Genomic DNA, 144,179 nt, shown 5'->3' on the forward strand with positions numbered 1-144,179 from the left:
GGGTTCAGGCTTTGATCCAGGGTGTTCATTAAGAGGGAGGGAGGGAGAGAATCGAAGTAGGCTATCCAGACGGATGGCCATCGTAATGAGTGCGTCCAAGGAGAGGTTGTCGTCTCGACAGGCCAGTTCCATCTGGACCTCCTCGCGCAGACCTCTTCTGAATAGAGTACGAAGAACCGTCTCATTCCATCCGCTGTATGCTGCACTGTCTGGAAGGTGAGAGTGTACTCAGAGGCCGTCTGGTCCCCCTGCTGTAATTGGAGTAGCAGCTCACTCCCCTCTCTGCCCTGCGGTGGATGATCGAAGATACATTTGAACAGAGCCATGAACCCCTCATATGAATCTAGCTACTCCTCTTCTCTCTCCCAGACGACCGTGGCCCATTTTCAATGCACACCCAGTCAGCAGAGAAATAACCGTGGTAACCTAGTACCTCTCGGTGGTGGGAGTTCCCATCTGGTGCGCAAAGTAGAGGGAGGACTGAAGTAGGAAGCCACGGCATTTAGATGGGGTGCCATCATATTTATCCGGAAGGGGATCGCTGACCTGAGTGCATTGCTGAACGGGCTGTTAAGCTGGCTCGCTGGATCGACTGGTTGTAGACTATCCTCCGCTAGTTGACGGCAACGCCTCCCATCTATGTTTGAGATGTTGCACACTGCGAAGAACCTCTCCCATAGCCATCCCCAGTTGTGGCAGTTGGCCAGGGTGTTGGCAAAGAAGGTATCCCTGCTCGTCGATCGTCTGGCAGATACTCCTGCTGCTTCCATTGTTTTAGTCAGTATTCTGTAAAGACATTGAGAGTCAAGAAGCAGGTGGTACATTTAATAAATCAACAAACATGGAACAAGACAACATAGTAGTGGCATCTTAACATAGACACAAAACAGTACTGACTGGGGAAAGAACATAAGGGTGTGCCAGATATAGGGGAGGTGATAAGTGAGGTAACGGAGTCCAGATGTGCATCATGATGAAGTGCAGATGCACGTAATGATTGGTGCCAGGTGTGCGTAATGATGGATGCCAGGACCGGTGGTTAGTAAACGTACACCGGAGGGGAGGAGAGGGAGTAGACGTGACACATAGAGTGGCAAGACAAGTATGTGAACCCTTTGGAAATACCTGGATTTCTATTGGTCATAAAATTTGATCTGATCTTCACAACAATAGGCAAACACAGTCTGCTTAAACTAATGACACACAAACAATTATAAGTTTTCATGTCTTTATTGAACACACCTTGTAAACATTAACAGTGCAGTGTGGAAGATGGTCTTGTTATGCTGCTGGAAATGTGATTGTTTAAAAATGTGAGAATTAAATATCTAAGCCAGCATATTATGGTCTTGGTAGTCACAATGGTGTAAAAAGGTTATTAGTGTGAATTAATGTGAGTAGGAAAATTGAAGGATTCTTACATATTCCTTCTCTGTCTGGTCTCTCAACGAGGGGTATTTTTGAATGAGCGCTGTGCACACATTAATGTATTGCCGGGTAGTGGGGTACCTAAGCAAATGAGAAACATGCAACATTACATTTAGACTAACAATTCTGTTTTTAATACAAATTACATTGATTGATGGTGTTGATTATCATCATGTAAAAGTTGAGTATGTGCTATGCTATCTATCAGCTGCAGTGATTATGACAACAGTATGAAGGAGACTATGGAGGACAGAGACAAGTAAAGGTGTGACACACACACACACAAGCATTATGATTCATAATTGAGGAACTTATATCATGAACATTAAGCTAAGATTAGTATACTACATAACTATACTCACCAAGTGTAGGTACACATGAAGTAGAACAACACCTGCACAATCTGAGACCTCCACTTCGAGCGCACAGTAGGGCGATGGAGATCAATAAGTGCATCGACGACGTCGTCCCCACAGCGACCATATGGACATATCCCAACCAGAAGCCATGGATTACAGGCACCATCTGCACCGAGCTAAAGGCTAGAGCTGCCGCTTTTAAGGAGTGGGACACTAATCCGGACTCTTATAAGGAATCCTGCTATGCCCTCAGATGAACCATCAAACAGGCAAAGCGTCAATACAGGACTAAGATTGAATCCTACTACACCGGCTCTGACGCTCGTCGGATGTGGCAGGGCTTACAAACTATTACGGACTACAAAGGGAAACCCAGTCATGAGCTACCCAGTGACTCGAGCCTAACAGATGAGCTACATGCCTTTTATGCTTGCTTCGAGGCAAGCAACACTGAAGCATGCATGAGAGCACCAGCTGTTCCAGACGACTGTGTGATCCCGCTCTCCGAATCCTTTAAACAGGTCAACATTCATAAGGCTGGAGGGCCCAACGGATTATAAGGACGTGTACTCAGAGCATGCGCGGACCAACAGGCAAGTGTCTTCACTGACATTTTAAACCTCTCCCTGATCGAGTCTGTAATACCTACATGTTTCAAGCAGACCACCATAGTCCCTGTGTCCAAGAAAGTGAAGGTAACCTGCCTAAATTACTACCTCCCTGTATCAATCACGTCGATAGCGATGAAGTGCTTTGAAAGTCTGGTCATGTCTCACATCAACACCATCATCCCCTAAACCCTAGACCAACTAAAATTCGCATACAGCCCCAACAGATCCTCAGATGACGCAATCTCAATCGCACTCCACACTGCCCTTTCCCACCTGAACAAAAGGAACACCTACCGCATGTGAGTGTTGTGGACAAATTCCTACACAGGGACACTCAAATTCAATCTTAAATGAATCATTGTTTATTGTCAATGTGCTGGAGAAGTTCCAACCACCATAGTACACATGTCAATTAGGAGCTCTCCCCGGGCAGACCCAGCAGTTGTCTTACATACAGCTATACACAGAAAAGTTACATTCACATGATTTAGCCTAATTAATTAATCATTACCGTTTTGTTTCATTTATGTGACCGAACAATACTGTTTCATAACATGTGACAGACATCACGAGGCTTCTCCTCTCTAAACTGAGACCTTAACTGAGATATCTTTAGTTTGTTCTCAAAACAAGGTCTGGGGATATTTCCAAATTGCAGCTACTGATAAGAGAAGGATTTGTTCAGTTAGCCACTTGCCTGAACACATAAATTGATTTATAGAACAGTACATGAATAGAACACAGCAATTAGTTATAAGAAAAGCACAAACATTAAAATTCCCACTACATGAGAATGCTGTTCATTGACAACAGCTCAATGTTCAACACCATAGTGCCCACAAAGCTCATCACTAAGCTAAGGACTCTGGGACTAAACACATCCCTCTGCAACAAACTGCTCGGCCTCCCACCATAAGGCACTACAGAGGGTAGTGCGTACGGCCCAGTACATCAAGCTTCCTGCCATCTAGGACCTATAGTACCAGCTTCATGAGGAATTATTTTCCAAAAGTCTTGAAAGATTTCCCACATATGCTAAGCACTTGTTGGCAGCTTTTCCTTCACTCTGTGGTCCAACTCATCCCAAACCATCTCAATTGGGTTGAAGTCGGGTGATTGTGTAGGCCAAGTCATCTGATGCAGCACTCAATCCCTCTCCTTCTTCGTCAAATAGCCCTTACACATCCTAGACGTGTGTTTTGGGTCATTGTCCTGTTGAAAAACAAATAATAGTCCCAGTAAGTGGCAACCAGATAGGATTGCGTATCACTGCAGAATGCTGTGGTATCCATGCTGGTTAAGTGTGCCTTCAATTCTAAATAAATCACAGACAGTGTCACCAGCAAAGCACCCCCCCACCTCCTCCTTCATGGTGGGAACCACACATGTGGAGATCATCTGTTCGCCTACTCTGTGTCTCACAAAGACATGGCTGTTGGAACCAAATATCTCAAATTTTGACTCATCAGACCAAAGAACATATTTACACCGGTCTAATGTCCATTGCTCGTGTTTCTTGGCCCAAGCAAGTCCCTTCTTCTTATTGGTGTCCTTTGGTAGTTTCAATGACAAACTCATTTGAATTAGATCAGATAGGTGTGTTGTAACTGTTGCCACATAATGACATTAGGATACTGTATGTTAAAAGCACTGTGTGAGTATCCCTTGCCAACAGACAAAGAGCTATCATTGGTTCACCAATCATGGCGTTGATTGGCTTAGCTTCAGTAACAAGGCATGATGTATAACGAAACAATTTCTTGTAGGGGAGAATGTTTCTTTGGTTCCTTTAGGCGACGTCCTGACAACTGATACACAGGGGATGTTCTTGCAGCTTTCCCATGAAACTTGTCTGGAACATAAATATCATGTGTTCTGAGGACATGGCAACCATGTTCTGTGTATGTTTGGTGGGACGTTGATGGAATATTCTCCTAACCCACAGAAAACTGGACACATGAATGTTCTTGCAACGTTCCCATAAAACGTGTCTAAAACGTGTCTTCATATTGTATATTCTGAGAACATGGTAACCACATTCTGGGTACGTTCTGTTTTACATCAAGGGGAATGTTCCAACTCTAACGTCAAAATATCCTAAAAGGTTCTCAGAAGGTTTTTTCTAACATAGATAGAACGTTCCCCTAACTAACAGAAAGCTGCACACTCAAACATTAGGGGAACATTACGGGTAACATCACAAAAAATATCTTTCTCCCCTTGAGTTGTTAGCTGGGCAGTCATTAAAGCTGCAGGGAAGATTACCCCATTAAAGGGAGGGCAGTAACAGTGTGACTGGCTTGAGAAGGTGAGTAGATGAAACACACAATCTGGCCGCTTTTATTACCGGGAGGAGAAGATATCTATCATGCAGTTTATGGTCCTATAAACCTTTGGTCTGTTCATGGGTCTTGTTCCTCCTCTTCTCTCTCTCTTCTCTCTCTCTCTCTCTCTCTCTCTCTCTCTCTCTCTCTCTCTCTCTCTCTCTTTATATATATATATTTAAATCGCTCTCCTCTCTCTCTATACAGTGGGGCAAACAAATATGTAGTTAGCCACCAATTGTGCAAGTTCTCCCACTAAAAAAGATGAGAGGCCTGTAATTTTCATCATAGGTACACTTCAACTATGACAGACAAAGTGAGAAAAATAAATCCAGAAAATCACATAGTAGGATTTTTAATGATTTTATTTGCAAATTATGGTGGAAAACCTGACGTGTAACTTCTTCTTTAAGAGGCTCCTCTGTCCTCCACTCGTTACCTGTATTAATGGCACCTGTTTGAACTTGTTATCTGTATAAAAGACACCTGTCCACAACCTCAAACAGTCACACTCCAAACTCCACTATGGCCAAGACCAAAGAGCTGTCAAAGGACACCAGAAACAAAAGTGTAGACCTGCACCAGGCTGGGACGACTGAATCTGCAATAGGTAAGCAGCTTGGTTTGAAGAAATCAACTATGGGAGCAATTATTAGGAAATGGAAGACATACAAGACCACTGATAATCTCCCTCGATCTGGGGCTCCATGCAAGATCTCACCCCGGGGGGACCTAGTGAATGACCTGCAGAGAGCTGGGACCAAAGTAACAAAGCCTACCATCAGTAACACACTACGCCGCCAGGGACTCAAATCCTGCAGTGCCAGACGTGTCCCCCTGCTTAAGCCAGTACATATCCAGGCCCGTCTGAAGTTGGCTAGAGAGCATTTGGATGATCCAGAAGAAGATTGGGAGAATGTCATATGGTCAGATGAAACCAAAATATAACTTTTTGGTAAAAACTCAACTCGTTGTGTTTGGAGGACAAAGAATGCTGAGTTGCATCCAAAGAACACCATACCTACTGTGAAGCATGGGGGTGGAAACATCATGCTTTGCGGCTGCTTTTCTGCAAAGGAACCAGGACGACTGATCCGTGTAAAGGAAAGAATGAATGGAGCCATGTATCATGAGATTTTGAGTGAAAACCTCCTTCCATCAGCAAGGGCATTGAAGATTAAATGTGGCTGGGTCATTCAGCATGACGATCCCAAACACACCGCCCGGGCAACGGAGAAGTGGCTTCGTGAGAAGCATTTCAAGGTCCTGGAGTGGCCTAGCCAGTCTCCAGATCTCAACCCCATAAGAAATCTTTGGAGGGAGTTGAAAGTCTGTGTTGCCCAGCAACAGCCCCAAAACAACACTGCTCTAGAGGAGATCTGTATGGAGGAATGGGCCAAAATACCAGCAACAGTGTGTGAAAACCTTGTGAAGACGTTTGACCTCTGTCCTTGCCAACAAAGGGTATATAACACAGTATTGAGATAAACTTTTATTATTGACCAAATACTTATTTTCCACCATAATTTGCAAATAAATTCATTAAAAATCCTACAATGTGATTTTCTGGATTTTTCTTCTCATCAGGTCCTTTGAGATTTTATCTCGGCTGCCATTTGAAACAGATTTGATCATTTCCAGACTTTCCAATTAGAAACCACCATTTCCCCTTTCCTGTCTTACCATTTGATTAGGATATATTAGGATCTCCATTAGCTGATGCCAATGGCAACAGCTAGTCTTACTGGGGCCCGACACATAACAAAAAAATACATTACAGGCAAAACAATTTACATACATTTAAAAACATTAACATGTAGTGTGTATGTGTGCATCTATCCGTTACACATACACTGACTTTATTTAAATAAAGGTTCAAATAAATAATATATAAAAAGTACAGTACATGTCAGTGCATACACACAACAAGTAGGTCACATGGGGGAGAGGCGTTGTGCCATGAGGTGTTGTTTTATTTGTTTATGAAACCAGGTTTGCTGTTCACTTGCACTATATAAGATGGAAGGGAGGTCCATACATTATTCGTAGTGAAATCAGGTGGATGCCTCATTACCCATTTGATGCTGTTGACTCCAGTCATTTTACCCTATAGGCCTACAGGCCAATGGATGTGTACTAGCCTGTGTGTATTGTCCACATGGTGGTTGTGTGATGTGAAGTGTGCAGTATGTCTGAGTATTGGTTCATACGGACCTTGAACAATGAATGGTGAGGAAGTTATTGGCAGACCAACCCATCCCTCAGACTATGTGTCGATTCCAGTTGTTCATTAACAGGTGAGTTAAGAAAGCAGGTGAGTTGTCGAATCTGAGCGGAACAAAGCAGGTGTGTAAATCCATACATCCTTGTTTTGAAACAAAGCAGTCGATCAATGAAAGATTTCACAGTAAGTAGTTAAATGAATGAAAAACGTTTGAGACATTCAGAGTTGTAAGTACATTTTTATAGGCTGTTTTTCACACACCAATTTTGTTTTCCAACTGGAAAAAGTAAATGTGCTGAATGGAATATATATTCCGTGAGAATATTGCGATATTTGGAATACAGAATAAAAGGGATGACAAGTAACTTTTTACTTTTTGGAATTATTAGAACATTTCTGGCAAATGGATTTTACCCACAGCTCAATGTCTTGTCATTGAACATCTTCTCAACACCATTGGTACCAGAACAGGTCATCTAGACTGGGAAATCCAAAGACTCTCCTTATGAAAAATAGGAACATTCATTAGCTTATACATTAAGTCCTCAGAATGGCTCATAGAGGTTGGTGGGTGTGTGTCTGCTGGATGGTGTTGATCGCAGGCCGATGCGAGGCGATATACCCTCACTGTCTGGATGGGATCATGATGAACGTAGTTCTGCTGGATGACGACATCTCTCCCTGGAGTATGACATTTGTCCGTAGCGCTGTGGAGAGTGCGATACAGCTCGACGCTGAACTCCCCTGTAAAAGCTGTCCAAACGGTAAATGTAATTATAATTTTAAAACTGTAAATTAATAGAGCATTTGCACAGGGCTGCTGGTTCAAGTCCCACCGTGGCTGAGCCCCCTTAATTGGTAGTGTACAATTATCACATATAGCAGACTATGAAAAACAAAATTGGTTTATAAGGATATCCTAGGCCTACATTGTGTTATAGATGTAAGGACCTTAGCCTAACCTAAATATTTTTAGCTTAATTTTTTGTGATTTAACTTATCTTATCAGCTCAGATTTGATGTTCTGCTGACTATCTGTGGGTCCGTAATCTTTGTGCCACCATTATGGTGTATTGATGTTTTCTTTTCCAAGGAGTGAAGCGAAACCTGACTGCAAACTTCCTTGGGCTCGAGACTAGTTTGTACAGCAAGAAAGGCTGCAAAAGCAGCACTTGTGAAGTGGTGGAGACCTTGAAGAACCTAACTGTGAGTGTTAACCAACTCTCTCTCACACACACACACACACACACACACACACACACACACACACACACACACACACACACACACACACACACACACACACACACACACACACACACACACACACACACACACACACACACACACACACACACACACACACACACACACACACACACACACACACACACACACATATCTAAGCTGCTTCTCCTTTGTTTCAGAAAACAGGCCAGGAGGGCTGGGTTTTGCTGGGGCCCACCTGTACCCATGCAACCTTTCAGATGGTTGAGTAAGTGTTGTGTTGCTGTGACACCCTTTCTCTTTTACTTCCTCTATATATATTGCCCACACCTTTATTCAACTTGTTTACTCTTGTAGTTACATTTTAATAACACAGTAATTTATTACATACTGTTGTGTCATTCTCCCACTCTCCCCTCAAATCAAATCAATTTTTTTTGTCACAAATACATGGTTAGCAGATGTTAATGCGAGTGTAGCGAAATGCTTGTGCTTCTAGTTCCGACAATGCACTGATAACCAACAAGTAATCTAACTAACAATTCCAAAACTACTGTCTTATACACAGTGTAAGGGGATAAAGAATATGTACATAAGGATATATGAATGAGTGATGGTACAGAGCAGCATACAGTAGATGGTATCGAGTACAGTATATACATATGAGATGAGTATGTAGACAAAGTAAACAAAGTGGCATAGTTAAAGTGGCTAGTGATACATGTATTACATAAGGATGCAGTCGATGATGTAGAGTACAGTATATACGTATGCATATGAGATGAATAATGTAGGGTAAGTAACATTATATAAGGTAGCATTGTTTAAAGTGGCTAGTGATATATTTACATAATTTCCCATCAATTCCCATTATTAAAGTGGCTGGAGTTGGGTCAGTGTCAATGACAGTGTGTTGGCAGCAGCCACTCAATGTTAGTGGTGGCTGTTTAACAGTCTGATGGCCTTGAGATAGAAGCTGTTTTTCAGTCTCTCGGTCCCAGCTTTGATGCACCTGTACTGACCTCGCCTTCTGGATGATAGCGGGGTGAACAGGCAGTGGTTCGGGTGGTTGATGTCCTTGATGATCTTTATGGCCTTCCTGTAACATCGGGTGGTGTAGGTGTCCTGGAGGGCAGGTAGTTTGCCCCCGGTGATGCATTGTGCAGACCTCACTACCCTCTGGAGAGCCTTACGGTTGAGGGCGGAGCAGTTGCCGTACCAGGCGGTGATACAGCCCGCCAGGATGCTCTCGATTGTGCATCTGTAGAAGTTTGTGAGTGCTTATGGTGACAAGCCGAATTTCTTCAGCCTCCTGAGGTTGAAGAGGCGCTGCTGCGCCTTCTTCACGATGCTGTCAGTGTGAGTGGACCAATTCAGTTTGTCTGTGATATGTATGCCGAGGAACTTAAAACTTGCTACCCTCTCCACTACTGTTCCATCGATGTGGATAGGGGGGTGTTCCCTCTGCTGTTTCCTGAAGTCCACAATCATCTCCTTAGTTTTGTTGACGTTGAGTGTGAGGTTATTTTCCTGACACCACACTCCGAGGGTCCTCACCTCCACCCTGTAGGCCGTCTCGTCGTTGTTGGTAATCAAGCCTACCACTGTTGTGTCGTCCGCAAACTTGATGATTGAGTTGGAGGCGTGCGTGGCCACGCAGTCGTGGGTGAACAGGGAGTACAGGAGAGGGCTCAGAACGCACCCTTGTGTGGCCCCCGTGTTGAGGATCAGCGGGGAGGAGATGTTGTTGCCTACCCTCACCACCTGGGGTCGGCCCGTCAGGAAGTCCTGTACCCAGTTGCACAGGGCGGGGTCGAGACCCAGGGTCTCGAGCTTGATGACGAGCTTGGAGGGTACTATGGTGTTGAATGTTGAGCTGTAGTCGATGAACAGCATTCCCACATAGGTATTCCTCTTGCCCAGGTGGGTTAGGGCAGTGTGCAGTGTGGTTGAGATTGCATCGTCTGTGGACCTATTTGGGCGGTAAGCAAATTGGAGTGGGTCTAGGGTGTCAGGTAGGGTGGAGGTGATATGGTCCTTGACTAGTCTCTCAAAGCACTTCATGATGACGGAAGTGAGTGCTACGGGGCGGTAGTCGTTTAGCTCAGTTACCTTAGCTTTCTTGGGAACAGGAACAATGGTGGCCCTCTTGAAGCATGTGGGAACAGCAGACTGGTATAGGGATTGATTGAATATGTCCGTAAACACACAGGCCAGCTGGTCTGCGCATGCTCTGAGGGCGCGGCTGGGGATGCCGTCTGGGCCTGCAGCCTTGCGAGGGTTAACACGTTTAAATGTCTTACTCACCTCGGCTGCAGTGAAGGAGAGACCGCATGTTTTCTTTGCAGGCCGTGTCAGTGGCACTGTATTGTCCTCAAAGCGGGCAAAAAAGTTATTTAGTCTGCCTGGGAGCAAGACATCCTGGTCCGTGACTGGGCTGGGTTTCTTCTTGTAGTCCGTGATTGACTGTAGACCCTGCCACATGCCTCTTGAGACTGAGCCGTTGAATTGAGATTCCACTTTGTCTCTGTACTGACGCTTAGCTTGTTTAATAGCCTTGCGGAGGGAATAGCTGCACTGTTTGTATTCAGTCATGTTGCCAGACACCTTGCCCTGATTAAAAGCAGTGGTTCGCGCTTTCAGTTTCACGCGAATGCTGCCATCAATCCACGGTTTCTGGTTAGGGAATGTTTTTATCGTTGCTATGGGAACGACATCTTCGACGCACGTTCTAATGAACTCGCACACCGAATCAGCGTATTCGTCAATATTTTTATCTGACGCAATACGAAACATGTCCCAGTCCACGTGATGGAAGCAGTCTTGGAGTGTGGAGTCAGCTTGGTCTGACCAGCGTTGGACAGACCTCAGCGTGGGAGCCTCTTGTTTGAGTTTCTGCCTGTAGGCAGGGATCAACAAAATGGAGTCGTGGTCAGCTTTTCCGAAAGGGGGGCGGGGCAGGGCCTTATATGCGTCGCGGAAGTTAGAGTAACAATGATCCAGGGTTTTACCAACCCTGGTTGCGCAATCGATATGCTGATAAAATTTAGGGAGTCTTGTTTTCAGATTAGCTTTGTTAAAAACCCCAGCTACAATGAATGCAGCCTCCGGATAAATGGTTTCCAGTTTGCAAAGAGTTAAATAAAGTTCGTTCAGAGCCATCGATGTGTCTGCTTGGGGGGGGATATATACGGCTGTGATTATAATCGAAGAGAATTCTCTTGGAAGATAATGCGGTCTACATTTGATTGTGAGGAATTCTAAATCAGGTGAACAGAAGGATTTGAGTTCCTGTATGTTTCCTTCATCACACTATGTCTCGTTAGTCATGAGGCATATGCCCCCGCCACTCTTCTTACCAGAAAGATGTTTGTTTCTGTCGGCGCGATGCGTGGAGAAACCCGTTGGCTGCACCACATCGGATAGCGTCTTCCCAGTAAGCCATGTTTCCGTGAAGCAGAGAACGTTGCAGTCTCTGATGTCCCTCTGGAATGCTACCCTTGCTCGGATTTTGTCAACCTTGTTGTCAAGAGACTGGACATTGGCAAGAAGAATGCTGGGGAGTGGTGCGCGATGTGCCCTTGTTCGGAGTCTGACCAGAAGACCGCTACGTTTCCCTCTTTTTCGGAGTCGTTTTCTTGGGTCGCTGCATGCGATCCATTCCGTTGTCCTGTTTATGTCGCGGAAAACATATTCTTGGTCGTACTGATGGTGAGTTGACGCTGATCTTATATTCAGTAGTTCTTCTCGACTGTATGTAATGAAACCTAAGATGACCTGGGGTACTAATGTAAGAAATAACACGTAAAAAAAAAAAAAAAAAACTGCATAGTTTCCTAGGAACGCGAAGCGAGGCTGCCATCTCTGTCGGCGCCGACGCCCCTGTGTGTGTCTGTCTGTCTTTCTGTCTCACATACCCTCCATCCCTCTGCCCATATCCCTCTCTCTCTCTCTCTCTCTCGCTGTCTCTCTCTCTCTCTCTCTCTCTCTCTCTCTCTCTCTCTCTCTCTCTCTCTCTCTCTCTCTCTCTCTCTCTCTCTCTCTCTGTCTCTCTCTCTCTCTCTCGCCGTCTCTCTCTCACTGTCTCTCTCTCTCTCTCTCCTCTCTCTCTCTCTCTCTCTCTCTCTCTCTCTCTCTCTCTCTCTCTCTCTCTCTCTCTCTCTCTCTCTCTCTCTCTCTCTCTCTCGCTGTCTCTCTCTCTGTCTCCATCCCTCTTTCTTTCTCTTTCTCTCCCTCTCCCTCCCTCAATCCCTCTCTCCCTCCCCTCTCAATGTTCCAGTCAAGAGGTTGGTCTGAAGCTCCTCATGCCCATCATCTCAGCAGGCAGCTTTGCTCTGTCATGTGACTACCAAGACAACCTGACCCGCATATTGCCCCCTGCACGCAAGATCTCCACATTCTTCACAAAATTCTGGGACTTCAAAAACAATATCAAACCCAAGTGGTCCACAGCCTTCCTCTATAAGAAGCAGGAGAACACTGAGGACTGCTTCTGGTGAGTGATTTCCTTGTGGGTCGCTTGTGAGACATTTGTGAGCTGTTTGTGAGTTTCCTTTGAGTTGCTTTTGAGTCACTTGTGTCCTGACTTGTCAGTTCTGTAGGTGTAATATGCTGGAAAAGGGTGAAGGTGGATATTACCTGACAAGTGATTCCGTAGGCTCATGGACGATTTGATGACTGAGAATATTTATTTGTGTATATTATATTTGCTTAGATGTGATGTTGATACTGATGCCATTGTATTTCCCCATCCCTCCTCAGGTACATCAATGCACTTGGTACAGGCTCAGCCCACTTTTCCTTACATGTCAAAAATACCCAAGTTATAACCAAAGCGGAAGACCTTAGAATGGAATTAAACTCCAAAAAGAGGACAAGCAATTGTAAGTAAACCCACATCATCTCACTCCTTTCACAAATCTGGAGGATTGGCAGATAGATAGCCCACCAGGGGGAAGGCCAGCAATGGAGTGTCCAGAACATTTTGAATGGGGTGGACAAGGTGGGGCACAGACCCAGTTTAGGGTGGCCATAACATTTGCAAGGTGGATTTTTTGTATGTAATTATGATGGTTCAACGCATTACATGCTTCAGCTTAGCGTTGGTACATTTTACAGGTAAAATAAATCATGAGTCAATTCCAAAAGTCTTGTTACAGTGTTTGCATTCAAGGTCAGGGTTTTATAAAAGGGTATTAGCATTCAGCAGTAAATTCACTTGAAAGTGCCATCACAAGTGCAAGTGACACTGTGACATTCGGGGGCTGTCTATTTTTCTAACTGGACCTTCTACATTACATTACATTACATTTAAGTCATTTAGCAGACGCTCTTATCCAGAGCGACTTACAAATTGGTGCATTCACCTTATGACATCCAGTGGAACAGCCACTTTACAATAGTGCATCTAAATCTTTTAAGGGGGGTGAGAAGGATTACTTTATCCTATCCTAGGTATTCCTTAAAGAGGTGGGGTTTCAGGTGTCTCCGGAAGGTGGTGATTGACTCCGCTGTCCTGGCGTCGTGAGGGAGTTTGTTCCACCATTGGGGGGCCAGAGCAGCGAACAGTTTTGACTGGGCTGAATGGGAACTGTACTTCCTCAGTGGTAGGGAGGCGAGCAGGCCAGAGGTGGATGAACGCAGTGCCCTTGTTTGGGTGTAGGGCCTGATCAGAGCCTGGATGTACTGAGGTGCCTTCTATGTGTGCATAGGAGCGATATCATTTTTTATGGGCTTTATAGTAAAGATGGAATTTAACTGTAAATATGTATTTCATTTTAATATGTCATGAACACAACCAGTCATTATGTTTTCATCTGATTGTCAAATAAATCACTTCAAAAAGTCGGTTAAATACAGTAGGTTACCTGCGTACGTTCGTCCACTTCAAAATAAATCCAAAGTCTGCACAATTTTTTTATTTAAAAAAAATTAACCTACGCCAGCGACGCTGGGCTGATTGTGCGCCGCCCTATGGGACTCCCAATCACGTCCAAATGTGATACAGCCTGGAATCGAACCAGGGACTGTAGTGACACCTCTTGCACTGAGATGCAGTGCCTTAGACCGTCGGGAGCGAAATGCACTGTGCACCCGCCATTTGAATGGAAAGAGATCTCTATTACAAACACCATAAGTCTATTGACATTCAGCCTACAAAGTGTATTGACATTCAGCCTACAAAGTGTATTGACATTCAGCCTACAAAGTGTATTGACATTCAGCCTACAAAGTGTATTGACATTCAGCCTACAAAGTGTATTGACATTCAGCCTACAAAGTGTATTGACATTCAGCCTACAAAGTGTATTGACATTCAGCCTACAAAGTGTATTGACATTCAGCCTACAAAGTGTATTGACATTCAGCCTACAAAGTGTATTGACATTCAGCCTACAAAGTGTATTGACATTCAGCCTACAAAGTGTATTGACATTCAGCCTACAAAGTGTATTGACATTCAGCCTACAAAGTGTATTGACATTCAGCCTACAAAGTGTATTGACATTCAGCCTACAAAGTGTATTGACATTCAGCCTACAAAGTGTATTGACATTCAGCCTACAAAGTGTATTGACATTCAGCCTACAAAGTGTATTGACATTCAGCCTACAAAGTGTATTGACATTCAGCCTACAAAGTGTATTGACATTCAGCCTACAAAGTGTATTGACATTCAGCCTACAAAGTGTATTGACATTCAGCCTACAAAGTGTATTGACATTCAGCCTACAAAGTGTATTGACATTCATGGATATTTTTTTTTGCTTATAAGAAAAAACAACAAAGTAGAAAATAATTTATAATCCGTGTTTCATAATATTCCTTCAATTCGCACAAGGCTGAATCCATTTCACCAGAGAAAGCATCTGAGCGAGGCAAACAGTCTCCCTCTGTCTTATTATATGAAGCGCATGTACTTTTGAAGTCAGAAGTTTACATAAACTTAGGTTGGAGTCATTAAAACTCGTTTTTCAACCACTCCACAAATTTCTTGTTAACAAACTTTAGTTTTGGCAAGTCAAATAGGATATCTACTTTGTGCATGACACAAGTAATTCTTCCAACAATTGTTTACAGACAGATTATTTCACTTACATTTCACTGTATCACAATTCCAGTGGGTCAGAAGTTTACACACACCAAGTTGACTGTGCCTTTAAACAGCTTGGAAAATTCCAGAAAATGATGTCATTGTTTAGAAGCTTCTGATAGGGTAATTGACATCATTTGAGTCAATTGGAGGTGTACCTGTGGATATATTTCAAGACCTACCTTCAAACTCAGTGCATCTTTGCTTGACATCATGGGAAAATCAAAAGATATCCACCAAGACCCCAGATAAAGAATTGTAGACCTCCACATGTCTGGTTCCTCTTTGGGAGCAATTTCCAAATGCCTGAAGGTACCACGTTCATCTGTACAAACAACAGTATGCAATTATAAACACCATGGGGTCACGCAGCTGTCATACCGCTCAGGAAGGAGACGCGTTCTGTCTCCTAGAGATGAACGTACCTTTGTGCGAAAAGTGCAAATTAATCCCAGAACAACAGCAAAGGACCTTGTGAAGATGCTGGAGGAGACAGGTACAAAAGTATCTATATCCACAGTAAAACGAGTCCTATATCGACATAACCTGAAAGGCCGCTCAGCAAGGAAGAAGCCTCTGCTCCAAAACTGTTGTAAAAAAAGCTAGACTACGGTTTGCAACTGCACATGGGGACAAAGATTGTACTTTTTGGAGAAATGTCCTCTGGTCTGATGAACCAAAATAGAACTGTTTGGCCATAATGACCATCATTATGTTTGGAGGAAAAAGGGGGAGGCTTGCAAGCCGACGAACACCATCCCAACCGTGAAGTACAGGGGTGGCAACATCATGTTGTGGGGGTGTTTTGCTGCAGGAGGGACTGGTGCACTTCACAAAATAGATGTCATAACGAGGGAGGAAAATTAAGTGGATATATTGAAGAAACATCTCAAAACATCAGTCAGGAAATTAAAGCTTGGTCCGAAATGGGTCTTCCAAATGGACAATGACCCCAAGCATACTTCCAAAGTTGTGGCCAAATGGCTGAAGGACAACAAAGTCAAGGTATTGGAGTGGCCATCACAAAGCCCTGAAATTTGTGGGCAGAACTGAAAAAGAATGTGCGAGCAAGGAGGCCCACAAACCTGACTCAGTTACACCAACTCTGTCAGGAGAAATGGGCCAAAATTCACCCAACTTATTGTGGGAAGCTTGTGGAAGGCTCCCCAAAACGTTTGACCCAAGTTAAACAATGTAAAGGCAATGCTACCAAATACTAATTGAGTGTACGGAAACTTCTGACCCACTGGGAATGTGATGAAAGAAATAAAAGCTGAAATAAATCATTCACTCTACTATTATTCTGACATTTCACAGTCTTAAAATGAAGTGGTGATCCTAACTGACCTAAAATGGAATCTTTATTAGTATTAAATGTCAGGAATTGTGAAACTGAGCTTAAATGTATTTGGCTAAGGTGTATGTAAACTTCCGACTACAACTGTATGTGGACACCTGCTCGTCAAACATCTCATTCCAAAATCATAGTCATTAATACGGAGTTGGTCCCCCTTTGCTGCTATAACAGCCTCCACTCTTATGGGAAGGCTTTCCACTAGATGTTGGAACATTACTGTGGGCACTTGCTTCCATTCAGCCACAAGAGCATTAGTGAGGTCGGGCACTGATGTTGGGCGATTAGGCTTGGCTCGCAGTCATTCCAATTCATTCCTAAGGGGTCGATGGGGTTGAGGTCAGGGCTCTGTGCAAGTCAGTCAAGTTCATCCACACAGTTCTCAACAAACCATTTCTGTATGGACCTCACTTTGTGCATGGGGGCATTGTCATGCTAAAACTGCCAAGGGCCTTCCCCAAACTGTTACCACAAATTTGGAAGCACAGAATTGTATGGAATGTCATTATATGCTGTAATGTTAAGATTTCCCTTCACTGGAACCAAGGCACGAACCATGAAAAACAGCCCCAGACCAATATTCCTCCTCCACCAAACATTACAGTTGGCACTATGGATTCTTGCATGTAACGTTCTCCTGGCATCCGCCAATCCCAGATTCATTCATCGGAGTGCCAGATGGTGAAGTGTGATTCATCACTCCAGAGAACGGTTGGCATTGCGCATGTGATCTTAGGCTTGCGTGTGGCTGCACGGCCACGGTTGCAACACTCACTCAGTAGTGAGTGTTTCCACCAGAGGACAAACAATTTTTGTGTGCAATGCTCTTCAGCACTCGCCGGTCCCATTCTGTGAGCTTGTGTGGCCTACCACTTCGCGGCTGAGGTGTTGTTGCTCCTAGATGTTTCCACTTCACAATAACAGCAGTTACAGATGACCGGGGAAGTTCTAGCAAGGCAGAAATGTGACAAACTGACTTGTTGGAAAGGTGGCATCTTATGACGGTGCCACGTTGAAAGTCACTGATCTCTTCAGTAAGACCGTTCTACTGCCAATGTATGTCTATGGAGTTTACATGGCTGTGTGCTAGATTTTATATACCTGTCAGCAACGAGTGTGGCTGAAATGGGTGTCCAAATCATTTTGGCCATGTAGTTTATCTGATGCTGTCTGGCCAAAAAGAATATGACTATTTTCTATACTATTTTTGTCAAGACAGCATGTCATACTATTTTTGACCAGATAACATGAGATACATGGGTTTTGTATCGCTTGCTCAGATGCTTTCTCAGGTGAGATTGATGTCAGTGTCCGTCTTTGTCAAGTTATCAAAATATTCAGAGACCAATCAGATTTCGGGGGGGGGCATTGAAGGCCACGACTTCTCTCTCTCTCTCTCTCTCTCTCTCTCTCTCTCTCTCTCTCTCTCTCTCTCTCTCTCTCTCTCTCTCTCTCTCTCTCTCTCTCTCTATATATATATATATATATATATATATATATATATATATATATATATATATATCTCACTCACTCTCCTCTTCACTGACTGTGCAGTGTTCATAGTGTGTGGGACGCCAGAAGATATCGTGGACCTGAAGAATGGAACTATGGAGGTTGATCCTAGTGTTGTCTTCATCCTGGTCGATCTTTACAAGTTAGTCCTCTCTCTTTCTCTCACTCTCTCTCTCTATCCTCATTTCTCTCTCTGTCTCTCTGCCTCTCTCTCTCTCGCTTTTTCTCTCTCCCCAGTCTATTATTTGTGTTTGCATTTTTTCACCTGAAAAAGTTCACGAGGCTTAATACTGTAATCGCCTTGCTAGTCAGAGAGCACCAGTGTTTGCAGTGTCATTGACAATGCACCCATGACTCCCCACAGTGATAAGTACTACACCAATAAGTCCTCTATCCCTGCTATGAAGAACGTGTTGGTTCTCACCATGCCCAACACTAGGAACTATACTGTGGACACAGACCTGGGCAACAACGTGATGGTGAGACACCCTGCTGGGCTGGGGCCCTGTCTATCATTGTACTCTGAGGTTGTGTCCAAAATGCCATCCTATTCCCTATGTACTGTACACACTAAAAACAAATGGTTCTATATAGTGCCAAATAAGGGTCAATTGGCAAGAGTCTTTCACAAGACACCGTCACTGGCCATAGTCATATATAACATGTAATGGTACTACTGCCCTAAATGTTTACATTAAGAATCTCAGAAAACATCATACAATTTTTTTTTTCTTTTTACATTTTTAATTTTGCTTTTAACAAAACATATTACATAATCTGGAATGGCACTCACTCACAGTTGCACAAAAAGCAATCCATGCCCCAAAATATTATAATGAACTGCTGCCCCTACATTTGAATTATCACTAAAGGAGAAAAAGTAATGGACTACTTTTGACCAGGGTGCAATCGATCTCCGCTCTCTCCAGATGAATGACTATATGGCAGCGTACCATGATGCAGTGCTGCTGTTTGGTCAGGTGATGAGGAAGATCTGGAGCAAGCCTGAGTCTGAGCTCAACCACACGGAGGTAGTCAATATCAACCACTTCAGAAACATCTCATTTGACGGTAAGAGACCAGGAAACAACACATAAAGCCATGTGGTCTGGCCTGGACCACCTGTGTGTGTGTGTGTTTGTGTGTAGTTCTGTAGATCTGTTTAGTGTAAGCTGTGTATATGTGTTTCCATAAAGGCATCGCAGGCCACTACAAGCTGGATGACCATGGGGACAGAGACGTGAATTTTTCAGTCATTTACACCACCACTGACAACAAGGTAGGTCAGCTATCATCATTTACATTTGAGTAATTTAGCAGATGACTTACATCATTCTATCGTGTCTATTTGAATGTTTTAACACTTTCCCTGTCTCCTCCGCAGTATGAAACTTTATTTATATTCAACACTGTCTACAACTACACCAACATCGTCAACAGTAAACCATCCTTCATCTGGGGCAGACATCTCCCAAATGACATTCCAGATCAGGGTAAGGGTTAAACTAAAGCTGAGCGAAATGCACAGAAATCCATATCACGATAAATTGCCTGAATTGATGTGCACAGTTTTTTAATGATCCTTTAAACTACTACTACTAGTTTGATGGTTGTAGCCATTCAATTGTACCATTAACAATCACCCATATTAGCAAAATTATTTCATTTTAAACTTCACATTTCTCTAGTATAGGCTACAGTGCATTCGGAATGTATTCAGACCCCTTGATGAAAGACATTCTTCAGTAAAAGACATGGAGTTTGCCGAAAAGCACCAAAAGGACTCTCAGGCCATGAGAAACAAGATTCTCTGTGCTGATGAAACCAAGCTTGAACTCTTTGGTCTGAATGCCAACCATCGCGTCTGGAGGAAACCTGGCACCATCCCTACGGTGAAGCATGGTGGCGGCAGCATCATGCTGTGGTGATTTTGTTTCAGACCAGAGACTGGGAGATTGGTCAGGATCGAGTGAAAGATGAACGAAGCAAAGTACAGAGAGATCCTTGATGAAAACCCGTTCCAGAGTGCTCAGGATCTCTGACTGGGGTGAAGGTTCACCTTACAATAGGACAACGACCTAAGCACACAGCCAAGACAACACAGGAGTGGCTTCGGGACAAGTCTCTGAATATCCTTGAGTGGCCCAGCCAGAGCCCAGACTTGAACCCGCTCGAACATCTCTGGAAATACCTGAAAATAGCTGTGCAGCGACACTCCCCATTCTAATCTGACAGAGCTTGAGAGGATCTGCAGAGAAGAATGGGAGAAACTCCCCAAATACAGGTGTGCCAAGCTTGTAACATCATACTCAAGAACACTCTATGCTATAATCACTGCCAAAGGTGCTTCAACAATGTACTGAGTCGGAATACTTAAGTAAATGTGATATTTCAGTGTTGTATATGTAATACAATAACAAAAATGTCTGAAATGCCGTTTTTGCTTTGTCATTATGGGGTATTGTGTGTAGATTGATGAGGGAAAAAACTATTATTCAATTTTAGAATAAGGCTGTAAAGTAACAGAATGTGGAAAACGTCAACAGGTCTGAATATATCCGAATGCACTGTACTTATAATGGACGATTTCACCAAAATGTCTGCGATAAGTGATCGGTATGGTCTGTGTCTTTCATATTCGTTTTTCATCCCAGATCTGATCGATAAGACAGATATGGGACAAGAACCAGTGTTGTGAGATCAGAGTGTTAGGTAGCGTAGGGGTTAAGAGCATTGGGTCAGCAATCAAAAGGTTGCTGTTTCAAAACCGTAAGCCAACTAGATTATTCACCAAGTTGTCTTGGGGATTCGACAGCGATCTTAAGCAAGACACTGAACCCTAAATTGCTCAATTTCAATGTCCAGTAATACCACCTAAATTACCCCCTTCCCTGCACACTCATTGAGAAATTGTATAGCTATGACGCAGTCCATTTTATTGGTCTCCTCATCATAATCATGCCCCCCCCCCACAGGTTTGGGGGTGCAGAACATCGTTGTCATTGTCTTAGGTGTCACTGTGGTGGTGGTGGCTACCATCGCATTCATCTTCTACAGGTAAGGCACAAGTTAGAATCACCTCAAATCTGCCATTTTGGTGCCTGATTCCATAGAGGGTTGTTTTATCTATCATGGTATGTTCAGGGTGACCATAGAAATATAATTACTAGAACAGGAACCCCCAGTCCAGTATAACTATTTTTATGGGGGAGACCTCTTACACTGTGTTGCTATCTGTTACCAGGCAGAACAGGAGAGAGCGCCAGGTGAGGAAGAGATGGTCTCACATCCACTCTGACCTCATCACCCCGCTGGAGTATAACGAACGTAGCTTGGTCTGCCTCAAGGTCAGCTAGTTCATCAGTGTGCGGCGCCCCTAAGCATGTCATCATTGTGAGATCTCAAAGTGAAGTCACATTCTCTAATACGTCTTCTAACTCCCGTCTATGTCCATTTGTTTGTCAGATTGACGAAGACCACAGGACAAACAAAAGTTATATGATCCGCCAAGGACGCTATGATAAAAAGGTAACTCAAACTTATACAGGGCCTTCAGAAAGAATTCACACCCCTTGACTTTTTCCACATTTTGTGGTGTTACAGCCTGAATTTAAAGTGGACTAAATAGAGTTGTTTTTTTCACTAACCTACATACAATAACCCATAATGTGAAAGTGGAATTATGTTCTTTGACATTTTTACAAATGAATTAAAAATGGAAAGCTGAAATTTCTTGAGTCAATAAGTATTTAATCCCTTTGTTATGGCAAGCCTAAATAAGTTCAGGAGTAAAAACATGTGTTTTTGTTAAACAAATCATTCTGTTTCCAAATCACAAAACAAACAATGAATTATCCAACCAAAATTTAGAATTACATTCTTCAGTGATTCACATTGGTTCTATCACTCAAAATTATAACCCTCAATTTAACACACATCAGCACTGGCAGAATGAACATTTATTTTAACATACAATATATTTAACCTATAATTCCAGTATTAACCTTCTCATCATGATTATAATTACAGATCCATATCTCAATGCATTCTCAGCCTAAATTACTATACATTTAGCAGTGTTTAGACCTCATCAATCGAAATAAAACAATTTCAAACAAGTCTAAATCAATTACGGGCACGGTTGACCAACCCCCTCCCTTTCCCGGCACTCTTCTGGCATTTCTTCATCTTCAGATAGCTTCACAGTTCAAAGTGGATGGCCCATGACAATGTCCCAATTTCAATGTCTCACCTGAGCCCCACCACAACGCCTATTATGTCTTGTCCATTTGCCCACCAGTATAGCAGCAACATAAGAGAAGTTTTGGAACGGATCTCTCTTCATGCTCACCCCACATAGATTTATGTTGCACTCCTGAAAGAAGGGCATGAGAGAAAAAGTAGTTGATATTGGATGCTGCACACCAGTTGCTGGCTCGGACTCAGATCTCTTGATAGAAGTGGTGCAGGACAGGGCCGTATTGAACACCATTTCTTCAGCCGGTTAGAGGGGGTTTTGAGGTCCACACCGTTTGGTCAAATGATCCCTTCCATGCATCTAGATACTATCTGTAGTCACAATCCATAATCTCGAGGAAGGATAGATCAGAACAACAGTTTAGTTCAGTTCATTTCTGATTCAGAAAATCCAGACAAGCATTGACTGCATGACAAATGATAACTTTTAACAATATTTGTAATACCAATTTCGAAAACAAATGTCAAAGAAAATAACATCACATTCTGTTGAAACAATTTTTCCAAATTGGCTTATACTCCCTCTGACACTGTCAACCTCATCGCAGAGTCATAGGATCAGGAAATTATTCCGATCATCCAGCAGACCCAATCTGGTGAGATTTATATTGAAACAAAACAGACAAACAACAATACACTCCTTCATACATCATTCGATACATTCCTACATATTACTCAAGGTGTGTAAACTTCAATCCAAACACCTCAGACTGGTAATTCCCCTATTTTGACACGACTCACAACGTGATCAATGTATAAAAAACAACAGCACTGCATATCAAATTATTATTTTATTTTTTTAAACCTTTATTTAACTAGGCAAGTCAGTTAAGAACAAATTCTTATTTTCAATGGCGGCCTAGGAACAGTGGGTTGTTCAGGGGCAGAACAGCGATCTGTTCAACAACAACAGATTTGTACCTTGTCAGCTCAGGGGTTTGAACTTGCAACCTTCCGGTTACTGGTCCAACGCTCTAACCACTAGGCTACCCTGCCGCCCCAATTAGAATTACTACCCTTAATAACTCCATTACATGTTTCATTTACCCAGAACTTGATTCAAGGAATAGAAAAATAAACCAGAGACAGGACTAACCTTCCCGTGGTCCGAATCACACTTAACTATTAACTATAAACTTTTCCGTAATTATCAGTATGATAAATTAACTTCAAATCCTCATCCAATGTCTCTCAGCTTTCCAACGAGGGTGACCACACTAGAAAGTCAGGACAGAGGTCAGAGGACATTCAATCCGTTCAAATAAGTGTTTCTTTCTCTATTAGACAAATTATTTAAAAACAGTCAAACATTTCATACATTTCATATCCAAGGTCACAGTAAGTTTCTTCAGTACATTTTTTAGCAAAAATAATTCATGTGTTCATTTAAAACTCAGAAAATACAAATTTAAGAAAATTCCATGTGTGTGACAATTTAAGATATATTTTCTCTAACTGTGAAAAAAACAATAAAAACAAATGAAATAACATTTTGTTAGATTCTAGATTGCTAACTCTTAAGCAATCCAAACAATTCAAATTCTAAACTCTTATTTTCCAATTAACTTACTTTCCTTTGTTACCTTTAACTCAGAAATCCCTCTACAATCTCTACTATACTCTACCTCTGTCTTTGCGTCGAATGTTACAATTAATTTTTTTAATTATAGTAAAAACTAATATAACTTCTGCTCACAGGGAGACTACTTTAATTACTATGTTACCTCTTGTTTCACTGGTTGTACTTTCCCATATGATGCCTTGTGACCCTGCTCTACCAGTTTACTAATGTGGTGATGTAATTTTTCTATCTTGAAAGGAAAACCCAGAGTTACCTCTGCTGCAGAAAATAAGTTCATTAGAGTTACCAGCCTCAGAAATTGCAGCCCAAATAAATGCTTCACAGAGTTCAAGTAACAGACACATCTCAACATCAACTGGTCAGAGGAGACTGCGTGATTCAGGCCTTCATGGTGGAATTGCTGGAAAGAAACCATTACTAAGGGACACCAATAATAAGAAGAGACTTGCTTGGGCCAAGAAACATGAGCAATGGACATTAGACAGGTGGAATTCTGTCCTTTGTTCTGATAAGTGCAAATGTGAGATTTTTTGTTCCAATCGCCATGTCTTAGTGAGACGCAGAGTAGGTGAACGGATGACCTCCGCATGTGTGGTTCTCACCGTGAAGCATTGAGGAGGGGTGATGGTGTGGGGTGCTTTGCTGGTGACACTGTCTGTGATTTATTTAGAATTACATTAAATTTGACCACGTAGGAGAGTGATGAAGTGCTGTATCAGATGACCTGGCCTCCACAATCAACTGACCTCAACCCAGTTGAGATGGTCTGGGATGAATTGGACCGCAGAGTAAAGGAAAAGCAGCCAACAAGAATGATTTATTTCAGCTTTTATTTCTTTCATCACATTCCCAGTTGGTCAGAAGCTTACATACACTCAATTAGTATTTGGTAGCATTGCCTTTAAATTGTTTAACTTGGGTCAAATTGTATTTATTTTATTTATTTATTTAGTTCACCTTTATTTAACCAGGTAGGCCAGTTGAGAACAAGTTCTCATTTACAACTGCGACCTGGCCGAAAAATGATTAAAAATTCCCCGTCTTAGGTCAGTTAGGATCACCACTTTATTTTAAGAATTTGAAATGTCTGAATAATAGTAGCGAGAATGATTTATTTCAGCTTTTATTTCTTTCATCACACTCCCAGTGGGTCAGAAGTTTACATACACTCAACTAGTATTTGGTAGTATTGCCTTTAAATTGTTTAACTTGGGTCAAACATTTCAGGTAGCCTTCCACAAGCTTCCCACAATAAGTTGGGTGAATTTTGACCCATTCCTCCTGACAGAGCTGGTATAACTGTGTCAGGCCTCCTTGCTCGCACACAATTTTTCATTTCTGCCCACAAATTGTCTACAGGATTGAGGTGAGGGCTTTGTGATGACCACTCCAATACCTTGTCTTTGTTGTTCTTAAGCCATTTTGCCAAAACTTTGGAAGTATGCTTGGGGTCATTGTACATTTGGAAGACCCATTTGCAACCAAGCTTCAACTTCCTGACTGATGTCTTGAGATGTTGCTTCAATATAGCCACATCATTTTTCTCCCTCATGAAGCCATCTATTTTGTGAAGTGCACCAGTCCCTCATACAGCAAATAACCTGCACAACATGATGCTGCCACCCTCGTGCTTCACGGTTGGGATGGTGTTCTTCGGCTTGCAAGCCTGCCCCTTTTCTGCCGAACATAGCAACGGTCATTATGGCCAAACAGTTCTGTTTTTGTTTCATCAGACCAGAGGACATTTCTCCAAAAAGTAAGAACTTTGTCCCCATGTGCAGGTGCAAACCGTAGTCTAGCTTTTTTACGGCGGTTCTAGAGCAGTGGCTTCTTCCTTGCTGAGTGGCCTTTCAGGTTATGTCGATATAGGACTCGTTTTACTGTGGATATAGATACTTTTGTACCTGTTTCCTCCAGCATCTTCACAAGGTCCTTTGCTTGTTGTTCTGGGATTGATCTGCACTTCTCGCACCAAAGTACGTTCATCTCTCTTTACTGAGCGGTATGACGGCTGTGTGGTCCCATGGTGTTTATACTTGTGTACTATTGTTTGTACAGATGAACGTGGTACCTTCAGGTGTTTGACCCAGACTTGTGGATTTCTCCCCCCAAAAATGCTGAGGTCTTGGCTGATTTCTTTTGATTTTCCATGATGTCAAACAAAGAGGCACTGAGTTTGAAGGTAGGCCTTAAAATACATCCACAGGTACACCTCCCATTGACTCAAATGATGTCAATTAGCCTACCAGAAGCTTCGAAAGCCATGACATCATTTTCTGGAATTTTTCAAGCTGTTTAAAGGCACAGTCAACTTATTGTATGTAAACTTCTGACCCACTGAAATTGTGATACAGTGAATTATAAGTGAAACAATCTGTCTGTAAACAATTGTTGGAAAAATTACTTGTGTCATGCACAAAGTAGATGTCCTAACCGACTTGCCAAAACTATAGTTTGTTAACAAGAAATTTGTGGAGTGGTTGAAAAACGAGTTTAAATGATTCCAGCCTAAGTGTATGTAAACTTCTGACTTCAACTCTACATACATACATATAAAAAGCCATATATAAACATGTAGGTTAAAGCAACTACCACGGCTCAGTGACTGATACAGTGGTCAGGTCAGGTGTATTGTATACTCATGTTGCCCGACTCCTTCACTTTGATACTTGAAGAAGGATCCTGAGGGAGCTGGATATGGTCAGGTGTACTAAGGCTACTGCTGTTGTCACGGTGATGAAGGTCAGGTTTACTGAGGCGACTGTTGTTGTCATGGTTTCAGATTGTGATCCTGAAGGAGCTGAACCACTCGGACGGGAACTTTAACAAGAGCCAGAGGATAGAGCTCAACTCGGTGAGTCACCAATTATACAGCAAGTTTGATCATGTCCGGTAGACTACTAAAGGGTATCAAGTTTGATCATGTCCGGTAGACTACTAAAGGGTATCAAGTTTGATCATGTCCGGTAGACTACTAAAGGGTATCAAGTTTGATCATGTCCGGTAGACTACTAAAGGGTATCAAGTTTGATCATGTCCGGTAGACTACTAAAGGGTATCAAGTTTGATCATGTCCGGTAGACTACTAAAGGGTATCAAGTTTGATCATGTCGGGTAGACTACTAAAGGGTATCAAGTATGCCTTTTTACATGTGTCCATGTGGTATCTTTGTTTAGTTGTTCATATTTGATTATAACTCCTATTGCTTATTATATCCAATCTCCCTGATTTACAGCTTCTGCACATTGACTACTACAACCTGACTAAGTTCTATGGCACAGTCAAGTATGATCATGGTGTGTTTGGGGTGTTCGAGTACGGCGAGAGGGGATCTCTAAGGGTGAGAAACACAACATGCAAACACGCATGCACGCCCACACACACTTTCCCTTTGAACTTTTAACTTCTTCCTTCCTCAGTGTGTGCTGAATGACAATATTTCATACCCGGAGGAGACCTTCATGGACTGGGAGTTTAAGATCTCTGTAATGTACGACATCGCCAAGGTGAGCTAGCAACAACTCTAGTCTACACTCTGCTGTTGGTTTGTATGAGCTCAGAAAATGCCAACTCAGAGCAATTTACCGTGAGATGCTAAAACCTTAGCCAAGCTAAAACCCTATCCAAGAGTTTTTACCTTGTCAATATTGATATACATTTCCAAAGTGTTTTGATCCATTTGACAACATTGAGTCATTGAAATACAGTAGGCCTTTATTCAATGACAAAACCTCCTCCCCTTTCTTCATCTCCGCAGGGTATGTCCTACCTCCATTCCAGTGACATCCAGGTCCATGGCCGTCTCAAATCTACTAACTGTGTGGTGGACAACCGCATGGTGGTCAAGATCACTGGCTTTGGCTGCAACACTATTCTAAACCCAGGCAGAGGTAGGAACTATTACTTCGGTCGGGCTAGACCTCTGATGTCTGTCTGTCCTAGGATGTCTCTTTCTGTCTGATCCCTGTTCTGCCCCTTGTTTTTTTTATACCTATCCTCCCCTATCCCCTCACTCTCTCTTCCTCTCCATTCTTCCCCTCCCTTTTCTCCCCCATCAGACCTGTGGACAGCTCCAGAGCACCTGCGAAGACAGGGGATCTCCCAGAAGGGAGATGTCTACAGCTTTGCCATCATCGCCCAGGAGATAGTTCTCAGGAGGAAAACCTTTTACACCGAGGCCTACTCCGACCGCACAGGTTAAACACATTCCTATATAACACCTTATATAGAAATTCAGAACAGGATCATTGCATCAGCTTTGCTATACTGTAGTTACCCTTATTTAAAATGTCATCTTTGGCACTTTGAGTGGTCCTGCATTTAATTCTGGGGAAGTATCGACCCCTCCTGGTCAACTGTAGCATTGTTCAGTTGAGCTCAACATAGTGTAGCAAATTAACAAGACCTCACACAAGTTGTTCTGTCTTCATCAGAGAAAATGGCCAGAGTGCAGTACCCTATCAAAATAACCTATTTCAGACCTGATCTGAATTTTGAGACTGCAGGAGAAAAAGAACTGGAGGTAAGATTGACATTTGCTTGTGTGTTTGTCTCTGTTTGTGTGCAACAGAGAGAAGGAGAGAGAGACAGAGATAGGGGAGGGGGGGGGATTACAGTACAGAGAAAGACAGATATAGAGAGTCTGTAATCCACTTTGGTTTGTACATTTATTTTATTCTGAATGCCTACAGGTGTACATGCTGATAAAGATCTGCTGGGATGAGGACCCAGAGCGAAGGCCTGACTTTAAGAAGATAGAGAGCTCACTGGGGAAGATCTTCAGGTACCAGCTACCTACTTTTATCTCTCTTTTATTGGATAGAACTAAACACTTGCCAGGACTTGGCTATTTTATCAGAAAGGTGAAGAATACATTTACAAAGATGGTAAAATGTCTCTGTAACATGACAATAAATAGAGATATAAGTAAGACCAGCATGGTTATGGTTTGCAGTGCTTCTAAATAACTAACATGTAGTTGCTGTAAAGCTGCACCCATCTCTTTCATTTAAGATACCTTTGAGAAATCCCTCACAAGGGCAGCACCTACATGTATACATTGTTGTGTGTGTATATGTGTGTATATGTGTGTATATGTGTATATGTGTATATGTGTGTATATGTGTGTATATGTGTGTATGTGTGTATATGTGTCTATGTGTGTATATGTGTATATGTGTGTATATGTGTGTATGTGTGTATATGTGTGTATATGTGTGTATATGTGTATATGTGTGTATGTGTGTATATGTGTGTATATGTGTGTATATGTGTATATGTGTGTATATGTGTGTATATGTGTGTATATGTGTGTATATGTGTGTATATGTGTGTATGTGTGTATATGTGTGTATATGTGTGTATATGTGTGTATATGTGTATATGTGTATATGTGTGTATATGTGTGTATGTGTGTATATGTGTGTATGTGTGTATATGTGTGTATATGTGTGTATATGTGTGTATGTGTGTATATGTGTATATGTGTGTATATGTGTATATGTGTGTATATGTGTATATGTGTATATGTGTATATGTGTGTATATGTGTGTATATGTGTATGTGTGTATGTGTTTGTATGTGTGTATATGTGTGTATATGTGTATATGTGTGTATATATGTGTATATGTGTATATGTGTGTATATATGTGTGTATATGTGTATATGTGTGTATGTGTGTATATGTGTATATGTGTGTATATGTGTATATGTGTATATGTGTGTATATGTGTATATATGTGTATATGTGTATATATGTGTGTATATGTGTATATGTGTGTATATGTGTATATGTGTGTATATGTGTATATGTGTATATGTGTGTGTGTGTGTGTGTGTATATGTGTATATGTGTGTATATGTGTATATGTGTATGTGTGTGTATGTGTGTATATGTGTGTATATGTGTATATGTGTGTATATGTATGTATATGTGTGTATATGTGTATATGTGTGTATATGTGTATATGTGTGTATATGTGTATATGTGTATGTGTGTATATGTGTGTATATGTGTATATGTGTGTATATGTGTATATGTGTGTATATGTGTATGTGTGTATATATGTGTATATGTGTGTATATGTGTATATGTGTATATGTGTGTATATGTGTATGTGTGTGTATATGTGTATATGTGTATATGTGTGTATATGTGTATATGTGTATATGTGTGTATGTGTGTATATGTGTATATGTGTATGTGTGTATGTATGTGTATGTGTGTATATGTGTATATGTGTGTATATGTGTGTATATGTGTATATGTGTGTATATGTGTATATGTGTGTATATGTATATGTGTGTATATGTGTATATGTGTGTTAATGTGTATATGTGTGTATATGTGTATATGTGTGTATATGTGTATATGTGTGTGTGTGACTGATACTATTCTTTTTTTCCATAGTAACCTGCACAACCAGGCTAATGAGAGCTACATGGACAACCTGATCCGTCGTCTACAGATGTACTCCCGGAACCTGGAGCACCTGGTGGAGGAGAGGACAACTCTGTACAAGGCTGAGAGAGACAGGGCCGACTGCCTCAACTTCATGCTGCTGCCTCGGTCAGTCGACAAACAACAACAAAAAGGAACAGATACCCGAACACAGTTCCATGTTCTTGTTTTATAAAGTGCAGTGTTTCGACCAGGTCTTTGTCAGACTGCACAACCAGAAAACCACTTTAAGACCAGCAAATGACCTCTCTCTCTCCTCTCTCCAGTCCTGTGGTGCGTTCTCTGAAGGAGACAGGCATCGTGGAGCCGGAGCTGTTTGAGGAGGTGACGGTGTACTTCAGCGACATCGTGGGCTTTACCACCCTGTGCCAGTACAGCACCCCCATGGAAGTGGTGGACATGCTCAACGACATCTACAAGGGCTTCGACAGCATCCTCGACCACCACGACGTATACAAGGTTAGGGTTAAGGTTGTGGTTGATGCTATGCTTACTGTATACTACAACGTTTAGTTCAATAGTAGATGTATAGCTTCTATATCTTCCTTCTTGTCCTGTGTCAGGTGGAGACGATAGGTGATGCGTACATGGTCGCGTCGGGGTTGCCTCGGCGGAACGGGAACAGGCACGCGGTGGACATCTCCCGCATGGCCCTGGACATTGTGGCATTTATGGGGACCTTCCAGCTCAGACATCTGCCGGGACTACCTGTGTGGATCCGCATTGGGATGCACTCAGGTATCTGTAGCTCCCCAAGTCCTATCCTGAATTCATAACACGTCCTTCTCTCTCCTCGTACATATCATCAATACATTACATTACATTACATTTAAGTCATTTAGCAGACGCTCTTATCCAGAGCGACTTACAAATTGGTGCATTCACCTTATGACATCCAGTGGAACAGCCACTTTACAATAGTGCATCTACATATTTTAAGGGGGGTGAGAAGGATTACTTTATCCTATCCTAGGTATTCCTTAAAGAGGTGGGGTTTCAGGTGTCTCCGGAAGGTGGTGATTGATTCCGCTGTCCTGGCGTCGTGAGGGAGTTTGTTCCACCATTGGGGAGCCAGAGCAGCGAACAGTTTTGACTGGGCTGAGCGGGAACTGTACTTCCTCAGTGGTAGGGAGGCGAGCAGGCCAGAGGTGGATGAACGCAGTGCCCTTATTTGGGTGTAGGGCCTGATCAGAGCCTGGAGGTACTGAGGTGCCGTTCCCCTCACAGCTCCGTAGGCAAGCACCATGGTCTTGTAGCGGATGCGAGCTTCAACTGGAAGCCAGTGGAGAGAGTGGAGGAGCGGGGTGACGTGAGAGAACTTGGGAAGGTTGAACACCAGACGGGCTGCGGCGTTCTGGATGAGTTGTAGGGGTTTAATGGCACAGGCAGGGAGCCCAGCCAACAGCGAGTTGCAGTAATCCAGACGGGAGATGACAAGTGCCTGGATTAGGACCTGTGCCGCTTCCTGTGTGAGGCAGGGTCGTACTCTGCGGATGTTGTAGAGCATGAACCTACAGGAACGGGCCACCGCCTTGATGTTAGTTGAGAACGACAGGGTGTTGTCCAGGATCACGCCAAGGTTCTTAGCGCTCTGGGAGGAGGACACAATGGAGTTGTCAACCGTGATGGCGAGATCATGGAACGGGCAGTCCTTCCCCGGGAGGAAGAGCAGCTCCGTCTTGCCGAAGTTCAGCTTGAGGTGGTGATCCGTCATCCACACTGATATGTCTGCCAGACATGCAGAGATGCGATTCGCCACCTGGTCATCAGAAGGGGGAAAGGAGAAGATTAATTGTGTGTCATCTGCATAGCAATGATAGGAGAGACCATGTGAGGTTATGACAGAGCCAAGTGACTTACATAATACAAAACCTCCTTGGTCTCTGCTCTTTCCTGTAACATCCCTCTCTCTCTCTCCTCCCTCTGTCTGTCATCAATACCCCCCTTAAGTCTTACTACTTGTTCCCTAGGCCCCTGTGCAGCAGGAGTGGTGGGGATAAAGATGCCCAGATACTGCCTGTTTGGAGACACAGTCAACACTGCCTCTAGCATGGAGTCAACGGGACATCGTAAGGCTACAGGAACACTGGAAATATCCACACCAAATCTACACAAACATTTCATGTTCATATCAGCTGTCATGGCAGGTGAGTAAAATACAACTCTGTCTCTCTCCGCCCAGCCCTGAGAATCCACGTCAGTCAGCCCACCATCAGCATCCTACAGAGGACAGACTGCAAGTTTGAGTACGAGAAGAGAGGCGAGACTTTTCTCAAGGTATGGACATGGCACATGCCGCTTTGCGCTTTGTCATGACAGAATCATACAGATTTTTTTGATGCCATTTGAACTATTTAGTACTCTTATCTACTGTGTTGAATATCATATAATATTGTGTGTGTGTATATATATATATCCCAGGGTAAAGGCACAGAGTTGACCTACTGGTTGACAGGTGAAACAGGAGAGGACTACAACCTGCCAACGCCACCGACAGCGTGAGTTAACCTGCTGCTAATTTATATGCTCACCTATAACTTAGTCACGAGAATGTACATCACTAGAGCTACACGTCATCTTTAGATCTATCTATATTATTAACTTCTACATTCATTTCTTTCTTCCATTTTGTAGGGTAAACAGATATCATTAGAGCTACATATCTACAATGCATTCAGAAAGTATTCAGACCCCGTTCCTTTTTCCACATTTTGTTACGTTACAGCCTTATTCGAAAATTGATTAAATAATTTGTTTCCCTTATCAATCTACACACAATACCCAATAATGACAAAGCAAAAACAGCAAATGTATTAAAAATTAAAAACAGAAATAACATATTTACAAAAGTATTCGGACCCTTTGCTATGAGACTCGAAGTTGAGCTCAGGTGCATCTTGTTTCCCTTGAGCATTCTTGAGATGTTTCTACAAATTGATTTGAGTCCACCTGTGGTAAATTCAATTGATTGGGTATGATTGGGAAAGGCACACACCTGTCTATTTAAAGGTCCCACAGTTGACAGGGCATGTCAGAGCAAAAACTAAGCAACGAGGTCAAAGGAATTGCCCCTAGAGCTCTGAGACAGGATTGTGGCAAGGCACAGATCTGGGAAAGGGTACCAAAACATTTCTGCAGCATTGAAGTTCTCCAAGAACACAGTGGCCTCCATCATTCTTAAATGGAAGAAGTTCCTATAAGTTCCTGTAGCTGGCCACCCGGCCAAACTGAGCAATCGGGGGGAAAGGGCCTTGGTCAGGGAAATGACCAAGAACCAGATGGTTACTCTGACAGCGCTCCAGAGTTCCTCCGTGGAGATGGCAGAACATTCCAGAAGGACAGCCATCTCTGCAGCACTCCACCAATCAGGCCTTTATGGTAGAGTGGCCAGACAGAAGCTACTTCTCAGTAAAAGGCACATGACAGCCCGCTTGCAGTTTGCCAAAAGGCACCTAAAGTCTCTCAGACAATGAGAAACAAGATTCTCTGTTCTGATGAAACTAAGACTGGATTCTTTGGCCTGAATGTCAAGTGTCACGTCTGGAGGAAACCTGGCACCATCCCTACGGTGAAGAATGGTGGTGGCAGCATCATGCTGTGTTTTTTTATCAGAGGCAGGGACTGTAAGACTAGTCAGGATCAAGGGAAAGATAAACGGAGCAAAGTACAGAGAGATCTTCCAAAAGGACATCGACCCTAAGCACACAGCCAAGACAATGCTGGAGGGGCTTAAGGAAAAGTCTCTGAATGTCCTTGAGTGGTCCAGCCAGAGCCTAGACTTGAACCTGAACATCTCTGGAGAGACCTGAAAATGGATGTGCAGCGACACTCCCCATCCAACCAGACAGAGCTTGAGAGGATCTGCAGAGAAGAATGGGAGAAACTCTCCAAATACAGGTGTGCCAAGCTTGTAGGGTCATACAGAATAAGACTCAAGGCTGTAATTGCTGCCAAAGGGGCTTCAACAAAGTACTGGGTAAAGGGTCTGAATACTTACGTAAATGTAATATTTCAGTTTTTATTTTTAATAAATGTGCAAAAAAACTGTTTTTTGCTTTGTCATTATGGGGTATTGTGTGTAGATTGACGAGGGGGAAAAACGATTTAATCCATTTTAGAATAAGGCTGACAAGTACATTTTTGGGGGAAAAAGTCAAGGGGTCTGAATACTTTCCGAATGCACTGTATGTAGATCTATATAATTAACTCCTATGTCCTTGTCCTTCCCTGCAGGGAGAACTGCCAGCGTCTGCAGCAGGATCTGGCCCAGATGATCCAGGAGTGTCTTGAGAACCGCTCGCTGGGGTCAGAGGTCATGGAGGAGAGGAATACCCTGTCCATGAGGCAGAGGGTGGGGAGGGACGGAGGGGAGCAGGGGGGAGAGGAGGAGGATAACGATGACCAGCCAGAGTACCTCCATCTGGCTACGGTCAACAACTTCAGTACTTTATTGTAGTTATTTTGACAGGGAGAAATAGGGTTATGCTGTTTGTCTATTGATGTGAAAGTTTTCTCCAAACTTTTGCATCAATCATTCTTGGTTGTCAATTGAAGATTTCGCTGAAAACTAAAGTCACATGCAGATCTTGAGTTATAATTCTGGCCTTTTGCAGGAACCACAAAGCTGTAGACCAACTAAGCACTGTACTGATATACTGGAAACCTTCCTATTCCACAACCTCAGCACTAGAAATGCTGAGAAAAATAATACTGACCTTAGGTAGGATAGCAAAAAGTACTTACTTTTTTTGTACCTTTTAAGTGTTAAATAATTGTGTTGTTTACAATCAAATATTACAATTATTAATCCTCACACATTTCTTCCTTTTAACTCATTGCAATATATGGGGACCATTGTTGTGATAATATTTCATCCTGAAAATTAAAATAATTGATGGTTTAAAAACAAATGACATTGAAACTGTATTTATTTTTATGATTATATTTGACAGTTGTAGGAATCATTCCTGTACAGCATGTTTCATTGAGCCTGTTACAGTATATTGAGGCATTACAATTCCCATGTCACTGATGTCTGAAGTTATGGGGGTGTATCTGTGTACATTGAAGCTTTAGGAAGGAAGGAAGGAAGTTCTCACTCTCGCTGATTTTCTACAGTGAATTATAAATGACTATGCACAATTGTCTAACACATATTTACATTGTTTAGATTCTTTAAAAAAAAGAAAATAGCATGACTGCTATTACTATTATACCCATAAAAAACATCTGTATAAAGATAATGTATTGTAAAGCAAATCAACCCTGGCTATTGTAACAGCATTAGATGCCTAATAAAAAAAATCACTTCTGATCTATTGTCCGGGAACAAGTTAATGAGATTAACTACAGTGAAACCCATATACAGTACCAGACAAAAGATGACAAACCTAACTTACACATTCAAGGGTTTATCTTTATTTATACTATGTTCTACATTGTAGAATAATAGTGAAGACATTATAACTATGAACATATGAAATCATGTAGTAACCAAAAACATGATAAACAAATCAAAATATATTTTATATTCGAGATTCTTCAATGTAGCCACCCTTTGCCCTGATGACAGCTTTGCACACTCTTGGCATTCTTTCAACCAACTCCATGAATTAGTTACCTATTTAATTACCTATTTGGTAAAAGAACAGCTCAAATAAGCAAAGAGAAACGACAGTCCATCATTACTTTAAGACATGAAGGTCAGTCAATGCAGAACACTTCCCAAAAACCTTTAAGCGCTATGATGAAACTGGCTCTCATGAGGACCGTCATAAGAAAGGAAGACCCAGAGTTACCTCTGCTGTAGACGATAAGTTCATTAGAGTTACCAGCATCTGAAATTGCAGCCCAAATAAATGCATCACAGAGTTCAAGTAACAGACACATCTCAACATCAACTGTTCAGAGACTGTGTGAATCAGGCCTTGATGGTGGAATTTCTGGAAACCACTACCAAAGAACACCAATAAGAAGAAGTTGCTTGGGCCAAGAAACATGAACAATGGACATTAGATGGGTGGAAATATGTCTTTTGGTCTGATGAGTCCAAATTTGAGATCTTTGGTTCCAACTGCCGTGTCTTTGTGAGTGAGACGCAGAGTCGGTGAACTGATGATCTCCGCACGTGTGGTTCCCATGGTGAAGCAGGTTTGATGGTGCAGGTGTGCTTTGCTGGTGACACAGTCAGTGATTTATTTAGAATTCAAGCCACACTTAATAACCAGCATGGCTACCACAGCATTCTGCAGAAGATACACCATCCCATCTGGTTTGAGCTTAATGGGACTATAATTTGTTTTTCAACAGGACAATAACCCAACACACCTCCAGACTGTGTAAGGACTATTTGACGAAGAAGGAGAGTGATGGAGTGCTGCATCAGATGACCTGGCCTCCACAATCACCCGACCTCAACCCAATTGAGATGGTTTGGGATGAGTTGGACCGCAGAGTCAACTCTTTCAAGACTGTTGGAAAAGCATTCCAGGTGAAGCTGATTGAGAGAATGCCAAGAGTGTGCAAAGCTGTCATCAACGCAAAGGGTGGCTACTGAAATATAAACACTTTTTTGGTTACTACATGATTCCATATATATGTTATATATATATGTTATTTCATAGTTTTGATGTCTTCACTATTATTCCACAATATTGAAAACAGAAAAATAAGACTGGTACTGTATACATACACGTATATATATATATATATATAAATAGATCAAATCTGTCATGCTCATGGATGAGTAGAACTTTTGTTTTTTTAAACATGCTGAGGAATACCAGGTTTTCAGCTCACGTTCTGATGTCTTGGAAAAGCACAAACAGTTTGAGCTAAGGCTACAAACTAGAGTAGTCTCATTAAGGGGGACATCTTCTGATGCAAAACCACCAAAACATGAGGTCAATCAATGCCTGGCACATGGCTAGACATAGAATACTTTTTTTTAAACAATGACACTTAAAAACAGGAAAAATACAAGATAAGCTTTGTTGTAAAAAATATTTTACAGCAGTAATCATGATTCTGAAAAAAACATGCAATTAACATGTCATGAAAATAAATAACTAAAACACATGTACAAAAGAAATGTAGTATAGTAATTTTGCAGTCCATTGACCGACTCAAACTAATTTTCCCAGAGACTTTGTACATGCCTATATTGTCAAGGCACCCAAGCCAGGTAGGTAGCCTAGCAGTTAGGGAGGCGAGCCAGCAACTTGAAGTGTGTCTGACGGTATAAATCTTGTGCCAAGCGAGCTGGCAACATGAGGGTTGCTGGTATCAAATCCTAGATGCCACTGCCTGCCTTTGAGCAAGGCACTTAACCCCCCACAACAACAGCACACAGTTTGGAAGTGCCCACACACTGCTCTAAAAAAACCTGGATATGTATGCTTTGGATGAGTTGGGTTAAAAGCAGATGTCAAATTTTGGTTGGACCGTATGTGCAATTTACCAATTAAGTGATCTTAATCCATATGCTATGCTCTTTTTCTGATGACCAAAGCCAAACGTTATATTCACAATGCACATGCACAAAAACGCAATATTGCCTCCATGAAAGCTTTTAACTGAAATCAACTCAAATGGTGATCTGTGGGTATGTTGACAAGCAGAGACTAGAATGAGTATATTTGCAGTATTTGAAGGTTGCAGAGACAGGCTGTCTCTACTGACAGTGACAATATTGGGCTGCAGGGGCTCGGAGGTGATAATGGCCAGTGCCAAAACCTTCTAATAATTCAGTTGCAACAATTTTCTGTTCTAAGTGCATGATGCCTTTGAAAAGGTCTTATCTTATCTCCTTTCTACTCATTTACAGTGAAATACATACAAAAAAAATGAAATTCTTTAACAATATTTGTGCCATAGTCCTAGCTAAAAGTGTAATGACAACATCCTGGCCTCGAGGTGCAAGGGCCTGTCATTACAACATGAGCAGAGAACAGGGATGCATCCAAAATGGCACCCTATTCCATATATAGTGCAGTACTCTTGACCAGAGTAGTGCACTATGTAGGGAATAAGGTGCCACTTCAGACACAGACCTCTTTCAGCACCTTTCTCTTCTTTATCCTGCCAGTGCCTAGAGTCACACTGGAGCCAGGCCAGGGCGACAGGCTGAGAGCTCTGCTCTGCTGAGCATGCACATGCCTCAGGGAACACACATGTCCCGACAGGAAGCACTGCTATGGGTGTGTGTGTGTGTGTGTGTGTGTGTGTGTGTGTGTGTGTGTGTGTGTGTGTGTGTGTGTGTGTGTGTGTGTGTGTGTGTGTGTGTGTGTGTGTGTGTGTGTGTGTGTGTGTGTGTGTGTGTGTGTGTGTGTGGTGAGTGAGTGAGTGAGTGAGTGAGTGAGTGAGTGAGTGAGTGAGTGAGTGAGTGAGTGAAAGATGTGTGTGTGTGTGTGTGACGTGTTTAACTATACTTAAGGTTAGGAAAAATAGGATTTTGAATGGGACTGAATTGTGTGTCCAAACAAAGTTAATTATACAAGACTGTGTGCGTGCGCGTGTCTGTGAGAGAGCGTAAGGGAGTGTGTGTAAGGGGGAAGAGGTTTTTTTTGTGGTGCTGACTGTGGCCAGTTAGTTGACATCTGTCTGTCTTTCTGTGTGAGTCTCACTGTCAATCTCTACTGTAGCAGAGCAGTATCAGAGACAGGACATTGCCACATCACTGGCTCAGGCCCAGGTCTCACTACTGTATCAAGCATCAGACAAGTCAGAACTACTGCAAACAACAACAATTTACTTATGAGTCAGATTCCACATATTTCATACCATTTTTCACATTTGGATGAGCACATTGATTTGCAGTGCTTTTAACCATTGTCTTTGGTCAAATCTATTTTACTAAGATTCACTAACTTCCATGGCTTAAGTGATTAGAACTAAAATACAGTAAAAAAATTATAGATGATAATAAATAATGTAATTTTTGTACATATCTCTACACACTTTGAAATGTTGGTGTTTCGCTGCTGGTGAGAGGGACACTTCGATAATCTTTGAAAATAATGTTTGAGCACTTCTGGGTTTTTTTCTCCAGAAGCAACAACAATGATAAAACACATATCAACACACACAAAATGAAATGTCAAGCTAAAACAGTACAATTCTCTCTAGTACATCCGGGATCCATGGATCTGAAAAAGCTGAAAGACAAGCACAGACAGGAGAAACATCAGAGGATGCCATCTTTGAAGACAGATTCTCAGTGTTGTATTTCAGAGTTGATCGGTTACATGCTCATGTTACATGTTCACATCTCATACTGTGTATCAGCTTTGATTGGGTGACATGTGAAACAATCTAAACACATACAGTAAATGTAGTATTTTTTAATGTTTGATGCTGATGGTGACGATGGGGACAGAATGATAAAGTAATAGTGTTTGTGACATCCAGGACTCCCTTTGTTGTGAATGGAAAAAACAACAACGTGAGCTTGTATTGTTTCTTTGTCACTTCTCGTCACTTGATTAATTGGTGTTTGGATGAAAATAAACGTTGCAGCCCCACTGTGCAGTTCTGCCAAAATGTCCCCTTTACACATGTACAAGTAAGATTGTGTGTGTTTGTGTCTTTTTTTCATGTAAAATGTAAAACACACTTATACTACCACTACACAAAAAGTCAGGGCTATTCCATGTCATTGCATTGGTAATGAGAGACGTTTAGGTGTCGGGTTGGATCAATGGCAACACAGCAGCATCAGCTCATCATTAGTCTGGGAAATCCCAGATCTAGGGCATTGTTAATGTGGGAGGCAACCCGCCTGCCTAGTGAGACTAACTCATCATCAGACCAGCTGGGTTATGCTGTTGAACAGATCATTTTCCAGGCAGGACACAATGTCCCCAGAGCAATATCGAACACTCTGGCATCACACATGGTATTTCAAACAAATAGTAGTTCACTTTTTAAGATGGGGAGAAAAAGTGCAAGGCCTACTTTTCTCTCTCTACATATTTGTAAATCAAAAAAACTTGAATAAAAGTTAGTCTCTCCTTGGCCTTTGAATACTGTATGGAGTTTGAGGCAAGGCAATGTAATGCTGTGGAACAGCCCTGGATCCCTTTTGATCACAGTCTACTACTGCTACTACCCACTACCAGCCAACAACACTAGCATGGATCCTCACCCATTCACGTCTTTGGAAAACTGACACAAGACTGTCATTCCCTTATCCACTCATTCGGGGTGGTATTTCTCTCTCTTCCCTCCACCTCATCCTGCGCTCCTTTCTCCCGCTGCACCTCTGAAGCCTTCACTCCAATAAAAGGACGGAGAATTTAAAAAATGAGACAGAACGACAACAAAAAAGAATGAACAGATTGAGTATCTGGGAGAGGGAGAGAGAGAGGTGTGGATGATGGAGTGAATGTGAATGCGCTTGTGAATGACATTTGAGAGTTGTGTGTGTGACATTCAGTGTTTGAGTGGAAAATGCCAACACTAAGATCAAAGGGATACTCAGATCATCTTGGATGAAGAGAAATGTCACATGGAGACACTCTGTGACAGATCCGTATCCTGCTACTTCAGACCTTTGTGGAAGTGAATGGTGGTGATATGTGAATGGTGTGTGGTGTACGATGTATGAGTATATCCCTAAGACACATCTGCCCGTGTGTGTGTGTGTGTGTGTGTGTGTGTGTGTGTGTGTGTGTGTGTGTGTGTGTGTGTGTGTGTGTGTGTGTGTGTGTGTGTGTGTGTGTGTGTGTGTGTGTGTGTCTGTTTCCTGTGTGTCAGTCTCACCTTGGTCTTGTGGCTCTGTTCGGTGCCCAGGCCTGAGCCAGGTGTGTGTAGCTCCTTGGACACCACACACAGAAACTCTGCCTGGTCCTCTGTCCCATAGCTATACGACGAACCAATGTTTACCATCTATTAGAGACAGAGAGAAAAAGAGAGATGGAGCAACAAAAAAAGAGAAAGAAAGTTGGACAGAGTAAGAGAGGTAGCCCGTATCACAGCAGGTAAAGTCATGGATGCTCATGCAGGGAGGAGGGACAGAGGGTAAGGACAGCCTAGCAGCACTACATGTCTGCTACAACTCTACTGTGGGCAGTGAGACTGAAATGTAACACCCTGAAGCACTGACGGCAATGTTTAGCATTACAGTACTACTCAAAACACTTTACTGAACTGGCAATGTGCCAACATATGGTAGCTTCCACCGGAGCTTCCTTGGCTCTGCTTCCTTTTTGCATCTCCTTCCCCTTATGATCACTGGTCTGTGTCTGTTTAGATCAGTCTTCTTCTGAGCGGAAGGAAATGTGAAAAGGAGGCCGTTTTTGTGAGCAGATTGGGACTGGGCCTTGGTCTTGGATTGGTCTGATTGGTCTGACTCTGAGGCTCTGATTGGCTAACAGAGAGCAGGAAAGGGGTTGATTGGTTGGGAGTGTGGTAGAGCAGAGCAGCAGCGTGAGTCCAACCCACAGTCCAGAGCAGTCCGGTGCGGGGCTTTCTGCAGGTGCGCACGCTGACCTGCTCAAACTTCCAGCCGTCTGACATGGTGGAAACCATCTGGGTCAGCTCCTCCTCCTGGCACTGCAGCACCCGGTACACATGTTTAGGAGGCACCTGCTGATGGACAGAGAGAGAGAAGAGTGTGGAGAGAGAGAGATGTAAACACTGCAGCACCCGGTACACATGTTTAGGAGGCACCTGCTGATGGACAGAGAGAGAGAAGAGTGTGGAGAGAGAGAGATGTAAACACTGCAGCACCCGGTACACATGTTTAGGAGGCACCTGCTGATGGACAGAGAGAGATAAGAGTGTGGAGAGAGAGAGATGTAAACACTCCAGCACCCGGTACACATGTTTAGGAGGCACCTGCTGATGGACGGAGAGAGAGAAGAGTGTGGAGAGAGAGAGATGTAAACACTGCAGCACCCGGTACACATGTTTAGGAGGCACCTGCTGATGGACGGAGAGAGAGAAGAGTGTGGAGAGAGGGAGATGTAAACACTGCAGCACCCGGTACACATGTTTAGGAGGCACCTGCTGATGGACAGAGAGAGAGAAGAGTGTGGAGAGAGAGAGAGATGTAAACACTGCAGCACCCGTTACACATGTCTAGGAGGCACCTGCTGATGGACAGAGAGAGAGAGGGTGTAAAGATAGGAGAAGGAGGATGAGGAAGAGAGGGAGGGAATGTACAGATATAGGTAGGTGGGAAAGGTGTATGGATGTAGAATGAGAGAGAGAGAGAGAGAGAGAGAGAGAGAGAGAGAGAAGATAAAACAGAGTGACCAATAGTTGTAGAAGGTGAGATGTTTGTAAGGAAAGGAAAGTAAAGGCATTTATTAGCAGAGAGAAAGAAGATTGGGAGAGCAAGAGGTTAGCAAGAGGTAGTGATGTTTGGAAGATGAATGATAGTGAGAGTTAGGGTTGGGTGCTATCACCATACTGGAACATATGGTATTACCTAAATAAAATATTTCATCTTTTATTTTTGTGTACGCATCTAGGAGGGGATTGAAAGGCTGCTGTAACTAAGAGTCTTGATTTTGACATCTAGCCACTAGCCAAATGCATAGCTGGTGCCCTGAGCTTGATATAATTGATTTGACACATTTTAGATTTCTTATAGTTATAAGCAGTGACGTAGGACGCACCCCCACAGCCCACAGTGTGTGTGTGCATGAGCGTGTGTCTAGCCGAAGGGTAGAGACAGAGGGTACAGTAAAGTGTATAATACAGAGAGTAGGAGGAAGATTGAAAGTTACATAACAGAAATCATAGACATGATGGGTGAAATATACTGAAAATAACTTTAAAATACAGAAAGAGTGAAACACATGGCTGAACAGTCTTTCTGCTTGGCACATGCACAAGTCTGTTTTTGTTTTAGCAGACCTGTAGCCATCTTGTACTGTGTAAATCCCTGTATCTTATCTACTGTGTGTGTGTGTGTGTGTGTGTGTGTGTGTGTGTGTGTGTGTGTGTGTGTGTGTGTGTGTGTGTGTGTGTGTGTGTGTGTGTGTGTGTGTGTGTGTGTGTGTGTGTGTGTGTGTGTGTGTGTGTGTGTGTGTGTTTTTCCTACCTTATCAGGACCACAATGTCCTGACAAGTCACCAGAAAGTCTTGACAAGGTAGGAAAAAAAGGACAATCATGGCGTTTCTCATGCCCTGAATTAGGATTAAGAAGAAAAGAAATGTACTCCCCAAAAAGTCCAGAAAATTCACAAAAACAAAGCTGTGTGTGTGTGTGTTTGACCTGTGTGACTTTACAGTCCCGCTCCAGGATCCTCTCCTTGATCAGTTTTATCAGAGGAGTGATGTTGTAGAACTCAGCCTCCTCTAACACACCTGGGACAGAGCACAACAAACACACACACACACACACACACACACACACACACACACACACACACACACACACACACACACACACACACACACACACACACACACACACACACACACACACACACACACACACACACACACACACGGTCAATCAAAGTGTTATTACATTCTTATTACCAATCTTACTATACATTATAATAGCATCATAACGCAATATCTAATACCAAATATAATCTAGTACCTTCTTCAGCCAGCTCCTTGTTGTAGACCAGTTTGCCGTGTCGCAGGTAGTTAAGGATGGGGCCGAAGTAGGTGGGGTCTCTGTCTATCACATAGGCCCCTGTCTCGTCCTACAACAGAAGAAGGGAGAGAACAAGCATAAGAATTAATAAAGGTATTAATATGAGATCAATATTAAGTGCTATTCTATTGTGCAATTCTATTGTATTGGGTTTTGGTCGAGATCTATGTTTGGAAACCCACTTGCGATCACTTTTTTCAAACTAACAGCAAAAGTGCTCTTTTCAGAGTGATAAGAGTGGCACTATTAGAGACTAGTGGTTCTATATTACAGATAGTGTGAGAGAGATTCAGAGAGTGTGGTGAGGGGGATAGAGATAAGGAGAGAGAGAGGGGATATATACAGATGGACTGAGAGTGAAGAGAGAGAGAAAGATATGGAGAGATGGGGAGAGAAAGATTGAGAGAGAGCCTGTTACATTCACATGGCGTGGCCCTTTCTTAGCTGACGGCATGCCAGTGCCTTTACAGCATCTCCCATAAAGCTCTCCCTGCACGCCGATTACTAAACCAGCCCCGGGCACCCATTTTCAAACACAGAGATGCAGAGACTCTAGACAGAGAGAGGGAGGTAGAGAGAGATGAGAAAGAGGAGGAGAGAGAGGCCAAGGAGTTCAGAAAGAGGAAATTGGGAGAGAGGGATTCAGGAACACAAACAAGTGGCAGAGTGGAGCGAGCTAGATAAGAGAGGAGAAGAAAGACAGAAGTAGCTGATTAAGGAGCAGATGGAGAGTGGGATGGAGAAGAGGGGAGGGATGGAGAGGCTGTGGTAAGAGGGCACAGCCCTGAATCTGAATTGAAGAAGTGCTGCAAAATGATTAGGAATGGAGGGAAAGGAATGAGAGCCTGCAGATCAGACAGACAGCGAGAGGGAGAGAGAGAGAGTGTGAATGAGACGGGCAGAGGGATGGAGAGGCTGTGGTAAGAGGGCACACCTCTGAATCTGAATCGAAGAAGTGCTGCAAAATAATAGGAATGGAGGAAAGGAATGAGAGCCTGCAGATTAGAGCGAGAGAGAGAAGGCAGAGGGATGGAGGGTATGTGAGGCACTCAGCTGAATGAAGAAGGGACTGGGGAGACAGGCAGAGAAGAATCGATTGGAGATGAGAGCTGGCAGACACTGGATAAAGGAGGACTCAGACAGGGGGAGGGAGAGAGAGACAGAGAAACCGAAAGAGAGAGATACAGAGGACAGACAAGGGCACAGGGAGAGTTGCTGGGGGAAAGGGGGCTAGACAGAGGCAGAGAGACAAACAAACCCAGATCAACTACAGTTGAGGACAGACAGACACCTCCTCATTGGACTTGACTTGACAGTATGTATGATGACGACACCTGTGTGAGGCTTCCAGAATATCTAGGTACCCTCGCTATGAATGATAAACACATGCACTCAGGCATGAACATACACACTGAGGGTGAAGATGAAACATTGGCTATATCTGTGATCTCCTGTGATCCTGGCCTGTCTGTTCAGCCACACTGCCGCCAGTCAGTGCATTAAAAAAATTCCACGGAAGATTCAATCCTCATCTGGTGTGTTAATGATTTACCCAAGGAACTACACAGTGTGCCTAGCCTAGTCTCTATGGGGGCCTCACTGGGTCCCACAGGAAATATCTGTTAGGCAAACAGAGGTGTTATTTGTCTCAGCACAGAAATAGAGACAGACACAGACACATATACAATCTTTACTTCCTCTCCTGGTGTGAAAACACTGACTGAGACCAAACTGAACCAGTCTAATGCTAGCCTGGTCAGGTCATTTCCATCTAAAAGGACCCATGTGTACCAACATGTGAAGTTCATAGGAGAATATCAAATTGAGTGTCTAATAAAAGCGAAGAGTATTTTATTTATTTATTAAGGCATATATACATTTGTCAACTATTTTCCATGCTAAAAATTAAGAACACGCTTTGATTTCTGGTTAAACAGATGGAAAAGGGGTCTTAGAAAAGATCTGACAGAAAATGTCTTAAAGGGTATCAGAAATGCATCAAAACACAATAATTTTGAGGTAAAGACTAATATCAAAACATATTTAGTTTTGCAGAAACACTGCCTTGAAATTCCTTTACCAAAAACCCACCTATCTTTCAGATTGTCACACACCCATAGTTTGCTTTGTATGTTGCTATGTTTTGGTTGGTCAGGGTGTGAGCTGGGTGGGCATTCTATGTTACATGTCTAGTTTGTCTAGTTCTATGTTTGGCCTGATATGGTTCTCAATCAGAGGTAGATGTTCGTCATTGTCTCTGATTGATTGGGAACCATATTTAGGTAGCCTGTTTGGTGTTGGGATTTGTGGGTGATTGTCCTTGTTACGGTCTCTGTGTTACTTTGCACCAGTATTTGGCTGTTTCCGTTTTCGTGTTACGTTTATTGTTTTTGATTCGTGTTTACTTTGTTTCATTAAACATGGATCGCAATAGCCACGCCGCATTTTGGTCTGACTCTCTTTCACCTAAGGAAAACCGTGACAGAATCACCCACCACAACAGGACCAAGCGGAGTGGTAACGGGCAACGGAAAAAGCAGCAGCAGGAGAAGCAACAGATGCAGCAGCAACAGGAGCAGCAGCAGTGGGAGAGGCTGCACTACTTGGAAGAATGGACATGGGAGGACGAATTGGATGGTAAAGGACTCTGGGCTCAGCCAGGAGAATATCGCCGCCCCAAGGAAGAACTGGAGGCGGAAAAGCAGAGAGGCGCTGGTATGAGGAGGCAGCGCGGCGTCGTGGATGGAAGCCTGAGTGTCAGCCCCAAAAATGTATTGGGGGGGGGCTCACAGGGAGTATGGCTACGCCAGGTAGGAGACCTGAGCCAACTTCCTGTGGTTACCGGGGGACGAGAGAGACCGGGCAGGCACCGTGTTATGCTGTGAAGCGCACGGTGTCCCCAGTGCGGGTGCATAGCCCGGTGCGGTACATTCCAGCTCCACGTATCGGTCGGGCTAGAGTGGGCATCGAGCCAAGTGCCATGAAGCCGGCTCTACGCATCTGGTCTACAGTGCGTCTCCTTGGGCCGGCTTACATGGCACCAACCTTGCGCACGGTGTCCCCGGTTCGCTTGCATAGCCCAGTGCGGGCTATTCCACCTCGCCGCACTGGCAGGGCGACCGGGACCATTCAACCGGGTAAGGTTGGGCAGGCTCGGTGCTCAAGAGCTCCAGTGCACCTGCACGGCCCGGTCTATCCGTCACCACCTCCACGCACCAGCCCTCCGGTGGCAGCCCCCCGCACCAGGCTGTCTCTCCGGTCCATCCTTACAGGGGCTCCCTCCTCTCCAGTGCTGCCGGAGTCTCCCGCCTCTCCGGCGCTACCAGAGCCTTCCTCCTCTCCAGCGCTGTCGGAGTCTCCCGCCTCTCCGGCGCTACCGGAGTCTTCCTCCTCTCCAGCGCTGTCGGAGTCTCCCGCCTCTCCGGTGCTACCAGAGCCTTCCTCCTCTCCTGCGCCGCCAGTGCCGCCCGTCTGTCCAGCGCCACCCGTCTGCCCAGCGCCGCCAGTGCCGCCCGTCTGCCCAGGGCCGCCAGTGCCGCCCTTCTGCCCAGCGCCGCCAGTGCCGCCCGTCTGCCCAGCGCCGCTAGTGCCGCCCGTCTGCCAGGAGCCGCCAGTCATCCAGGGGCCGCCAGTGCCGTCAGCCAGGGGCCGCCAGTGCCGCCAGTCAGCCAGGGGCCGCCAGTCAGCCAGGGGCCGCCAGTGCCGCCAGTCAGTTAGGGGCCGCCAGTCAGCCAGGGGCCGCCAGTGCCGCCAGTCAGCCAGGGGCCGCCAGAGCCCCTCTGTCCCGAGCTGCCCCTCTGTCCCGAGCTGCCGCCCCACTGTCCCGAGCAGCCGCCCCTCTGTCCCGAGCTGCCGCCCCTCTGTCCATTGAGAAGAGTTGCCATGGTGAGGAGGCCACGGAAGCGGACAAGGTGGGGGACTAAGACTACGGTGAAGTGGGGGCCACGTCCAGCACCAGAGCCGCCACCGCGGACAGATGCCCACCCAAACCCTCCCCTATAGGTTCAGGTTTTGCGGCCGGAGTCCGCACCTTGGCGGGGGGTGGTACTGTCACACCCTGACCATAGTTTGCTTTGTATGTTTCTATGTTTTGGTTGGTCAGGGTGTGAGCTGGGTGGGCATTCTATGTTACATGTCTAGTTTGTCTAGTTCTGTTTGGCCTGATATGGTTCTCAATCAGAGGCAGGTGTTCGTCATTGTCTCTAATTGGGAACCATATTTAGGTAGCTTGTTTGGTGTTGGGTTTTGTGGGTGATTGTCCTTGTTACGGTCTCTGTGTTACTTTGCACCAGTATTAGGCTGTTTCGGTTTTCGTGTTACGTTTATTGTTTTTGATTCGTGTTTACTTTGTTTCATTAAACATGGATCGCAATAGCCACGCCACATTTTGGTCTGACTCTCTTTCACCTAAGGAAAACCGTGACACAGATATTTTCCTCATGAAGATGGAGGACAATTCAAGTCTGTGTTTAAAATTGTTCTCCTTTATTTTGTAGTATCCAATTGTTAGTAGTTACTAGCTTGTCTCATCGCTACAACTCCCGTACGAGCACCTGCACCTGCACCTGGCGACCTGGTTAGCCCGCCACATGAGTCGCTAGTGCGTGATGAGACAAGGATATGCATACCGGCCAAACTCTCCCTAAACTGGACAACGCTAGGTCAATTGTGCGTCGCCTCATGGACCTCCCTGTCGCGGCTGGCTGCGACAGAGCCTGGGCTCGAACCCAGAGTCTCTGGTGGCACAGCTAGCACTGCAACCACTGCTCCACCCGCCAACCAAGCCGCACTGCTTCATTAACACAGCGCGCATCCAACCCGGAAGCCAGCCGCACTAATGTGTCGGAGGAAACACCGTGCACCTGGCGACCTAGTTAGCGTGCACTGCGCCCGGCCCGCCACAGGAGTCGCTAGTGCACAATGAGACAAGGATATCCCTACCGGCCAAACCCTCCCTAACCCGGACGACACTAGGCCAATTGTGGGTCGCCCCATGGACCTCCAGGTTGCGGCTGGCAGTGACAGAGTGGCAAAGCAAGCACTGCAAAGCTAGCACTGCAAAGCTAGCACTGCAAAGCTAGCACTGCGATGCAGTGCCCTAGACCACTGCGCCACCCGGGAGGCACTAGTTAGTGTTTTTAATGATACCAATTTTGTTTAACTCTGAATTTCTTTACCAAACTGGTAACAGAATTTCCCCCACCAAAAACAATCAGTAATGGATATCCTGCAATTGAACTGGTTACAATGGGAAATCATAGTAGTCACAAACCACAGTTAGGTTCAAAAGTTTGGACAACACAGTAGAGTACAGTACAGCACAGTAAACAAGAGTATAGTTCAGTACAGTACTGCACAGTAGAGTACAGTACAGTAGAGCAGATTTCAGTACAATACACAGTAGAGCACAGTTGAGTACACTAATGTACTCTACTGTACTGTATTGAACAATATTAAACTTTACTGTACTCTACTGTACTATATTGTACTGAACTCAACTCAACACTACTTACTGAACTCTAGTGTACTGTACTGTTCTGAACTGTACTGTACTCTACTGAACTCTACTATTCTGTACTTTGAAGTCCAACCTTGTGAAACATTGACGTCTATGACTGGTTAAGATTTGGTCCGGTTTGGACCAACCAGGTTTGGTCTTGTTTGGAGGCAGAGCTCATTAAAAAAAAATATTGCCAGTGTGTAGAATAATACCCAAATATGCAAAGAGGATATTGAATATGTATACCTTACCTATTTAGGATGCACCACCATGAAGAGAATGACATTCATATCCATAAGTATGCATTTCTGTGTAGTACAGCTCAGGGACCCATGATAAAATTGTGTTACCGCAATTCTGTTACCGGGTGTAAATCCACTTCACATACCATAGTTCAATACCAAAATATATTTTTTCAAATTCAATGTGTCATGTCATTGCTGACACCCCATTCTTTCTGCAGACATTGTTGAAATCTCAGCATATATTTAACCGTTTTTGGAAAACCTGGACACAAAAAACTGAGGGAGATTTTTACCAAAATTCTGTTCCCAAACTTTGCATTTGCACAGTTAGTTTCAGTAAATGTGTTTTTTGTAAAAATGTTCTGTGTAAATTGTTAAAAAGTAGTCTTGTGTATAGAGTTGTAGGGTTTGGTCAACTTTGAAATCAAGTGTTTTAGTGAACTGCCTTTATCATGCATGACAACATAAACAATAAAGTTGGCTGAAGCCCATACAGATCTGCAACTGTGCTACTTCAGTGCTGGGTCTATTGTGGATTGGAGGTCAAATAGTACACACAAGAGCACATAACACCAGCCTCTAGCATTGTAAAGTCCTAATCACTCTGCCAACAACAGTGCTGCATATTGCGCAGAAATATGCAGATCCCTTGACTGTTTCCACATTTTGTTGTGTTACATCCGGAATTTAAAATGGATTAAATAAAGATTTTTTTTGTCACTGGCCTACACACTATACCCCATAATGTCAAAGTAGAATTATGTCAATCCAAATGGTTACTAATTAGTTAAATGAAAAGCTGATATGTCTTGAGTCAGCCAGTATTCAGACCCTTTGTTATGGCAAGCCTCAATATATTCAAGAGTAAAAATGTACTTAGTCACATAATCAGTTGCATGGACTCACTCTGTGCGCAATAATAATGTTTTACATGATTTTTGAATGACTGCGTCGTCTCTGTACCCAACACATACAATTATCTGTAAGGTCCCTCAGTCGAGCAGTGCATTTCGAACACAGCTTTAACCACAACGACAAGGGAGGTTTTCCAATGCCTCGCAAAAGAAAGGCACCTATTGGTAGACGGGTAAAAATAAAAAAGCAGACATTAAATATCTCTTTGAGCATGGTGAAGTAATTCTTTACACTTTAGATGGTGTATCAATACACCCAGGCACTACAAAGATAGAGGCATTCTTCCTAACTCAGTTGCTGGAGAGGAAGGAAACCGCTCAGGGATTTGGCTAATGGTGACTTTAAAACAGTTAAGAGAGTATAATGGCTGTGATAGTAGAAAAACTGAGCATGGATCAACCACATTGTAGTTACTCCACAATACTAACTTAATTGAAAGAGTGAAAAGAAGGAAGCCTGTACAGAATAAAAATATTCCAAAACATGCACCCTGTTTGCAACATGGCACTAACTAAAGAAATACTGCAAAACATGTAGCTAAGCAATTAACTTTTTGTCCTGAATACAAAATGTTACGTTTGGGGTAAATCCAATACAGAGTGCCACTCTCCATATTTTCAAGCATAGAGGTGGCTGCATCATGTTTTGAGTATACTTGTGATCGTTGAGGACTGGGGAGTTTTTAATAATAACCTAAAAATAACCTAAAACACAAGGCCAAATCTACAATGGAGTCATTTACCAAGAAGACTGAGTGTTCCAGAGTGGCTAAGTTACAGTTTTGACTTAAATCTACTTGAAAATCTATGGCAATTATCAACTAGGGCTGACCCCAATGAGTCGACTGGTCATTGTTTGTTTGATAGGCTGTTGGTCGACCAATCATTTTTAGTAGAGCAGTATTAAATACACATTTGTGCCCATCTCGGTGAACTAATACATTGCTGAGGTCTAGACTAAAAGCCAATATATGCTTGATCTGAAAATATGGTCGGTGGCTCCAAATGGAGTGTGGACCTTTGTACTGCATCGGCCATGTGCCTCCCAAATATTGTAACAATGTGGAGGGCTCCATATAGCTCCGCATTGATTGGTTGACGGTAGGTGGGGGCGGTACATCCTGTATAAACCCAAACTCACTTCCTTCACAACAGCTCTGCACTGCTCCACGAAGCGCAAGAAGTATGAATACCCTGACATCTGCACAGGCTATTACTGTAAATGCTGCATAGCCAATGCAGACATCGGATTGACCATGTAGCGCCCAGATGCACAATGCACTTCTCTCTCAAGAATGCGCTCTCTCCCCGCCAATTGGGCACATTCATTGTTTTATAACTTCATTATGAGAATTGTTTGCGTTTGATTGTTAGTGTATATCAATTCTCCATTACATACTGTATATCACCAGTAGAACAGGACACACACCCGATTACGCTTAGAAGTATAGGCCTAGAGGCTACCTGGCCAGCGCGCAAATGTAGGCCGAAAGAACAGACAACTTTCGGTAGACTATGATCAACAACCAATTTGACAGAGCTTGAAAAATGTTGAAAATAAAAATGGGAATTTTGCACAATCCATGTGTGGAAAGCTATTAGAGACTAACCCAAAAAGACTCACTGCTGTAATCGCTGCCAAAGGTGCTTGTACAAAGTATTGACTCAGGCATGTGAATACTTATGTAAATTAGATATTTCTATATTATATTTTGATACATGTAAAACATTTCTAAAAACATGTTTTCACTTTGTCACTATGGGGTATTGTATGTAGATGGGTGGAAAAAATATATATATATTTTGATTTCAGGCCGTAACACAACAAAATGTGGAATAGGTCAAGGGTTATGAATAGTTTCTGAAGGCACTGTATGTAGTACTTTAAAATATTTTTACTGACTGGACTACACACACACAACTTTTTTTTCAAAAATAAAATATTTGTGAAATAGGCAAGACTTTCCTTTCTTTTTCGTCACCAGACCTGCCTAATTTGAACTTTAACTTAACAGACTAAATTACACATCCTGTAAACATCTGACTCCAGAGTGATTTGTTCTTGAAATTTGTAGTTTTCAGATTTAGATATGATCATTTTTCACAAAATACTTTGAGAAGAAAAATCTATTTAATCGACATCCATGTAATCGGGGCCCGGGGAGCAAAATCAAATCAATTCAAACTTTATATGTCACATGCTCCGAAAATAACATGTGCAGAGTTTACCGTGAAATGCTTACTTACAAGCCCTTAACCAACAGCGCAGTTCAAGAAAGAGTTAAGAAAATATTTACCAAATAAACTAAAGTAAAAAATTATAAAAAGTAACACAATAAAATAACAATAACGGGGCTATATACAGGGGGTACCGGTCAATGTGTGGGGGTACAGGTTAGTCGAGGTCATTGCTAAATGTAGGTAGGGTGAAGTGACTGCATAGATTATAAACAGCAAGTAGTAGCAGTGTTAAAAAACAAATGGGGGGAGGGGTGGGGGTGGGGGGTCAATGTAAATAATCCAGTGGCCATTTGGTTAATTGTTCAGCAGTCTTATGGCTTGGGGTTAGAAACGGTTGTTGTTGCTCTCAACGGCAGAACGGCATATTTCTTCACCTTACCGACTCGGGGATTACGAACAAGCAGACTTTCGGTTACTGTCCCAACTCCCTAACCGCTGTATCTTATTACTACCCAGGTTATCAAGATGAGTTTGGGCTTGTGTTGGAATCTGCAGTGACACAGAGGGTGGAGGGAGAGGCTTCACAACAATCCTGAACTGTGATAACGGAGAACCTGTAACTACAGCATACATGCTGGTTTCAGCTGGAGTACTGTGAACAGAGCCAGAGGGAGAGCAGGAGGAGTGAAAGAGGAGCAGGAGGAGGAGAGGCAGACAAAAGGAGAATATAATGAGAGAAAGAAGGGGGACAGGAAGGGACAGGAGGATGTCACAAGGGAGTGGAAGTCAGGGCAGGGGTGACAGCAGGCACCAGGGATGTATTTTGAGACAGGGGGGGGGGGGCAAGCCTGTAGGTGCCAGACAGACAATAATCTTATTAAAATAGTAATACACAGTTGGTGTGTGTGTGTGTCTTTGTGTGTGTGTTCTAAACACCGCGGCAACCCACTGCAGATTGGAGCACAAACCAGCGGATAACAATAGAGGTCCTGTGAAGATAGAATCACCTGGGTAACAGAAAAATAAAAACACAGCTAGTGTAATGTTGTAATGTAATGTTGGACTTGGGTACTCTGTATTCCTGAGGACTCTGTGGGGCCTTTCATCATAAGCCAGGTTACAAGAAGGGACTAACAGTAAATTAGTGGGGAGAAAAAGAAGTAGACTGCTAGTACTGTTTTAGAAACAGTTAATTAAGAGGCAATGACATGACAGTAGCCTGAGAGGAATAAGATGACTCAAGTGTGAGAAGAGAATGAAAAGAAAGAGGAGAGAAAGGAGAGAGGGACCATAAAAGGGGTGAGAGATAACAGAGGAGAGGAGGGAGTGTTTAGATGGTGTTTGACTAGAGGCAGAGAGAGAGAGAGAGAGAGAGAGAGAGAGAGAGAGAGAGAGAGAGAGAGAGAGAGAGAGAGAGAGAGAGAAAGAGAAATAGAAAAAGAGAAATAGAGAGAGAAATAGAGAGAGAGAGAGAGAGAGAGAGAGAGAGAGAGAGAGAGAGAGGGAGGAATGAAGGTCACACACAGAGATGATGTGCCTTATCTATTCACTGTGGCCAGTGGTGCAGGGGGACAGAGACAGATGTGCGCACACACACACACAAACACAGAGGGCGAAGATTAAAAATGAGCTACTTTGTCTCTCTATCGCCTGTCATCCTGGCCTCTCTGTTCAGCCACACTGCCTCCGGTCAGGAAAAGTCAACCCTCATCTGGTGTGTTCATGATTTACCCGGAATTTGCACAAGGAACTACACGGTGTGCTGAGCCTAGTGCCAGGTCCCTTAGTAGGTCCCACAGGGAAACAGAGGTGTTATTTACCTCGACACAGAGACAGTCGCACATACAATCTCTTTACTTATTCTATGGAAAGAGAGAAAAAGACAGAGAGGGAGAGAAAGAGAGTCGGAACGAGACTAATGGACACTAGGGCATTAATGAAGGTCACACAACGATGATGCACCTTATCTACTCACCGTAACCAGTGATGTAGGAGGGCAAATCAATTTTAGCAGCCTACTATAGGGCTATGTTTGAAGCCAAGGGACAATACTATATGTGATCACACATACAGAAAGACAGAGACACTGAAATAAATCCTATTATAGGCTTACTTCATTAGTGATGTACTGTATTTCACGAACAGATCAGTCACATATTGCCAACCTATCTATAGATATTTGTCTAACCCACCAGTCTCCTCCCCCTCTGTGCTGCCTGCATAAACACTCTGCACAGGTCTGAATTCGGCAGCCAGTGCACATCCATCTGACTCACTGGGTATTGGGTAGAGCCATATCTGGTGGTGGGTAGGCGTACCACAGAGCCATATCTACTGGTACCATTCAAATGTAATTGATTCGTCTGTCTATCTATCTATCCATCCATCCATTCAATTCATTAATTAATTCCATCAAGTGATCATGAGAGTTCGATGAACATCTTGCCTTATCGCTCTTCTCTGATATGTTATCTTGATCGAAGCCAAGCGCTTGATCAACTCGCCTTACCGTGTCCGAATGTAAGTCCTGGTGTTGACAGAGCCGATAGAGAAAGGACGTTTGTTCTTTGAGTAGGGTATGTCGCGTTGTGAGGAATACTGTGCCGCCGACGTTCAACCGGACCCATTTCCCGTTATTTCCCACTGTAGGGTTGACTCCAGAGCCGTTCCCGATGCTATGAGTTCCTGTCCCGCTCGATGCGGTAGCGCTCGAAGTGGCCGTGGTCGTATTCTCGCTTCCCTCGCTATCTTTGTTATTATTGTTGTTGTTGTTATTGTTGTTATTGTAGCCATGAGGTGTGGGTAACGAACCGACTTCTGATTCAGCCTGCAGCACAGATTTCCTTTTATCCTCCGTTGCCATTAGGAAATAGCAATGGATGCAAGCAACGTTAAAAATAAATAGCTTGCGTACCAACTGCCGTTTCAGCTTCCTCTCCCTTTCAACAACGCCTGTTCCCTCTCTACCACAACCGTGTACCGCTTTGACTCGAGCTCCGCCTATCTTCCACCGGTTGAGCAACCGGAGCGTCATGTCCAAGCTGTTGCCGTGCACCGAGAACTGTGGATCTTGTAGTTCCAAAATCTTGCCTAAAAAAAATCATGTCAAAATAAAATGAAAATTGGATGATAGCCTAATATTATTCAATAACTTTCTGAGCCAAGACTGCAATTCTTTTCAACTGCATTGTTGTGTAAATTGTGGGGAATGAGAAGCATACCATTTGTAATAGACAAAGTGTAATACATGTAGTTTAATTACACAGGATTAGGTTGATTGCTATTAGTTCTACACACATCTTTCATCAAAAGGTTCACAAATGACTCACAAACAAATCCCACCTGAGAATATCATTATTAGATTGTACAGACAAAAATATAAACACAACATGCAACAATTTCAAAGATTTTACTGAGGTACAGTTCAGATAAGGAAATCGGTATATTGAAATACATTCATTAGGCCCTAGTCTATGGATTTCACATGACTGGGAATACAGATATGCATCTGTTAGTCACAGATCAGAAAACCAGTCAGTATCTGGTGCGAGCACCACTTGCCTCACGCAGTGCAACACATCTCCTTCACATAGAGTTGATCAGGCTGTTGATTTTGGCCTGTGGAATATTGTCCCACTCCTCTTCAATGGCTTTGTGAAGTTGGTTGATATTGGCGGGAGCTTGAACACACTGTCGTACACGTCAATCCAGAACATCCCAAACATGCTCAATGGGTGACATGTCTGGTGAGTATGCAGGCCATGGATCAACTGGGACATTTTCAGCTTCCAGAAATGTTCCTTAGGTCCTTGCGATATGTGGTAATCTATTATCATGCTGAAACATGAGCTGATGGCGGCAGATGAATGGCACGACAATGGGGCCTCAGGATCTCGTCCCGGTATCTCTGTGCATTCAAATTGCCATTGATAAAAAGCAATTGTGTTTGTTGTCTGTAGCTTATACCTGCCCATACCAAAACCCCACCGCCACCATGGGGCACTGTGTTCACAACATTGGCATCAGCAAACCCCTCGACCACACATCTGCCATCTGCCATGTACAGTTGAAACCGGGATTCTTCCAGTGAAGAGCACACTTCTACAGTGTGCCAGTGGCCATCAAAGTGAGCATTTGCCAACTGAAGTCAGTTACGACGCTGAACTGCAGTCAGGTCAAGACCCTGGTGAGGACGATGAGCACGCAGATGAGCTTCCCTGAGATGGTTTCTGACAGTTCGTGCAGAAATTCTTCGGTTGTGCAAACCCACAGTTTCATTTGTTGTCCTGGTGGCTGGTCTTAGGTTAAGAAGCCAGATGTGAAGGTCCTGGGCTGGCGTGGCTACATGGTGGTATGCGGATGTGAGGCCGGTAGGACATATCGCCAAGTTTTCTAAAACAGCGTTGGAGGTGGCTTATTGTAGAGAAATTATCATTCAATTATCTGGCAACAGCTCTGGTGGACATTCCTGCAATCAGCATGCCAATTGCACGCTGCCTCAAAACTTAAGTTACAAGCTTGGCACACCTGATTTTGGTGAGTTTCCTCCCATTCTTTTCTGTAGATCCTCTGAAGCTCTGTCAGGTTGAATGGGAGCGTTGGATGCACATCTATTTTCAGGTCTCTCCAGAGATTTTCAATCGGGTTCAAGTCTGGGCTCTGGCTGGGCCACTCAAGGACATTCAGAGACTAGTTCAATCTTGGTTTCATCAGACCAGAGAATCTTGTTTCTCATGGTCTGAGAGTCCTGTTACGGCTAGATGTTCCATTAGTGGGACGTTTCGACAACAGAGTGCGAAATTCAAATTAAATTATTAGAAATATTTAACTTTCATAAACTCACAAGTGCAATACACCAAATTAAAGCTTAACTTCTTGTTAATCCAGCTACCGTGTCAGATTTCAAAAAGGCTTTACGGAGAAAGCAAACCATGCGATTATCTGAGGATAGCACGCCATCATACAAACACATGACAATCATATTTCAACCGCCCAGGCGCGACACAAAACTCAGAAATAACGATATAATTCATGCCTTACCTTTGAAGATCTTCTTCTATTGGCACTCCAAAATGTCCCATAAACATCACAAATGGTCCTTTTGTTCGATAAATTCCATCGTTATATCCCCAAAATGTCCATTTATTTGGCGCATTTGATTCAGAAAAACACCGGTTCCAACTCGCCCAAGATGACTACAACTTATCTAAAAAGTTACTTGTAAACTTGGTCCAAACATTTCAAACAACTTTCCTAATCCAACTTTAGGTATTTTAAAATGTAAATAATCGATACAATTTAAGACGGAATATACTGTGTTCAATAGCGGATAAAATTAAAGTGGAGCGAGCCCCAGATCGCGCCCCCCAAACAAAACACTTCACTTGGCTCGACACCCAGAAAGTAAAGGGCTACTTCTTCATTACTCAAAAAGAAAAACATCAACCAAATTCTAAAGACTGTTGACATCTAGTGGAAGCCATAGGAACTGCAACCAGATGCCTCAGAAATCTAGATTCCCATAGAAAACCAATTGAAAACAGTCACCTCAAAAAATTGTTTTCCTGAATGGTTTGTCCTCGGGGTTTCGCCTGCCAAATAAGTTCTGTTACACTCACAGACATAATTTTAACAGTTTTAGAAACTTTAGAGTGTTTTCTATCCATATCTCCCAATTATATGCATACCCTAGCTTCTGGGCCTGAGTGGCAGGCAGTTTACTTTGGGCCTGCTTTTCATCCGGATGTGAAAATAGTGCCCACTAGCGCAAAGAGGTTTTAAGTGACTTTTGGCAAACTCCAAGTGAGCTATCATGGGCCTTTTCCTGAGGAGGGGCTTCCGTCTGGCCACTCTACCATATTGATTCGTGGGGTGCAGAGATGGTTGTCCTTCTGAATGGTTCTCCCATTTCCACAGAGGAACTCCAGAGCTCTGTCAGAGTGACCATTGGGTTCTTGGTCTCCTCCCTGAACAAAGGCCCTTTCCCTCGATTGTTCAGTTTGGCCAGGCGGCCAGCTCTAGGAAGAGTATTGGTGGTTCCAAACTACTTCCATTTAAGAATGATGGAGGCCACTGTGATCTTGGGGGCCTTCAATACTGCAGAAATGTTTTGTGACTCTTCCCCAGACCTGTGCCTCGACACAGTCCTGTCTGCTCTTGGACAATTCCTTCAATCTCATGGTTTGGTTTTTGCTCTGACATGCACTGTCAACTGTGGGACCTTATATAGACAGGTGTGTGCCTTTCCAAATCATATCCAATCTATTGAATTTACCACAGGTGGATTCCAATCAAGTTGTTGAAACATCTCAAGGATGATCAATGGAAACAGGATGCACCTGAACTCAATTTCAAGTCTCCATAGCAAAGGGTCTGAATACTTATTTAAATAAGGTATTTTATTTGTGGCAAAAAAATCTAAAAACCTGTTTTTGCTTTGTCATTATGGGGTGTTGTGTGTAGACTGATGAGGGAAATCATATATTTTAAATAAAGCCTGTAACAAAACAAAATGTGGAAAAAATCAAGAGGACTGAATACTTTCCTAATGCACTGTATATGATTGCGGCAGACCCTGGGGGGCTTTGCTGTTGAAGTGGCCCCAGGAGAACGGAAGCAGGCCCCCAGGAGTGGTGAACGGAAGCAGGCTCTGCTGTTAACTGAGGGCCAGGTGGAAGTCAGTTTACCTAGGAGAGGGAAGGCGAGAGAGAGAATTAAAAGTGCCCATTTGTTTTACTTGAATGCTACTCTAGTTTTGTGATGCACTGAAAGACTAAATTGTGCCATCATGTTCCCTTTGATATTCTTAATTTATGAGTGAGTGAATGAATGTCTGGACTGGGCATGGTGATATTTGAACCTCAACCTTTTCAGACTCAGGTTGTTGCGACAGCAGATGGTTTTACAGGAATGGCCCTTGGAGTACGGGTCTTTCCTGTAGTCTGGAGACACAGTTCAAAAGCACTGAGTTCAGAAGTTAGAACAGCAGACATGACAATACAGTACATCCACTCATATAAATGATCTATCTTCCTCGTGAGGTTGAATAATTGAATCTCTATCTGAATTCTCATTCTAATTATAGGGATAGTTTGAGCAGACCGGAATGAAAGGCTAGTTTTTTCCAGACAGATTACAGCTGCAGCTGCAGCCTACAGACACTACAAGCCTGGTGTTACTTGCATCTGCCTAAGTATAAATGGACTAGCGTTACCAACCCAAGTCTGATAAAATAAGAATATACTGTAGCAGCATTCACTGTTGTATCTCATGATGTGCTTGAGGGAGGCGAGGTCTTTAACCCTGGCCTGGTCCCTGGGGACAGAGATCGTAGGAGAGGTCCTCCCCATGCTTCCTCCACATCACCCCATAGCCACTCAGGTTGTAGATGTCTCCATGGAAGGACACGTTGTAGGATGGTTAGTAGTCTGGTGGAGGGACCAGGGGAAAGGCAATAATAATGTAGAAAAGGTGACGTAGGGACATATCAGATGCTGAAAGACAGATTGATTAATTGACAGATTTATTCATTTATAAGTGTCATACAACTATTGGTACCCAGCTGACATGGGCTTATAGGACACTATTATTTCTTGAAGTAATATGCACACAAAACAAAATGTTATTTTACAATATAAATGCATAGATAGAATCATGGCAAGTACAGCTGCCATTTAATCACATTATACAAACAATATATTTCTCCTACTCCCCAGGCTTAGAAATTAAATTGAGCAAGATATCAGTTTGCCATTCATATAATTACATTTGGGGGAAGCATATGAAGTTCATTCCAATAAGATTTATTAATCCCAGAGGGTCAATTAGCATGGCATAAAACCCATCAGATACCACCATATATAATTCAAAGGACTGACATGACTGTCTTTTACTCTGTCTCAGGGCCTGTGTCTGGTCAGAGTGTAACGTCAGCCCTGGTATCTACTCCAACACTGTCCGCGCCCCGGACATTATATTCCCTACCAATGACACCCTGCTCAGGTCAAACACTGGTTGTTATAGGTTCCTGAGGAGGGAGGGAGGGAGGGAGGGAGGGAGTGGGAGAGGGCAGGAGGGGAAATGTAATTGTGTTATTAGTTGTGGTAACTTGGTTTGTTGTTTATTATCTACTGGTTATTACAAGTCCTTGAAAGACAGGAGAAACTAGTCTCCTCCTTAAATACAGCATGTAATGGCATGGGACTGTGGGGAACACATGCACTACACTGGAGCATGTGGGACCCATAAAAAGTCAAAAGAGGGTATTTTAAATTAGGCACTGATGAGCAGAGTTCGCACATATATGATCATGTGCACATCTCAGGTGTCAGTCAGAGTGTACTTTCTGGTTATTTTAGGTTCCAGAGACAGAGAGGCTATGGCCAATCAGTCCCCTCAGTGAGAACCGGCAGTACTGTTCCTCCTAAGCAACACGTTATGTTGTCTCCTGCTGCAGTGGCTCTATTAACAGAGACCGATTACAGTACAGCACAGAGAACATGACAGCTCTGTCATCTGTGGTCAGTACCGTACTCTACCATTTATCATACTATGCAGCAATCAATTCAAGACAAACTATTTAGAGTTATTACACAGAAATCATGTAATCAATTAACATGTACAGTAGCACACAAATCACAAGATCTATCCCCACACCTCACCACACCACACCTAAATACAAGCTCATAGGTTATTCATGCATGTACAGGTTGTACATGAGGGGAGAAGAGGGCATGGAGGGGTAGGGGAGGGGAGAGGACATGAGGTTGTAATATAGCCTACCATCCCTTGCACCATCGTGTAGGGAGAAGAGAAGGTGGGCTAATGGCAAGGACATATGTGGGGTGTAACTAGCACCACATTGGAACTAAACATGTCATTACAATGTAGAAGGTTTCAGTCCCAAAGAGACTGTAGTAAGCCTGTGCACGGGCTTAGGAAAAGAGGGATTCAATTCCTAGCACCCGGAGTGTATTTTAGTCCTTTTTAATGTAGCGGGTTTCTGCACTGAGAGTGAGATAACATTCCCTGCTTAGCTCTAAAAATAGCATTTTTAAGCCACTTCAGTTTTAATGGTGGTGGGGCCTGAAAGAGAATTTGTATGACAAGGAACAGGGACGATGGCAAATCTTCGATAACGACATCACTTAACCTCCTTGACTTGAAAATGAGAAACCAGGCTACCAGTTTATGCACCTTCCGTTGCAGTTGCATATACACTTAACAAAAATATAAATGCAACATGTAAAGTGTTGGCCCCATGTTTCATGTGCTGAAATAAAAGAGCCTAGAAATTCTCCATACGCACAAAAAGCTTATTTCTCTCAAATTTTGTGCACAAATTTGTTCACTGTTACTGAAAATGTCTCCTTTGCCAAAATAATCCATCCACCTAACAGGTGGGACATATCAAAATGCTGATTAAACAGCATGATCATTACATAGGTCCACCTTGTGCTGAGGACAATAAAAGGACACTAAAATGTGCAGTTTTGTTACACAACACAATGCCACAGATGTCTCTAGTTTTGAGGGAGTGTGCAATTGGCATGCTGACTGCAGGAATGTCTACCAGAGCTGTTCCCAGACCATGTGTATGGTGTTGTGTGAGTGAGCGGTTTGCTGAGGTCAACGTTGTGAACAGAGTGCCCCATGATAGCGTGGGGTTATCGTATGGGTAGGCATAAGCTATGGAAAACGAACACAATTGCATTTTATCAATGGCAACTTGAATGCACCGTGACGAGATCCTGTCTGGCATTGTCGTGCCATTCATCTGCCGCCATCACCTAATGTTTCAGCATGATAATGCAGTGCCCCCTATCTTCAAGAATCTGTACACAATTCCTGGAAGCTGAATATGTCCCAGTTGTTCCATGGTCAGAATAGTTACCAGAAGTCACCCATTGAGCACGTTTGGGATGCTCTGGATCAACGGGTACGACAGCTTGTTCTAGTTTCTGCCAATATCTAGCAACTTCACACTTCGTCATGCTGAAAGACCCAGCCACGTTTCATCTTCAATGCCCTTGCTGATGGTAGGCTTTGTTACTTTGGTCCCAGCTCTCTGCAGGCCATTCTCTAGGTCCCCCCGTGTGGTTCTGGGATTTTTGCTCACCGTTCTTGTGATCATTTTGACCCCACGGGGTGAGATCTTGCGTGGAGCCCCAGATCGAGGGAGATTATCAGTGGTCTTGTATGTTTTCCATTTCCTAATAAACGCTCCCACAGTTGCTTTCTTCAAACCAAGCTGCTTACCTATTGCAGATTCAGTCTTCCCAGCCTGGTGCAGGTCTACAATTTTGTTTCTGGTGTCCTTTGACAGCTCTTTGGTCTTGGCCATAGTGGAGTTTGGAGTGTGACTGTTTGTGGTTGTGGACAGGTGTCTTTTATACTGATAACAAGTTCAAACAGGTGCCATTAATACAGGTAACGAGTGGAGGACAGAGGAGCCTCTTAAAGAAGAAGTTACAGGTCTGTGAGAGACAAATCTTGCTTGTTTGTAGGTGACCAAATACTTATTTTCCACCATAATTGGCAAATAAATTCATTAAAAATCCTACAATGTGTTTTTCTGGATTTTTTTTCCTCCTTTTGTCTGTCATAGTTGTTACACCGTACCCAAACCGGCTGTGCGAGATGGGAGAGGCAGGACTTGCACCTCGTACAGCATCACAAATAGAACTGACTACTATTTTATCACTTGCAAAGCAGAAGCTCCTTGGCCCGCGCGAGCAGTGATTGAATAAATTGAGTACATTTATTTTGCCACGAGCGGCATGGTCAGCAATGAGGCTACATGAGATTGATCTTTTGTAGGATGACTTTGGCTACACATTTCCAACTATAATCTTTGTAAATTTGATAAGATTCATAATGTGTGTATATATATCAATGTACGTTTTTTAAGCTATTTGCTATGTTGATAATAAACATTGTATTTAGTTGTTGACACGGCTTTGAACAATTCAACAGACAAAAATAATTCACCCCAGATGGGACTCGAACCCACAATCCCTGGCTTAGGAGGCCAGTGCCTTATCCATTAGGCCACTGGGGCTAGTTGTGAAATGGGCGGGGTTAGGCCTTTAATCAAATTAATATTCGTGATAACCACGGGAAATGTAGTAACTGTGAAGGGCACGACTTTTTGTATCGGCTGATAAATCTGTTAAATCTAGTACTGAATGACACACAGAAAACTATTTATCGGGGAAAATAGTTAGATCCAAACTTTCTGTAAACAACCACAAAGTGACGCTATCACCATGGTGATACATTCACATTGACAGACTATTCCACTTAAACTCAACAGCAGGGGTATTGATCAAATGTTTACATTATTACAAGGATCAAACCTAGACTTTGTCATATTATATAGAATCGAATTGTATGTAGTTAAAGTAAAAAATCATAACATTGTAACATTATTTGATATCATCCAACTCAAATGCTGTGCTGCCATTTGTAGATTCTTCCATTATTACCCGGTTGGGGCAAAATGGATCTTGCGCAGTAACCTGCATGTGTGTAAAAAAGCAGGTAAAAAATAACTTAGCTGGGCGAAAAAAGAGAAGGGAAGCCTCTGCTAACCAATTGATAAGGAATAAGGTAAATATTAGCGCTGTACAGTAGCAGATTAAGCTAGCTACATCATCAAAACAGCAAAGATAGTGATGTATTGTTAGCTGTTGGTAGCCTTGGCTAGCTGGCAATGCTATTAGTCCTAGCTATCGCTTTGCGTAGCTAGTTAACGCTACTTGATTATTTCTAAAGCTGCAAAGTAAGAAGTTATGAATCCAACATTAAACTTCCACAAACTCTGTTTGTCTCACTTCAGAGCTATCTATAACGCCGCTGATTAAGAAGATGCCGTTTTTTGGAAACACCTTCAGTCCAAAGAAAACCCCTCCTCGCAAATCTGTTTCTCTCTCCAATCTGCACACGGTGAGTTGATCAAATTCCCCTGTAATCCGCAAACACATCCTTGTGTACCAGAGCAGGGTTTCACACACTTGGTCCTGGGCTGGGGCCACCCCTGGGTGCACGTTTAGTTTTTTTGCCATAGCTTTATACAGCTGATTCAAATAATCAAAGCTGGATGATACATTGGTTATTTGAATCAACTATGGGGGGAGGGTCTGAGTTTAGGAAACCCTGAGTATTACACCACAGTATGTGTCATAATAACCATAACCTAGCGATCAAATACGGAAATGGTTCCAATCGTTTTTCCACCATTCAGTCTTCCCATAGGACATTTTTAGAAACATTTAAAATAAGGACAAAGTGACTTAACAATATATTCGGCTGTATTTACCCCCTCAAATCTGAGAGTAAATGGACTTGAATATAAAAGTAACTTTGTCTGAGAAAGATTGACAAGGTTATCAAAACCTCGAGCCAGGGTAAGCCTACATGAGAAACAGCCCTTTAAGTGTTTCTAAAATCCCCTATGGGGGAAAATGAAAGGTGCAAAACGATTGGATCCATTTCCCTGTTTGATCGATAGATTGTATAAGTATTATGACACCTCCACTGTGGAGCTCTATGTGCATCTGTTGTTGGTTATCTGCAGTTAGTCTGTGTAATCACCCCTTTGTTGGGTCATTTGTTCGGTCTAGTTGGATCGGTCTACGAGAGAAATAGAGTTGGGTCTTGAATATGGAGCCCCTGCAATGAACATCGGGGGGCAGAGCTTGAAATTTGAAGAGGGACAATGGATTGCAGGTAACTGATCTTCTTTAATGCAGTAGAAAACTGCACTAACTGCACTGCTACTGTAAGAAGTCTGATCTATCTGATCCCCCACTGATCCTTTTTGTTTTCCTTCATGTGTTTTGTTTCTTGCCCCCAGAGTCTGGAGGGAATGCATCAGGGAAGGAGGTGCAAAGACTAAAAAAGAGGAACTTACAGCTTGAAGAGGAGAACAACCTACTGAGGCTGAAGATTGACCTCCTGTTGGACATGGTGAGTTATCATCAGCCATACAGTTGCAGGTTGCAGGGTGAATAAGCGACTCCTTTTTTTTATCCTCAGTCACTATTCACGTCATAAACAAGTACAACAGACACGTTGGGTTAACAACTGCCCTTTACTGTCTGCGCCTATACACCATAGCCCAGATTTACTTAGTTATTACTTTTTTTAAACCTAATTGGTAGTAGTTACAGTCTTGTCTCATCGCTGCTACTCCCGTACGGACTTAGGAGAGGTGAAGGTCGAGAGCCATGCGTCCTCCAAAACACAACACAACCCAACGTATCCGCACTGCTTCTTGACACAATGCACATCCAACCCGGAAGCCAGCCGCACAAATGTGTCAGAGGAAACACCGTACACCTGGCGACCTGGTCAGCATGCACTGCACCCGGCCCGCCACAGGAGTTGCTAGTGGGCGATAAGACAAGGATATCCCTGCCGGCCAAACCCTCCCTAACCCGGACGACGCTAGGCCAATTGTGCGTCGCCTCCCGGTCGCGGCCGACAGAGCCTGGGCTCGAACCAAGAATCTGGTGGCGCAGTGCTAGCTGCGGAGGCCACTTATTTATTACTTAGTTGGCTTACATTGTTGTTTTGATTAATGCTTTAACAGTCGCTAAGATTATATTTGTTTGTGATTGTTGCGAAATACCTATTTGGATGCAGCATTCTATGTTAGAATGCGAACACTCATTGAAATAGGCTGTAGCAAAGCTAAAGAGCCATTTTACTGGTTGAAGTGTTTTTTAAGTACACTGAACAAAAATATAAATGCAACATGTAAAGTGTTGATCTAATGCAGGGCCTAACATTTTGGCATTGGCGGGTAAAGATGTCTATTTCACCAGCCACGATTGGAGGGTGGTCAAATCAAATCACCCTGAGCCCGTCTACTTTGTTGTCCAGGGACTGAACATTGGCGAGTAATATAATGGAAAACGGTGGATGGTGTTCATGCCTCTTGAGTCGGACTAGAAGTCCAGTCCGAATACCTTTTCTCCGCCGGCGATGTCTTGGAGCAGCTAAAGGGATAAGTTCAATTGGGGGGTATGAACAAATAATCCAATTTGGGAAAGTTGTATTTCTGGTCGGAATGCTGGTGAGTTACCGCCTCTTGTTCTTCCATGTTAGAGTTTAAACTGTTGGGAAGAGAAGACAATGCTTCTATCTCACCGGCACAAAAATGAAGTCAAGTTAGCACGGTAACCCCCCGCCCTTAAAGGGACTGGTGAACATTTTAGTCTCATCTGTGATATTTTGCTGAAGACTCACAAAACATGAAATTAAACAAAATACCACACTACTTCTTAATAGTAATACATTTGTTTTAGAAACATTACAAAGCATGCTCATTGTTTTTTTTTGTGTGTGTTTGTGTAATGTTAGCAGAACAAAAATATTTGGGCTGGTAAAAAACCTGAGTGGCTGATAGATTTGTTTTTTAATCTACTTGCCACAGTGGCTGGTGGACCAAAAATGACATTTTATGCCCTGGTCCCATGTTTCATGTGCTGAAATAAAAGATCCCAGAAATGGTCCATACACACAAAAAGCTTATTTCTCTCAAATTTGGTGCACAAATTTGTTTATATTCGTGTTTGTGAGCATTTCTCCTTTGTCAAGATAATCCATCCACCTGACAGGTGTGATCATTGGTGTGCGAGTGTGTAGAGTCACCCACTCACATGCAAGCTGCTGCTACTCTGTTTATCTTATATCATGATGCCTAGTCATCTTACCCCTATACATATCTACCTCCATCACACCAGCATCCCTGCACATTGTAAATATGGTATTGAAACTGACCCTGTATTTAGTATGCTTGCTTACTTGTGTGTTTCATATTTATTTATTTTTTCTAGTAATAAATTGTTATTGATTATTGCATTTGGGTTTTGAGTTTGCAAGGAAGGCATTTCACTGTACTTGTGCATGTGATATTGAAACTTAAGACATCTGTGGCATTGTGCTGTGTGACAAAACTGCACATCTTAGAGTGGCCTTTTATTGTTCCAAGCACAATGTGCATCTGTGTAATGATCACGTTGTTTAATTGGCTTCTTTGACAGTCCATCTACCTGACAGGTGTGGCATATCTTGGCAAAGACTCAGCGCCTCAGTACAAGTAGGCATAGTGGAGCTCCGTGGCCTGGTATGAATGGACGGCGCCTCTGACGAGTAACCAGCTATATCCTTATTTAGTTTGTGGGCAGTTGGACATTGATGGGGGCACAGTTAAGTAGCTTACAATGCTTAGACCTATATTTAAATCATACCTGGCTCGCAAATCTTTAGAAATGGTAGGAGCAATTGTAAATTGGCACTCCACGTGAAAAAGGTTACTGACCCCCTGCTATAAACTACTGTATATGAAGCCACCCTTGTGGCTTCCGGTCTGCATTATTCACCAGGGAAGAGAAACATTTAGTGAATATTGAAGCGTTGTATCAACAAGGCAGCTCAGACAATATTCATTGTAACAGTATCCAACGAGGGGGTGGCTCGCTCAGATTTTTCCACCTGCCAGCTAGTCTGATTTACACATACATATATTTTTAAACTGCCATAAATCCACACTACAGCTAAATAACTTAGCAATGTTTAATGATCTTGCCAGCCGGATTGATCTGTAAGAATATCACATTTTAATTTAAAAAGATGGACGACCAAGATTGATGGAGTGAGCGGTGGGTAGGGATTAGGGATGTAGGCTAGCCCAACTAAGAAATCATTAATGATTTTCATTATCGCAATTAGGCCTATCATTCTGTCACTGCATGACAATGCACATTTATTATAGCAAAGCAAACTGGCAAGGTTTCTGCTTTCTAAAAGTGAGACGAAAGGTGCACAGGCAGCTGCTTTCAAATCAAATGTTATTTGTCACATACACATTAGTTAGCAGATGTTAATGCGAGTGTAGCGCAATGCTTTTGCTTCTAGTTCCGACAGTACAGTAATATCGAACAAGTAATCTACCAATTCCCCAACAACCACCTAATTAATACACACATCTAAAGGGTGAATGAGAATATGTACATATAAGTATATGGATGAGCGATGGCCGAGCGGCATAGGCAAGGTGCAATAGATGGTATAAATGCAGTATATACATGTGATATGAGTAATGTAAGTTATGTAAACATTATTAAAGTGGCATTATTTAGAGTGCATTGTATAAAGTAACTAGTAATCCGTTTATTAAAGTGGCCAGTGATTGGGTCTCAAAATAGGCAGCAGCCTCTCTGAATTAGTGATGGCTGTTTAGCAGTCTGATGGCCTTGAGATCGAAGCTGTTTTTCAGTCTCTCGGTCCCAGCTTTGATGCACCTGTACTGACCTCGCCTTCTGGATGGTAGTGGTGTGAACAGGCAGTGGCTTGGGTGGTTGATGTCCTTGATGATCCTTTTGGCCTTCCGGTGACATCGGGTGCTGTAGGTGTCATGGAGGGCAGGTAGTTTGCCCCAGGTGATGCATGCAGACCGCACCACCCTCTGGAGAGCCTTGCGGTTGAGGGCGGTGCATTTGCCGTACCAGGCTGTGATACAGCCCGACAGGATGCTCTCGCTTGCGCATCTGTAAAAGTTTGTCAGTGTTTTGGGTGACAAGCCAAATTTGTTCAGCCTCCTGACTGTGTGGGTGGACCATTTTCAGTTTGTCTCTAATGTGTACGCCTAGGAACTTTAACTTTCCACCTTCTCGACTGCTGTCCCTTCGATGTGGATAAGGGGGTGCTCCCTTCCTGAAGTCCACGATCATCTCCTTTTGTTTTGTTGATGTTGAGTGAGAGGTTGTTTTCCTGACACCGCACTCCGAGTGCCCTCACCTCCTCCCTGTAGGAGTTATTGGATTTTTACGAAATATCTTTCAAAGACAGGGTCCTGAAAAGGGGCTGTTTCTTTTTTTTGCTTATTTTTTTGTTGTTGTCTACTTTACATTTTTGGTATTGAGCTAGGGTATGCCATACCCAAATGATGCCTCTAATGAGAACACCCCCCCATGTTTTCTTCCACGGTGGCCAAATAGTGAATAGCAACTCCGAGTATAGGCCATTGGAGATCTTCATAGGAGCCTTTAATGTCCAGGTAGCAGAGAATGGACCATAACAGATATTTTATGTAGTTGGTGCTGTATATGAACTAATATTAAGGGGTCTAAATTCGGAAAGTATTTAGACCCCTTGACTTTTTCCACATTTTGTTACATTACAGCCTTACTCTAAAATTGATTAAATAATGTTTTCCCTCATTAGTCTACACACAATACCCCATATTGACAAAGCGAAAACAAGTTTTTAGAATGCTTTGCAAATGTATACATTTAAAAAAAACATTTAACGTATTCAGACCCTTTGCTATGAGACTCAATTGAGCTCCGGTGCATCCTGTTTCCATTGATCATCCTTGATGTATCTACAACTTGATTTGAATTTACCACAGGTGGACTCCATTGATTGGACATGATTTGGAAAGGCACAAACCTGTGTATATATAAGGTTCCACAGTTGACAGTGCATGTCAGTGCAAAAACCAAGCCATGAGGTTGAAGGAATAGTCCGTATTTGTAATACACGTGCAAAAATTTATATTAACCTGTTTTTGCGTTCTCATTATGGGGTATTGTGTATAGTGAGGGGAAAATATTTTAAATAATTTTTAGAATGTTGTAATAAAATGTGGAAAAGTCAAGGGGTCTGAATACTTTTTGAATGCACTGTACATGGTAAGCTGTAAGTGGCGCTTCACTTTTTAGTATGGAAAACTTTTCGACAATATTCACAACATATTGACTAAATTACAATTTTTATGGAATAGAAATCTAATTTAATAAATTTACATGTGGAAATATGTATTTGAGTGATGGTTAGCAAGCCAGCAGCAGATGAAACAGAAAATGAATTCTCTCCTCGCTCTCCCTGGTTTTAGCTTCACGTCTAGCTGACTAGGTTTAGGATATTTACTAGCACATACCAGTGTCAAACTTAGCTGTGTTATCGACATATTGCAGTACACTAACAAAATCTAGCTCACTTATTTTGCTAGCGGAAAACAAATGGCTACAAATTCATTCAGAAATGGAGGAAGAGGATAGCTAGCTATAGCAAACTAATGTTAGCAGCTGCCTCTTCAACAAGAAGTAACCGTGACATTAATCCTAAAATTTAAATTTAACAAACTTTCCCAATGAGCACAATCCACCCCTCCAGAGAAGGCATGGCTCTGGGGCATCTCCAAAATGTCATTTCGGATGAACCCACAATCGGCAGGCTTTATAGAAAACTCCCCTATAGCCACAAAATGGCCAAATTATCGCACCGTGCAGCCTCCACAATCCCCAACACTACTCTTTCCCATAGTACAAGGCAATCTATAGTATGACAGCATCAGCAGTTAGTGACCAACAGCTGGCAGACATGTCTACATTTGTTTAGTTTTTATCTTGGCTAAGATGGCACCGACAGAGGGCGCCTCGAGCTCAGATGAAACATTGTAAGAGCTCGAAGCCTAAGATTTTCACTGTACCCTGCAATCACATTTACATTTGAGTCATTTAGCAGACACACTTGTCCAGAGCGACTTACAGGAGCAATGATGGTTAAGTGCATTGCTCAAAGGCACTTCGACAGATTGTTCACCTAGTCGTCTTTGGGATTCAAACCAATGACCTTTCAGTTACTGGCTCAACGTTCTTAACCGCTAGGCTACCTGCAACCTGTACATGTGACTATTAAACAATCTGAATCATTGTTATTTAGATGAAAGCTGTGAGCTAAATGCAATATAGCAAGCAAACATTAGCATAGAGGTAGAAAGTTAACTCTTTCACTTACCAGGTTGATTTACATGCTCACTGAAGCCCATGATAATGCTTGGGCGCTGCTGGTGTTGCTGGCTGTTTGAGATGCTTTAGAAGCCACATTGATGGTAGGGACAGCATCCACTTTGAGAAGCAACTTCTTGCTTCAGCACTCCTTCCATTGTTTATAGCGGTGGAAGTTTTCAGGGATGAAATGTGCCCTGCAGAGGGACGAGTAGACGCCCAATTTGCCCGCTACATTATAATAATTGATTAAAGAGTTTAATTTGGTAATGTTTTCTTGGCGTTCTCTAAATTAAAATGATGTGTTTTTGGCAGTGAGAAATAAGTGCTACACTCCCTTTTAAAATCCTTAAGACTCTATTGATGTACCCGTGCGTCAATCTAATGAACATAATACAAAAATCCCCATCAAATCCCCATCGCCCTTCCACAGCTGGGGTGAAAAGTGGCAGAGCTACAGCGGTGTTTGTCTTTTTTTGCCATTTATGAATGTGTTATTCAATGTGTTTCTTTGGGCTATAGTAGTAAAGTCCAAATTCAATATTTTATCAAATTTATAAAAATAAAACAAATTACCTTAAAGGGTCCTAAAATTCTAAATCCAATAGCTAAAGGATCCATGGTATGACCATCTGTAAACAATTCCATGTGTTAACTTAGTTAAAAATATAAACGGCTTAGAATATTAGAGGTTAAGTAACCGATTTCCTTTCCTTTAAGTTGTCAGAAACCACTGCAGAGTCTCACCTGATGGAGAAGGAACTGGAGGAGGTGAAAAATCACAGCCGAAGGAAGAAGTGATGAATAGAAAACTGAAGACTGGTTTCCCAGTGACACTTGAAAAGGAATTCATTAAGGGGATAGATGAGGGATGGTGATGGATGGCAGTGTTAGTGACCAACTGTGCTGTAAAATTAGACTATTATACATTCTATACGTTATATGGATTTTAAATCGTTGAAGGTATGAGAGTTTAAATGTGCCCTATCCTTTTATAAAAATGAATTTCTTTGATGTATTAATTTTTGTAAGCATTATCGTATCAGTGCTGAACTATTTTAGAATACTATGATTTATAATCAACGTCCTGTGTGTGTATGGGTTTGGCAGCTGTGTGTATTAGAATATTTGTTTTCATATCCTTTCTACTTTATTAAAAGGTTTTAACTTTATGAAATGTAGTTATGTTTTGTTTGCATACATGTCTGTATTAGTATACAAGTGCCCATACTAATGCAAGCTTAGACCAACGTCTGATGATAAAACTGGCAAGAATATGAGGGGAGGGGGGGGCAGAAGAAGCAGAAGGATGTGCTGGATTGTGGAGGTTACAAATTCAACAGGTCTCCATCTTCAAAACTGTGTCACTGGATATTTCTACCATCTCTTGGATCCCTGTGGTTTTCTGTCACAGGTCAGGTGAGATTGTTATTACAATGTAACTGCTAGAATGTTGTTACACCAGATGTTGAATGTGAGGAATGTCATTAAAGGTAGGCTATTTAATTCTGTAGCTGAAAAACAAGCTGGTTTCAGTGATCTCAGCAGATTTCTCCAGCAGTTTACTTCATTGCATCCTATTATTCAGCAAAAATTCTTTACTGTAACATTCCTGTAATGTTTTTGCCATGTGTTTAACAATGTCAAATCCAATGTTATTTGTCACGTGCTGAATACAACAGGGTTAGACCTTAGAGTGAAATGCTTACTTACAAGCCCTTAACCAAATGTGCAGTTTGAAGAAAAATACCCCCAAAAATAAAACCAATAATTTAAGTGCAGCAGTAAAATAACAATAGCGAGGCTATATTACAGGGGGTACCGATACAAAGTCAATGTGTGGGGGCACCGGTTAGTTGAGGTAATTGAGGTCATTTGTACATGTAGGTAGAGTTATTAAAGTGACTATGCATAGATAATAACAGAGAGCAGTAGTGTAAAAGAGGGTACGGGGGGGCAATGCAAATAGTCTGGGTAGCCATTTGATTAGATGTTCAGGAGGCTTATGGCTTGGGGGTAGAAGCTGTTTAGGTTCCAGAGGCTTCTAGATTTGGTGCTCTGGTACCGCTTGCTGTGCGGTAGCAGAGAGAACAGTCTACGACTAGGGTGGGTGGAGTCTTTGACAATTTCGAGGGCCTTCCTCTGACACCGCCTGATATAGCGGTCCTGGATGGCAGGAAGCTTGGGCCCCAGTGATGTACTGGGCCGTACACACTACCCTCTAGTGGGAGGCCGAGCAGTTGCCATACCAGGTGGGGATGCAGCTGTAGAACCTTTTGAGGATCTGAGGACCCATGCAAGAGAAGGTTTTTATACTTTTTCTTTAAGAGGGTTAACTGTACACTCCATTAACTCAAAGTACTTTTATTGGTGGGGATGCTTGAGATTGTGGTGAAATGTGTCAGTGAATGTGTTAAGATCAGACACCAGCAACTAAGCAGATATTTAATTCAAGACCTAAACAAACAAGCCCATCCATCAAGTAAATAGACTTACATCATACTTCTGTGTGGCAAGAGACAATTCTATAGTAACAGGCTGTTATTAACAGCAATCTCAGACACCATATCAGACAAATTCAATCTGATTAGCTTTCTCAAACAGGCCAAATCACTGTAAACAAATGCAGTAAATACAATCATAATCCAAAGGTTTAGTCAGTCGTTCATTGAGTAAGCATTGCACCAGTGTGTGGGGGAAAACAAAAACAAAGTGACATTTTCACTGTTTGGTTATGAATATAATGAACCAATTATTACTCAGTGTGAGCCATAGTACCTCCTTCCACAATATACATTCCACATTTGAGACATGGATTGTGTAACATACCCCACTCCTGCCTCCTAGCGAGGAACACCCTCTTGATGGACAATGGGAGTCAGTACAACCAAGAGGATGGAGGCTTCATCCCCTGATGATGGCTGGGGGCAGCATGATGCTGCTCAGCTGTTTTGTTGTTACTGGGTTCTACACCTTCCCCAAAGCTATCAGTGTCTACTTCAAAGAGCTGATGAGGGATTTTTTCGTGGGTAACGGCAACACAGCCTGGATATCCTCCATCATACTGGCCATGCTCTATAGCTCAGGTCTGAAGACGATCAAAGAGATGCTTTAGGGGCCTCAGGTTGAATCCTATACGAAAAACAAAGCTGTCCGATGTCAACAAAAAGGACTGCAATTTTGAATGGGAGGATCAAAATAGAAAATGTGACCATCTTGGACATGTATTTTGTCTGGAGATCTGAATCATTTCAATAACACATACACATGCCTTGTCTGTGAACTGTACTGAACAAAAATATAAACGCATAATTTGCTAGTGAAAAAAATAACCGCCACAAAAGTTATTATGGCGGTGCTTAGTTAAAGCAACGCACCTATAGACCTGTGTTTATCATTGGCTATTTTTACTTTTCGTACATTGTGCATGTGTTTTCCTGGTGTGAATGGTCTGTTGGCAAGTCTGTCAAAATCCCTGTGTAGCGATTGGCTGAATATTGCGTCATTGTACTTTTAACGCCTTCCACTCTTGTTGCTCTCAGGAAGCGGGTAAAAGATAGTCTAGCTGGAAGAGGACTGTGTCGCGAAGGCCTTTTCTTTAGAAAATAAACTCTATGTTTAACTGGAAACAGTGAACTTATTTATTTGCGGTCTTAGTCGTTCAAGTTCTTATACCAAATATGCCAAGAGGCGGTGAGTATCCAGCGACGTTATTTTCGCTAACGTTCCAAGTGTAACTGTTAGCTAAGTTAGCCAGCCAACGTAATATCAACTCAAGACATATAGCTTGCTAGCTAACTAATTGCTGGATCTGGTCAAATGTATCTTCTACTTGAGTATCAACGTTTCGTGAGAACTGACGTAACGTTAGTTAACTAGCAAGCTAACTAGTTACAGCTGTTAGCTAACTAATTAGTTAGCTTGCAAGCTAGGCTACTGTCACTACAGTAGTTGATCGCTAAACTTGGTCTGGCGAACACCATTTGTACCCAGTTGATTTCAGCCAGTTAATTTAATCCCCAGTAGTAATGATATGTAACTAATGAGTTAACATTATGCCACAATATAGTAAGGCAGCGAATAAGCTCAATCACTTTCTGACATCTGTAACCATCCTGCAGAGTGAACGTCATGTTTGACTCTCTAGTTCTCTGATCTCCTACAACATGCCTTGCTCTCATTTGTCGTTTGTTTGTTTTTTAGGTAAAAAAGGTCACAAGGGCCGGGGAAAGCAGTTCAGCAACCCTGAAGAGATTGATAGACAGATGAAAGCACAGAGAGAGCTGGTGAGTAAAGGACCCATGGCTCTGAGGGGATATCTAGTTTTTGTCCCTTGTGGTTAACATAGTTCTAAACAGATCCCTGTATTATAGACCACATACAAGGTTCCAGCTTTGCAAGTGCAAAGCGTGGGAAATATATTTTCAACCTGCATTTACTTGCTGATATTTCATCAATTCTTGATTTGGAACCCCCCAGTGACTTAAACTCCCGTTTCAAATTGCAGGTGTAACTCCAACGAATAAATATACCGAAATATTTTAAATCCAGATTGAGAAATACCTTTAGAATATACTGTGTGATAAATGCCTTTCGAATATGTGTAGGTCTTTTTTTGGGTGAAGCTGTGTAAAGTGCTCTCATGTTCTTCCACGTGTGGCTGCGTCATTTAGATAGCTAAGGAACGCTACATGAAGCTTCACCTAGAGGGGAAGACAGACCTCTTCTAGTTCCAGCAATGATGTTGGGAAGATAGCGATGTCCTTCAACTAAATTACGAGGGAGCTCTTTACTCTGCAAAAAGTGGATTTAATATTTTTCTCTATTCTGTTTTTTGGCGTTCCACCTGCCCTCGATTGGAGGTATTGTCAAGCATGGTTAAAAATGTGTTTACCTTGCAGTCTATAGCCTGGCTGCTCGACCTCCTGCACCAGTTAATTTAGCTAGTAACATATCTATATATTCAGAGGTGTCAAATACATTTCAAACAGACATGATGTCTTGAACATTATCTAACCGGTGAATGTGTGATAGGAGGCGAACGGTGGAGTAGAGAAGGAGGAGAAGTCATCAGGATCTGACGACAGCAGCAGTGAAGAGGAGGACGTTGTGAGTGCGGGATCTCCTTTTAATGTCTAGTCTGTCCGCTAAGGAATTAGAAGTGTCGTGGTTTTACTGAAAGGCTTGTCAAGATGCACCTACTCACTTTCAAAGTGTCACCTACCATTTACTTGCCAGCACTACCTCAGTCAGAGCTGCAGTGTTGCCCCTCTGTTCAATGGCTTGATGTTCTGTTACTGCAGAATAAGAAGAAGAGTGGAGTGGAAGGATTGATTGAGATTGAGAATCCCAACCGTATATCCCAGAAAAGTAAGAAGGTGACCGAGCTTGATGTCAACGCACCCAAAGAGCTGTCACGCCGAGAGAGGTGAGGATCTCTCTTTTCCTTCAAGTCTCAGGCCTAATGCCAATGTCTAAAATGAAAGGATTGAAGTCGGTGGATTTCGGAAGAGCCCGTTTTGACTTGTTGGTGAAAGTCTTGGGAGTAGGTGTAGGCAAGGATATGTTATCATTCTAAAGTCTTGAAAGCAGGACCCGGTTTGACCATCTTGCTTTCTGTCTCAGGGAGGAGATAGAGAAGCAGAAAGCTAAGGAACGCTACATGAAGCTTCACCTAGAGGGGAAGACAGACCAGGCACGGGCCGACCTCGCCAGGCTGGCCATCATCAAGAAGCAGAGAGAGGACGCACAAAAGAAGAGGGACGGCCTCAAAAAAGGTGAGGGATAAGGAATCTCTCATACTGTGCTTGTCCTTTGTGCTATACTGTCTGACAGGAACACAGGGCTTAAATGGTTAGTCAGAAAGTCATACAGGCACTGTTTATTCAGACAGACTGGTTGCTCCTTTTGAATTCAGTGCCTGACTGTCTTTATCTGACGATTTCCTAGAAAAAGAAGCTGAAGACTCCAAGTCCAAGCGTTAGGCCTGTCTCCCGAGGACTTGGCCTGGAAAACGATCTGGGGAGGATGGAGAGACAAGAAGACTGTAGGAGGGGATCGATATGAGGGTTGTCAGCTCAGGGGTAATATGTGCTTGGGCTCCTGCCCTTCATCTCCGATGAGGGAAGGGTGTGAGCCGGGCGTTATGGAGGAGACGGAAAAGGAGCACTTCAGGTTTGCCTGTTTAGTTCCTCCGTATTCTGTGAGGTCACAGCGGCAGGCGTTCTAGTGTCTTCACTCCTCCCCTGTGTTCTAATTCTAAAGCTGCTGGAGATCATTCTTTGATTATATTTTTTGCATTTTAACACTGTTTACTTATGAATGGGAAGTGTTGTGGGAGGATGAGTAGGGGTTTGTATACTTTCATCTGACCTGTTATTAAGGTGAATCAGGTGGTGGTAGTTGGGACAGAGGAACATGTTATACAGGAAATCTTTATGTTTTCTTTATTATGTTCTGTTTCATCTATACCAGTTGTCTTCATTCACAACCTGACAGTTCAAAGTCATTTGCCTCCAAAGGAAAGATGTGGGAAAGAAGAGGTCCCATAGGCAGAAGTGTCTCAGACAAAACATGTATAAAGGAATGTCAGCCTTTATGCAACTTCTATTTAGGTGTTGGAGTTTTTACCCTTTATTATGTTGGTGTTTCTGCCCAAACATGTGTAGCGCGTTTCAGCCGCCAGCTGGCTCTAATTTCTGATTGAACCACCTTGCAGCGTAAAGTCTTGTAGTCAAAAAGGAGCTCTGTTGGCATAAAAATTCATTGTTAATATTTCAAATTACCTTGAAAAAGCATTGCTGGGGCCTCATACTGTAAGTCTCTTTTGCAGTTTTCTCTTCTATAATTTTTTGCCTTTGACAGTTTACACAGGGCAATGTCAATGGTTGCGTTCCCCTGCTCAGAAGTTTAATGCATCAACAATGGTTGCGTGCATCCTCATCGACTGTGGTCAGGCACCAGATTGCTATAACATAATGTGGTTAGCTGATGGGTAAAATACCTTACGGGACATTGTAAGATTTGGCATGCATAAGCAACGGCTGAGCAGAGGAATGCGCCCACTCTATTAGTCATAAGGATGCTATAGTGTGATGGTTGGAACCTGAGATGCCTTTTAACAGGAAAGCAATATTCTATGAATGGAGGTGGCTGAAACTCATTTCTCTCTTGAAAACATACAGTATATACAAAGTGTTTTAATGTTTATAATAATGACTCTCCAGGATTGGTCAATTGTTTGATTTGTCTGTATTTGAGTTCATTTGTTGTATAGAAATAAATACATTAATAGATAAATGATACCCAAAACAATGGTTATTAATTTATCTTTTATTGAATGGACTCGTAATACATTCTTAGCCTACGCTGCACCATACACATCACACAGTGCATTTTCAAAGTATTCAGACCCCTTCCCGTTTTACACATTTTGTTTTGCTCCAGCCTTATTTTAAAATGTATTAAATGAAAAACATTTTCCTCATCAATCTACACACAATACCCAATAATGATAAAGCAAAAACAGGTTTTTATAAATGTTTGCAAATGTATTTATAAAAAACAAGTTATTTACGTAGCTATTCAGACCTTTGCTATGACACTTGACCATGAGCTCAGGTGCATCGTGTTTCTGTTTATCATTGTTTCTACAACTTGATTGGAGTGCAATTGTCGTAAATTCAATTGATTTGGTCATGATTTGGAAAGGCACACAGCTGTCTATGTAAGGTCCCACAGTTGACAGTGCATGTTAGCGCAAAAAGCAAGCCATGTGGTTGAAGGAATTGTCCGTAGAGCTCAGACAGGATTGTGTCGGCACAGATCTTAAGGGTACCAAAACATTTATGCAGTATTGAAGGTCCCTAAGAACACCGTGGCCTCCCATCATTCTTAAATGGAAGTAGTTTGGAACCACCAAGTCTCTTCCTAGAGCTGGCCAAACTGCGCAATCGGGGGAGAAGAGCCTTGGTCAGGGAGGTGACCAAGAACCCGATGGCCACTCTGACAGAGCTCCAGAGTTCCTCTATGGAGATCGTAGAACCTTCCAGAAGGACAAACATCTCTGCAGCACTCCACCAATCAGGCCTTTAGGGCAGAGGGGGCAGACAGAAGCCACTTCTCAGTAAAAGGCACATGACAGCCCGCTTGAAGTTTGACAATAGGCAACTTAAGGAATCTCAGACCATGACAAGCACGATTCTCTGGTCTGATAAAACCAAGATTGAGCTCTTTGGCCTAAATGCCAAATGTCACGTCTGGAAGAAACCTGGCACCATCCCTACAGTGAAGCATGGTGGTGGTAGCATCATGCTGTGGGGATGTTTTTCAGCATTAAGGGACTGAATGGAGCTCAGAGAGATCCTTAATAAAAACCCACTCCAGAGCACTCAGGACCTCAGACTGGGGTGAAGGTTCACCTTCCAACACGACAACAACCCTAAGCATACAAGCAATGCAAGAGTGGCTTTGGGACAAGTCTCGGAATGTCCTTGAGGGGCCCAGCAAGAGCCCAGACTTCAACTTGATCGAACATCTCTGGAGAAAGCTGAAAATTTGCTGTGCAGTGATGCTCCGCAGCTCTTCTGACAGCATGAGAAAAACTCCCCAAATAAAGGTGTGCTAAGCTTGTAGCGTCATACCCAAGAAGGCTCGAGGTTGTAATCGCTGCCAAAGGTGCTTGAACAAAGTACAGAGTAAAAGGTTTGAATACTTAAGTAAATGTGAAATGTCTTTTTTAAATGTATTTTATCTCAATTTTGTGATATCCAATTGGTAGTTAGTCTTGTCCCATGCAGTAAATCCTGTACGGACTAGGGAAAGGAAACACTGTACAACTGGTGACCGTGTCAGCGTGCATGCGCCTGGCATAGGAGTCGCTAGACCGCGATGGGACAAGGACATCCCAGCCAGCCAAACAGTCCCCTAACCCGGACAACACTGGGCCAATTGTGCGCCGCCTCATGGGTCTCAAGGTCACAGCCAGCTGCGAGTCAGCCTGGGATGGAACCCGGATCTATAGTGACGCCTCAAGCGCTGTGATGCAGTACCTTAGACCTCTGCGCCACTCAGGTCAGTTTTTTTAATATACTTTTGCAAACATTAAAAACCTGTTTTTGTGTTTCCATTAAGGTTATTGTGTGTAGATTGATAAGGGGGGAAAAAAACAATTTAATCAATTTTAGAATAAGGCTCTGACGTAACAATGTGGAAAAAGTGAAGGGGTCTGAATACTTTCTGAATGCTCTGTATGACATTGCAGAAGCTGTAGGCCTAATTATACGGACTCTTTTTTTTAAAAAAAATTAATTTATTTTTTTATATGCCTCTCATATAGGACATTTTGTTCTTGCACACCCCAAGCTTTTCAGAGCTGGACAAAATATCTGCTTTGGCTTCAGTAGCTGATGTGAATGCTCTGACAGACGGTGTGTAATACGTTGAGTCACTGCTTGGCTTCTAGGGTGTCGTTGAACAGAGTGATAACACACAAGATTATGATACTGTAGTGGATTTGGGGGACAGCACTGATGGTCGCTACAATGCATATAGGTGAAACCATTTTTTCCCCCCCAAGATGGTAGCTGAAGACTATAAACTTTGGCTATTGCTTATTGCTCATTTTCCACACCGTTCACCAATCTACCCATCACCCCATACCTAGTGACTATCTCTTTGCAATTTCACTGTGACCACCAGGCTGCAGTATTTGATAAGGCCACAACAGCCAATCTGCCCATGGGCCTACATGCAACTGTACTGATGTTGTAGATAAACTGGACATTTTCAGAAATGTCAACGATAGTATAAGCCTATCAGAAAACATAGCTAGGATAGATTGCTATTGTGTCACCACTCACATACCATAGTTATTAGACTCCATATGAGAAGTGACACCCAGACTTCAATAGATTGTGTTTCCCCTTTCTCTCTCTCTCACATCCTGCTCCTATGAGTGCTGTGGACAGACCACTTCCATTTACAGAAGCAGAGACCGAACAGAAGCCATGAATGTCAGATCGTCCAGTATTATTCGCCCATAATAGCACCATAGACGTTGTATTTAGATTCTCATGTAAAGTAAAAGTATCGTGCATATCCTCAAGTCATCGGGGGACTGATGTTGACACAGACAGGCCTGTCTTCAGTGATGTGCTTTGAAAATAAATGGATAGGTGTGTGTGTGTGTGTGTGTCTTGGTAAATCCTTGTTAGTAGCTACTACAAGATTTACCAAGGGCCCTTGCACATGCATGGTGCATCCTCAACCAGCACACCCGAAATTAAAGATGCAGAATACTACATCTAGGCAGACATACAGTATACAGCAGGGATCATCAACTAGATTCAGCCATGGGCAGATATTTTCTTGCCCAAGGCCCTTCTCCACCGATTGCTCAGTTTGGGGGGCGGGAACATAATTACAAATAATTTATAGATTTCAAATTAACCACAAGAAGCCAAAACAGATATAATATTTGACTAAAACATAATAGTTTCAAACCTAGCTTACATTTGTATACAATCACATCTCTCTTATGTTTTGGAATACTTGGGAACAGATTTACAAAATTAATATAACTTGGAGCTGATTTCCTGGAGTTTTCACAGTCTATTATGTCCAACAATTAAAATAATTTTATTTATGCTCCTAAAACATGAGTGTCCACATAAAACCACCCGTGGGTCACCAGTTGGGGAAACCTGGTATACAGTATACTTTGAGTGTACAAAACATTAGAAACAACCTCCTAATATTGAGTTGCACCCACTTTTGCTCTCAGAACAGCCTCAATTCTTCAGGGCATGGACTCTACAAGGTGTTAAAAGCGTTCCACAGGGATAATGGCCCATGTTGACCCCAATGCTTCCCACAGTTGTGTCAAGTTGGCCGGATGTCCTTTGGGTGGTGGACCATTCTTGATACACACGGAAAACTGTTGAGCAGGAAAAACACAGCAGCGTTACAGTTCTGGCACCTACTACACTACCATACCCTGTTCAAAGGCACTTAAACATTTTGTCTTGTCCACTCACCCTCTGAATGGGACACATACATAATCCATGTCTCAATTGTCTCAAGGCTTAAAAATTGTTCTCTAACCTGTCTCTTCCCCTTCATCTCTACACTGCTTGAAGTGGATTTATCAGGTTACATCAATAAGAGATCATAGCTTTCACCTGGATTCACCAGTCTATGTCATGGAAAGAGTAGGTGTTGCTAATGTTTTGTATAATCAGTGTATATGACTCAGACCATTAGTTTATATCATAAATCATACATATGGAAGTTTACATCCTATAACTATATAGTACAGTAATCTATTTCATCAAACTGATCATCCTCAATTAAAGGTGAAGATTACAACATCTAGGCAGGTATACAATGCATTTGGAAAGTATTCAGACCCCTTAACTTTTTCTACATGTTATGATGTTACAGCCTTATTCTAAAATTGATTAAATAAATGTTTTTCCTCATCAATCTACACACAATGAGACATAATGACAGAGACAATAGGTTTTTAGACATTTTTGCAAATGCATTAAAAAAATACCCAGAAATACTTTACTGACATAAGTATTCAGACCCTTTGATATGCGACTCAGAACACTTTCCGAATGCACTGTAAGGCTATCTATGACTCATACTGTATGTACAGTGCATTCGGAAAGTATTCAGACCCCTTGACTTTTTCCACATTTTGTTACGTTACAGCCTTATTCTAAAATGGATGAAATAGTTTTTCCCCCTTATTAATCTACACACAATACCGCATAATGACAAAACAAAAAACGTTTTTATTTTTTATTTTGCAAATTAAAAACTGAAATTTCACATTTACATAAGTACTCAGACCCTTTATTTAGTACTTTGTTGAAGCACCTTTGGCAGTAATTATAACCTCAAGTCTTCGTGGGTATGACGCTACAAGCTTGGTACACCTGTATTTGGGGATTTTCTCCCATTCTTCTCTGCAGATCCTCTCAAACTCTGTGATGAGGTTGGATGGGGAGCGTTGCTGCACAGCTATTTGCCGGACTCTCCAGAGATGTTTTATCGGGTTCAAGTCTGGGCTCTGGCTGGGCCACTCAATGACATTCAGAGAATTGTCCCGAAGTCACTCCTGCGTTGTCTTGGCTGTGTGCTTAGGGTCGTTGTCCTTTTGGAAGGTGAACCTTCGCCCCCAGTCTAAGGTCCCGAGCGCTCTGGAGTAGGTTTTCATCAAGGATCTCTCTGTACTTTGCTCCGTTCATCTTTCCCTCAATCCTGACTAGTCTCCCAGTCCCTGGTCTGAAAAACATCCCCACAGCATGATGCTGTCACCACCATGCTTCACCGTAGGGATGGTGCAAGGTTTCCTTCAGACGTGACGCTTGGCATTCAGGCCAAAGAGTTCAATCTTGGTTTCATCAGATCAGAGAATCTTGTTGTAACTTCTTTAGGTGCCTTTTGGCAAACTCCAAGCGGGTTATCGTGCCTTTTACTGAGGAGTGGCTTCCATTTGGCAACTCTACCCTAAAGGCCTGATTGGTGAAGTGCTGCAGAGATTATTGGGTTTCTGGAAGGTTCTCCCATATGCACATAGGAACTCTGGAGCTCTGTCAGAGTGACCATCGGTTTCTTGGTCACCTCCCTGACCAAGACCCTTCTCCTCTGATTGTTCAGTTTGGCCAGGTGGCCAGCTCTTGGAAGAGTCTTGGTAGTTCTAAACTTCTTCCATTTAAGAATGTCCAAGGCCACTGTGTTCTTGGGGACCTTCAAAGCTATATACAGGTGTGTGCCTTTTCAAATCATGTCCAATCACTTGAATTTACCACAGGTTAACTCCAATCATGTTTTAGAAACATCTCAAGGATGATCAATGTAAACAAGAATGCACCTGAGCTTAAATTCGAGTCTCATAGCAAAGGGTCTGAATACTTACAGTACCAGTCAAAAGTCTGGACACACAGTCTCATTCAAGGGTTTTTCTTTATTTTTACTCTTTTCTACATTGTAGAATAATAGCTAATACATCAAAACTATGAAATAACACATGGAATCAGGTAGTAAGCAGTGTTAGACAAATCAAAATACATTTTATTTTTGAGATTCTTCAAAGTAGCCACCCTTTGCCTTGATGACAGCTTTACACACTCTTGGCATTCTCTCAACCAGCTTCATGAGGAATGCTTTTCCAACAGTCTTGAAGGAGTTCCCACATATGCTGAACACTTGTTGCTGCTTTTCCTCCACTCTGCGGTCCAACTTGTCCCAAACCATCTTAATTGGGTTGAGGTCGGGTGATTGTGGAGGCCAGGTCATCTGATGCAGCACTCCATCACTCTCCTTGGTCAAATAGACCTTACACAGCCTGGAGGTGTGTTTTGGGTCATTGTCCTGTTGAAAAACAAACAATAATCCCACTTTAATTTGGTACTGTCCATACATAGCTCGTTTTGGTCACAGGTCAAGGAATGGCTGAAGAATTTAATCATTTACCTGGAGCTAACACTGTAGATAGCAATACTGGGTGATTTGAAAAGTCATAGTCATACGAACAATAATATAAAACTACTTTTAGCAAAAATGTTTATCTTTAATTTACAATCTGTAGAAGCTATGAGAATACGGAGGTTCAGAACGTTTGTGAAGCATCACAGCGCAGTTGAAAAATATATGGCAAATGGAAATCCACTTTGGATGGTGTTAAGAGATAGTGGAAGGGGTTGAATGGAGCTAAAGGGTGGGACTAATAACAACAAGAAAATAAATGTAAAATATACTGTCTGTAAAATATATATATAGGTTCAGAACTTTTGTGAAATAGCACAGTTAAAAATATATAGCAAATAGAAATCCAAATTAATGGACATCAGAAATAGAGGAAGGCCAGGACTAAAATCAAAATAAATATAACTATTGTAAAATATATTGTGTCTGTGTCTGTAAAATATATATAGTATGTATAAGCTGGAAGTAGAAGCCTAAGTGTTGTTATCTAGTAGTTTACTCCAATTAGGGGAGTAAGGTTTCAGGGAAATAATAAAGTAAAATGCATTTTAAAAAGATATGTATGTGTATTTAATGTATATTTATATATATGTGGGTATGTGTGTGTGTGTATGTATATATATATATATATATATATATATATATATATATATATATATATATATATATATATTTATTTACCCTCAAATGTATGGGAGATTGGAAATTATGCAGACAATTACATTGATGTGGGTTGAGTCACTGACGTGATATTCCTGTCCAGGTTGGCGCCCCCTTCTTGGAGTGATGCCGTGGCAGAGATCAATTGTGGGCTATACTCGGCCTTGTCTCAGGATGGTAAGTTGGTGGTTGTGGTGTGGGGGCTGTGCTTTGGCAAAGTGGGTGGGGTTATATCTTGCCTGTTTGGCCCTGTCCGGGGTTATCGTCGGACGGGGCCACCCCTCCTGTTTCAGCCTCCAGTATTTATGCTGCGGCAGTTTATGTGTCGGGGGGCTAGGGTCAGTCTGTTATATCTGGAGTATTTCTTCTGTCTTATCTGGTGTCCTATGTGAATTTAAGTATGCTCTCTCTAATTCTCTTTCTTTCTCTTTCTTTTTCTTTCTTTCTTTCTTTCTTTCTTTCTTTCTTTCTTTCTTTCTTTCTTTCTTTCTTTCTTTCTCTCTCTGAGGACCTGAGCCCTAGGACCATGCCCCAGGAATACCTGGCCTGATGACTCCTTGCTGTCCCCAGTCCACCTGGCAGTGCTGCTGCTCCAGTTTCAGCTGTTCTGCCTGCGGCTATGGAACCCTGACCTGTTCACCGGATGTGCTACCTATCCCAGACCTGCTGTTTTCAACTCTCTAGAGACAGCAGGAGCGGTAGAGATACTCTGAATGTTCGGCTATAAAAAGTCAACTAACATTTACTCCTGAGGTGCTGACCTATTGCACCCTCAACAACCACTGTGATTATTATTATTTGACCCTGCTGGTCATCTATGAACATTTGAAAATCTTGGCCATGTTCTGTTATAATCTCCACCTGGCACAGCCAGAAGAGGACTGGCCACCCCTCATAGCCTGGTTCCTCTCTAGGTTTCTTCCTAGGTTCTGGCCTTTCTAGGGAGTTTTTCCTAGCCACTGTGCTTCTACAACTGCATTGCTTGCTGTTTGGGGTTTTTGGCTGGGTTTCCGTACAGCACTTTGTGACATCAGCTGATGTAAGAAGGGCTTTATCAATAAATTTTACTAATTTATTGATTGATTGATGAAAGCTACAAGCAGACCACCATAGTCCCTGTGCCCAAGAACATTAAGGTAACCTGCCTAATTGACTACAGACCCGTAGCACTCACGTCCGTAGCCATGAAGTGCTTTGAAAGGCTGGTAGTGGCTCACATTAACGCCATTATCCCAGAAACCCAAGACCCACTCCAATTTGCATACCGCTCAAACAGATCCACAGATGATTCAATCTCTATTGTACTCCATACTGCCCTTTCACACCTGGACAAAAGGAACACCTACGTGAGAATGATATTCATGGACTACAGCTCAGTGTTCAACACCATAGTGCCCTCAAAGCTCAACACTAAGCTAAGGATCCTTGGACTAAACACCTCCCTCTGCAATTGAATCCTGAACTTCGGGCCTCCCCCAGGAGGTGCGGGTAGGTAGCAACACATCTGCCACGCTGGTCCTCAATACTGGAGCCCGTCAGGGGTGTGTGCTCAGTTCCCTCCTGCCCTTCCTGTTCACCCACGACTGCATGGCCAGGCACAACTCCAACACCATCCATAAGTTTGCTGACGACACAACAGTGGTAGGCCTGATCACCGATAACAACGAGACAGACTATAGGGAGGAGGTCAGAGACCTGGCCGGGTGGTGCCAGAATAACAACCTATCCCTCAACGTAATCAAGATAGAGGAGAGGATTGTGGACTACAGGAAAAGGAGGACCGAGCACGCCCCCATTCTCATCGACAGGGCTGTAGTCGAGCAGGTTGAGAGCTTCAAGTTCCTTGAAACGGTCCAAAAACACCAAGACAGTCGTGAAGAGGGAACGACATAACCTATTCCCCCTCAGGAGACTGAAAAGATTTGGCATGGGTCCTCAGATCCTCAAAAGGTTCTACAGCTGCAAAATCGAGAGTATCCTGACTGGTTGCATCACTGCCTGGTGCGGCAACTGCTCGGCCTCTGTCCGCAAGGAACTGCAGAGTGTAGTGTGTATGGCCCAGTACATCACTGGGGCCAAGCTGCCTGCCATCCAGGACCTCTACACCAGACGATATCAGAGAAAGGCCCTAAAAATTGTCAAAGACCCCAGCCACCCCAGTCATAGACTGTTCTCTCTGCTACCGCATGGCAAGCAGTACCGGAGTGCCAAGTCTAGGACAAAACAGCTTTTACACTCAAGCCATAAAACATCTCTTTTACGCTGCTGCTACTCTCTGTTTATCATCTACCTACATAGGCCTCCCGGGTGGCGCAGCGGTTAAGGGCGCTGTACTGCAGCGCCAGCTGTGCCATCAGAGTCCCTGGGTTCACGCCCAGGCTCTGTCGTAACCGGCCGCGACCAGGAGGTCGCACAATTGGCCTAGCGTCGTCCGGGTTAGGGAGGGCTTGGTCGGTAGGGATGTCCTTGTTTCATCGCGCACCAGCGACTCCTGTGGCGGACCGGGCGCAGTGCGCGCTAACCAAGGTTGCCGACACATTGGTGCGGCTGGCTTCCGGTTTGGATGCGATAGTAGCTACTACAACAAGATAGTAGCTACTACAACAATTGGATACCACGAAATTGGGGAGAAAAAGGGGTAAAATTAAAAATTAAAAACATTCTACCTACATGTACATATTACCTCAAATAGCCCAACTAAGCGGGTGCCCCATTGAGTCTGTACTGGTACCAGCCTCGCTACTGTTATTTTCACTGTCATTTTACTGTTTTTTAAATTTCTTTACCTAATACCTACTTTTTACTTAAAAAGTACACTGTGTACTTGTAAGTAAGTATTTCACTGTAAGTACACTTGTTGTACTCGGCGGTGATATGCCCTCTTACAAAAAAATGCAAACCAGATGGCGTATCACCGTAGAATGCTGTGGAAGCCATGCTGGTTAAGTGTGCCTTGAATTCTAAATAAATCACTGACAGTGTCACCAGCAAAGCACCATCCCACCTCCTCCTCCGTACTTGTGTGGAACCACACATGCGAAGATTATCAGTTCACCCACTCTGTGTCTCACAAAGACATGGCGGTTGGAACAAAAAATCTCTAATTTTGACTCATTGGACCAAAGGACAGATTTTCACCGGTCTAATGTCCATTGCTTGTGTTTCTTGGCCCAAGCAAGTCTCTTCTTCTTATTGGTGTCCTTTGTCATGGTTTATTTGCAGCAATTCGACCATGAAGGCCTGATTCACGCAGTCTCCTCAGAACAGTTGATGTTGAGATATGTCTGTTACTTGAACTCTGTGAAGCATTTATTTGGGATGCAAACTCTAATGAACTTATCCTCTACAGCAGAGGTAACTCTGGGTTTTCCTTTCCTGTGGCGGTCCTCATGAGAGCCAGAGCGTCTGCTAAATGACTTAAATGTAAATGTAAATGTAATAGCGCTTGATGATTTTTGCGACTGCACTTGAAGAAACTTTCAAAGTTCTTGAAATTTTCCGTATTGACTGACCTTCATGTAATGATGGACTGTCATTTCTCTTTACTTACTTATGCTGTTCTTGCCATAATATTGACTTGGTCTTTTGACCAAATAGGCTGTCTTCTGTATACTGCCCTGACCTTGTCACAACAGAACTGATTGGCTCAAACCCATTAAGAAGGAAAGTAATTCAACAAATGAACTTCTAGGAAGGCACAGCTGTTAATTGAAATGCATTCCAGGTGACTACCTCATGAAGCTTGTTGAGAGAATACCAAGAGTGGGCAAAGCTGTCATCAAGGCAAAGTGTGGGTACTTTGAAGAATTTCAAATATAAAATATAATTTGATTTGTTTAACACTTTTGATTACTACATGATTCCATAGGTGTTATTTCATAGTTTTGATGTTCACTATTATTCACTACTATTATTCACTACTTCACTATTATTCTACAATGTAGGAAATAGTAAAAATAAAGAAAACATTCACAAACATGTCTACAAACCTGCTTTCATTATGAATATTGTGTGTAGATTTGAGGAAATGTTTTTATTTAATCCATTTCAGAATAAGGCTGTAACGTAACAAAATGTGGAAAAAGTCAAGGGTCTGAATGCTTTCCAAATTCACTGTATATATTATTTTACATTGATATTGAAAAACCCCTCTTCCTCTGCTGCTGCTTCAGTTGAGGCAACTTCCTCTTCTCTTAGAGCTCTGTGTGACTGAGTGGCGGTTGAACACAGTCACAGAGCACATTTTCAAAACAAGAACGTATACTGCTGGATGACAGAACATCACACCAACAACACACACTGAAGAAAACCACTTGCAGTGTTGTCTGCTCAACGAAATAATACAGACACTGACTTGGCAACACATGACTGAGGACCTGGCTGGAGTCAAGACAGAGGGATAATTTGTAAGAGGCGGGCTTGACTCCTATGCAACCATGCTGAAATCTTTCAACCTCTTGAAGCAGCTTGGCTCTGTGGGGAAGTAAGTACTTTCATGTGCCATTTTGGACTTTTTGTTTTTTTGGAGGGGTATACATTTGTGAAAATACAATAGCCTATTTATTTTCAGTTCTAATACAATAGTTATTTTCAAAGAACTTGGAACTAACTGCATAGAATGGAGAATAAATGGTGAAATACTGTACTTCTAACCAATGCTATCAAGTTTTGTGACAATCTAAACTCTAAAGTCTGATTCTACGTTCTAATCTTAGTTATTTTCATCATGAGCATCTGTGGGTGAAAGAAGAACCTTTAGACAAGCTTTTGGTGAGTGGGGAGCCTGTTTGGTAGAGTCCACAGGAGGTTGGTGGCACCTTAATTGGGGAGGATGAGCTCATGGTAATGGCTGGAGCAGAATCAGGGGTATGGTGTCAAATACATCCAACACATGGATGCCATTCCATTTGCTCCGTTCCGGCCATTATTATGAGCCGTCCTCCCCTCAGCAGCTTCCTGTGGTAAAGTCATCTGACTTCTGCAAAGGACAGAGTATCTTTGGTGTCTGAGGACAACCACAGAGTTCATGATCATCATGCCACCGTTGGTATGAAAGTAGGAGGAAGAGTGAAGCAGACAGGGTTCCATGGTGTAGTGCGAATAGTGGATGACTGTAATGTTTCATCTTCATGAGTGAGAGAACAGTCATAACAATGAATAATTATTTTGAATGGCGTCACGGCAAGATTACGTGCATCATGTCTTTGTGTGTGGCCTGTGACATAATGACACAGCAGAGCCATATAGAGTTAGGCCAACTTCTAGAATATTCTTCTAATTCTAGACATTCGGTTACATAGCATTGTTTAAATATTTGCCATGTCATGTCAATGGGGAGTTAACATGGCTACCATAGAATGTTGAAATGTCATGTACAATAAATACATTAGCCAGAAAACGACTGGCCACACCTCAGAGCCGGGTCCTCTAGGTTTCTTCCTAGGTTCCTGCCTTTCTAAGGAGTTGTTCCTAGCCAACGTGCCTCTACATCAGCACTGCTTGCTCTGGAGTTTTAGGCATTTTTGACAACTCCTGTTGCAAAAAAAGGGCTCTATAAATACATTTGATTGATAATGCAGTAATAACTACATCGGCAAAACTCTGTAAATATATGACTCTGGGGGGTTAAATTGTTATCTTGAGGGCACATCCCCGCCCACAAGATTCATATCTACCTCAATTACATCGTACCCCTGCACATCGACTCGGTACTGGTACCCTGTGTATATAGCCAAGTTATCATTAATCATTGTGTATTTATTCCTCATGTTATTATTTTTCTCTCTTGTTGGGAAGGGCCTGTCAGTAAGCATTTCACTGTTACTCTACACCTGTTGTTTATGAAACTTGTGACAAATACAATTTTATTTGAGATTCCCCTATACCTTAGAGAGTAAACTGAATGTCCTTTGATCCAGTAATGTCCCATGTACATAAGCCAATCTGTACATTTGTATGTATGTGTATTATGCTTCAGATCAGCAAAAATAATGTAATTGGATAACCACTTCGGGTTGTTGATAACCACGTCGGGTTGTTGATGCCCACGCTACCCTGGCTGATAGCTGAGCGTGTCTGCAGCAGGTTGCAACAGACCATGGAAGTGGTGTGTTTGCAGGCCTCCATGCCACTGACGTGTTTCAGGCTATTAATAATCCCTGGTAATTAACAGGGCGGCTGCACCAGAACAGAGCTCTAACCACAGTAAAGGAGCCCCTACCTACACTATTCTCACTTTGTTCAGAATAACTGACTGTGACCTTAACTATACAAATACACACAGATAGAAAGACACCTAAGGGCTTTTGTTTAGTTGAAGAAAAAAAGTGTTACAAAATGCTTGGTCTTCACTGCAGCTGTTTCACTGATGTAACACTGCTCCCTATCAGATGCTGCTGAAACTTCATTGCCAGTCTTTCATTCTCTTTTGCTTTCTCCCCCTCTGTTTCTCACTCTCTCTGCCTGTCACTCACTCACTCATCCCACCTGTAAGTCCCATAGAACAGCCCCCCCCCTTCTCTGGCCTGGTTTCAGCCCACAGCTTTAGCCTCTACTCTCTAACTTTAAAGGATAACTCTCAACCCCAATTTCAGCATAACCCAACCGCTATCCAATTTTTATAAAACGCATTCAAGTGAGAAGTTGTGGGTTGGAGGGAATTACTCATAAATATTGATTTGGGGGGGATGGGTAAACATAGTTGCAATTGATCCCAACATTTTCTCACTAAAGCATACTTACCAGTCCACTGGCACGCTTTTATCATAAAATGATGTGCATTGTGAGCAAATACAGCTCTGGACAGAAAATATAATCTTTCTAATGTAGTATTGTGTTGGTAGGAACAGTGTAATCATCACCTTAAATGAATCCAACCTGCGTTGCAATATTTACACAGTAGCTCTTTTTCCAATGGTCAAATTAACTCACAGATTGCTCTTGGATACTGTTTAAAAACATAGTTACTTGTTACGGTTTTCTTCCGTCGAAGGAGAGGTGGACCAAAATGCAGCGTGGTTATTTTTTATTAATCTTTAATAAAAGATAACCACGACCAACACAAAAACGAGCCGTGAAAACCTAAACAGCCTTATCTGGCACAAACAGAGACAGGAACAATCACCCACGAAACACAAAAAGAATATGGCTGCCTAAATATGGTTCCCAATCAGAGACAACGATAAACACTTGCCTCTGATTGAGAACCACTCCAGGCAGCCATAGACTATTCTAGACAACCCCACTAACCACTATCCCATTACCTACAACAAACCCCTAGACAAAACACACCACATAAAATAAACCATGTCACACCCTGGCCTGATCAAAATAATAAAGAAAACACAAAATACTAAGACCAGGGCGTGACATTACTACCAGGGCAACCTCTCTCACAGGTATACTTTCACTTATCTGAATTAGAAGTATGTGGGCAAGGGATGAATATTGTAAATAAAGGATTTGAAAACAAAAAATACCTACCCCGTGTGGGATTAGAACTCACAACCTTAGCAGACTGCACCACCATAGGAGTTGGGGGAAAAATACACGGAGTCGACATGACCACTATTGTCATCTACTTGTTTTTTACGATGTATGTGGCTATGAATATAAATGTCCTCGTAGCCTAAATGTTTTCTATCTTCATAAAAGCACATAGATGTATGAATGAAACGTTAAGCAAATTGTTGCATTTGATCATATGTGGAAATGTACCTTACTGTTTATTTTATTTTGTGTAATGTCAGTATTCTAGTCAAAGAAGCATAGTGCAAAATATACTGTATTGGCACACTCCACTTACCAAGAACATTGCCAAATAAGACTGCAACACATTGTAACACAAATATTGCCTGAAAGCCTGTTTTAACATTATTAATAGGTCACAGGATGCCACAGATCTTCTCACAGAAGATCTTGTTATGGTGAGTTAAGGCTGATGATAAAGGGTGACAGTGGTGTCTCATTTCACTACGTGAAAATATTTCTCAGTGAATACACTTGTACCTAGCTCAGTGTGAACATAAGATACGCTCTATATCTGTCATTTTCATTGGTCTAAGGTGGAGCAGCGGGTGGAGCCAGCCAAGAAGGCAGCGCAGGTTATTCACAAGAAGCTACTGGGCTGTCTGCAGAGTCAACTAGGGCTGGACACAGAGAGAAGAATGGTAAAGTCTATACTCTTTCACCTTTCACGCCTGACCCTTGACTTGAAGTCATTCTATTATGATTATCAATATAAAATTATCTCTCTCCCCAGAAAAAACTCCCTCTCATGCTGCTCTCTGTTAGCATGGCTGAGAGCTTTAAAGACTTTGATCCAGACTCTTCTATCAGGTACTTTAAGTAACCAAACCATGTATTCAATCATCCAAATGATCAGTTGAAAATTCATCAATGAATCAATTAGTCTATTTCCTCTCTGATAGGAAAGTATTGGAGATGTGTTGCTTCATGGAGAGTCATCTGGCCGCAACACTGTCTGACTTTGAGCTGAAGCTGGAGAAGGAGGTTTTGGAACCTCTCAATAAACTCAGTGAGGTAAGGGCTGCATTAGCAAGAGTTATTCAGACACTTTTGGATAACAATTTAAGTTTGTGATTATGTAGTATTACATATGAATACTTTAAAATAGATATATATATTATTATTTTAAAAATGTTATTGCCCCCCCCTCTTCTGAGGACAACAGTAATTTTGTTTTATATTTTAGTTTTTTACACTTTTTTGTTACATATGCATTTTACACACATTTGACATACATGGTACTTTTACACACAGTAATTACACAACAAAGATATTGTTTTTGGATTATACACATGACATTTTGGGCTACTCTCAGCCCGTCCCACCTATCTCTGTAGACATCCTCTTTTGATATCCACGTGCCATGTATTTTTCAACTGTGATGTGATGTTTTACATTCATTTTCAACCTTTCTAATCGCACAGTATCCACAGATTGTGAGTTAAAGAGGAACATTTTTCCTAAGATTATTATTATATTGCTGATTGATTGATTGACTATGGCTTTCCAAATTGCCCAACACTGCTATTTGTAGGGATCATTTTAAGAGAATGTTGTGATTTTTCAGCCAGAAACCAAAATAAATTATCTAAGGATTCTGTTTTTTCACAGCAAAATATGCAGAGCTGAGATTGTTGTATGTCCCATATATATAACATTCTCTTGGTGGCAAGAATTTTGTTTCATAATTTCAACTGAAAACCTCAATGTTGAATGAAGCGTTATTTTCTATATCAATTCATACACCATGTGCATGGAATCGATACATGGAAAATATTTTTGCAACGTGTATGGCGCAGCTGTCAATATTTTTGTCCTCAAATGATATTTTTCGATATACAGTGCCTTGCGAAAATATTCGGCCCCCTTGAACTTTGCGACCTTTTGCCACATTTCAGGCTTCAAACATAAAGATATAAAACTGTATTTTTTTGTGAAGAATCAACAACAAGTGGGACACAATCATGAAGTGGAACGACATTTATTGGATATTTCAAACTTTTTTAACAAATCAAAAACTGAAGAATTGGGCGTGCAAAATTATTCAGCCCCTTTACTTTCAGTGCAGCAAACTCTCTCCAGAAGTTCAGTGAGGATCTCTGAATGATCAAATGTTGACCTAAATGACTAAACATGATAAATACAATCCACCTGTGTGTAATCAAGTCTCTGTATAAATGCACCTGCACTGTGATAGTCTCAGAGGTCCGTTAAAAGCGCAGAGAGCATCATGAAGAACAAGGAACACACCAGGCAGGTCCGAGATACTGTTGTGAAGAAGTTTAAAGCTGCATTTGGATACAAAAAGATTTCCCAAGCTTTAAACATTCCAAGGAGCACTGTGCAAGCGATAATATTGAAATGCAAGGAGTATCAGACCACTGCAAATCTACCAAGACCTGGCCGTCCCTCTAAACTTTCAGCTCATACAAGGAGAAGACTGATAAGAGATGCAGCCAAGAGGCCCATGATCACTCTGGATGAACTGCATAGATCTACAGCTGAGGTGGGACACTCTGTCCATAGGACAACAATCAGTCGTATATTGCACAAATCTGGCCTTTATGGAAGAGTGGCAAGAAGAAAGCCATTTCTTAAAAAGTTACTTTTAAAGTTTGCCACAAGCCACCTGGGAGACACACCAAACATGTGGAAGAAGGTGCTCTGGTCAGATGAAACCTAAATGGAACTTTTTGGCAACAATGCAAAATGTTATGTTTGGTGTAAAAGCAACACAGCCCATCACCCTGAACACACCATCCCCACTGTCAAACATGGTGGTGGCAGCATCATGGTTTGGGCCTGATTTTCTTCAGCAGGGACAGGGAAGATGGTTAAAATTGATGGGAAGATGGATGGAGCCAAATACAGGACCATTCTGGAAGAAAACCTGATGGAGTCTGCAAAAGACCTGAGACTGGGACGGAGATTTGTCTTCCAACAAGACAATGATCCAAAACATAAAGCAAAATCTACAATGGAATGGTTCAAAAATAAACATATCCAGGTGTTAGAATGGCCAAGTCAAAGTCCAGACCTGAATCCAATCGAGAATCTGTGGAAAGAACTGAAAACTGCTGTTCACAAATGCTCTCCATCCAACCTCACTGAGCTCGAGCTGTTTTGCAAGGAGGAATGGGAAAAAATTTCAGTCTCTCAATGTGAAAAACTGATAGAGACATACCCCAAGCGACTTACAGCTGTAATCGCAGCAAAAGGTGGCGCTACAAAGTATTAACTTAAGGGGGCTGAATAATTTTGCACGCACAATTTTTCAGTTTTTGATTTTTTTTTTTAAAGTTTGAAATATCCAATACATGTCATTCCACTTCATGATTGTGTCCCACTTGTTGTTGATTCTTCACAAAAAAATACAGTTTTATATCTTTATGTTTGAAGCCTGAAATGTGGCAAAAGGTCGCAAAGTTCAAGGGGGCCGAATACTTTCGCAAGGCACTGTATATGCCAAACTTTTTCAGCCAATTTTGGTCTTTAATATACAGTATGGCAGACAGACAATTCCCTACCTTCTCCACCATCCACTTGACTCATCCATTTTTGAGGTAATGCTGCAATCAGTAAAACTTTGGATTGAGAAAACATTTCCATATATTTTCGATAGCTGCATATGTGACATAACTACACCATTCCTATTCATAATATTTGTAATAAATATAATACAATTTTACAAAATGTTTTTTTTAATCAATCAGTATATTTGATTTGAACCATAATATTGGTTATAATATTTTTTCTGTATTTTCTGGTAGATAATATTGGAATTGTAACCAGCTTTGCAGGAATTTTTTAAGGAAGAGTGATACTTTGAACAAGGTTTCATTTTCAATTGAGAAATTGTAATCTGTATAAAGGCCAAAAGGCTATTTTTAAACAAAGGACGCGCCTTTCTTAGTAATCTACTGGAGCTTTCGTGAAGCTTTAGTGAGAGATGTAATGACATATGTACACTATCTGTAGGAAGACCTTCCAGAGATTCTCAAAAACAAGAAGCAGTTTGCCAAACTCACAATGGACTGGCACAATGCACGCAACAAGTGGGTCACACATTCTGTGTGTTTGTATTTGACAGATCCTATATGCTCCAGACAGTACACAGTTAATGTATACATATATAATAACTACCTTTCGTCAGTATCTCCATTGAGTCCCTTCTTTGACTTTTTATGGCTTCTGATCATGAATGACTTTGCCCCTTCAGGTCCCAGGCCAGTACGGGACCTCAGGCAAAGCAGGATGGGCTGAAAGAGGAGGTGGAGGAGGCCTGGAGGAAACTAGAGAGCATCAAGGTGTTGTATGGTGTTGGATGTTACTGTTTCAGACACTTTGTTGTTTAATGCAGTAGTTTCAGCCTCTAACATACAGTATTAACTTTTTGCGTGGCTGTACATTCCCTGCAGGACCAATACTCTGCAGATCTGTATCACTTTGCCACTAAAGAAGATGACTATGCCAACTACTTCATTCGTGTGAGTGTGGCCTACTAATTGTCCTCCCTTTCAAGCTGTACTTCCGTTAATTATCATGTGCTATTAGCTATTAGGAATTATAATTGATAAGTGTCTGGGTTGTGCTCTCTCCTTAGCTGCTGGAACTACAAGCAGAACATCATAAGAATTCCCATGACTTCCTCGAACGAAACATCAGTGAGCTGAAAGACAGTCAAACAGGTGAATTGTGTGTGTGTGTGTGTGTGTGTGTGTGTGTGTGTGTGTGTGTGTGTGTGTGTGTGTGTGTGTGTGTGTGTGTGTGTGTGTGTGTGTGTGTGTGTGTGTGTGTGTGTGTGTGTGTGTGTGTGTGTGTGTGTGTGTGTGTGTGTGTGTGTGTGTGTGTGTGTGTGTATTTGCAATTAAAATACCCAGGCCATACTTAGTGTAGGATTTGTCCAGTGTGTCACCAGTATGTGTGTTAACACAGACTCCCAGGAGAATAACTATAAGGGGAAGGTTTACGGGGAGCCCCTGCTGACTCATCTGTACAACAGTGGCAGGGAGATCGCTGTTCCCATCCAGGAGTGTGTTCACATGCTGCTGCACACCGGCATGAGAGAGGAGGTGAGGACTGGGATTATTAATCTACTACATGGTATACATGTGAATGGGATATTATTAATTAACTAAGCAGATGAAAGGACTGTAGCCAATCTACGATAATGTTTGCCCTCTTGGATCAAATCTGTCTATCTCTATCTCCATCTCTCTCCCAGGGTCTGTTTCGTCTGGCAGCAGCAGCCTCGGTAGTGAAGAGACTGAAGAGCAGTCTGGATGGAGGGGTTGTGAACCACAGTGAATTCACTGACCCTCATGCAGTCGCAGGTCAGAGAGACCGTCCCTGTTGACAGTACCCCTTATTCAAGGTTTTCAAGTTTCAAATATCTTTACTTGACAGTTAAACAACGCATAGACACTAAGCAGCATTTTCTCTTTTATCCATGTAGGGGCTTTGAAAAGCTACCTGAGAGAGCTGCCTGAACCACTCATGACCTTTGAACTCTACAATGATTGGTTTCAAGCAGCAGGGTAAGGTCCTTGATTGGTCTACATCTTAAAAGCATACAGTACATAGTGTTTTTACATGATTTCGCTCCCCTCTAATTTCTGCTCTTCAAATGTCTGTCTGTTCCCCTCTTTATTTAGGGAGAAAGAATTGACAGACAAACTTGAGCAGTTTAAAATTGTGCTGAAGAAGTTACCATCAGAAAACTACAACAATCTCCGGTATGTCCATATCTCTGTAACCCATAGCTCTCTCAGATCTTGACCGATTCCTGTGTGAAGTTGTAAAAACTCAAGAATGATGAAGGGTGTATGATTGTGAATATCTCGCTAGCCATATTACAACTATGTGTTGTGATAATTGCGTTGCTATGACCTACTAGTTCATATGCCTTGGCACCGTGATATATAGACCTAAGGTCGAGACAATAAGAAGACACAGTGGCAGAACTAATGCAACCACGCATTTGTTTCATTACAAAACCCGGAGAGCAACATCTGTCCGGTGAAGTCCACAAAACATATTGCATGTAACAAACAGTTACATGACCTAGAGCATGGTCAAGCTAGGTAATGTTTCTGACATTTTCAAACTACTAAACAACTATAGATTTAGAAACATTGAGAGTTGTCGCAAAGAAAACAGGAGCTGTCTTCACTATTCCAGCGTCATTTCAACTTCAACATTTCAGCATCATCTAATAATCTATGCCAAAAATGCCCAAAACTATTTAGTCCAACCAATGTAAGCTAAATATGATGTGGTTGGACCTATATACTATTCAGTGTCAGAGGAAGGCACAAAACATGGTCAAAGACTCTAGTCACCCAAGTCATAGACTGTTCTCTCTGCTACCACGCGGCAAGCGGTACCGGAGCGCCAAGTCTAGGACCTAAAGGCTCCTTAACAGCTTCTACCCCCAAGCCATAACACTGCTGAACAATTAATCAAATGGCCACCCCGGACTATTTACATTGACACCCCCCCTCTGTTTTTACACTGCTGCTACTCACTGTTTATTATCTATGCATAGTCACTTTACAAATGACCTCAATTTACCTGTACCCCCACACACTGACTCGGTACCGGTGCCTCCTGTATATAACCATATTATTGTTATGTAATTTTCTTGTGTTACTTTTTCATTTTGATAAAATGTTTTTACTTTAGTTTATTTAGTAAATATTTTCTTAACTCTATTTCTTGAACTGCATTGTTGGTTAAGGGATCATAAGTAAGAATTTCACGGTAAGGTCTACACCTGTTGTATTCGGCGCATGTGACAAATAAACTTTGATTTGATTTGATGAATACACGCCACTGTATGTGCTCCCTCCCTCCCTCCCTCCCTCCCTCCCTCCCTCCCCCTATTAGGTACCTGGTACAGTTCCTGTCGTGCCTGTCAGAGCAGCAGTCAGTTAACAGGATGAGTCCCAGTAACATTGCCATAGTACTGGGTCCCAACCTGCTGTGGCCTCGTATGGAGGGGTGGGTACTACTGACATACTGACAGAGAGATGAAACGGAACCACTCTATTAGTCTGTCATAATCGCCCTGTCTCAATGTTGTTCCTGGTGTCACTTTCTATTGTTACATGATTGTTATTAATCTGATTATGTCTGTTTAGCTATGTCTCTGTGCTTTTTAGTACTTGACTTTAACCTGTGTGTTTCTTTCTTTCTCTCTCTCCCTCTCTTTCTGTCTCACTTTCTCATCTCTCACCCCTCATCCCGCTTCTCTTTCTTTCTTTCTTTCTTTCTTTCTTTCTTTCAATCTCCCTCTCCCCTGTCCATTTCTGTACCATCATACATTTTTCTCTTCACATCTCTCCATCAACCTCTCTCCCTCTCTTTCAGGGAGGCAGCGCTGTTGGACATGGCATCTGCCTCCTCAGTCCAGGTGGTGGCGGTGGTTGAGCCTCTCATACAACACTCAAGCAGCCTGTTTCATGAAGGTACAGTACCGCATTCAATGTGATGTTTGTGTGTTCGAGGGAGGAGCAGTGAGTTTTTTTAGGGATGAGTTGATTTGCATGAAATGTGTGGAAGTTAACTACTAGATAACTGAGAGGGCTGCTTGAACCCCTTATGACCTTTGGATAGTATTTTTATTCATTCACTTATTTTTGTCGCACTATGTTGAACTGTATGTTAGGTAGGTCTATGTATTTTGTATGGAACACGGTTTCTCAAAGTAGGCCTGTGTTGTGTTCCTTTCCAGAGGTGGACTTTGAGATTCCTGAGCTTCCTGGGGTCCCAGATTTGAAAATGTTAGAACCTCAAACTTCAGAGTCTGGGAAAGAGAACCTTGTCAGAATGACCTCCTCCTCTTCATCATGCGCTTCCTCTTCCTCTTCTCATGCTTCTCTCTGTAAAACAATCAGGTACCACAGGCACAGACTGAACAGGATGTATGTTCACTTTCTATTATAACAGTGTGTTATCTAACACCAACCGTCTCCTCCACAGCTCAGCATCTCAGGACAGTGGAGGTTTTTTCATCATTAAGTCAGGCTCCATTAGTCGTAGAACCACCACCTGGGGGAACCCTGCCTCAGACCCACCATGCTCAACCCCACTTAACCGTACCCCAGTCCATACCCAGAGCCCGTCCCCTGTCCCAAGCCCGACACTGGTCCACAACCCATCCCCACTACCCAACCCCAAACTGGCACCTGGCCCAACCCTGGTTCCCTCCCCACCACCAGTGTCTGTCTGCAGTCCGACCCAGAAGCAGAGCCCTGAATTGGGCTCACTAGAACCCATCCTAGAGGCCCCACCGGACTCCCCCAGAGCTACACTGAAGATCACCTCACCATACAAACGTAGGTGGCCGTCCACAACGGAGTTGTGTTTTCGATTCCCACGGGGGGCTAGTATGAAAAAGTATTCAAATGTATGCAGTCCCTCTGAATAAGAGCATCTGCTAAATTACTCAAATGTAAAGCACATAACTCGTGCTAGCTAGCTAACGACATCTAATTTTTAGACAGTAGTGAAGACAATACTTACTTAGACAGTACTAAAGTCCCTCAGAGCACTCACGTTGTGTTATAGACCACCCAGCAGAAGTGACAAACCACTGCCCCATTTTAGTACAAGGAAGCCACGATCCCCGGCAGCAGTGGCTAAAATAACCAACATCTTCTAATGACAAAACGGTCCTGATAAAAAACTGTTGCACTACCACAACCCACACTTCTAGTTTCAAGTAGATAGACAGTGCCCTTGGAAAGTAATCAGACCCCTTGACCTTTTCCACATTTTGTTTGGTTACAGTCCCATTATGAAATTGATTAAATTGTTTTTTTTTCGTCATCAATCTACACACAATACCCCATAATGACAAAGCAAAAACAGGTTTTTAGACATTTTGCAAATGTCTAAAAAAATAATGACCTGAAATATGACATTTACATAAGTATTCAGACGCATTAATCAGTACTTTGTTGAAGCACTTTTGGCAGCGATTACAGCCTCAAGTCTTGTTGGGTATGATGCTACAAGCTTGGCACACCTGTATTTGGGGAGTTAATCCCATTCTACTCTGCAGATCCTCTCAAGCTCTGTCTGTTGGATGGGGAGAGTTACTGCACAGCTATTTTCTGTTCTCTCCAGAGATGTTAGATCGGGTTCAAGCCCGGACTCTGGCTGGGCCACTCAAGGACATTGAGAGACTTGTCCGGAAGCCAATCCTGCATTTCTTGGCTGTGTGCTTAGAGTCGTTGTCCTGTTGGAAGGTGAACCTTCGCCCCAGTCTGAAATCCTGAGCACTCTGGAACAGGTTCTTATCAAGGATCTCTCTGTACTTCGCTCTGTTCATCTTTGCCTCGATCCTGACTAGTCTCCCAGTCCTGCTGCTGATAATAATCCCCACAGCATGATGCCACTACCATGCTTCACCATAGGGATGGTGCCAGCTTTCCTATAGACGTAACGCTTGGCATTCAGGCCAAAGAGTTAAATCTTGGTTTCCAGAGAATCTTGTTTCTCATGATCTGAGAACCCTTTAGGTGTCAGCAGGTTGTCATGTGCCTGGAGGGGCTCCCGAGTGGCACAGCGGTCTAAGGCACTTTATCTCAGTGTAAGAGGTGTCACTGCAGTCCCTGGTTCCAGCCTGCATCATATCTGGCCGTGACTGGGAGTCCAATAGGGCGGTGCACAATTGGCCCAGCGTTGGCTGGGGTAGGCCGTCATTGTAAATAAGAATTTGTTCTTAACTGACTTGCCTAGTAAAATAAAGGTTAACAAAATGTTTTTTTTTGCATTTTTACTGAGGAGTGGCTTCTGTCTGCCCACTCTACCATAAAAGCCCTGATTGGTGGAATGCTGCAGAGATGGTTGTCCTTTTGGAAGGTTTTCCCATCTCCACAGATGAACTCTGGAGCTCTGTCAGAGTGACCATCAGGTTCTTGGTCACCTCCCTGACCAAGTCCCTTCTCCTCCGATTCCTCAGTTTGGACAAGCGGCCAGCTCTAAAAAGAGTCTTGGTGTTTCCAAACTTCTTCTTCCATTTAAGAATGATGGAATGTTTTGGTACCCTTCACCAGATCTGTGCCTCGACACAATCCTGTCTCTAAGCTCTATGGACGATTCCTTTGACCTCATGGCTTGGTTTTTGGTCTGACATGCACTGTCAAGTGTGAGACCTTATATAGACAGGTGTGTGCCTTTCCAAATCATGTCCAATCAATTGAATTTACCACAGGTGGACTCCAATCAAGTTGAACAAAAATCACCTGAGCTCAATTTCGAGTCTCATAACAAAGAGTCTGAATACTTATGCAAATAAGTTATTTGAGTTTTTTGTTTGTAATACATTTGCAAAAATGTCTACAAACCTGTTTTGTTATTATGTGGTATTGTGTGTAGATTTATGAGGAAATGTTTTTATTTAATCCATTTTAGAATAAGGCTGTAACATAACAAAATGTGCAAAATGTCAAGGGGTCTAAATACTTTCCAAAGGCACTGTAAATACATACCCCAAATACTCTAATATAATAATACACATCTATAGTCCCAAAAATACGTATTCTAAACGTATCCTCAACACCCCTTTCTCCTTTTTCTCTTTTCACAGCGAGGAAATCCTTCCTTCAACACATGCCGCCCATCCAGAGTAAAGAGCAGGTGGTCGTTACATACTCCAAACCCAGGGCCCCAGCACGTCTAGCACCAGCAGAGACACCCAAAACCCAGCTACATCCTGCACCCAAGCCCCTTGCTCCAGTCCTGAAGAAGACCTTAAGCAAAAAGGGTGCAATTAGGCCACCCCAAATCCCACCTCCCAAGCCCCCAGTACTGGAAAGCAAACAGGTGACCTCTATAGCGCAGTGAGGGGGTAGAGATACACTATATACTGTATACAAAAGTATGTGAACCCCTTCAAATGAGTGGATTTGGATATTTCAGCCACACCCATTTGTTTATGTGTAACTCTGTGTTGTTTTTGTTGCACTGCTTTGCTTTATCTTGGCCAGGTCGCAGTTGTAAATGAGAACTTGTTCTCAACTAGCCTACCTGGTTAAATAAAGGTGAAATAAAATAAAAATACTGACAGAGTGTATACAATCAGGCACACAGCCATGCAATCTCCATTGTCAAACATTGTCAGTAAAATGGCCTTACTGAAGAGCTCAGTGACTTTCAACATGGCCTCGGATTCCACCTTTTCAACAAGGCAGTTCATCAAATTTCTGTCCTGCTAGAGCTGCCCGGTCAACTGTGAGTAATGTTATTGCGAAGTGGAAACGTCTAGGAGCAACAACGGCTCAGCCACGAATTGGTAGGCCACACAAGCTCACAGAATGTGACCGCTGAGTGCTGAAGCACGTAAGGCGTCAAAATCATCTGTCCTTGGTTGCAACACTCACTACAGAGTTACAAACTGCCTCTGGAAGCAACGTCAGCACAATAACTGATTGTCCGGAGCTTCATGAAATGGGCTTCCATGGCCGAGCAGCCACACACAAGTCTAAGACTACCATGCGCAATTCCAAGTGTCGACTAGAGTGATGTAAAGCTCACCGCCATTGGACTCTGGAGCAGTGGAAACACTTTCTCTGGAGTGATGAATCACTCTTCGCCATTTGTTAGTCCAACAGACAAATCTGGGTTTGGTGGATGCCAGGAGAATGCTACCTGCCCCAATGCATAGTGCCAACTGTAAAGTTTGGTGGAGGAGGAATAATAGTCTTGGGCTGTTTTTCATGGTTCGGGCTATGCCCCTTAGTTCCAGTGAAGGGAATTCCTAATGCTGCTGCATACAATGACATTCTAGACGATTCTGTGCTTCCAACTTTGTGGCAACAGTTTGGGGAATGTTCTTTCCTGTTTCCGCATGACAATTTCCCCGTGCACAAAGTGAGGACCATACAGTCGAGATCGGTGTGGAAGACCTTGACTGGCCGGCACAGAGTCCTGACCTCATCCCCATCGAACACCTTTGGGATGAATTGGAACGCCGACTGCAAGCCAGGCCTAATCACCCAACATCGGTACCTGACCTCACTAACGCTCTTGTGGCTGAGTGGAAGCAAGTCCCTGCAGCAATGTTCCAACATCTAGTGGAAAGCCTTCCCAGAAGAGTGGAGGTTGTTATAGCAGCAAAGGTGGGACCAACTCCATATTAATGCCCATGATTTTGGAATGAGATGTTTGACGAGCAGGTGTCCACATACTTTTGGTCATGTAGTGTATAGTGTATTATCTAAGCCTGTGTAAAGAAGTGTTCTTACGCTTTAGGTACAAATGTTGACTGTAACCTGACATTTGGAGTAACCTGCTTTGGGTTGCATATCAAGGCCAGAGATGTATTGTGCTTTTGCAGCCAGTTCAACTCTTAGAGAAAAAGTGCTTTGTAGTTTGAGAGCTACCATACATGCATTATATGTTGTGATTTCTTTAGTGCATGTTTTGTATCACAGTTGTATGAATGTTTTCAGACATGTAAATAAAGTATTAATGCCCATGCTTATTAAAAACATTTTATTTCATTTATCATTATAGAAATATCATTGGTATCAATAGCAGCACATTGATGCGGATGGGGGACACTGTTTTTCTTAATATAGTCTAAAAATAGGATTCAACCATTGGTTGACAGAATAGCAGACAGGCAGGTGACTATCCTATCGAAAAGCAAGATGAGAGTTAGCTAGACCCATAATGAATTTGGGAAACATGTCTAAATGGGGTATGATGTAAATATGTGAATTAACAAACATACTGTAACAACATTATACTTGTGATTATTACATTGTACAAAATTATCTTCAATTTAATTTCTGAGTGAATTTCTCATGGTTTGTGCTTCATACTGTATCGGTAGAATGAGCAAAAATGAAGTGTTTGTCTTGGGTGTAATCTTCAGGCAAAAGAGTATTGTTTTCCTGAAGTTAACATCACGTGCTAAGAGTTCTCTCTTGGCGTAGTTCATTTCCATGGGACTGGTTGATGGTGAGGGAAAGATGAAGTTGGGTTGAAACCGCTACTACTTTGTCTTTGTGTCCTGCCTTTTGCCTTGAATAGTTATATGAAGTCACACTGAGCATTTGGTCTCAGGAAGTCCACACAGTATATTTTTAACCAGCTGTTAACAGACTTACACACTGTTGAGCCATGTCTTTAGTGTTTACATCACAGGATGCTGCTGAGGGGTTAACAGCTAATAATAATGGCCGGAACGGCACAAATGGATGGCATGGATGGCAAATAGATGTGTTTAATGTATTTGATACTATTCCACTTCAGTCATTACCACGAGCCCGTTCTCCCCAATTAATGTGCCACCAACCTCCTATAGTTTCCATGGTAACTCCTCTGTGCCCAACCACATTCTCACACTTTCTACCCCATCTCTTTATTTCTTTGTTCTCCACTGGTTCCAGTGACCTCTTTTAAAAGGACATGTAGTTTGCTATTATTAGCCTGTTCTAGCTCCTTCCATACAGCATGTTTGCTTGGGGAACTTTCAGCATCCATAATCTTTCAATGAGTCTTTCAACAAACATACTTTCCATTACATTTGGGTGAATTTGGGAACAATCAAAGTCTTTAAGTGAGTCTCCTTACGACATAACATTACATTACAAGAAGGGTTCAAAGCTGAGTCAGGTCAATAGAGCCAGTTTCTTAAAACAAGACTTTACAAGGAATTAACCAAGAATCACAACCCACTGGGCACAGACGTCAATTCAACGTCTATTTCATGTTGGTTCAACGTAATTTAATTGAAATGACATGGAAACAACGTTGATTCAACCAGTGTGTGCCCAGTGGGACATCTGTTGTAGGTAATTCTAGTGAAACACAATTGAGGCTGTCATTGTAGTTCAGACTTTGATTTCCTCCTCCTCCTCCTCATCAGGTGTAATGCAGATGTAAGGGGTTTTCTTCATGGTCTGGCACATGGTCACCTTTCCCTCCAGATCCATCCTCTGCTGCCCCTTCAGGAGCCCTCCAACCCCATAGAGCACCCCCAGCACATCAGTGGAACCCTGGAACCTCTCACTCTCCATAGCAGGCCTCTGTCTAGAGGGGGAGCCCATAACTAAATCAGGCACTGCCCCTTTAAGATGCTGCTCACCTCCATTCACCTCCATTCTCCTAGCCTCCTCTTCCTCCTCTTCCCACTCCATCCCATATGGACTCTTCCTGCTGCTACTACAGTCCTCTCGAAGCAGAGAATCCACCAATGAGGCAGTGGTGGCATCCATCTCCGAGTCCATCTCCGAGCCTTCATTGGTTGCAAACCCAATCGCAGAGCCGCTTGGCTCTTCCACCTCTTCTGCCTCCCAGGCGTGGCTGGGCTCTGGGTGGCCATTAGGGCTGTCAATCAACCCGAACACCTCGCTCATGAGGGAGGGTCCCAGGTCGAATGTGAAGGATGCCATGGAGGACAAGGAGTCGAACCGGGTCATGTGACTGGGGCCAGAGGTCAGGGTCGGGTCAGCGGAGGAGGACAGGAGGGCAGAGACGTCGGTGAGCGAGCCGCAGTGGGTGTTGGGGATACAGGAGTTAGAGCCTCCCTGCTGCGACTGACGCTCCGCTGAGCGGGAGAGACGGGGCAGAGTGACGAAACCTGACTCCAGACCTGAGGTGGAGTAGAGACAGGGAGTTTAGGCATAACATTCTGTATTGTGATTTAGATTTTGACAGAAAATTTCAAATGTAAAATAATAAATGGAATTTCAGTTGGGACCATAGTTTTAACATTAAATAAACATGTGCTTAACAAGTCATATAATAATTTTCATGGACTCACTGTGTTCAATAATAGTTAACATGATTTTTGAATCTTTGTACCCCACTCATACAATTATCTGTAAGGTCCCTCAGTCGAGCAGTGAATTTCAAACAAAGATTCAACCACAAAGTTTTCAAATGCTTCGCAAAGAAGGGCACCTATTGGTAGATTTAATTACACATTGGATTGTGTATAAATACACCCAGTCACTACAAAGTTACAGGTGTCCTTCTTAACTCAGTTCCCGGAGAGGAAGGAAACCACTCGGATTTCACCATAAGGCCAATGGTGACTTTAAAACAGTTACAGAGTTGAATGGCTACGATAGGAGAAAACTGAGGATGGCTCAACAACCTTGTAGTTACTCCACAATACTAACCTAATTGATAGAGTGAAAAGTAGGAAGCCTGTACAGAACACAAATATTCCAAAACCTTTTTGCAACAAGGCACTAAATACAGCAGAAAATGTATCAAAGCGTTATTTTTTGGGCAACTCCAATAAAACACATTACTGAGTACCACACTCCATATGTTCAAGCACAGTGGTGGCTGCATCATTTTATGGGTGTGCTTGTAATTGTTAAGGACTGGGGAGTTTTTCAGGATAAAAAAAGAAATGAAATGGAGCTAAGCACAGGATCCTATAGAAAGAGAAGTTATAGAAAGAGAGTTAGCGAGTTACAGTTTTGACTTAAATCTGCTTGAAAATCTATGGCAAGACCTGAAAATGGTTGTCTGACAATGATCAACAACCAATTTAACAGAGTGTGAAAAAATACATTTGAGAATAATGGGAAAATGTTGCACAATCCAGGTGTGGAAAGCTCTTAGAGGCTTACCCAGAAAGACTCACAGCTGTAATCGCTGCAAAAGGTGATTCTAACATGTATTGACTCAGGAGGTTGAATACTTATTATAATCAAGATATTAATATATATATATATATTTTTTTTTTTAACAGTTTTTAAAAAAATGTTATCACTTTTTTTCCACTTTGACATTGACATACTCCCGCAGAGTATTTTGTGTAGACCGTTGACCAAAAATGACAACAAAAAAAATGTTTTTCAATTTTAATCCCACTTTGTTCCACAACAAAATGGGGGGAAAGTCAAAGGGTGTGAATACTTTCTGAATGCACTGTAGATGCTCTCCCATCACCAACAGAGGGCAGTGTAAACTATGTCATAAAATAGTGAGTCCTGCCAGTTTCAAAATGCTGAAAAATTCCAACTCTTTCTCTATCTCTGAGTTGGACATCACCTCTCAGACACGTTGTTCCCAGGACAGATTACTCACATGACATGTCACACACCAGTGCCCTCATGACTTACTGCTTCCATAGCTGAAACAAGACCTGGGATAACTATAGTTTTAACTATGCTTTGTGGAAAGTAAAATACTATTCCGGGGGAACAAATAGTTACTTTGGAGGTGACAACAACTATTTGAATCCCCATAAATAACTACTTCTTTTTAAAACTAGTAGAATACAGATTTCAGAAAGTGACTACTTTTAAAAACTACACAGAACTAAAATATAAATGAAACCTGCAACAATTTCAAAGATTTTACTGAGTCACAGTTCAAATAAGCAAATCAGTCAATTGAAATAAATAAATGAGGTCCTAATCTATGGATTTCACATGACTGAGAATGTAGATGTGCATCTGTTGGTCACAGATACCTTTAAAAAAAGGGATAGGGACATGGATCAGAAAACCTGTCAGTATCTGGTGTGACCACCATTTTCCTCATGCAGTGCTGAGGAATAGAATGCTCCTTTGCATAGAGTTGATCAGGCTGTTGATTGTGGCCTGTGGAATGTTGTCTCACTCCTCTTTAATGGCTGTGTGAAGTTGCTGGATATTGACAGGAACTGAAACAGGTGGTCGTACACGTCGATCCAGAGCATCCCTAACATACTCAATGGTTGACCTGTCTGGTGGGTATGCAGGCCATGGGAGAACTGAGACTTTTTCAGCTTCCAGGAATTGTGTACAGATCCTTGCGACATGGAGCAATGCATTATCGTGCTGAAACATGAGGGGAGGGCGCCGGGATGAATGGCAAGACAATGGGCCTCAGGATCTCGGATGTGGTCCTTCTGTAGCTCAGTTGGTAGAGCATGGCGCTTGTAACGCCAGGGTAGTGGGTTCGATTCCCGGGACCACCCATACGTAGAATCTATGCACACATGACTGTAAGTCGCTTTGGATAAAAGCGTCTGCTAAATGGCATATATTATTATATATTATATTATATATATTATTATATTATTATTATATATATGTGGAGGTCCTGGGCTGACCCGTGGTCTGCGGTTGTGAGGCCGGTTGGACGTACTGCCAAATTCTCTGAAAAAACATTGGAGACGGCTTAGGGTAAAGAAATTTACATTCAATTCTCTGGCAACAGCTCTGGTGGACATTCTTGCAGTTAGCATGCCAATTGCACACTCCCTCAAAACTAGAGACATCTGTGGCATTGACCAAACTGCACATTTTAGAGTCTCCAGCACAAGGTGCACGTGTGCAATGGTCATGCTGTTTAATCAGCTTCTTGATATGCCACACCTGTCAGGTGGATGGATTTTCTTGGCAAAGAGAAATGCTCACAGGGATGTAAACAAAATTCTGCACAACATTTGAAAGAAATAAGCTTTTTGTGTGTATGGGAAATTTCTGGGATCTTTTATTTCAGATCATGAAACATGGGACCAACACTTTATATGTTGCATTTATATTTTTTTCAGTATATTTGAATAAAGTTCAGAGAAAGTAACTACTTTTGTAAAATACTTGAATACAGATCTCAGGAAGTGACTACTTTTCTGAAACTATCAGATTGGCTGCATTCAACTAATAGCAGGGCTGCATCTGGAACTGCATGTTGAAGATCGAATGAATAGAGCACACACAATCTCCTATACTATTGCAATCAATCTGACAGTCATATTTTAACCGTTTTGTTCCAAAACACTATATACATTATCCATTTAAAATTATATGTTTATAAAACATGTATCCATAGGCTGCCACAAGTACATACAGAGTTTAAGTGATGAATTCAATACAAGCAGAAAAAAAAGAAGGGAAAAAAAGTGTGCCTCCAGCCCCAACCTCCCCCACTCCTGGAAACCATGTTTCCCACCCCTTCCCACTCCACCTAGCAACTAGGGTTGCTAATCAGTCTCCCGCCTCCTGTGCATTTCACGCACGACAGTTTCTAGGGTTTATCAAGAATGGTGTGACAAGCACAAAACATCTTGTCAGCGGCAGTCCTGTGGGCGAAAACAGCTCGTGGATGAGAGGTCGAGGGAGAATGGCAATAATCGTGCAAGATAACCATCATGCCACTAACAGCCAAATAACGACGCAGTACAACGGTGGTGTGCAGAACGGCATCTGTGAATGAACAACTCGTCGGTGCTTGTCATGGATGGCCTATTGCAGCAGATGACCACTCCAATCAACCAGACGCAAGAAGAAGCAGCTTCTGTGGGTACGCGATCACCAACACTGGACAATTAAGGAGTGGATAATAATAGGAGTGCACAATTGTGAGCAATAATAGTACCAAAGCCTAGTTACATTGTTTAATGGATAAATCAGTTCACCTCTACCAGGGTGCACTATAGCTTACCTTGCCATATGCAGTAGGCCTACCAGTCAAAAGTTTGGACAAACCTGCTCATTCAAGGGTTTATCTTTATTTTTAATATTTTCTACATTGTAGAATAATAGTGAAGACATCAAAACTATGAAATAACACATGGAATCATGTTGTAACCAAAAAAGTGTTAATCAAATCTAAATATATTTTATATTTGAGATTCTTCAAAGTAGCCACCCTTTGCCTTGATGACAGCTTTGCACGATCTTGGCATTCTCTCAACCAGCTTCATGAGGTAGTCACCTGGAATGCATTTCAATTAACAGGTGTCCCTTGTTAAAAGTTAGTTTGTGGAATTCCTTTTCTTCTTAATGCGTTTGAGCCAATCAGTTGTGTTGTGACAAAGTAGGGGTGGTATACAGAATATAGCCCTATTTTGTGAAAGACCAAGTCCGTATTATGGCAAGAACAGCAAAAATAAGCAAAGAGAAACGGCAGTCCATCATTACTTTAATACATGAAGGTCAGTCAATCTGGAAAATTTAAAGAACTTTGAAAGTTTCTTCAAGTGCAGTTGCAAAAACCATCAAGAGCTATGATTAAACTGGCTCTCAGGAGGACCGCCACAGGAAAGGAAGACCCAGAGTTACTTCTGCTGCAGAGGATAAGTTCATTAGAGTTACCAGCCTCAGAAATTGCAGCCCAAATAAATGCAGAGTAGGTGAACAGATGATCTGTGATTTATTTCGAATTCAAGGCACACTTAACCAGCATGGCTACCACAGCATTCTGCAGCGATACACCATCTCATTTGCTTTGCACTTAGTGGAACTATCATTTGTTTTTCAACAGGACAATAACCCAACACACCTCCAGACTGTGTAAGGGCTATATGACCAAGAAGGATGGAGTGCTGCATCAGATGACCTGGCCTCCACAATCACCCGACCTCAACCAAATTGAGATGGTTTGGGATGAGTTGGACCGCAGCGTGAAGAAAAAGCAGCCAAGAGTGAAGCTGGTTGAGAGAATGCCAAGAGTGTGCAAAGCTGTCATCTAGACAAAGGGTGGCTACTTTGAAGAATCTCAAATATAAAATATATTTAGATTTGATTAACACTTTTTTGGTTACAACATGATTCCATGTGTTATTTCATAGTTTTGATGTCTTCACTATTATTCTACAATGTAGAAAATAGTACAAATAAAGAAAAACCCTTGAATGAGTAGGTGTGTACAAACTTTTGATTGGTACTGTACGTTTTGAAACCACACTATGGATTTTATCCCACAAGCCAGAAGAGGAAGACAAGAGAAGCATTGAACTACACACATTAATTAAGCTGTGGAAATATATTCATTTTGACAATAGATATTCTGCAGGTTAAAGCAACTGGGATATTAGTCCATCTACTGAGGTTGATTGAATTGATTTGAGCGTTCTGAAATATATCTATTCACAAATATTTAAATATGTAGTGATGGTTCGGGATCTTGATAGGCAGTAGAGCAGATTTTGTTCAATTTATTTTATAACTTGAATTTTTATAACTTGAATTTTATAACTTTATTTTATGGACCTGAATTTGTCTATGAAGCTTTTGAGAGATTGTCTCAATAAACGTAATATATCGTTGTCGTATAATGAGATCACATGATCTGTAGGATTGAGAGATATTTGTGTAATTTCTTTCGATTGTTGAATTGCCTGAGCCAGGGGCTCCATAGACAATAAAAATAGCAGTGGTGAGATGGGATCACCTTTCCTGCCACTTCTAGTTATTCTGAACAGAACAGAGCAGTTATTGTCTGTTATTAATATGGCTGAAGGATTGGCATATAGTATCTTAAATATATTAATGAAATTGGAGCCAAGTTCCATATGTTCCAAAACCGACCAAAGATATAACCATTCTAGTCAATCAAAACCGTTTTCTGCATCGAGGGATAGAACTGCCCAAGGAGCTTTGGTTCTGATGAAGCATGGAAGATATGTAATAGGCAACGGAGGATAATCGTTTTTTAACAAACCCACTTTGCTCCAGATACCAATTTGGGTAAGTAAGTTTAGAGACTGGGCGACAGAAGTTTTGAATATAGTTTAATATCTGTGTTTATCAAAGCTAGAGGGCGATAATGAGAGCACTAGATGGTGTCCTTAACTTTTTTATAAAAGCTAAATTAGTGCTGTATTTACATCTCTTCCAAATGAACCTTCGTGAAGAGCTGTATTAATCCTTTTCAGCAACACCAGACCTAACTGGTTCCTGTGACGACCCTCCCACTCTGTCTGCCGTATTCTCTCTTTGTTCTTGTTTCCTTATTAGGATGCCGGTGGGCGGAGTTGGGAGGGTCGTCAGCTACATGGGAAACACCTGGGCCAGGTGTCTCCCAGGATAAATAGACCTCTTCCATATTCATGGAGGAGACTCTCTCCATGCAGACACCTTTTGTAGATTGTGTTGTGGTTCTTGGTGGCCTTGTGTTTGTTTGCTTTGGCACCTTTCATCACCCTGCATTATCACATTCATGCATGCAAAACACTCAATTACACTACTGATTACACACACCATTGTATATTATACTTAGTTGCTTTAGTTAATAAATACATATTTTGCTACTCCTTATCTCCACGTTGTCTCCCTTTGTTACGGGCTTTGAGCCGGTTCGTGACGCCAACATTTTAAATATCCCCCAGGAGGAATACTATCACAACCACGTGATTTGCCTTTAATCATGTTATCCAATGCCCTTTTGTAGGTCATGGAGAGAGATTTGGGCTCCCAGCAAGCCCCCTTCCTCAGTTGAGAGGAGGAGTTTTTATATATTTTAAAAAGGACTCAATCTGGCTTGGTGTGGATTTACAATCAGAGGTGTACAATTCTTTATAGAAACGGGATAATCTTTGTTCGATTAATATGGGTTCTGATAGTAATTCACCTGATTCAGATTCAGATTCTTCACGCAAAAGGCGTGGGTCTGGGCCTGTTCCAGTGAAAGCAGGCTTTCCTTCTCGTCAGACTCGTTAATTAAAGGAAAAAGTTTCTTCCAGTCCGTGGTAAGTAATCGCTTTTCTGATGTCCAGAAGTAATTTTTGGTCATAAGAGATGGTAGCAGCAACATTATGTACACAATAAGTAAAAAAATAAGTTACACAACGCAAAAAAATAAATAAAAATTGCACAATTGTTTGGGAGATTGTAAAACGTCAGCCATTTTCTTCTACGCCATCTTAATCATCTTATCCTACCAACGGGACATTAAAAACTGTAACATCCTATGTTTCACCGAGACGTGGCTGAACAAAGAAACTGACAATATAGAGCTGGCTGGATTTTCCATGCACCGGCAGAACAGAGACGCTACCTCTGGTAAGATGAGGCGTGTGGGTGTGTGTCTTTTTGTCAATAACAGCTGGTGTGCGATGTCTAATATTAAGTCTCAAGGTATTGCTCGCCTGAGGTAGAGTACCTTATGATAAGTTGTCGACGACACTATCTACCAAGAGAGTTCTCATCTGTATTATTCGTAGCCGTCTATTTACCACCAGAAAGCGAAGCTGGCACTAAGACCACTCTCAACCAACTCTATAAGGCCATAAGCAAAGAAGAAAATGCTCACCCAGAACCGGTGCTCCTAGTGGCCGGGGACTTTAATGCAGGCAACAGTTTTACCAAATTCTTACCAGCATGTCACATGTGCAACCAGGGGGAAAAAATCCTACACCACCTTTACTCCACACAGAGATGCATGCAAAGCTCTCCCCATTTGGCAAATATGACCACAATTCTATCCTCCTGATTCCTGCTTACAAGCAAAAACTAAAGCAGGAAGTACCAGTGACTCTCTCAATCCAGAACTGGTCAGATGACGCGAATGCTACACCACAGGACTGTTTTGCTAGCACAGACTGGAATATGTTCTGGGATTCATACAACGGCATTGAGGAACACACCACCTCAGTCATGGGCTTCATCAATAAGTGCATCGATGACGTCGTCCCCACAGTGACTGTAAGTACATATCCCAACCAGAAGCCATGGATGACAGGCAACATACGCATCGAGCTAAAGGCTAGAGCTTCCACTTTCAAGGAGCGTGAGACTAATCCGGAACCTAGTAAGAAATTCCACTATGCCCTCAGACGAACCATCAAACAAGTAAAGCGTCAATACGGGATTAAGTTTGAATCCTATTACACCGACTCTGATGCTCGTCGGATGTGGCAGGGCTTGAAAATTATTACGGACTACAAAGGATAACCCAGACGCGAGTTGCCCAGTGACACGAGCCTACCAGACAAGCTAATTGCCTTTTATGCTCGCTTCGAGGCAAGCAACACTGAAGCATGCACGAGAGCAGCAGCTATTCTGGATGATTATGTGATAAAGCTCTCGGTAGCCAATGTGAACAAAACCTTTAACATGTTGAGTGTAGGAGGCAGTATTTTGATGTTTGGATGAAAAACGTACCCAAATGAAACTGCATATTTCTAAGGCCCAGAATCTAGAATATGCATATAATTGTCAGATTAGGATAGAAAACTTAAGTTTCTATCCTTAAGTTTCCAAAACTGTCAAAATATTGTCTGTGAGTAGAACAGAACTGATATTGCAGGCAAAAACCTGAGGAAAATCCAACCCCTGAAGTGCTGTTTCTCCCGAAAGCTCTGTTCCATTGCCTGCATTCGCTCCATTTAAAGGGATATCAACCAGATTCATTTTCCTATGGCTTCCACATGTTGTGAACAGTCTTTAGACATAGTTGCAGGCTTTTATTTTGAAAAATGAGCGAGAAAGATCACATCCCGTCATTGTATGGCTGGGTGCCAGCAGCGTTTTGCATGCGCAACAGCTTGGAGCATACATTTTCTCTCTCTCTCCTATTGAAGAAGGTACAGTCCGGTTGAAATATTATCAATTATATATTGTAAAAACAACCTGAGGATTGATTATAAAAAACATTTGACATGTTTCTATGAACTTTACGGATACTATTTGGAATTTTCATCTACCTGGTTGTGACCGCTCAAGCCTGTGGAATTCTGAACATAACGCGACCAATCGTGACCAATCTACTTGGCTGCTAGCTGTTTGTAAAGTTTTGTCTGCTGAGATAGATGTCCTTACATAAACGCTTGGTATGCTTTCTCCTAAAAGCTTTTTTGAAATCTGACACGCCAGGTGGATTAACAACAAGCTATGCTGTGTTTTGCTATATTGCACTTATTTTTTTAGTAATTTAATTTACATTTGGCGCTCTGCAATTCAGCGGATGTTGATGAATGATCCCGCTAACGGGATGGGTGCATCAAGAAGTTAAACAGGTCCACATTCACAAAGCAGCTGGACCAGACGGATTATCAGGATGTGTACTCAAAGCATGCGCGGACCAACTGTCAAGTGTTTTCACTGACATTTTCAACCTCTCCCTGGCCGGGTCTGTAATACCTACATGTTTCAAGAAGACCACCATAATCCCTGTGCCAAAGGAAGCAAAGGTAAGCTGCCTAAATGATTACCCCCGCATGGCACTCACGTCGGTAGCCATGAAGTGCTTTGAAAGGCTGGAAACTATTTGGAATTTTCGTCTGCGTTGTCGTGGCCGCTCTTTACTGTGGATTTCTGAACATAACGCGACAAACAAACTAAGGTATTTTGGATATAAAAATCATCTTATGGAACAAACTGAACATTTGTTGTGTAACTGGGAGTCTCGTGAGTGAAAACATCCGAAGATCATCAAAGGTAAATTATTAATTTGATTGTTTTCTGATTTTCATGACCGAGCTACCTGATGATAAGTGTACTTAATGTTTTATCGTATAAATATTTATAGTAATATTTATTGTATGTAGCACTATGCTATTCAGCGGTTGTTGATGACACTTATCCCGATAGGGGGATTGCAACCATAACAAGTTAACACTGAGGTCTCTCAGGGGTGTGTACTTAGTCCCCTCCTGTATCCCCTGTTCACCCACGACTGAGTGGTCAAACACGACTCCAACACCATCATTAAGTTTGATGACGACACAACAGTGGTAGACCTGATCACCAACAACGATGACACGGCCTATTGGGAGGAGGTCAGAGAACTGGAAGTGTGGTGCCAGGACAACAACCTCTCCCTCAATGTGAGCAAGACAAAGGAGCTGATCGTGGACTACAGGAAAAGGCGGGCCGAACAGGCCCCCATTAACATCGACGGGGCTGTAGTGGAGTGGGTCGAGAGATTCAAGTTCCTTGGTGTCAACAACACCAACGAACTATCATGGTCCAAACATACCAAAACAGTTGTGAAGAGGGCACGACTAAACCTTTTCCCCCCCAGGAGACTGAAAAGATTTTGCATGGGCCCCCAGATCCTCAAAAAGTTCTACAGCTGGACCATCGAGAGCATCCTTACCAGTTGCATCACCGCCTGGTATGGCAACTGCTCAGCATCTGACCTTAAGATGCTACAGAGGGTAGTGCGAACGGCCCAGTACAAGCTTTCTGCCATCCAGGACTTGTAAATAGACAGTGTAGGAAAGCCCTTAAAATTGTAAAAGACTCCAGTCACCCTTTTGGCTGTTGCCTCTGCTACCACATGGCAAGCGGTACCGGAGCGCCAAGACTAGGGCCAAAAGGCTCCTCAACAGCTTCTACCCCCAAGCCATTAGACTGCCACTGGACAAATTTCATTGAACCCCCCCCCCCCGACAGTTGAAGTCGAAAGTTTACATACACTTATGTTGGAGTCATTAAAACTCATTTTTCTACCACTCCACAAATGTCTTGTTAACAAACTATAGTTTTGGCAAGTCGGTTAGGACATCTACTTTGTGCATGACACAAGTCATTTTTCCAACAATTGTTTATAGCCAGATAATTTCACTTATAATTCACTGTATCACAATACTAGTGGGTCAGAAGTTTACATACACTAAGTTGACTGTGCCTTTAAACAACTTGGAAAATGCAAGAAAATTGTCATGGCTTTAGAAGCTTCTGATTGACATCATTTGAGTCAATTGGAGGTGTACCTGTGGGTGTATTTCAAGGCCTACCTTCAAACTCACTGCCTCTTTGCTTGACATCATGGGAAAATCAAAAGAAATCAGCCAAGACCTCAGAAAAGAAATTGTACGCCTCCACAAGTCTGGTTTATCCTTGGGAGACATTTCCAAATGCCTGAAGGTACCATGTTCATCTGTACAAACAATAGTACGCAAGTATAAACACCATGGGACCATGCAGCCGTCATACCTCCCAGGAAGGAGACGCATTATGTCTCCTAGTGATGAACGTACTTTGGTGCGAAAAGTGCAAATCAATCCCAGAACAACAGCAAAAGGACCTTGTGAAGATAATGGAGGAAAGGGGTACAAAGATACCTATATCCACAGTAAGACGAATCCTATATTGACATAACCTGAAAGGCCGCTCAGCAAGGAAGAAGCCATTGCTCCAAAACCACCATAAAAAAGCCAGACTACGTACGGTTGGGGACAAAGATTGTACTTTTTGGAGAAATGTCCTCTGATGAAACAAAAATAGAACTGTTTGGCCATAATGACCATCGTTGTGTTTGGAGGAAAAAGGGGGAGGCTTGCAAGCCGAAGAACATCATCCCAACAGCAGCATGGGGGGGGTGCTTTGCTGCAGGATGGACTGGTGCACTTCACAAAATAGATGGCATCATGAGGTAGGAAAAGTATGTGGATATATTGAAGCAACGTCTCAAGACATCAGTCAGGAAGTTAATGGTTGATTGCAAATGGGTCTTCCAAATGGACAATGACCCCAAGCATACTCCCAACGTTGTGGAAAAATGGCTTAAGGACAAGAAAGTCAAGGTTTTGGAGTGTCCATCACAAATCCCTGACCTTAATCCTATAGAAAATTTGTGGGCAGAATTGAAAAAGCTTGTGCGAGCAAGGAATGGGAGCACACGTGACAGTACCCCCTCCCGACAAGCGGTTTCAGCCGCAGGACGCCGACCAAAATGACGATCCCGGGGTTCAGGAGTGGACCGGTCACCTCTGCTGAGGCATGGGAGCATGGCGACCTAGAGCCCCGGAGAGAGAGCACACGTGACGGTACCCCCTCTGCTAACGAAAAGGGACAATCCCGGGGATCCGGAGAGGACCGGTCGCCTCCACTGAGGCGCAGAAACCTGATGAACCGGCTGAAGCGTGAGAGTCTGATGAGCCAGCTGAGACCTCCCCAGTTGCCTTGTCGAGGCACGGGAACCTATTCACCCGCTGAGGCATTGGATCCTGTCGAGCCAGCTGAGGTTTGGGAGTCTATCGGTCCCTCTGAGGTATGGAAACCCGTCGATCAAGCTGAGGCAGGGGAACCCGACAAACCGGCTGAGGCCTCCCAGGTAGCTCCGGTTCGGACACCCGGACCAGACATCACCTCCAACACAAAAAAATATTACCCCCTGATGCTTCCCTTTGGTGAGGCGTCGTTCTGTAACGTGTGCGCTGAGAGTCGGGAAGCAAGTTCAGGGAGTGAGTGTTTTAATAAATAAAACTAAATACAAAACAATAAACACAAACATGACACTGGAACAGAAACAATGATGCCTGGGGAAGGAACCAAAGGGAGTTATATATATATATATATATGGCAGGTAATCAAGGAGGTGATTCAGTCCGGATGAGTCTGATGACGCGCAGATGCTCTTAACGATGGTGACAGATGTGTGCCATAACGAGCAACCTGGTGACCTAGAGGCCAGAGAGAGAGCACACATGACAAGTATTGATAATCCCATAGATCTAAAATAAAAAGCAGGACCCACAGGAAAACCCACCCACTGGTCACTACCCACCCAGAAGACACTCTATAAATCGTTCCCACTTCCCTGCCCCCTTTTCCCCAGCCCTCCCTCCCCGGTTCCCAGACCTGCACGATAATTACAGAGTTTTGGCATAATGGCAGCCTTACATATGAAATAAATTAAGCAGCATATTTCTGGTCTAATGATAATTAAATAATAACGATGTCAAACAAAATATGTAACCAATTCAGACCTTTACAATTAGGTTAGCAGATTTTATGAGTAAGGGTGAGTATTGAAGAAGCAAGAACGAGAATGAAAACAAAAAGATGATAAAGAGTCAAAAAAAATTGGGATAGCTGTGTCGTGTCTTTGGCTATGCCGGATTAAGTGATATGACATGCTATTCTATAAAATCATTTCTCCGTAATTAATATTACCTGATTGAGCTAATCATGTAAATGTAATTAACTAGAGAGTCGGGCACCACAAAATAATATTTATAGAGCTGTTATCTTTCGAATAAACTCTTAAAGACCTAGTAATATTTTACATCAATAGCAGTCAATATTAATTGTCATCTTACTTCAGTCTCATCTGAAAGTTGTAAATTCTTGGTTATCTGCACGAACCCTGGCTAACAATTTGAATCAGCAATACAAAATTGGGTTTAATCATTTATTTACTAAATACCTAACTAATCACACAGAATTAGACATACACATAATTAAATCATAACTTGATTACAAATTACGTCATAAAGGAAAACGTCCCTAGCGGGCGGAACAGATATGGCAGTTGGTTACACAAAAGAAAAGGGCTGGGTTTGAGTGAAGGAGCGGGAAGACTGAGGAACAAAGGCCGAAGCTGTGCTATCATAAATACAGTATCTTATGCATTCTAAATTACTGCCCATTTGGAAAAGGAAAATGCAATAAATATTTACTCTGAGCTGCGCTTCGGTAGGTTGGTGGTAGATAGAAGGCCGTGTTGCCCAACCGAGTCCTTTGAAGAATATCTCTGGTTGTCAATTAAATACATTGTAGTAATGTCGTAGTGTGATAGACGTGATACTCTGTCTGTTCCTTCCTAACCCTCGTTTGCATCTGCTGTTGCTAACTAAACAGCTATTCACTTATGTAGTGAATAAGAGTTCAAAGTTCATATCATTCGCAACCAAAGCTCATGCTGATGTTGGCTTCGTTCTGTAGTTATTATCTGAACCATTCTGACATCGGACCGTCGTCCTACATCCTCAGAGGACGTGTTTGAAAAGTTTTATAGCCCATGTCTCTTCACAGGGGCGGGCCACTGATTGAGCGCAGCCCTATTTTATGAAAACCCAAATCTCACATTTTAGAAGCTAAAATCACATTTCATCCCATCACGATTAATTTCATATTCAAACATTTAAATTGAACAAAAATTCCATGTGAATCCGATAACTCTGATGTATAGACTTTCCACTGTAGAGTTTATGTAATTTTATCATTGATGAGAATGTCTCAGATGACAACCGAACTGACATCATATTCATTAAGTACCACCGCATATGTTCAATGGGTCAGATTACCAGAATATAGTTCATTTCCCCCCTTCTGATGTTCCCAGAATCTCTATGTTAACCAAGGGGTTTGCAAATGTAACCTCAGTAGGGTAGAGAGAGGAAAAAGGGGGAAAGAGGTATTTATGACTGTCATAAACCTATCCCCCAGGCCAACGTCATGACAGCTGTATGATCCATATATTGTCCATTGTTCATTTTTTGGGGTTTTGAATTTGACCCCTTTTTCTCCCCAATTTCGTAGTATCCAATTGTTGTAGTAGCTACTATCTTCTCTCATCGCTACAACTCCCGTACGGGCTCTGGAGAGACGAAAGTTGAAAGTCATTCGTCCTCCGATACACAACCCAACCAGCCGTACTGCTTCTTAACACAGCGCGCATCCAACCCGGAAGCCAGCTGCACCACTGTGTCGGAGGGTACACCGTGCACCTGGCAACCTTGGTTAGCGCGCACTGCGCCCGGCCCGCCACAGGAGTCGCTGGTGCGCGATGAGACAAGGACATCCCTACCGACCAAGCACTCCCTAACCCGGACAACGCTAGGCCAATTGTGCGTCGCCCCATTGTGCGAACCCAGGGACTCTGATGGCACAGCTGGCGCTGCAGTACAGCGCCCTTAACCACTGCGCCACCTGGGAGGCTGTCCATTGTTCATTATTGGCATGGTGTCATCACTATGTAAATGTCCTGGACGAAAGGCAATATAAAAATTATAACAAGTTCAATGCTTAGCAATACTAGTAATATCGTTCCTTGAACCCAAACATGAGGGGTATCCTCATCATTTTCTTATGCTGAGATTACCGGATGTTCGTGCCTGACGTGGTCCACTGTACGGTCCTGGACTGGCCTGCCACCCGGGTTCCCGCCGGACCCTGGCTTTTGGTGGCCTACCATGGTCCCTGACGTCTCCGGATTTGTCGTCGCTTGCACAGTGTGTGCACAAAACAAGACTCCTCAACAAGCTCCAGCTGGTCTCCTTCAACCTCTGCCTGTCACTCACCATCCCTGGTCCCACATCTCCCTGGACTTTGTCACCGGTCTTCCCTCATCTGATGGCAACAACGCCATCCTGACTGTGGTGGATTGCGTTTCCAAAGCCGCCCACATCATTCCTCTCCCCAAACTACCCTCAGCCAAGGAGACAGCCCAGCTCATGGTGCAGCACGTCTTCCGGATCCATGGACTGCCGGTCGACATGGTCTCTGACCTCAGTTCTCATCTCGGTTCTGGAAGGCGTTCTGCACCCTCATTAGGTCATCGACCAGCCTGTCCTACGGATTCCACCCCCAGTCCAACGGCCAGTCGGAGCAAGCCAAACAGGATCTGGTGACTACTCTGCACTGCATGGTCTCCGCCAACCCCACCTCCTGGAGCCAGCAGCTGGTGTGAGTTGAATATGCCCGCAACACCCTTCCCTGCGCTGCCACGGGCTTATCTCCTTTTGAGTGTTCCCTGGGGTATCAGCCCCCGCTCTTCCCCAAGCAGGAGGAAGAGTGCGTCATGCCTTCTGCCCAGATGTTTATCTGCCGCTGTCATCATACCTGAAGGAGAGCCCGGTCGGCACCATCGGACCCCGGCTCCCTGGCATCCTCTTGGGCAGAAGGTATGGCTATCCACCAGGGAACTGCCCTTCCGGGTGGAATCCCACATGTTCTCCCCCCGATTTATTGGCCCATTTCCCATCGCCAAAATGATTAGCCCCTCAGCTGTTTGTCTTCTGTTGCCACATACCCTTCGTATACATCCCACCTTTCATGTGTCCAGAGTTAAACCCATGTCTTTGCGATTGTTTCCACCTCCTCCAGATGTCACCCATCTTCCCCATTATCCTCTGTGTATTTATACCTGTGTTCTCTGTTTGTCTGTTGCCAGTTCGTCTTGTTTGTCAAGTCAACCAGCATTTTTCATCTCAGCTCCTGCTTCTCCCCAGTCTCTCTTTTTCTCACCCTCCTGGTTTTGACACTTGCCTGCCCTGTCTCTGAGCCCGCCTGCCTGACCACTCTGCCTGCCCCTGACCCTGCCTGCCGTCCTGTACCTTTGCCCCATCTCTGGGTCTTACCTTCAAGCATGATACTTTTAACCCTATCCCAAACCTTAACCCTTACCTTAACCATTCAGAAATAGTAATCTCATGACTCTGGATCAGAAGGTTGTATGTTCGATCCCAGTCGTGAACACTGTTCTTTTATTTTTATTAGAAAAAATTAATATATACTGTATAAGTTTTTGTACTTTCTACCACTTTTTCTCCACAATTTTGTGATTTCCAATTGGTAGTTACAGTCTTGTCCAATTGCTGAAACTCCTGTACGGACTCGGGAGAGGCAAAGGTTGAGAGCCATGCGTCCTCCGAAAACACGACCCCGCCAAGCCGCTCTGCTTCTTGACACACTGCTCGTTTAACCCGGAAGCCAGCCGCACCAATGTGTCAGAGGAAACACCGTACAGCTAGTGACCAAAGTCAGCGTGCATGCGCCCGGCCCGCCACAAGGAGTCGCTAGAGTGCAATGGGACAAGGACATCCCAGCCGGCCTAACCCTCCCCTAACCCAGACGACGCTGGGACAATTGTGCACCGCCTCATGAGTCTCCCAGTCGCGGTCGACTGCGACACAGCCCGGGATCGAACCCGGATCTGTAGTGACGCCTCTAGTGCTGCGATGCAGTGCCGCTGTGCCACTGTGGAGGCATTTTGGAGAAATGGAATGTTAAAGAGCAGCAGGAGTCAAACCAGGGTGTGAAAAACACTGAAATGTTACATTTTGAGCAATATTGAAATGTAATGTTTGGAGAATGTGGATGAAGTTAGACTGTGAGAGTTTGTTGGTATTACCTTATGACTCAGACATTATGAAAATATATTTGTTAGTAATTTTGAAGCTGCAAAAGTGGTCTAATCTAATGTTGAGGTGATTCCATGTCCCTTGTGTATTTAATTATAGGCTATAGGCTGCATTAAGATTAATATCTAAGAGCCCTCAAAACCATGTGCTTATGATCATATATTTCAAATAATTTGCATGTATTCAAATACATTCAAATATTGTTTAGTTTTCTGGTACTGTATTTAAATATCAAAGAAAATAGTTGCCTTTTAGTTTAAACTCTATATAAACTACAGTATATTCGACTACCATAAGTATTTGAAAAGTTGGTATTTTCAAATAAACTACAAAATGCTAAGAAAATGTGCCCAGGTCTGCTGGAAACAAACACGATGCAAGGTAAATTAGTACCACTGCATAGTTTGAATGGGAAGTGCTCTCTGCCTGGGAGTACAGGTCTCTTACACCAATAACATGCTTGCACGCACATAGATAAAAACATGCTTCCAAACACACACACCAAAATATAGCAGAGAGGTCAGACAGTGAAACATGAGGGTATTAATGTGGGGTAGTCAGCATCATAGGGCCTCAGACCAGACACACAGCAGCACAGTAATGTCTGATGCGCCTCTCTCTTATCATCACATAACAAACTAAAGAGAGTGTGAGGGTTGTTGTGTGTCAGCCAAGGTGATTCATCATGACAGCTGTGGAAAATTTGTCTGAATTACTGTGGAAATGAGAGTATGTTTTCACAGCATGTCCAACAGCAGCTATTGCGTCTATGCATGCCACAAACAGTGTTAGCTTTCTGAGCTTAAGCTTAGACCTTAGGTCCAGGATCTACCGCAAGTCTTCACAGGTATGGTTGCATGTTCATTTATTGTGTGGATGCGTGCATATGTTTGTGTATGTGTGTGTGTGGGTGTACAGTAAGACTCACCATAACCATAAGTGGTCTCATCCAGGGAGGTAGGAGAGGTGTGGAAGAGGTTTTTAATAGGGCAGCCGTCCACATCCAGCCGGGGGAGAGACACTGCGTTCTTGATGATGGGGGAGATGGGAGGGGGTGGCGGGGACAGGTCCTTCGACCCCCCCCTGGGATGCTCTGGTGTCTTCCGAACATGCCGGAGGGTCCGGGAGAAGAAAGCCCCGATCTTGTTGTCAGGACTTGTGACGGAATCATCATCCTCGTTTCCGTTGGCGGCCCCGCCATGATTGCTAAGGAACGAAGTGTCCCCGAACACGTCCCCTCCGCGGCCCACGTGCATGGTGTGACGAAAGTCTCCCAGCGGAGGGCTGATCATGTCCAAGGTGAGGTCGCCCTTGAAATGGCGTTTACTCTGAGAGCCGGCCACCAGGCCCTTCAACCCAGGGATCTTCCCCAGGTTCATGGTGATGGCCAAGGGTAAGGTTCTCTAAAAAGATATTTTAAAATCCCTTTAAATCCACTGAAAGTAGGGATGGAAAAGGAACTTAAATATCTTTGGTGAAAGATTTGCTTCAGAAATTCTCCCAGGGGGATTGTGTGGCTCAAAAGTAATGATCATGTAAGTTTAGGTTTTGAATATAATTCCACCACCAGGTCTTGTAGGGTCAACCTCGGTAATGGAGACGTCTATTGTATTCTCTTGTTATCATGTGCTGTTTGCAATTTCAGTCCCATTTTCTGCTGTTTGTTGTCATCCATATCCAGCTGGATTAAGTCGAGAGAAATGGAGGAAAAAAGTATGCAGCTCAGTTCCTGGAATTCACTGCCAGTTTGAGTGTGGTCAGAGACGCTATGCTCTACAGTTGTTTTAGGCTTTGGGTTTTTAAAACATCAGCTCAGGAATAACCCCAGTTCTAGCTGCAAATATCCCTCCTGTGGTTGTACACTGAAACCATTTATTAAAAGAAAGCACAAAAAATGTATTCAATTCTCCGCCTAGAAGAGGCTCAAATGCAGCTATAACAGTCCAGTAACCCTGAGGGGATTTTTTTTGCTAAAGACTGATTTAGTGTATAGATGTAGAACCAGGTAGGAGATCTGGCAGAACACATCACTATCTGGAACATTCAGTCATAAAGTAACTGGATCAGGTTTTTCTACAGACCCTTGCCTGCTGTTTGTCGTCAAAGTTCCGGGTTTCAAAGTCCACTGTTCTAGAACCTTCTAAATGTAGACCACAGTGACTCTCCTGTCACTTCCCTCGAGAACAAATTAAATGTAAGTATGTTTTAATTGTCTGAGAGTTTCAGGTTATTTTGTCTCTCTCTCGTCCTGTGTTTTGTTACAACATGAGTGCGTGCTACTTAATCAGATCACATATTTCCCCGAAATACTTTTGCAAAATCTCTATAAAAGCAGAGCAGAGACCCTCATTCAACACTTACAACTGATCTGACCAGAAGCCCCAAATCTTGTTTTCAAACATGCAAAGTATGTTCCACTAGAAAAAAACATACGGTTCTATTTTTAGCCCAAAATTCATAAAATACTGACACATGTACTGATAAGAAAATCACTTAGCTGACTTTGATTGCACAAAATACCCCAGTAAGTCAACACTGGCAGGAGGTATGCAAATAATGGACTTTTCCTTTGTAATCTTTAGCCAGCAAAGTAATGGATATTGCTTTCTGTAATAATTTGATAGTGTAACGTACACTGACAAGGTGTTCTTGTTCTTTTAAGAGCTTTCCATTACCGAGGCCCTCCCACGAGCGATAGCCTGTCTTTATTAATGACTTGGAGCAGACCTCTGAATGGGATTGCGTCAGGGTTAAAGCAGCCTTTTAATTTGCTCCTAACCACAGTCCCAGGCCCTCTCCTTTAGGTCTCCACTGGCTGGCGTTTTAAGAGGGGCAGCTGGGAGCAGCACAGAGGGAGGAAGCACACCTCATACCACAGACTGGAAAGAGAGAGAGCGAGGGAGAGGAGTCGGGAGAGAGACAGAGAGCAGTACCAGGGGTCTACTTACCAGACCAACAGACTTCTATTAGGTGTGATGTTGAATTTGAGATAGTCTTAACCTCTCGAGAGCATGAACCAGACACTCATAACCAGACTTCATATACTTACAGTTCAAGCCACCACCTCAACATCTCTGACTAACTCTCCTATGTGACTGTGAGCTGCAGAGGCAAAAGCAATCATGCACTGCTCAGCTTGTGTGTGAATGTGAAGCAAAGCAGATTCTCTCTCATGGTTGAAAGAAAGAGAAAGAGAGAGAGAGAGACTTTTTGACCTCTCGTCTGACTCCCACAGACACAGCTGGAGCCCGAAGGTTTATCCCCACACGTCTTTAAGGAACGCTCCTAGATGTCTCCTACACGTTCCAGCATCCCCCCATGCCCTGCTCCTCCTCTCCTTCTGATCCTTTGTTTTCAGAGTTACACAAATCCAGCCGCCCACACTCCAGGCATCTGATAGAGCAGGGCTGAAACTGAGCACCAGTTGGTTTCAGAAAAAATAACAAAAACAGAAGTCTCTAATAAAAGGTAATATGTTTAATGCAGTAATCCGGGCGGCTGTCTGAGTTTTCAGAAGGAAAAAGGGGGGTCTCCTCAGGGGATTGGTCGAAGCCTGGATGAGCCCCTAATCCCTGGATCTCTTCTTCCCCTCGCCTGTCCGTCAATACTTTTTTTGAGCCTCTCTCCTCCCTCTTTTTGGGCTCTGTCCTGGCACTGATGTTCCTCTCTCTGGGTCTGTTCTGGTTCTCTCCACCAGGCCTGCTGGTTATCTGGGTCTGAGAAGCTACCTTGGCCTCACTCTGAACATGCTGTCTGTTGTGGGAGAGAGAGAGGGGGGAGACAGGGAGTTAGAAATGGTGGGTCATGGTACCGGTACATACAGTTGAAAGTCAGAAGTTTACATACACTTATGTTGGAGTCATTAAAACTTCTTTTTTTTACCACTCCACAAATGTCTTTAGTTTTGGCAAGTCGGTTAGGACATCTACTTTGTGCATGACACAAGTCATTTTTCCAACAATTGTTAACAGACAGATTATTTCACTTATAATTCACTGTATCACAATTCCAGTGGGTCAGAGGTTTACATTCACTAAGTTGACTGTGCCTTTTAACAGCTTGTGAAATTCCAGAAAATGATGTCATGGCTTTAGAAGCGACTGATAGGCTAATTGACATCATTTGAGTCAATTGGAGGTGTACCTGTATTTCAAGGCCTACCTTCAAACTCAGTGCCTCTTTGCTTGACATCATTGGAAAATCAAAAGAAATCAGTCAAAACCTCAGAAAATTGTAGACCCCCACAAGTCTGGTTCATCCTTGGGAGCAATTTCCAAATGTCTGAAGGTACCACTGTACAAACAATAGTACCCAAGTATAAACACCATGGGACCATGCAGCCATCCTACTGCTCAGGAAGGAGACGCGTTCTGTCTCCTAGAGATGAACGTACTTTGGTGCGAAAAGTGCAAATCAATCCCAGAACAACAGCAAAGGACCCTGTGAAGATGCTGGAGGAAACAAGTACAAAAGTATCTATATCTTCAGTAAAACGAGTCCTATATCAACATAACCTGAAAGTCCCTCAGCAAGGAAGAAGCCATTGCTCCAAAACCACCATAAAAAAGCCAGGCTACGGTTTGCAACTGCACATGGGGACAAATATCGTACTTTTTGGAGAAATGCCCTCAGGTCTGATGAACAAAAATAGAACTGTTTGGCCATAATGGGCATTGTTATGTTTGGAGGAAAAAGGGGGAGGCTTGCAAGCCGAAGAACACCATCCCAACAGTGAAGCACGGGGGTGGCAGCATCATCTTGTGGGGGTGCTTTGCTTCAGGAGGGACTGATGCACTTCACAAAAAAAGATGGCATCATGAGGAAAGAAAATTATGTGGATATATTGAAGAAACATCTCAAGACATCAGTGGGCATTGTTATGTTTGGAGGAAAAAGTGGGAAGCTTAAAGCTTGTTAAAGCTTGGTCGCAAATGGGTTCCAAATGGACAATGACCCCAAGCACACTTCCAAAGTGGTGGCAAAATGCCTTAAGGACAACAAAGTCAAATTATTGGAGTGTCCATCACAAAGCCCTGACCTCAATCCTATAGAAAGTTTGTGGGCAGAACTGAAAAAGCGTGTGTGAGCAAGGCCTACAAACCTGACTCAGTTACACCAGCTCTGTCAGGAGGAATGGGCCAAAATTCACCCAACCTATTGTGAGAAGTTTGTGGAAGGCTAACCCGAAACATTTAACCCAAGTTAACCAATTTAAAGGCAATGCTACAAAATACTAATTGAGTGTATGTAAACTTCTGACCCACTGGGAATGTGATGAAATAAATAAAAGCATAAATAAATTATTCTCTCTACTATTATTCTTACATTTCACATTCTTAAAATAAAGTGGTGATCCTAACTGAACGAAGACGATTTTTACTAGGATTAAATGACAGGAATTGTGAAAAACTGAGTTTAAATGTATTTGGCAATGGTGTATGTAAACTTCTGACTTCAACTGTAGGTAAGACACACATAGAAATATAATGAAAGGTAAATCATCTGGCATTTGGAGTGCAGCTGGTACTGACAGTTGTTTTCATAGTGCAGCTGGTACTGACAGTTGTTTTCGTAGTGCAGCTGGTACTGACAGTTGTTTTCATTGGGAAGCTGGTACTGACAGTTGTTTTCGTAGTGCAGCTGGTACTGACAGTTGTTTTCAAAGTGCAGCTGGTACTGACAGTTGTTTTCATAGTGCAGCTGGTACTAACAGTTGTTTTCATAGTGCAGCTGGTACTGACAGTTGTTTTCATAGTGCAGCTGGTACTAACAGTTGTTTTCATAGTGCAGCTGGTACTAACAGTTGTTTTCATTGGGAAGCTGGTACTGACAGTTGTTTTCATAGTGCAGCTGGTACTGACAGTTGTTTTCGTAGTGCAGCTGGTACTAACAGTTGTTTTCATAGTGCAGCTGGTACTGACAGTTGTTTTCATTGTGCAGCTGGTACTAACAGTTGTTTTCATAGTGCAGCTGGTACTGACAGTTGTTTTCATTGGGAAGCTGGTACTGACAGTTGTTTTCATAGTGCAGCTGGTACTGACAGTTGTTTTCGTAGTGCAGCTGGTACTGACAGTTGTTTTCATTGGGAAGCTGGTACTGACAGTTGTTTTCGTAGTGCAGCTGGTACTGACAGTTGTTTTCATTGTGCAGCTGGTACTGACAGTTGTTTTCGTAGTGCAGCTGGTACTGACAGTTGTTTTCATAGTGCAGCTGGTACTGACAGTTGTTTTTGTAGTGCAGCTGGTACTGACAGTTGTTTTCATAGTGCAGCTGGTACTGACAGTTGTTTTCATTGGGAAGCTGGTACTGACAGTTGTTTTCATTGGGAAGCTGGTACTGACAGTTGTTTTCATAGTGCAGCTGGTACTGACAGTTGTTTTCATAGTGCAGCTGGTTCTGACAGTTGTTTTCATAGTGCAGCTGGTACTGACAGTTGTTTTCATAGTGCAGCTGGTACTAACAGTTGTTTTCATAGTGCAGCTGGTACTGACAGTTGTTTTCATTGGGAAGCTGGTACTGACAGTTGTTTTCATTGGGAAGCTGGTACTGACAGTTGTTTTCATTGGGAAGCTGGTACTGACAGTTGTTTTCATTGGGAAGCTGGTACTGACAGTTGTTTTCATTGGGAAGCTGGTACTGAAGTTGTTTTCTGGTACTGACAGTTGTTTTCATTGGGAAGCTGGTACTGACAGTTGTTTTCATTGGGAAGCTGGTACTGACAGTTGTTTTCATAGTGCAGTGGTACTGACAGTTGTTTTCTGGTAGCTGACACAGTTGTTTTCATAGTGCAGCTGGTACTGACAGTTGTTTTCGTAGTGCAGCTGGTACTGACAGTTGTTTTCATTGTGCAGCTGGTACTGACAGTTGTTTTCATAGTGCAGCTGGTACTGACAGTTGTTTTCATTGGGGTAACAGTTGTTTTCTGGTACTGACAGTTGTTTTCATAGTGCAGCTGGTACTGACAGTTGTTTTCGTAGTTGTTTTCAGCTGGTACTGACAGTTGTTTTCATTGTGGAAGCTGGTACTGACAGTTGTTTTCATAGTGCAGCTGGTACTGACAGTTGTTTTCATTGTGCAGCTGGTACTGACAGTTGTTTTCATAGTGCAGCTGGTACTGACAGTTGTTTTCATAGTGCAGCTGGTACTGACAGTTGTTTTCATAGTGCAGCTGGTACTGACAGTTGTTTTCATAGTGCAGCTGGTACTGACAGTTGTTTTCATTGCAGCTGGTACTGACAGTTGTTTTCATTGGGAGCTGGTACTGACAGTTGTTTTCATAGTGCAGCTGGTACTGACAGTTGTTTTCATCAGCTGGTACTGACAGTTGTTTTCATAGTGCAGCAGCTGGTACTGACAGTGGTACTGACAGTTGTTTTCATTGTGCAGCTGGTTTTCGTAGTGCTGACAGTTGTTTTGACAGTTGTTTTTGTAGTGCAGCTGGTACTGACAGTTGTTTTCATAGTGCAGCTGGTACTGACAGTTGTTTTCATTGTGAAGCTGGTACTGACAGTTGTTTTCATTGTGCAGCTGGTACTGACAGTTAGTGCAGCTGGTTCTGACAGTTGTTTTCATAGTGCAGCTGGTACTGACAGTTGTTTTCATAGTGCAGCTGGTACTGACAGTTGTTTTCATAGTGCAGCTGGTACTGACAGTTGTTTTCATTGCTGGTACTGACAGTTGTTTTCATTGTGAAGCTGGTACTGACAGTTGTTTTCATTGGGAAGCTGGTACTGACAGTTGTTTTCATTGGGAAGCTGGTACTGACAGTTGTTTTCATTGGGAAGCTGGTACTGACAGTTGTTTTCATTGGGAAGCTGGTACTGACAGTTGTTTTCATAGTGCAGCTGGTACTGACAGTTGTTTTCATAGTGCAGCTGGTACTGACAGTTGTTTTCGTAGTGCAGCTGGTACTGACAGTTGTTTTCATTGTTGGTACTAACAGTTGTTTTCATAGTGCAGCTGGTACTGACAGTTGTTTTCATTGGGAAGGTTTTCATTGTGCAGCTGGTACTGACAGTTGTTTTCATAGTGCAGCTGGTACTGACAGTTGTTTTCATTGGGAAGCTGGTACTGACAGTTGTTTTCATAGTGCAGCTGGTACTGACAGTTGTTTTCATTGTGCAGCTGGTACTGACAGTTGTTTTCATAGTGCAGCTGGTACTGACAGTTGTTTTCATAGTGCAGCTGGTACTGACAGTTGTTTTCGTAGTGCAGCTGGTACTGACAGTTGTTTTCATAGTGCAGCTGGTACTGACAGTTGTTTTCATTGGGAAGCTGGTACTGACAGTTGTTTTCATTGGGAAGCTGGTACTGACAGTTGTTTTCATAGTGCAGCTGGTACTGACAGTTGTTTTCATAGTGCAGCTGGTACTGACAGTTGTTTTCATAGTGCAGCTGGTTCTGACAGTTGTTTTCATAGTGCAGCTGGTACTGACAGTTGTTTTCATAGTGCAGCTGGTACTAACAGTTGTTTTCATAGTGCAGCTGGTACTGACAGTTGTTTTCATTGGGAAGCTGGTACTGACAGTTGTTTTCATTGGGAAGCTGGTACTGACAGTTGCTTTCATAGTGCAGCTGGTACTGACAGTTGTTTTCATAGTGCAGCTGGTACTGACAGTTGTTTTCATAGTGCAGCTGGTTCTGACAGTTGTTTTCATAGTGCAGCTGGTACTGACAGTTGTTTTCATAGTGCAGCTGGTACTAACAGTTGTTTTCATAGTGCAGCTGGTACTGACAGTTGTTTTCATTGGGAAGCTGGTACTGACAGTTGTTTTCATTGGGAAGCTGGTACTGACAGTTGTTTTCATTGGGAAGCTGGCACTGACAGTTGTTTTCATTGGGAAGCTGGTACTGACAGTTGTTTTCATTGGGAAGCTGGTACTGACAGTTGTTTTCGTAGTGCAGCTGGTACTGACAGTTGTTTTCATAGTGCAGCTGGTACTGACAGTTGTTTTCGTAGTGCAGCTGGTACTGACAGTTGTTTTCATTGTGCAGCTGGTACTAACAGTTGTTTTCATAGTGCAGCTGGTACTGACAGTTGTTTTCATTGGGAAGCTGGTACTGACAGTTGTTTTCATAGTGCAGCTGGTACTGACAGTTGTTTTCATAGTGCAGCTGGTACTGACAGTTGTTTTCATTGGGAAGCTGGTACTGACAGTTGTTTTCGTAGTGCAGCTGGTACTGACAGTTGTTTTCATTGTGCAGCTGGTACTGACAGTTGTTTTCGTAGTGCAGCTGGTACTGACAGTTGTTTTCATAGTGCAGCTGGTACTGACAGTTGTTTTCGTAGTGCAGCTGGTACTGACAGTTGTTTTCATAGTGCAGCTGGTACTGACAGTTGTTTTCATTGGGAAGCTGGTACTGACAGTTGTTTTCATTGGGAAGCTGGTACTGACAGTTGTTTTCATAGTGCAGCTGGTACTGACAGTTGTTTTCATAGTGCAGCTGGTACTGACAGTTGTTTTCATAGTGCAGCTGGTACTGACAGTTGTTTTCATAGTGCAGCTGGTACTGACAGTTGTTTTCATTGGGAAGCTGGTACTGACAGTTGTTTTCATAGTGCAGCTGGTACTGACAGTTGTTTTCATAGTGCAGCTGGTACTGACAGTTGTTTTCATAGTGCAGCTGGTACTGACAGTTGTTTTCATTGGGAAGCTGGTACTGACAGTTGTTTTCATAGTGCAGCTGGTACTGACAGTTGTTTTCATAGTGCAGCTGGTACTGACAGTTGTTTTCATTGGGAAGCTGGTACTGACAGTTGTTTTCATTGGGAAGCTGGTACTGACAGTTGTTTTCATTGGGAAGCTGGTACTGACAGTTGTTTTCATAGTGCAGCTGGTACTGACAGTTGTTTTCATAGTGCAGCTGGTACTGACAGTTGTTTTCATTGGGAAGCTGGTACTGACAGTTGTTTTCATTGGGAAGCTGGTACTGACAGTTGTTTTCATTGGGAAGCTGGTACTGACAGTTGTTTTTGTTTGTATTCCACATTTTTTCCACTCCTTTTCCTGCCACTACCCAAGTAGTAACTACTTTCTGTTTGACTGTAATTCAACTGGCTAAACATAACACAAAACTCCAAAATTACACAAGCTGAGTATTAAGGGGGTTTCCCGAATATCTCTCTGGTAGGCTACATCCCAGAACCATCCATCCAATCCACCCCCTCCACCATGTAGCTGCCATACCTGTGAGCCAAGGTGAGGGATGGTGGATGTTCACTGACTGGTCTGTGAGGTATGGTATGACAACATTCCAAATAGAACCATATTACTTATATAGGTCACTACTTTTGACCGGGTCAAAAGTAGTGCACTATGTAGTGAATAGGGTTCCATTTGGGACGCACTGTAGATGGAGACACCATCTACACCGTAAACCGGAGAAGCCAGGCTCTAATAGGAGCCGTGTGTGTGTGAACACATTCCTGGGAGCAACATCACTGGACTCTCTCTCTCCATTACAACCATCACATCAGAGAGAGAAGAAAAGTACCCAACCACATCCCTGATTAGAAACACCTTAAGGTCTGATCCCGCTTTCCTTCTCTGAGTCTGGCTGTGTTACAGTACTGTATGAAGATCTCATGCAAAAAAAAACACATGGCTAGATCAATGGACTGGAGAGATACTATACTGTACTCTCAATCATCTTTTATTGAATCGAATGAGTCAGGATTTTATACAGAATTATGTTTTGTTGGGTATACCAACCAGCATTTGACCCCTCTCCTCCTTTCCAAACTCCGGTCCTATTGTAAGTCCCTTACTCACTAACTAAGTTAACCAGGTGAACAAACATACAAGATAAGGCTGCATTTTTTCACTCCCCCGCCACATCCAAATAATTTATCTTCCCCCTAGCTGTGTTCTATTTGAATCCAAGCTAAATAGAGCAACACTTCCCCTAAGCTTCTTCAACAAACATCCATAGGCTCTTGAAGCATCTATCCTTCCTTCATCCTTTGTCCTCCTTTTCCCTCCTTTCAGCGCTCTCTCCCGTCCCCCTCATTCTCTCTCTACCCCTCTTTCTCTCCATTTGTCATTTGCCATGCTGTTGTGGACAGACTTTGAGGGGGTCAGGAAAGGAATGAGTCAGGCCCATTTGGTGACATTGACAGGTCATGTATCCTCTACTCTTTATGTGTGGCAACCAAGACACCAACAACAAGTAGCCTCAGGTGTTAAAACAGACAGTTCGTCCATACTGGGAGTTCACACCTTCTAAACTAAACTCTTTCCTGGATGCGTCAATCAAAGATGGTGGATAAATGAAGATAGTGCACTCAGGCCGTTTACCATTTCATTATTTTCTGTCTGCTTAACAGGATGGCTCTCCCATAGACACCAATGCGATAGCATCTGGGTCTGGTCTGATTAGGTCATTGACTTAAATGTAACCAGAACAAAACCTGAGAGTGGGGTGTCTCGCTTCCTCTTCAGACTCTGGCGTCAATGACGGGTCACATTGGAGGAATGTGGGGCACAGGTACAAATGTCTAGAGTTCAAATGAAGGAATCATATTTGATGAGGCCAACAGGGAAGGAATGCCCCAACTCTACATTCCAATACCTCATCATCAGGTTCTGATTCTAGGTGTTTGCTTGGTTATTCTGGTTCAATATGCATGAGTAAGTCCGGCAGCAGGCCAAAATTGAAAAATAAAAATCAATAGAGACGATGGTCAAACAGGTCTACTGCAGTCATGCGTGAACAAGAGTAGATCCATCAGACCTGCCTGGTGTTGCAGGCAGAGCGCCAGGAAAACATAGCTATTATCACAGAGCCTGCTCTCTCCATTGATCTGCCTTGTGTGTGAAGCTAACAAGCTCTCCAATCAATTGTATTGGCTGATCTCCCTAATGAGGTCAGAGTAATGAGAGCTCTGTTATGTGGTGTTGCTACCCTTGACATGTGGAGCAGGGGCTGCGTCATTAACTTGTCAATATGTGAGTCAGGGGTTCCCCTACGGTGTTCTGTTAAACAAGTCATTTTAATGAATAGTTGAATCCTTAATGGTAAATGTTCTGAGTCCCCCCATAAAACATCCGATGAGCATAAGCAGAACGAAGAATACAGGAGAGGATAGATTCATATAATTTGTGGACAATATTTTTGATCTGCTAAGACCTAAGCATAGACCAGTGATATATTGCAACACAAGCAACCCTAAATATAATGCAGGACAGATTATGTTTCATGCCAAATGATCTATGGACAGTCACCCTCAACGTTTACCACAATAACAAATGTGCATGTTAGGATACAGCTAGGCTACAGAGCCATAGAACCGTATACATCGGCAGCCTATGGCTCATAATTTCAGTTATCAAATATGATGACTTGATTGTGAATAGACAGCAAGGCAACATTAAACAATTGAACAACAAAAAAGTTTTCCTCCATACTTTACTTTCAGTTGACACAGAGTCTATTGATATTTGAGAGATTGCATTTATAGAAGACTAATTAATAGCCTTAATATTTATTCAAATAGCCTAATGAAAGGAGAGGCTACGAGAGGAAAATAAAAAGTTGAGTGTAAAGAAAAACTTACCTGGGCAAGTAGACTAAGAGCCGTTCACGCAGATGGGATACGATTAAAAGAGCGTACTTTTTATAATAATCCCCAAAATCCGTAATTATAATGAAGTATCATGATATATTGTGAGTTCTAAGTAGCCGGTCTTGTAACCGGACAGTACGTTTAGCGCGTTCAGCTTCAGCAGAATGAGATTGAGTAGGCGGTGAAGAATGGTGCGGGCTACTCATAAACTGATGACGAGGCCATCATCGAATCAGCAGAAGCAAAGCAGGCAAGGGGAATTTACTGTATGCAGTAGCTGGTGATACGCGGGTTGACTCATAACCTGCAGTCCCGTAGTTATATGCAGGTTATAGGGTCAAACAGGCTATAATTTCGTTAATTTGGGGTATAATTTATGTTTTCTTTTATGTATTCACAAAAAAATCCATTATGTTATTACTTTTTACTTTGTTTTGCTTTAGGCTTATTTAATCATGCTTTAAATTAATTTAATCTAGAAAATGCTCCAATGTGTACACAAATTGAAAACTTAAGTGTTATTTTTCTTTGCTTTTAAAATATGCCACATAAAGACATAGAGAAAGAAACAACATTTAAAAAATATCCTACACCATACCTGGAACATCTGCAAATAGACAGAGAAAAAAGAGATGGGAGAAGTTAAATCTATCTCTGAGCTTACAAAGCAAGAACGAAGAAGCAAGAGATGGCAATGGAAATGTAACCAACGGAATAGAAGACAGACTTTAAAGAGAACAGTTGCAATGGAAACCTACCTCTCAGGCGACACACCACCTCAGTCACCAGATGACTTGCAGCCAGAACATGAGGCCAACATACCTGCCACTAACTTACCTGCCCTTAACTTACCTGCCCCTGATGCACGCCCTGATACCCCTTCCTTATCATCTGCAACAGGAAAGAGAAGTCAAATACTTGCTGGAAGGAAAAAGGTTGGAAGAGGTCACTCAAAAACATACAGATTTCATTGCATGTCAAATGTCAAACTTGATCAAACTTACAGAAAGCTGAGAAAAAAAAGATATGATCAACTGATGAAGAAAATGGAGAGACAAGATTCTCCTAAGACAAAGTCAAAACAGCAAATGAAGGGAACGCCGAAGAACTTGAGAAGGATTTTAAGTTTGCGGACGACACAACAGTGGTAGGCTTGATTACCAACAACGACGAGACGGCCTACAGGGAGGAGGTGAGGGCCCTCGGAGTGTGGTGTCAGGAAAATAACCTCACACTCAACGTCAACAAAACTAAGGAGATGATTGTGGACTTCAGGAAACAGCAGAGGGAACACCCCCCTATCCACATCGATGGAACAGTAGTGGAGAGGGTAGCTAGTTTTAAGTTCCTCGGCATATACATCACAGACAAACTGAATTGGTCCACTCACACTGACAGCGTCGTGAAGAAGGCGCAGCAGCGCCTCTTCAACCTCACGAGGCTGAAGAAATTCGGCTTGTCACCAAAAGCACTCACAAACTTCTACAGATGCACAATCGAGAGCATCCTGGCGGGCTGTATCACCACCTGGTACGGCAACTGCTCCGCCCTCAACCGTAAGGCTCTCCAGAGGGTAGTGAGGACTGCACAACGCATCACCGGGGGCAAACTACCTGCCCTCCAGATCACCTACACCACCCGATGTTACAGGAAGGCCATAAAGATCATCAAGGACATCAACCACCCGAACCACTGCCTGTTCACCCCGCTATCATCCAGAAGGCGAGGTCAGTACAGGTGCATCAAAGCTGGGACCGAGAGACTGAAAAACAGCTTCTATCTCAAGGCCATCAGACTGTTAAACAGCCACCACTAACATTGTGTGGCTGCTGCCAACACACTGTCATTGACACTGACCCAACTCCAGCCATTTTAATAATGGGAATTGATGGGAAATGATGTAAATATATCACTAGCCACTTTAAACAATGCTACCTTATATAATGTTACATACCCTACATTATTCATCTCATATGCATATGTATATACTGTACTCTACATCATCGACTGCATCCTTATGTAATACATGTATCACTAGCCACTTTAACTATGCCACTTTGTTTACTTTGTCTACACACTCATCTCATATGTATATACTGTACTCGATACCATCTACTGTATGCTGCTCTGTACCATCACTCATTCATATATCCTTATGTACATATTCCTTATCCCCTTACACTGTGTATAAGACAGTAGTTTTGGAATTGTTAGTTAGATTACTTGTTGGTTATCACTGCATTGTCGGAACTAGAAGCACAAGCATTTCGCTACACTCGCATTAACATCTGCTAACCATGTGTATGTGACAAATAAATTTTGATTTGATTTGATTTGATTTGATTTTGTTTCAAAGTGTTTCAAATTGTTTCAAAGTGCCACCATTGCAGAGCGAAAGCAAAAGTATTAAAAAATGCAGAGTGCAAACAAGGGGCTTCAAAAATGCTCACAGGCAACATCCTGAGAAAGTATGGTCTAGTCAAAGAGCAAATTAAAACATGCCAACAAGTCTTCAATACTCCAGGAAAAAGCAGTGTAACATAATTAGCACAGCCATAGAAGAGAAAATCACAAGATTCTATGAACGTGATGTCAACAGTAGAGCAACAACAGGGAAAAAGCACATACTAACGAGCAACAAGAAGAAAAAGTAGAGGTGCTTCTTGAATGGCACAATCGGAGTGCCAAGTCTGGGACCAAAAGGCATCTGAACAGCTTCTACCCTCAAGCCACAAGACTGCTGAACAGTTAATCAAAGGGCTACCCAGACAATTTACATTGATCCCTTTAATTATTTATTTACTTATCTTTATCACTCATCACTGTCAATTTATCACTCATCACTGTCAAATGCTCCCTAAAACACATCAGCGAGCAGGCCTTTCTAATCGACCTGGCCCGGCTATCCTGGAAGAATATTGACCTAATCCCGTCAGTAGAGGATTCCTGGTTATTCTTTTAAAGTGCTTCCCTCACCATCTTAAATAAGCATGACCCATTCAAAAAACGTAGAACTAAGAACAGATATAACCCTTGGTTCACTCCAGACTCGACTGCCCCTGACCTGCACAAAAACATCCTGTGGCATACTGCATTAGCATCGAATAGTCCCCGCGATATGCAACTTTTCAGGGAAGTTAGGAACCAATATACACAGGCAGTTAGGAAAGCAAAGGCTAGCTTTTTCATAGAGAAATTTGCATCCTGTAGCACAAACTCCAAAAAGTTCTGGGACACCGTAAAGTCCATGGAGACAAAGAGCACCCCCTCCCAGCTGCCCACTGCACTGAGGCTAGGAAACACAGCCACCACTGATAAATCTACGATAATCGAGAATTTCAATAAGCATTTTTTCACGGCTGGCTATGCTTTCCACCTGGCTACCCCTACACCGGTCAACAGCTCTGCACCCCCCACAGCAACTTGCCCAAGCCTCCCCTATTTCTCATTCACCCAAATCCAGATAGCTGATGTTTTGAAAGAGCTACAAAAAAATCTGAATTTACAAATCAGCTGGGCTAGACAATCTGGAACCTCTCTATCTAAAATTATCAGCTGCAATTGTTGCGACCCCTATCACCAGCCTGTTCAACCTCACTTTCGTATTGTCTGAGATCCCTAAAGATTGGAAAGCTGCCGTGGTCATCCCCCTCTACAAAGGGGTTGACCCTTGAGACCCAAACTGTTACAGACATACAGTGGGGCAAAAAAGTATTTAATCAGCCACCAATTGTGCAAGTTACCCCACTTAAAAAGACCAGAGAGGCCTGTAATTTTCATCATAGGTACCACTTCAACTATGACAGACAAAATTAGAAGAAAGAAATCCAGAAAATCACATTGTAGGATTCTTTATGAATTTATTTGCAAATTATGGTGGAAAATTTATTATTTGGTCAATAACAAAAGTTTATCACAATACTTTGTTATATACCCTTTGTTGGCATTGACATAGGTCAAATGTTTTCTGTAAGTCTTCACAAGGTTTTCACATACTGTTGCTGGTATTTTGGCCCATTCCTCCATGCAGATCTCCTCTAGAGCAGTGATGTTTTGGGGCTGTTGCTGGGCAACACGGACTTTCAACTCCCTCTAAAGATTTTCTATGGGGTTGAGATCTGGAGACTGGCTAGGCCACTCCAGGACCTTGAAATGCTTCTCTTACGGAGCCACTCCTTCGTTGCAACTCAGCATTCTTCATCCTCCAAACACAGCGAGTTGAGTTTTTGCCAAAAAGTTATATTTTGGTTTCATCTGACCATATGACATTCTCCCAATCTGGATCATCCAAATGCTCTCTAGCAAACTTCAGACGGGCCTGGACATGTACTGGCTTAAGCATGGGGACACGTCTGGCACTGCAGGATTTGAGTCCCTGGCGGCGTAGTGTGTTACCGATGGTAGGCTTTGTTACTTTGGTCCCAGCTCTCTGCAGGTCATTCACTTGGTCCCCCCGTGTGGTTCTGGGATTTTTGCTCACCGTTCTTATGATCATTTTGACCCCAGATCGAGGGAGATTATCAGTGGTCTTGTATGTCTTCCATTACCTAATAATTGCTCCCACAGTTGATTTCTTCAAACCAAGCTGCTTACCTATTGCAGATTTAGTCTTCCCAGCCTGGTGCAGGTCTACAATTTTGTTTCTCGTGTCCTTTGACAGCTCCTTGGTCTTGGCCATAGTGGAGTTTGGAGTGTGACTGTTTGAGGTTGTGGACAGGTGTCTTTTATACTGATAACAAGTTCAAACAGGTGCCATTAATACAGGTAACGAGTGGAGGACAGAGGAGCCTCTTAAAGAAGAAGTTACAGGTCTGTGAGAAAATCTTGATTGTTTGTAGGTGACCAAATACTTATTTCCCACCATAATTTGCAAATAAATTCATTTAAAAATCCTACAATGTGATTTTCTGGATTTTTTTTCTCATTTTGTCTGTCATAGTTGAAGTGTACCTATGACGAAAATTACAGGCCTCTCATCTTTTTAAGTGGGAGAACTTGCACAATTGGTGGCTGACTAAATACTTTTTTTGCCCCACTGTATACACAGTAATGAAACCGATTTCCAGTTTCCAAAGCTGACATGTTCAACAGGATACTACGTTCTTATCAACAAGAACACAGAAGTATCCTGAAGACGGTCTTCAAAGTATTTTATGTGTCGGCCACACACACACACACACACACACACACACACACACACACACACACACACACACACACACACACACACACACACACACACACACACACACACACACACACACACACACACACACACACACACACACACACACACACACACACACACACAAACACACCACCTCCGTAGAACTGTAAAAACCAAGTAAACACCCTTCCTCAACTCATCACTTAAATGTAGGACAAAGTTTCCCCTCAGTGCTGATCTATGGTCAGTTTTGCTTTTCACCTCCACATGTTTATGGCTGTAGACCTGTGGAACAATAAGCTGATCCAAATCTGTGCCTAGCAACAATGTCTACTTCAAGCCTTCGCTGGGGTGTCTGCCTGGCCATTTTGGATCACACACTTGTATCAGTATAAACAAGTAGAGTAGGGCATGTGAGGATGGCAGGGCTGTATATGGTCTGTCCTGTGTCCAGCTGCCACCTCTACCCACACTTCTCTGATTCAAACGTTGACAAGGCTGGTACTTATACAAACCACTTGCTGTGCACAGCTCTAGGTGTCTTGAACCAAATTTGCCTTTTTTTCACCCACAAACTAGGTTCAATGCCTGATCGATATTGTGATCTATCTTGTGACAAGGAGCATTGTGACATCAGCAATTTGAAGCAAACTTATCCGGCTTCCCAATCTGGTTAAAACCGGGATGGATGAAGGGATAGTTTCAGGCTTAGGCCTACTTCTATTTCTTTCTCTCTCATCTTTCTCATCTCTCCCTCTCTGGCTTTCTTTCTTCTGTTGCCTTTGCATAAACTCATACTCTATCTTCCAATCCATCTATTTGGGTCTGTTTTCTCCTTCTTTTCTCACAGGCTATCCCTGAATCCCTCCGTACTACCTCCCCTCTCCGTCCCAAGATAAACAACCCAGTGCTGAAGCATGCCAGCTATTTGTCCAAAAAAGCCCACAGATTTTGGACACTGTTCAGATATATGGGTCCCCACAGGGAGGCAAGATTACAAATGTAATCCTTTTTATTTTTCTCTCTGTCTCCCTTTGTCTGAATAGCTCTTTCGTTCCCTCACTCTCTCAGATGAGGTTTAAGTCAATCATTCAAAGGGCCCTGTGGACTCACAATTTGGGTAATTATCACACCCAGTACCGTAATACTGGCACCCTTACATTTGACCTGCACACCCTCTCCATAGCCCAGCAGTTGTACTGTATCAAGTCCCCATCTCCCTCATTGTTTAACAATCACTGACATGTTTCTATGACTGGCCAGGGGTTTCAACACTCTCCCTAAATGATCATAAGGGGAAAACCTCTGGTTCTCAGGCTTCAAAGCTATGGCTAAACTTCAGTATAGTCTCACAGGAGCTCACACACATAAGCACGCACAGACACACACAGTCACCCACACACACTTTAACGACACAGTTGGCGGTAACACACTACATTCTCTTTTAGGTTTGGATAATTGTCTTGATTGTTGTTGTTTTTTTGGTGGTCTTTGGTAGTTGTCTGGACA

The 144,179-nt window shown here is 42.8% G+C and overlaps 6 protein-coding genes and 1 non-coding gene across 12 annotated transcripts; 4 read left to right on the top strand and 3 right to left on the bottom strand.

Moving 5' to 3' along the window:
- Positions 1-7,025: 7,025 nt before the first annotated feature.
- LOC124040155 (heat-stable enterotoxin receptor-like) lies at positions 7,026-35,746 on the top strand. Its single transcript, XM_046357060.1, has 27 exons — positions 7,026-7,710; positions 8,040-8,152; positions 8,374-8,441; positions 12,453-12,668; positions 12,935-13,056; positions 18,175-18,274; positions 18,497-18,611; positions 19,062-19,203; positions 19,329-19,411; positions 19,517-19,625; positions 21,108-21,189; positions 21,377-21,479; positions 21,598-21,660; positions 26,754-26,825; positions 27,208-27,312; positions 27,392-27,478; positions 27,730-27,862; positions 28,031-28,168; positions 28,406-28,494; positions 28,664-28,755; positions 30,382-30,540; positions 30,699-30,891; positions 30,996-31,170; positions 32,403-32,501; positions 32,615-32,709; positions 32,854-32,930; positions 34,666-35,746. The coding sequence occupies exons 1-27, from the start codon at positions 7,497-7,499 to the stop codon at positions 34,886-34,888; spliced, it is 3,267 nt and encodes a 1,088-aa protein (XP_046213016.1). The 5' UTR covers positions 7,026-7,496; the 3' UTR covers positions 34,889-35,746.
- A 3,035-nt stretch (positions 35,747-38,781) lies between these two features.
- On the bottom strand, positions 38,782-55,873 carry LOC124039304 (BTB/POZ domain-containing protein KCTD5-like). 6 transcript variants are annotated; one of them, XM_046355248.1, is made up of 7 exons: positions 55,400-55,873; positions 43,991-44,099; positions 43,658-43,749; positions 41,923-42,018; positions 41,194-41,319; positions 40,577-40,700; positions 38,782-39,587 (listed from the first exon to the last, which is right to left on the bottom strand). In XM_046355248.1, the coding sequence occupies exons 1-6, from the start codon at positions 55,751-55,753 to the stop codon at positions 40,611-40,613; spliced, it is 867 nt and encodes a 288-aa protein (XP_046211204.1). In that variant the 5' UTR covers positions 55,754-55,873; the 3' UTR covers positions 38,782-39,587; positions 40,577-40,610. The 6 variants fall into 6 exon arrangements, with proteins under 6 accessions (XP_046211204.1, XP_046211201.1, XP_046211203.1 ...); XM_046355245.1 differs by having other exon boundaries at positions 41,875-42,018; XM_046355247.1 differs by having other exon boundaries at positions 41,923-42,021.
- An 8,003-nt stretch (positions 55,874-63,876) lies between these two features.
- Positions 63,877-63,949, bottom strand: trnar-ccu. The gene has a single exon. It is a non-coding gene; the product is annotated as a tRNA-Arg (tRNA).
- A 274-nt stretch (positions 63,950-64,223) lies between these two features.
- Positions 64,224-72,862, top strand: cby1 (chibby homolog 1 (Drosophila)). The gene is made up of 5 exons (XM_046355251.1): positions 64,224-64,500; positions 64,730-64,836; positions 65,514-65,619; positions 65,747-65,859; positions 72,411-72,862. Exons 2-5 carry the CDS (start codon positions 64,759-64,761, stop codon positions 72,489-72,491), a joined length of 378 nt encoding a protein of 125 aa, XP_046211207.1. The 5' UTR covers positions 64,224-64,500; positions 64,730-64,758; the 3' UTR covers positions 72,492-72,862.
- A 2,352-nt stretch (positions 72,863-75,214) lies between these two features.
- Positions 75,215-78,994, top strand: LOC124039306 (28 kDa heat- and acid-stable phosphoprotein-like). Its single transcript, XM_046355252.1, has 6 exons — positions 75,215-75,383; positions 75,894-75,976; positions 76,725-76,799; positions 76,994-77,118; positions 77,316-77,467; positions 77,640-78,994. Exons 1-6 carry the CDS (start codon positions 75,371-75,373, stop codon positions 77,672-77,674), a joined length of 483 nt encoding a protein of 160 aa, XP_046211208.1. The 5' UTR covers positions 75,215-75,370; the 3' UTR covers positions 77,675-78,994.
- An 11,056-nt stretch (positions 78,995-90,050) lies between these two features.
- LOC124040156 (SH3 domain-binding protein 1-like) lies at positions 90,051-105,032 on the top strand. The gene is made up of 18 exons (XM_046357061.1): positions 90,051-90,330; positions 93,730-93,772; positions 93,911-94,015; positions 94,108-94,184; positions 94,277-94,388; positions 97,353-97,429; positions 97,594-97,681; positions 97,793-97,861; positions 97,978-98,062; positions 98,310-98,446; positions 98,599-98,707; positions 98,830-98,911; positions 99,029-99,109; positions 100,263-100,376; positions 100,746-100,843; positions 101,110-101,272; positions 101,358-101,713; positions 103,972-105,032. Exons 1-18 carry the CDS (start codon positions 90,284-90,286, stop codon positions 104,226-104,228), a joined length of 2,100 nt encoding a protein of 699 aa, XP_046213017.1. The 5' UTR covers positions 90,051-90,283; the 3' UTR covers positions 104,229-105,032.
- An 829-nt stretch (positions 105,033-105,861) lies between these two features.
- On the bottom strand, positions 105,862-137,686 carry LOC124040157 (cdc42 effector protein 1-like). Its single transcript, XM_046357062.1, has 3 exons — positions 137,495-137,686; positions 125,867-128,691; positions 105,862-107,985 (listed from the first exon to the last, which is right to left on the bottom strand). Exons 2-3 carry the CDS (start codon positions 126,315-126,317, stop codon positions 107,225-107,227), a joined length of 1,212 nt encoding a protein of 403 aa, XP_046213018.1. The 5' UTR covers positions 126,318-128,691; positions 137,495-137,686; the 3' UTR covers positions 105,862-107,224.
- Positions 137,687-144,179: the final 6,493 nt, after the last annotated feature.

Source organism: Oncorhynchus gorbuscha, linkage group LG07 (genome assembly GCF_021184085.1).
Source record: "Oncorhynchus gorbuscha isolate QuinsamMale2020 ecotype Even-year linkage group LG07, OgorEven_v1.0, whole genome shotgun sequence".
NCBI classification, from domain to species: Eukaryota; Metazoa; Chordata; class Actinopteri; order Salmoniformes; family Salmonidae; genus Oncorhynchus; species Oncorhynchus gorbuscha.

Bases quoted from the DNA above. Each gene is read 5' to 3' on its own strand.
- LOC124039304 (XM_046355244.1), bottom strand. From the start codon at position 55,753: ATGGCAACGGAGGATAAAAGGAAATCTGTGCTGCAGGCTGAATCAGAA. The intron at 43,750-43,990 runs GTACTAGATTAT...GCTCTGTCCCAG, and splicing joins CAAGGAGCTGGCTGAAGAAG to GTGTGTTAGAGGAGGCTGAG. The intron at 42,022-43,657 runs GTCAAACACACA...TCTGTCCATCAG, and splicing joins GGGACTGTAAAGTCACACAG to CAGGTGCCTCCTAAACATGT.
- LOC124040155 (XM_046357060.1), top strand. From the start codon at position 7,497: ATGGCTCATAGAGGTTGGTGGGTGTGTGTCTGCTGGATGGTGTTGATC. The intron at 12,669-12,934 runs GTGAGTGATTTC...ATCCCTCCTCAG, and splicing joins AACACTGAGGACTGCTTCTG to GTACATCAATGCACTTGGTA. The intron at 18,275-18,496 runs GTTAGTCCTCTC...GACTCCCCACAG, and splicing joins ATCCTGGTCGATCTTTACAA to TGATAAGTACTACACCAATA.
- LOC124039306 (XM_046355252.1), top strand. The intron at 76,800-76,993 runs GTGAGTGCGGGA...CTGTTACTGCAG, and splicing joins GCAGTGAAGAGGAGGACGTT to AATAAGAAGAAGAGTGGAGT. The intron at 77,119-77,315 runs GTGAGGATCTCT...TTTCTGTCTCAG, and splicing joins GAGCTGTCACGCCGAGAGAG to GGAGGAGATAGAGAAGCAGA.
- LOC124040156 (XM_046357061.1), top strand. From the start codon at position 90,284: ATGCTGAAATCTTTCAACCTCTTGAAGCAGCTTGGCTCTGTGGGGAA. The intron at 98,708-98,829 runs GTCAGAGAGACC...TTATCCATGTAG, and splicing joins TGACCCTCATGCAGTCGCAG to GGGCTTTGAAAAGCTACCTG. The intron at 101,714-103,971 runs GTAGGTGGCCGT...CTCTTTTCACAG, and splicing joins GATCACCTCACCATACAAAC to CGAGGAAATCCTTCCTTCAA.
- LOC124040157 (XM_046357062.1), bottom strand. From the start codon at position 126,317: ATGAACCTGGGGAAGATCCCTGGGTTGAAGGGCCTGGTGGCCGGCTCT. The intron at 107,986-125,866 runs GTGAGTCTTACT...ACTCCACCTCAG, and splicing joins TGAGACCACTTATGGTTATG to GTCTGGAGTCAGGTTTCGTC.
- cby1 (XM_046355251.1), top strand. From the start codon at position 64,759: ATGCCGTTTTTTGGAAACACCTTCAGTCCAAAGAAAACCCCTCCTCGC. The intron at 64,837-65,513 runs GTGAGTTGATCA...TGTTCGGTCTAG, and splicing joins CTCTCTCCAATCTGCACACG to TTGGATCGGTCTACGAGAGA. The intron at 65,860-72,410 runs GTGAGTTATCAT...CTTTCCTTTAAG, and splicing joins TTGACCTCCTGTTGGACATG to TTGTCAGAAACCACTGCAGA.